Consider the following 144,179-nt stretch of genomic DNA (forward strand, 5'->3'; position numbering starts at 1 on the left):
TTGTCTGAAGGACCTGTGATGCATTGCATCTCGCTACAAATTGGCATGGACACAATAGTCTGAAGAAGCTGTGATGCATTGTATCTCTTTACAAATTGGCATGGACACAATAGTCTGAAGGACCTGTGATATATTGTATCTCTCTACAAATTCGCATGGACACAATAGTTTGAAAGACCTGTTATGCATTGTGTCTCTCTAAACATTGGCATTGACACAATATTCTGAAGGACCTGTGATGTATTGTATCTCTCTACAAATTGGCATGGACACAATACTCTGAAGGACCTATGAAGCATTGTATCTCTCTAGATAATGTTCATGGACACGTTATTGTGAAGATCCTGTGATGCATTGTATCTCTCTACAGATTGGCATGGGCACAATAGTCTGAAGGACCTGTGATGCATTGTATATCTCAACAAATGGAAATGGACACAATAGTCCGAAGAAGCTGTGATGCATTGTATCTCTTTACAAATTGGCATTGACACAATAGTCTGAAGGACCTGTGATGCATTGTATCTCTCTACAAATTAGCATGGACACAATAGTCTGAAGGACCTGTGAAGCATTGTATCTCTCTACAAATTGGCATGCACACAATAGTCTGATTGATCTGTGATGCATTGTTCCTCTCTACAAATTAGCATGGACAACATTGTCTGAAGGACCTGTGATGCATTGTATCTCTCTACAAATTGGCATGGACACAATAGTCTGAAGAAGCTGTGATGCATTGTATCACTTTACAAATTGGCATGGACACAATAGACTGAAGGACCTGTGATGCATTGTATTTCTCTACAAATTGGCATGGAACCAATAGTTTGAAGGACCAGTGTTGCATTGTATCTCTCTACACATTGGCATGGACACAATAGTCTGAAGAACCTGTGATATATTGTATCTCTCTACAAATTCGCATGGACACAATAGTTTGAAAGACCTGTTATGCATTGTGTCTCTCTAAACATTGGCATTGACACAATATTCTGAAGGACCTGTGATGTAATGTATCTCTCTACAAATTGGCATGGATACAATCGTCTGAAGGATCTGTGATGCATTGTATATCTCTACAAATTGGCATGGACACAATAGTCTGAAGGACCTGTGATGCAATATACCTCTCTACAAATTGGCATGGACACAATATTCTGAAGGATCTGTGATGTATTGTATCTCTCTACAAATTGGCATTGAAACAATAGTCTGATGGACCTATGAAGCATTGTATCTCTCTAGATAATGTTCATGGACACATTATTTTGAAGATCCTGTGATGCATTGTATCTCTCTACAGATTGGCATGGGCACAATAGTCTGAAGGACCTGTGATGCATTGTATATCTCAACAAATGGAAATGGACACAATAGTCCGAAGAAGCTGTGATGCAATGTATCTCTTTACAAATTGGCATGAACACAAAAGTCTGAAGGACCTGTGATGCATTGTATTTCTCTACAAATTGTCATGGAACCAATATTTTGAAGACCAGTGTTGCATTGTATCTCTCTACACATTGGCATGGACACAATAGTCTGAACAACCTGTGATGCATTGTATCTCTCTACAAATTGGCAATGTATCTCTCTACACATTGGCATGGAATCAATTGTCTGAAGAACCTGTGATGCATTGTATCTCTCTACAAATTGGCATGGACACAATATTCTGAAGGACCTGTGATGCATTGTATCTCTCTACACATTGGCATAGACACAATAGTCTGAAGGACCTGTGATGCATTTTATCTCTCTACAAATTTCCATGGACACAATAGTCTGAAGGACCTGTGATGCATTGTATCGCTCTACAAATTGGCATGGACTCACTAGTCAGAAGGACCTGTGATAGATTGTATCTCTCTACAAATTCGCATGGACACAATAGTTTGAAAGACCTGTTATGCATTGTGTCTCTCTAAACATTGGCATGGACACTATATTCCGATGGACCTGTGACGTATTGTATCTCTCTACAAATTGGCATGGACACAATATTATGAAGGACCTATGAAGCATCGTATCTCTCTAGATAATGTTCATGGACACATTATTGTGATGATCCTGTGATGCATTGTATCTCTCTACAGATTGGCATGGGCACAATAGTCCGAAGGACCTGTGATGCATTGTATATCTTAACAAATGGACATGGACACAATAGTCTGAAGAAGCTGTGATGCATTGTATCTCTTTACAAATTGGCATGAACACAATAGTCTGAAGGACCTTTGATGCATTGTATTTCTCTACAAATTGGCATGGAACCAATAGTTTGAAGGACCAGAGTTGCTTTGTATCTCTCTACACATTGGCATGGACACAATAGTCTGAACAACCTGTGATGCATTGTATCTCTCTACAAATATGCATGGACACAATATTCTGAAGAACCTGTGATGCATTGTATCTCTAACAAATTGGCATTGTATCTCTCTACACATTGGCATGGAAACAATAGTCTGAAGAACCTGTGATGCGTTGTATCTCTCTACAAATTGGCATGGACACAATATTCTGAAGGACCTTTGATGCATTGTATCTCTCTACACATTGGCATAGACACAATAGTCTGAAGGACCTGTGATGCATTTTATCTCTCTACAAATTTCCATGGACACAATAGTCTGAAGGACCTGTGATGCATTTTATCTCTCTACAAATTGGCATGGACTCAATAGTCTGAAGGACCTGTGATGCATTTTATCTCTCTACAAATTGGCATGGACACAATAGACTGAAGGACATGTGATGCATTGTATCTATCTACAAATTGGCATCGACACAATAGTCTGAAAGACCTGTTATGCAATGTATCTCTCTACAAATTGTTCACGGACACAATATTGTGAAGGACCTGTGATGCATTGTATCTCTCTACAAATTGGCATCGACATAATTGTCTGAAGCATCTGTGATGCATTGTATCTCTCTACATATTGGCATGGACACAATAATCTGAAGGATCTGTGAAGCATTGTATCTCTCTACAAATTGTTCATGGATACAATAGTCTTATGGAACTGTGAAGTATTGTATCTCCCTACAAATTGGCATGGACACAATATTCTGAAAGACCTGTGATGCAGTGCATGTCTCTACAAATTGGCATTGACACAATTCTCTGAAGGACCTGTGATGCATTGTACTCTCACGAAATTGACATAAACACAATAGTCTGAAGGACCTGTGATGCATTATATCTCTCTACATATTGGTATGGACACATAAGTCTGAAGGACCTGTGATGCATTGTATCTCTCCACAAATTGGCATGGACACAATATTCTGAAGGACCAGTGATGTATTGTATCTCTCTACAAATTTTTAATGGATACAATAGTCTGAAGGACCTGTGATGCAATGTATCTCACTACAAATTGGCATGACACAATCGTCTGAAGGACCTGTGATGCATTGTATCTCTCCATAAATTGTTCATGGACACATTAGTCAGAAGTATGTGTGCTGCATTGTATCTCTCTACAAATTGGCATGCATACAATAGTAATAAGGACCTGTGATGCATTGTATCTCTCCACAAATTGGCATGGACTGAATAGTCTGAAGGACCTATGAAGCATTGTATCTCTCTAGATATTGTTCATGGACACTATAGTCTGATGAACCTGTGATGCATTGCATCTCTCTACAAATGGGCATGTACTCAATAATCTGAAGGACCTGTGATGCATGGTATCTTTCTACCAATTGGCATGGATACAATAGTCTAAATCACCTGTGATGGATTCTATCTCTCTACAAATTGGCATTGACACAATGTACGGAAGGACATATGAAACATTGTATGTCTCTACATTCTGTTCATGGACTCAATAGTCTGAAGACCCTGTGATGCATTTTATCTCTCTACAAATGGACATGGACACAATAGTCAGAAGAAGCTGTGATGCATTGTATCTCTTTACAAATTGTCATGGACACAATAGTCTGAAGGACCAGTGTTGCATTGTATCTCTCTACACATTGGCATGGACACAATAGTCTGAAGGACCTGTGATGCATTGTATCTCTCTACAAATTCGCATGGACACAATAGTCTGAAGGACCTGTGATGCAATATACCTCTCTAAACATTGGCATGGACACAATATTCTGAAGGACCTGTGATGCATTGTATTTCTCTATAAATTGGCATGGAACTAATAGTTTTAAGGACCAGTGATTCATTGTATCTCTCTACACATTGGCATGGTCACAATAGTCTGAAAAACCTGTGATGCATTGTATCTCTCTACAAATTCGCATGGACACAATTGTCTGAAGAACCTATGATGCATTGTATCTCTCTACAAATTGGCATTGTACCTCTCTACACATTGGCATGGACACAATAGTCTGAAGGACCTGTGATATATTGTATCTCTCTACAAATTGGCATGGACACAATAGTCAGAAGGACCTGTGATGCATTGTATCTCTCTATGAATTGTTCACGGACACACTATTCTGAAGTACTGGTGCTGCATTGTATCTCTCTGCTAATTGGCATCGATACAATAGTCTGAAAGAAGTGTGATGCATTGTATTTCTCTACAAATTGTTCATGGACACAATAGTCTGATGGACCTGTGATGCATTGTATCTCTCTACATATTGGCATGGACACAATATTCTGAAGGACCTGTGATGCATTGTATCTCTCTACAAATTGGCATGGACTCATTAGTCTAAAGGACCTGTGATGCATTGTATCTCTCTACAAATTGGTGTGGACACAATAGCCTGAAGGACCTGTGATGTATTGTATCTCTCTACAAATTGTTCATGGACACAATAGTTTGGAGGACCTGTGATGCATTGTATCTTACTACAAATTGGCATGGGCACAATAGACAGAAGGACCTGTGATGGATTGTATCTCTCTACAAATTGGCATGAAGACAATCATCCGAATGACTTGTGATGCATTGTATCCCTCTACAAGTTGGCATGGACACAATAGTTTGAAAGACCTGTTATGCATTGTGTCTCTCTAAACATTGGCATGGACACAATATTCTGAAGGACCTGTGATATATTGTATCTCTCTACAAATTGGCATGGACACAATATTCTGAAGGACTTATGAAGCATTGTATCTCTCTAGAAAATGTTCATGGACATATTATTGTGAAGATCCTGTGATGCATTGTATCTCTCTACAGATTGGCATGGGCACAATATTCTGAAGGACCTGTGATGCATTGTATATCTCAACAAATGGACATGGACACAATAGTCTGAAGAAGCTGTGATGCATTGTATCTCTTTACAAATTGGCATGGACACAATAGTCTGAAGGACCTGTGATGCATTGTATTTCTCTACAAATTGGCATGGAACCAATAGTTTGAAGGACCAGTGTTGCATTGTATCTCTCTACACATTGGCATGGACACAATAGTCTGAACAACCTGCGATGCATTGTATTTCTCTACAAATTTGTATGGACACAATATTCTGAAGAACCTGTGATGCATTGTATCTATTTACAAGTTGGCATTGTATCTCTCTACACATTGGCATAGAAACAATATTCTGAAGAACCTGTGATGCATTGTATCTCTCTACAAATTAGCATGGACACAATAGTCTGATTGATCTGTGATGCATTCTACCTCTCTACAAATTAGCATGGACAACATTGTCTGAAGGACCTGTGATGCATTGCATCTCGCTACAAATTGGCATGGACACAATAGTCTGAAGAAGCTGTGATGCATTGTATCTCTTTACAAATTGGCATGGACACAATAGTCTGAAGGACCTGTGATATATTGTATCTCTCTACAAATTCGCATGGACACAATAGTTTGAAAGACCTGTTATGCATTGTGTCTCTCTAAACATTGGCATTGACACAATATTCTGAAGGACCTGTGATGTATTGTATCTCTCTACAAATTGGCATGGACACAATACTCTGAAGGACCTATGAAGCATTGTATCTCTCTAGATAATGTTCATGGACACGTTATTGTGAAGATCCTGTGATGCATTGTATCTCTCTACAGATTGGCATGGGCACAATAGTCTGAAGGACCTGTGATGCATTGTATATCTCAACAAATGGAAATGGACACAATAGTCCGAAGAAGCTGTGATGCATTGTATCTCTTTACAAATTGGCATTGACACAATAGTCTGAAGGACCTGTGATGCATTGTATCTCTCTACAAATTAGCATGGACACAATAGTCTGAAGGACCTGTGAAGCATTGTATCTCTCTACAAATTGGCATGCACACAATAGTCTGATTGATCTGTGATGCATTGTTCCTCTCTACAAATTAGCATGGACAACATTGTCTGAAGGACCTGTGATGCATTGTATCTCTCTACAAATTGGCATGGACACAATAGTCTGAAGAAGCTGTGATGCATTGTATCACTTTACAAATTGGCATGGACACGATAGACTGAAGGACCTGTGATGCATTGTATTTCTCTACAAATTGGCATGGAACCAATAGTTTGAAGGACCAGTGTTGCATTGTATCTCTCTACACATTGGCATGGACACAATAGTCTGAAGAACCTGTGATATATTGTATCTCTCTACAAATTCGCATGGACACAATAGTTTGAAAGACCTGTTATGCATTGTGTCTCTCTAAACATTGGCATTGACACAATATTCTGAAGGACCTGTGATGTATTGTATCTCTCTACAAATTGGCATGGACACAATAGTCTGAAGGACCTATGAAGCATTGTATCTCTCTAGATAATGTTCATGGACACATTATTGTGATGATCCTGTGATGCATTGTATCTCTCTACAGATTGGCATGGGCACAATAGTCTGAAGGACCTGTGATGCATTGTATTTCTCTACAAATTGGCATGGAACCAATATTTTGAAGGACCAGTGTTGCCTTGTATCTCTCTACACATTGGCATGGACACAATAGTCTGAACAACCTGTGATGCATTGTATCTCTCTACAAATATGCATGGACACAATATTATGAAGAACCTGTGATGCATTTTATCTCTCTACAAATTGGCATTGTATCTCTCTACACATTGGCATGGAAACAATAGTCTGAAGAAACTGTGATGCCTTGTATCTCTCTACAAATTGGCATGGACACAATATTCTGAAAGACCTGTGATGCATTGTATCTCTCTACACATTGGCATAGACACAATAGTCTGAAGGACCTGTGATGCATTGTATCACTCTACAAATTGGCATGGACTCACTAGTCAGAAGGACCTGTGATAGATTGTATCTTTCTACAGATTGGCATGAAGAAATTCATCTGAATTACTTGTGATCCTTTGTATCTCTCTACAAGTTGGCATGGACACAATAGTTTGAAAGACCTGTTATGCATTGTGTCTCTCTAAACATTGGCATGGACACAATATTCCGACGGACCTGTGATGTATTGTATCTCTCTACAAATTGGCATGGACACAATATTATGAAGGACCTATGAAGCATTGTATCTCTCTAGATAATGTTCATGGACACATTATTGTGAAGATCCTGTGAAGCATTGTATCTCTCTACAGATTGGCATGGGCACAATAGTCCGAAGGACCTGTGATGCATTGTATATCTTAACAAATGGACATGGACACAATAGTCTGAAGAAGCTGTGATGCATTGTATCTCTTTACAAATTGGCATGAACACAATAGTCTGAAGGACCTGTGATGCATTGTATTTCTCTACAAATTGGCATGGAACCAATAGTTTGAAGAACCAGTGTTGCATTGTATCTCTCTACACATTGGCATGGACACAATAGTCTGAACAACCTGTGATGCATTGTATCTCTCTACAAATATGCATGGACACATTATTCTGAAGAACCTGTGATGCATTGTATCTCTAACAAATTGGCATTGTATCTCTCTACACATTGGCATGGAAACAATAGTCTGAAGAACCTGTGATGCATTGTATCTCTCTACTAATTGGCATGGACACAATATTCTGAAGGACCTTTGATGCATTGTATCTCTCTACACATTGGCATAGACACAATAGTCTGAAGGACCTGTGATGCATTTTATCTCTCTACAAATTTCCATGGACACAATAGTCTGAAGGACCTGTTATGCATTGTATCTCTCTACTAATTGGCATGGACACAATATTCTGAAGGACCTTTGATGCATTGTATCTCTCTACACATTGGCATAGACACAATAGTCTGAAGGACCTGTGATGCATTTTATCTCTCTACAAATTTCCATGGACACAATAGTCTGAAGGACCTGTTATGCATTGTATCTCTCTACAAATTGGCATGGACTCAATAGTCTGAAGGACCTGTGATGCATTTTATCTCTCTACAAATTGGCATGGACACAATAGACTGAAGGACATGTGATGCATTGTGTCTATCTACTAATTGGCATCGACACAATAGTCTGAAGGACCTGTTATGCATTGTATCTCTCTACATATTGGCATGGACACAATAGTCTGAAGGATCTGTGAAGCATTGTATCTCTCTACAAATTGTTCATGGATACAATAGTCTTATGGAACTGTGAAGTATTGTATCTCCCTACAAATTGGCATGGACACAATATTCTGAAGGACCTGTGATGCAGTGCATGTCTCTACAAATTGGCATGGACACAATAGTCTGAAGGACCTGTGATGCATTGTACTCTCACGAAATTGACATAAACACAATAGTCTGAAGGACCTGTGATGCATTGTATCTCTCTACATATTGGTATGGACACATAAGTCTGAACGGTCCGTGATGCATTGTATCTCTCTACAAATTGTTCATGGACACAATAGTCTGAAGGACCTGTGATGCATTTTATCTCTCTACAAATTGGCATGGACACAATAGTCTGAACGGTCCGTGATGCATTGTATCTCTCTACAAATTGTTCATGGACACAATAGTCTGAAGGACCTGTGATGCAGTGTTTCACTCTACAAATTGGCCTTGACACAGTTGTCTGAAGGATCTGTGATGCATTGTATCTCTGCACAAGTTGGTATGGACACAATAATCTGATTCACCTGTGATGCATTGTATCTCTCTACGAATTGGCATGGACACAATACTCTGAATGACCTGAGATGCATTTCATTCCTCTACAAATTGGAATGGACACAATAATCTGAAGTACCTGTGATGCATTTTATCTCTCTACAAATTGGCATGGACACAATAGACTGAAGGACCTGTGATGCATTGTATCTATGTACAAATTGGCATCGACACAATAGTCTGAAGGAACTTTTATGCATTGTATCTCTCTACAAATTGTTCACGGACACAATATTGTGAAGGACCTGTGATGCATTGGATCTCTCTACAAATTGGCATGGACACAATAGTATGAAGGACCTATGAAGCATTGTATCTCTAGATAATGTTCATGGACACATTATTGTGAAGATCCTGTGATGCATTGTATCTCTCTACAAATTGGCATGGACACAACATTCTGAACGACCTGTGATGTATTGTTACTCTGTACAAATTGGCATGGACTGAATATTCTGAAGGACCTATGAAGCATTGTATCTCTCTAGATATTGTTCATGCACACTATTGTCTGATGAACCTGTGATGCATTGTATCTCTCTACAAATGGGCATGTACTCAATAATCTAAAGGACCTGTGATGCATTGTATCTTTCTACCTATTGGCATGGATACAATAGTCTAAAGGACCTGTGATGCATTCTATCTCTCTACAAATTGGCATGGACATAATAGACTGAATGACATATGAAATATTGTCTGTCTCTACATACTGTTCATGGACTCAATAGTCTGAAGACCCTGTGATACATTGTATCTCTCTACAAATGGACATGGACACAATAGTCTGAAGAAGCTGTGATGCATTGTATCTCTTTACAAATTCGCATGGACACAATACTCTGAATGACCTGAGATGCATTTCATTCCTCTACAAATTGGAATGGACACAATAATCTGAAGTACCTGTGATGCATTTTATCTCTCTACAAATTGGCATGGACACAATAGACTGAAGGACCTGTGATGCATTGTATCTATGTACAAATTGGCATCGACACAATAGTCTGAAGGAACTTTTATGCATTGTATCTCTCTACAAATTGTTCACGGACACAATATTGTGAAGGACCTGTGATGCATTGGATCTCTCTACAAATTGGCATGGACACAATAGTATGAAGGACCTATGAAGCATTGTATCTCTAGATAATGTTCATGGACACATTATTGTGAAGATCCTGTGATGCATTGTATCTCTCTACAAATTGGCATGGACACAACATTCTGAAGGACCTGTGATATATTGTATCTCTCTACAAATTGGCATGGACACAATATTCTGAAGGACTTATGAAGCATTGTATCTCTCTAGATAATGTTCATGGACATATTATTGTGAAGATCCTGTGATGCATTGTATCTCTCTACAGATTGGCATGGGCACAATATTCTGAAGGACATGTGATGCATTGTATATCTCAACAAATGGACATGGACACAATAGTCTGAAGAAGCTGTGATGCATTGTTTCTCTTTACAAATTGGCATGGACACAATAGTCTGAAGGACCTGTGATGCATTGTATTTCTCTACAAATTGGCATGGAACCAATAGTTTGAAGGACCAGTGTTGCATTGTATCTCTCTACACATTGGCATGGACACAATAGTCTGAACAACCTGCGATGAATTGTATTTCTCTACAAATTTGTATGGACACAATATTCTGAAGAACCTGTGATGCATTGTATCTATTTACAAGTTGGCATTGTATCTCTCTACACATTGGCATAGAAACAATATTCTGAAGAACCTGTGATGCATTGTATCTCTCTAAAAATTAGCATGGACACAATAGTCTGATTGATCTGTGATGCATTGTACCTCTCTACAAATTAGCATGGACAACATTGTCGGAAGGACCTGTGATGCATTGACTCTCGCTACAAATTGGCATGGACACAATAGTCTGAAGAAGCTGTGATGCATTGTATCTCTTTACAAATTGGCATGGACACAATAGTCTGAAGGACCTGTGATATATTGTATCTCTCTACAAATTCGCATGGACACAATAGTTTGAAAGACCTGTTATGCATTGTGTCTCTCTAAACATTGGCATTGACACAATATTCTGAAGGACCTGTGATGTATTGTATCTCTCTACAAATTGGCATGGACACAATACTCTGAAGGACCTATGAAGCATTGTATCTCTCTAGATAATGTTCATGGACACGTTATTGTGAAGATCCTGTGATGCATTGTATCTCTCTACAGATTGGCATGGGCACAATAGTCTGAAGGACCTGTGATGCATTGTATATCTCAACAAATGGAAATGGACACAATAGTCCGAAGAAGCTGTGATGCATTGTATCTCTTTACAAATTGGCATTGACACAATAGTCTGAAGGACCTGTGATGCATTGTATCTCTCTACAAATTAGCATGGACACAATAGTCTGAAGGACCTGTGAAGCAATGTATCTCTCTACAAATTGGCATGCACACAATAGTCTGATTGATCTGTGATGAATTGTTCCTCTCTACAAATTAGCATGGACAACATTGTCTGAAGGACCTGTGATGCATTGTATCTCTCTACAAATTGGCATGGACACAATAGTCTGAAGAAGCTGTGATGCATTGTATAACTTTACAAATTGGCATGGACACAATAGACTGAAGGACCTGTGATGCATTGTATTTCTCTACAAATTGGCATGGAACCAATAGTTTGAAGGACCTGTGTTTCATTGTATCTCTCTACACATTGGCATGGACACAATAGTCTGAAGAACCTGTGATATATTGTATCTCTCTACAAATTCGCATGGACACAATAGTTTGAAAGACCTGTTATGCATTGTGTCTCTCTAAACATTGGCATTGACACAATATTCTGAAGGACCTGTGATGTATTGTATCTCTCTACAAATTGGCATGGACACAATAGTCTGAAGGACCTATGAAGCATTGTATCTCTCTAGATAATGTTCATGGACACATTATTGTGATGATCCTGTGATGCATTGTATCTCTCTACAGATTGGCATGGGCACAATAGTCTGAAGGACCTGTGATGCATTGTATTTCTCTACAAATTGGCATGGAACCAATATTTTGAAGGACCAGTGTTGCCTTGTATCTCTCTACACATTGGCATGGACACAATAGTCTGAACAACCTGTGATGCATTGTATCTCTCTACAAATATGCATGGACACAATATTATGAAGAACCTGTGATGCATTTTATCTCTCTACAAATTTACATTGTATCTCTCTACAAATGGACATGGACACAATAGTCTGAAGAAGCTGTGATGCATTGTATCTCTTTACAAATTCGCATGGACACAATACTCTGAATGACCTGAGATGCATTTCATTCCTCTACAAATTGGAATGGACACAATAATCTGAAGTACCTGTGATGCATTTTATCTCTCTACAAATTGGCATGGACACAATAGACTGAAGGACCTGTGATGCATTGTATCTATGTACAAATTGGCATCGACACAATAGTCTGAAGGAACTTTTATGCATTGTATCTCTCTACAAATTGTTCACGGACACAATATTGTGAAGGACCTGTGATGCATTGGATCTCTCTACAAATTGGCATGGACACAATAGTATGAAGGACCTATGAAGCATTGTATCTCTAGATAATGTTCATGGACACATTATTGTGAAGATCCTGTGATGCATTGTATCTCTCTACAAATTGGCATGGACACAACATTCTGAAGGACCTGTGATATATTGTATCTCTCTACAAATTGGCATGGACACAATATTCTGAAGGACTTATGAAACATTGTATCTCTCTAGATAATGTTCATGGACATATTATTGTGAAGATCCTGTGATGCATTGTATCTCTCTACAGATTGGCATGGGCACAATATTCTGAAGGACATGTGATGCATTGTATATCTCAACAAATGGACATGGACACAATAGTCTGAAGAAGCTGTGATGCATTGGTTCTCTTTACAAATTGGCATGGACACAATAGTCTGAAGGACCTGTGATGCATTGTATTTCTCTACAAATTGGCATGGAACCAATAGTTTGAAGGACCAGTGTTGCATTGTATCTCTCTACACATTGGCATGGACACAATAGTCTGAACAACCTGCGATGCATTGTATTTCTCTACAAATTTGTATGGACACAATATTCTGAAGAACCTGTGATGCATTGTATCTATTTACAAGTTGGCATTGTATCTCTCTACACATTGGCATAGAAACAATATTCTGAAGAACCTGTGATGCATTGTATCTCTCTACAAATTAGCATGGACACAATAGTCTGATTGATCTGTGATGCATTGTACCTCTCTACAAATTAGCATGGACAACATTGTCTGAAGGACCTGTGATGCATTGCATCTCGCTACAAATTGGCATGGACACAATAGTCTGAAGAAGCTGTGATGCATTGTATCTCTTTACAAATTGGCATGGACACAATAGTCTGAAGGACCTGTGATATATTGTATCTCTCTACAAATTCGCATGGACACAATAGTTTGAAAGACCTGTTATGCATTGTGTCTCTCTAAACATTGGCATTGACACAATATTCTGAAGGACCTGTGATGTATTGTATCTCTCTACAAATTGGCATGGACACAATACTCTGAAGGACCTATGAAGCATTGTATCTCTCTAGATAATGTTCATGGACACGTTATTGTGAAGATCCTGTGATGCATTGTATCTCTCTACAGATTGGCATGGGCACAATAGTCTGAAGGACCTGTGATGCATTGTATATCTCAACAAATGGAAATGGACACAATAGTCCGAAGAAGCTGTGATGCATTGTATCTCTTTACAAATTGGCATTGACACAATAGTCTGAAGGACCTGTGATGCATTGTATCTCTCTACAAATTAGCATGGACACAATAGTCTGAAGGACCTGTGAAGCATTGTATCTCTCTACAAATTGGCATGCACACAATAGTCTGATTGATCTGTGATGCATTGTTCCTCTCTACAAATTAGCATGGACAACATTGTCTGAAGGACCTGTGATGCATTGTATCTCTCTACAAATTGGCATGGACACAATAGTCTGAAGAAGCTGTGATGCATTGTATCACTTTACAAATTGGCATGGACACAATAGACTGAAGGACCTGTGATGCATTGTATTTCTCTACAAATTGGCATGGAACCAATAGTTTGAAGGACCAGTGTTGCATTGTATCTCTCTACACATTGGCATGGACACAATAGTCTGAAGAACCTGTGATATATTGTATCTCTCTACAAATTCGCATGGACACAATAGTTTGAAAGACCTGTTATGCATTGTGTCTCTCTAAACATTGGCATTGACACAATATTCTGAAGGACCTGTGATGTATTGTATCTCTCTACAAATTGGCATGGACACAATAGTCTGAAGGACCTATGAAGCATTGTATCTCTCTAGATAATGTTGATGGACACATTATTGTGATGATCCTGTGATGCATTGTATCTCTCTACAGATTGGCATGGGCACAATAGTCTGAAGGACCTGTGATGCATTGTATTTCTCTACAAATTGGCATGGAACCAATATTTTGAAGGACCAGTGTTGCCTTGTATCTCTCTACACATTGGCATGGACACAATAGTCTGAACAACCTGTGATGCATTGTATCTCTCTACAAATATGCATGGACACAATATTATGAAGAACCTGTGATGCATTTTATCTCTCTACAAATTGGCATTGTATCTCTCTACACATTGGCATGGAAACAATAGTCTGAAGAAACTGTGATGCCTTGTATCTCTCTACAAATTGGCATGGACACAATATTCTGAAAGACCAGTGATGCATTGTATCTCTCTACACATTGGCATAGACACAATAGTCTGAAGGACCAGTGATGCATTGTATCACTCTACAAATTGGCGTGGACTCACTAGTCAGAAGGACCTGTGATAGATTGTATCTTTCTACAGATTGGCATGAAGAAATTCATCTGAATTACTTGTGATCCTTTGTATCTCTCTACAAGTTGGCATGGACACAATAGTTTGAAAGACCTGTTATGCATTGTGTCTCTCTAAACATTGGCATGGACACAATATTCCGACGGACCTGTGATGTATTGTATCTCTCTACAAATTGGCATGGACACAATATTATGAAGGACCTATGAAGCATTGTATCTCTCTAGATAATGTTCATGGACACATTATTGTGAAGATCCTGTGAAGCATTGTATCTCTCTACAGATTGGCATGGGCACAATAGTCCGAAGGACCAGTGATGCATTGTATATCTTAACAAATGGACATGGACACAATAGTCTGAAGAAGCTGTGATGCATTGTATCTCTTTACAAATTGGCATGAACACAATAGTCTGAAGGACCAGTGATGCATTGTATTTCTCTACAAATTGGCATGGAACCAATAGTTTGAAGAACCAGTGTTGCATTGTATCTCTCTACACATTGGCATGGACACAATAGTCTGAACAACCTGTGATGCATTGTATCTCTCTACAAATATGCATGGACACATTATTCTGAAGAACCTGTGATGCATTGTATCTCTAACAAATTGGCATTGTATCTCTCTACACATTGGCATGGAAACAATAGTCTGAAGAACCTGTGATGCATTGTATCTCTCTACAAATTGGCATGGACACAATATTCTGAAGGACCTTTGATGCATTGTATCTCTCTACACATTGGCATAGACACAATAGTCTGAAGGACCTGTGATGCATTTTATCTCTCTACAAATTTCCATGGACACAATAGTTGAAGGACCTGTTATGCATTGTATCTCTCTACAAATTGGCATGGACTCAATAGTCTGAAGGACCTGTGATGCATTTTATCTCTCTACAAATTGGCATGGACACAATAGACTGAAGGACATGTGATGCATTGTGTCTATCTACTAATTGGCATCGACACAATAGTCTGAAGGACCTGTTATGCATTGTATCTCTCTACATATTGGCATGGACACAATAGTCTGAAGGATCTGTGAAGCATTGTATCTCTCTACAAATTGTTCATGGATACAATAGTCTTATGGAACTGTGAAGTATTGTATCTCCCTACAAATTGGCATGGACACAATATTCTGAAGGACCTGTGATGCAGTGCATGTCTCTACAAATTGGCATGGACACAATAGTCTGAAGGACCTGTGATGCATTGTACTCTCACGAAATTGACATAAACACAATAGTCTGAAGGACCTGTGATGCATTGTATCTCTCTACATATTGGTATGGACACATAAGTCTGAACGGTCCGTGATGCATTGTATCTCTCTACAAATTGTTCATGGACACAATAGTCTGAAGGACCTGTGATGCATTTTATCTCTCTACAAATTGGCATGGACACAATAGACTGAAGGACCTGTGATGCATTGTATCTACGTACAAATTGGCATCGACACAATAGTCTGAAGGAACTTTTATGCATTGTATCTCTCTACAAATTGTTCACGGACACAATATTGTGAACGACCTGTGATGCATTGGATCTCTCTACAAATTGGCATGGACACAATAGTATGAAGGACCTATGAAGCATTGTATCTCGAGATAATGTTCATGGATACATTATTGTGAAGATCCTGTGATGCATTGTATCTCTCTACAAATTGGCATGGACACAACATTCTGAACGACCTGTGATGTATTGTTACTCTGTACAAATTGGCATGGACTGAATAGTCTGAAGGACCTATGAAGCATTGTATCTCTCTAGATATTGTTCATGCACACTATTGTCTGATGAACCTGTGATGCATTGTATCTCTCTACAAATGGGCATGTACTCAATAATCTGAAGGACCTGTGATGCATTGTATCTTTCTACCTATTGGCATGGATACAATAGTCTAAAGGACCTGTGATGCATTCTATCTCTCTACAAATTGGCATGGACACAATAGACTGAATGACATATGAAATATTGTCTGTCTCTACATACTGTTCATGGACTCAATAGTCTGAAGACCCTGTGATACATTGTATCTCTCTACAAATGGACATGGACACAATAGTCTGAAGAAGCTGTGATGCATTGTATCTCTTTACAAATTCGCATGGACACAATAGTCTGAACAACCTGTGATGCAATGTATCTCTCTACAAATTGGCAATGTATCTCTCTACACATTGGCATGGAAACAATAGTCTGAAGAACCTGTGATGCATTGTATCTCTCTACAAATTGGCATGGACACAATATTCTGAAGGACCTGTGATGCATTGTATCTCTCTACACATTGGCATAGACACAATAGTCTGAAGGACCTGTGATGCATTTTATCTCTCTACAAATTTCCATGGACACAATAGTCTGAAGGACCTGTGATGCATTGTATCGCTGTACAAATTGGCATGGACTCACTAGTCAGAAGGAACTGTGATAGATTGTATCTTTCTACAGATTGGCATGAAGACAATCATCTGAATTACTTGTGATCCTTTGTATCTCTCTACAAGTTGGCATGGACACAATAGTTTGAAAGACCTGTTATGCATTGTGTCTCTCTAAACATTGGCATGGACACAATATTCCGACGGACCTGTGATGTATTGTATCTCTCTACAAATTGGCATGGACACAATATTATGAAGGACCTATGAAGCATTGTATCTCTCTAGATAATGTTCATGGACACATTATTGTGAAGATCCTGTGATGCATTGTATCTCTCTACAGATTGGCATGGGCACAATAGTCTGAAGTACCTGTGATGCATTGTATATCTTAACAAATGGACATGGACACAATAGTCTTATGGAACTGTGAAGTATTGTATCTCCCTACAAATTGGCATGGACACAATATTCTGAAGGACCTGTGATGCAGTGCATGTCTCTACAAATTGGCATTGACACAATTCTCTGAAGGACCTGTGATGCATTGTACTCTCACGAAATTGACATAAACACAATAGTCTGAAGGACCTGTGATGCATTATATCTCTCTACATATTGGTATGGACACATAAGTCTGAAGGACCTGTGATGCATTGTATCTCTCCACAAATTGGCATGGACACAATACTCTGAAGGACCAGTGATGTATTGTATCTCTCTACAAATTTTTAATGGATACAATAGTCTGAAGGACCTGTGATGCAATGTATCTCACTACAAATTGGCATGACACAAACGTCTGAAGGACCTGTGATGCATTGTATCTCTCCATAAATTGTTCATGGACATATTAGTCAGAGGTATGTGTGCTGCATTGTATCTCTCTACAAATTGGCATGCATACAATAGTCTGAAGGACCTGTGATGCATTGTATCTCTCCACAAATTACATGGACTGAATAGTCTGAAGGACCTATGAAGCATTGTATCTCTCTAGATATTGTTCATGGACACTATAGTCTGATGAACCTGTGATGCATTGCATCTCTCTACAAATGGGCATGTACTCAATAATCTGAAGGACCTGTGATGCATTGTATCTTTCTACAGATTGGCATGGGCACAATAGTCTGAAGGACCTGTGATGCATTGTATTTCTCTACAAATTGGCATGGAACCAATATTTTGAAGGACCAGTGTTGCCTTGTATCTCTCTACACATTGGCATGGACACAATAGTCTGAACAACCTGTGATGCATTGTATCTCTCTACAAATATGCATGGACACAATATTATGAAGAACCTGTGATGCATTTTATCTCTCTACAAATTTACATTGTATCTCTCTACAAATGGACATGGACACAATAGTCTGAAGAAGCTGTGATGCATTGTATCTCTTTACAAATTCGCATGGACACAATACTCTGAATGACCTGAGATGCATTTCATTCCTCTACAAATTGGAATGGACACAATAATCTGAAGTACCTGTGATGCATTTTATCTCTCTACAAATTGGCATGGACACAATAGACTGAAGGACCTGTGATGCATTGTATCTATGTACAAATTGGCATCGACACAATAGTCTGAAGGAACTTTTATGCATTGTATCTCTCTACAAATTGTTCACGGACACAATATTGTGAAGGACCTGTGATGCATTGGATCTCTCTACAAATTGGCATGGACACAATAGTATGAAGGACCTATGAAGCATTGTATCTCTAGATAATGTTCATGGACACATTATTGTGAAGATCCTGTGATGCATTGTATCTCTCTACAAATTGGCATGGACACAACATTCTGAAGGACCTGTGATATATTGTATCTCTCTACAAATTGGCATGGACACAATATTCTGAAGGACTTATGAAGCATTGTATCTCTCTAGATAATGTTCATGGACATATTATTGTGAAGATCCTGTGATGCATTGTATCTCTCTACAGATTGGCATGGGCACAATATTCTGAAGGACATGTGATGCATTGTATATCTCAACAAATGGACATGGACACAATAGTCTGAAGAAGCTGTGATGCATTGTTTCTCTTTACAAATTGGCATGGACACAATAGTCTGAAGGACCTGTGATGCATTGTATTTCTCTACAAATTGGCATGGAACCAATAGTTTGAAGGACCAGTGTTGCATTGTATCTCTCTACACATTGGCATGGACACAATAGTCTGAACAACCTGCGATGCATTGTATTTCTCTACAAATTTGTATGGACACAATATTCTGAAGAACCTGTGATGCATTGTATCTATTTACAAGTTGGCATTGTATCTCTCTACACATTGGCATAGAAACAATATTCTGAAGAACCTGTGATGCATTGTATCTCTCTACAAATTAGCATGGACACAATAGTCTGATTGATCTGTGATGCATTGTACCTCTCTACAAATTAGCATGGACAACATTGTCTGAAGGACCTGTGATGCATTGCATCTCGCTACAAATTGGCATGGACACAATAGTCTGAAGAAGCTGTGATGCATTGTATCTCTTTACAAATTGGCATGGACACAATAGTCTGAAGGACCTGTGATATATTGTATCTCTCTACAAATTCGCATGGACACAATAGTTTGAAAGACCTGTTATGCATTGTGTCTCTCTAAACATTGGCATTGACACAATATTCTGAAGGACCTGTGATGTATTGTATCTCTCTACAAATTGGCATGGACACAATACTCTGAAGGACCTATGAAGCATTGTATCTCTCTAGATAATGTTCATGGACACGTTATTGTGAAGATCCTGTGATGCATTGTATCTCTCTACAGATTGGCATGGGCACAATAGTCTGAAGGACCTGTGATGCATTGTATATCTCAACAAATGGAAATGGACACAATAGTCCGAAGAAGCTGTGATGCATTGTATCTCTTTACAAATTGGCATTGACACAATAGTCTGAAGGACCTGTGATGCATTGTATCTCTCTACAAATTAGCATGGACACAATAGTCTGAAGGACCTGTGAAGCATTGTATCTCTCTACAAATTGGCATGCACACAATAGTCTGATTGATCTGTGATGCATTGTTCCTCTCTACAAATTAGCATGGACAACATTGTCTGAAGGACCTGTGATGCATTGTATCTCTCTACAAATTGGCATGGACACAATAGTCTGAAGAAGCTGTGATGCATTGTATCACTTTACAAATTGGCATGGACACAATAGACTGAAGGACCTGTGATGCATTGTATTTCTCTACAAATTGGCATGGAACCAATAGTTTGAAGGACCAGTGTTGCATTGTATCTCTCTACACATTGGCATGGACACAATAGTCTGAAGAACCTGTGATATATTGTATCTCTCTACAAATTCGCATGGACACAATAGTTTGAAAGACCTGTTATGCATTGTGTCTCTCTAAACATTGGCATTGACACAATATTCTGAAGGACCTGTGATGTATTGTATCTCTCTACAAATTGGCATGGACACAATAGTCTGAAGGACCTATGAAGCATTGTATCTCTCTAGATAATGTTGATGGACACATTATTGTGATGATCCTGTGATGCATTGTATCTCTCTACAGATTGGCATGGGCACAATAGTCTGAAGGACCTGTGATGCATTGTATTTCTCTACAAATTGGCATGGAACCAATATTTTGAAGGACCAGTGTTGCCTTGTATCTCTCTACACATTGGCATGGACACAATAGTCTGAACAACCTGTGATGCATTGTATCTCTCTAAAAATATGCATGGACACAATATTATGAAGAACCTGTGATGCATTTTATCTCTCTACAAATTGGCATTGTATCTCTCTACACATTGGCATGGAAACAATAGTCTGAAGAAACTGTGATGCCTTGTATCTCTCTACAAATTGGCATGGACACAATATTCTGAAAGACCAGTGATGCATTGTATCTCTCTACACATTGGCATAGACACAATAGTCTGAAGGACCAGTGATGCATTGTATCACTCTACAAATTGGCATGGACTCACTAGTCAGAAGGACCTGTGATAGATTGTATCTTTCTACAGATTGGCATGAAGAAATTCATCTGAATTACTTGTGATCCTTTGTATCTCTCTACAAGTTGGCATGGACACAATAGTTTGAAAGACCTGTTATGCATTGTGTCTCTCTAAACATTGGCATGGACACAATATTCCGACGGACCTGTGATGTATTGTATCTCTCTACAAATTGGCATGGACACAATATTATGAAGGACCTATGAAGCATTGTATCTCTCTAGATAATGTTCATGGACACATTATTGTGAAGATCCTGTGAAGCATTGTATCTCTCTACAGATTGGCATGGGCACAATAGTCCGAAGGACCAGTGATGCATTGTATATCTTAACAAATGGACATGGACACAATAGTCTGAAGAAGCTGTGATGCATTGTATCTCTTTACAAATTGGCATGAACACAATAGTCTGAAGGACCAGTGATGCATTGTATTTCTCTACAAATTGGCATGGAACCAATAGTTTGAAGAACCAGTGTTGCATTGTATCTCTCTACACATTGGCATGGACACAATAGTCTGAACAACCTGTGATGCATTGTATCTCTCTACAAATATGCATGGACACATTATTCTGAAGAACCTGTGATGCATTGTATCTCTAACAAATTGGCATTGTATCTCTCTACACATTGGCATGGAAACAATAGTCTGAAGAACCTGTGATGCATTGTATCTCTCTACAAATTGGCATGGACACAATATTCTGAAGGACCTTTGATGCATTGTATCTCTCTACACATTGGCATAGACACAATAGTCTGAAGGACCTGTGATGCATTTTATCTCTCTACAAATTTCCATGGACACAATAGTTGAAGGACCTGTTATGCATTGTATCTCTCTACAAATTGGCATGGACTCAATAGTCTGAAGGACCTGTGATGCATTTTATCTCTCTACAAATTGGCATGGACACAATAGACTGAAGGACATGTGATGCATTGTGTCTATCTACTAATTGGCATCGACACAATAGTCTGAAGGACCTGTTATGCATTGTATCTCTCTACATATTGGCATGGACACAATAGTCTGAAGGATCTGTGAAGCATTGTATCTCTCTACAAATTGTTCATGGATACAATAGTCTTATGGAACTGTGAAGTATTGTATCTCCCTACAAATTGGCATGGACACAATATTCTGAAGGACCTGTGATGCAGTGCATGTCTCTACAAATTGGCATGGACACAATAGTCTGAAGGACCTGTGATGCATTGTACTCTCACGAAATTGACATAAACACAATAGTCTGAAGGACCTGTGATGCATTGTATCTCTCTACATATTGGTATGGACACATAAGTCTGAACGGTCCGTGATGCATTGTATCTCTCTACAAATTGTTCATGGACACAATAGTCTGAAGGACCTGTGATGCATTTTATCTCTCTACAAATTGGCATGGACACAATAGACTGAAGGACCTGTGATGCATTGTATCTACGTACAAATTGGCATCGACACAATAGTCTGAAGGAACTTTTATGCATTGTATCTCTCTACAAATTGTTCACGGACACAATATTGTGAACGACCTGTGATGCATTGGATCTCTCTACAAATTGGCATGGACACAATAGTATGAAGGACCTATGAAGCATTGTATCTCGAGATAATGTTCATGGATACATTATTGTGAAGATCCTGTGATGCATTGTATCTCTCTACAAATTGGCATGGACACAACATTCTGAACGACCTGTGATGTATTGTTACTCTGTACAAATTGGCATGGACTGAATAGTCTGAAGGACCTATGAAGCATTGTATCTCTCTAGATATTGTTCATGCACACTATTGTCTGATGAACCTGTGATGCATTGTATCTCTCTACAAATGGGCATGTACTCAATAATCTGAAGGACCTGTGATGCATTGTATCTTTCTACCTATTGGCATGGATACAATAGTCTAAAGGACCTGTGATGCATTCTATCTCTCTACAAATTGGCATGGAAACAATAGTCTGAAGAAGCTGTGATGCATTGTATCTCTTTACAAATTGGCATGAACACAATAGTCTGAAGGACCAGTGATGCATTGTATTTCTCTACAAATTGGCATGGAACCAATAGTTTGAAGAACCAGTGTTGCATTGTATCTCTCTACACATTGGCATGGACACAATAGTCTGAACAACCTGTGATGCATTGTATCTCTCTACAAATATGCATGGACACATTATTCTGAAGAACCTGTGATGCATTGTATCTCTAACAAATTGGCATTGTATCTCTCTACACATTGGCATGGAAACAATAGTCTGAAGAACCTGTGATGCATTGTATCTCTCTACAAATTGGCATGGACACAATATTCTGAAGGACCTTTGATGCATTGTATCTCTCTACACATTGGCATAGACACAATAGTCTGAAGGACCTGTGATGCATTTTATCTCTCTACAAATTTCCATGGACACAATAGTTGAAGGACCTGTTATGCATTGTATCTCTCTACAAATTGGCATGGACTCAATAGTCTGAAGGACCTGTGATGCATTTTATCTCTCTACAAATTGGCATGGACACAATAGACTGAAGGACATGTGATGCATTGTGTCTATCTACTAATTGGCATCGACACAATAGTCTGAAGGACCTGTTATGCATTGTATCTCTCTACATATTGGCATGGACACAATAGTCTGAAGGATCTGTGAAGCATTGTATCTCTCTACAAATTGTTCATGGATACAATAGTCTTATGGAACTGTGAAGTATTGTATCTCCCTACAAATTGGCATGGACACAATATTCTGAAGGACCTGTGATGCAGTGCATGTCTCTACAAATTGGCATGGACACAATAGTCTGAAGGACCTGTGATGCATTGTACTCTCACGAAATTGACATAAACACAATAGTCTGAAGGACCTGTGATGCATTGTATCTCTCTACATATTGGTATGGACACATAAGTCTGAACGGTCCGTGATGCATTGTATCTCTCTACAAATTGTTCATGGACACAATAGTCTGAAGGACCTGTGATGCATTTTATCTCTCTACAAATTGGCATGGACACAATAGACTGAAGGACCTGTGATGCATTGTATCTACGTACAAATTGGCATCGACACAATAGTCTGAAGGAACTTTTATGCATTGTATCTCTCTACAAATTGTTCACGGACACAATATTGTGAACGACCTGTGATGCATTGGATCTCTCTACAAATTGGCATGGACACAATAGTATGAAGGACCTATGAAGCATTGTATCTCGAGATAATGTTCATGGATACATTATTGTGAAGATCCTGTGATGCATTGTATCTCTCTACAAATTGGCATGGACACAACATTCTGAACGACCTGTGATGTATTGTTACTCTGTACAAATTGGCATGGACTGAATAGTCTGAAGGACCTATGAAGCATTGTATCTCTCTAGATATTGTTCATGCACACTATTGTCTGATGAACCTGTGATGCATTGTATCTCTCTACAAATGGGCATGTACTCAATAATCTGAAGGACCTGTGATGCATTGTATCTTTCTACCTATTGGCATGGATACAATAGTCTAAAGGACCTGTGATGCATTCTATCTCTCTACAAATTGGCATGGACACAATAGACTGAATGACATATGAAATATTGTCTGTCTCTACATACTGTTCATGGACTCAATAGTCTGAAGACCCTGTGATACATTGTATCTCTCTACAAATGGACATGGACACAATAGTCTGAAGAAGCTGTGATGCATTGTATCTCTTTACAAATTCGCATGGACACAATAGTCTGAACAACCTGTGATGCAATGTATCTCTCTACAAATTGGCAATGTATCTCTCTACACATTGGCATGGAAACAATAGTCTGAAGAACCTGTGATGCATTGTATCTCTCTACAAATTGGCATGGACACAATATTCTGAAGGACCTGTGATGCATTGTATCTCTCTACACATTGGCATAGACACAATAGTCTGAAGGACCTGTGATGCATTTTATCTCTCTACAAATTTCCATGGACACAATAGTCTGAAGGACCTGTGATGCATTGTATCGCTGTACAAATTGGCATGGACTCACTAGTCAGAAGGAACTGTGATAGATTGTATCTTTCTACAGATTGGCATGAAGACAATCATCTGAATTACTTGTGATCCTTTGTATCTCTCTACAAGTTGGCATGGACACAATAGTTTGAAAGACCTGTTATGCATTGTGTCTCTCTAAACATTGGCATGGACACAATATTCCGACGGACCTGTGATGTATTGTATCTCTCTACAAATTGGCATGGACACAATATTATGAAGGACCTATGAAGCATTGTATCTCTCTAGATAATGTTCATGGACACATTATTGTGAAGATCCTGTGATGCATTGTATCTCTCTACAGATTGGCATGGGCACAATAGTCTGAAGTACCTGTGATGAATTGTATATCTTAACAAATGGACATGGACACAATAGTCTTATGGAACTGTGAAGTATTGTATCTCCCTACAAATTGGCATGGACACAATATTCTGAAGGACCTGTGATGCAGTGCATGTCTCTACAAATTGGCATTGACACAATTCTCTGAAGGACCTGTGATGCATTGTACTCTCACGAAATTGACATAAACACAATAGTCTGAAGGACCTGTGATGCATTATATCTCTCTACATATTGGTATGGACACATAAGTCTGAAGGACCTGTGATGCATTGTATCTCTCCACAAATTGGCATGGACACAATACTCTGAAGGACCAGTGATGTATTGTATCTCTCTACAAATTTTTAATGGATACAATAGTCTGAAGGACCTGTGATGCAATGTATCTCACTACAAATTGGCATGACACAAACGTCTGAAGGACCTGTGATGCATTGTATCTCTCCATAAATTGTTCATGGACATATTAGTCAGAGGTATGTGTGCTGCATTGTATCTCTCTACAAATTGGCATGCATACAATAGTCTGAAGGACCTGTGATGCATTGTATCTCTCCACAAATTACATGGACTGAATAGTCTGAAGGACCTATGAAGCATTGTATCTCTCTAGATATTGTTCATGGACACTATAGTCTGATGAACCTGTGATGCATTGCATCTCTCTACAAATGGGCATGTACTCAATAATCTGAAGGACCTGTGATGCATTGTATCTTTCTACCAATTGGCATGGATACAATAGTCTAAATCACCTGTGATGCATTCTATCTCTCTACAAATTGGCATTGACACAATGGACGGAAGGACATATGAAACATTGTATGTCTCTACATTCTGTTCATGGACTCAATAGTCTGAAGACCCTGTGAAGCATTTTATCTCTCTACAAATGGACATGGACACAATAGTCAGAAGAAGCTGTGATGCATTGTATCTCTTTACAAATTGGCATGGACACAATAGTCTGAAGGACCTGTGATGCATTGTATTTCTCTATAAATTGGCATGGAACTAATAGTTTTAAGGACCAGTGATGCATTGTATCTCTCTACAAATTGGCATTGTACCTCTCTACACATTGGCATGGACACAATAGTCTGAAGGACCTGTGATATATTGTATCTCTCTACAAATTGGCATGGACACAATAGTCAGAAGGACCTGTGATGCATTGTATCTCTCTATGAATTGTTCACGGACACACTATTCTGAAGTACTGGTGCTGCATTGTATCTCTCTGCTAATTGGCATCGATACAATAGTCTGAAAGAAGTGTGATGCATTGTATTTCTCTACAAATTGTTCATGGACACAATAGTCTGATGGACCTGTGATGCATTGTATCTCTCTACATATTGGCATGGACACAATATTCTGAAGGACCTGTGATGCATTGTATCTCTCTACAAATTGGCATGGACTCATTAGTCTAAAGGACCTGTGATGCATTGTATCTCTCCACAAATTGGTGTGGACACAATAGCCTGAAGGACCTGTGATGTATTGTATCTCTCTACAAATTGTTCATGGACACAATAGTTTGGAGGACCTGTGATGCATTGTATCTTACTACAAATTGGCATGGGCACAATAGACAGAAGGACCTGTGATGGATTGTATCTCTCTACAAATTGGCATGAAGACAATCATCTGAATGACTTGTGATGCATTGTATCTCTCTACAAGTTGGCATGGACACAATAGTTTGAAAGACCTGTTATGCATTGTGTCTCTCTAAACATTGGCATGGACACAATATTCTGAAGGACCTGTGATATATTGTATCTCTCTACAAATTGGCATGGACACAATATTCTGAAGGACTTATGAAGCATTGTATCTCTCTAGATAATGTTCATGGACATATTATTGTGAAGATCCTGTGATGCATTGTATCTCTCTACAGATTGGCATGGGCACAATATTCTGAAGGACCTGTGATGCATTGTATATCTCAACAAATGGACATGGACACAATAGTCTGAAGAAGCTGTGATGCATTGTATCTCTTTACAAATTGGCATGGACACAATAGTCTGAAGGACCTGTGATGCATTGTATTTCTCTACAAATTGGCATGGAACCAATAATTTGAAGGAGCAGTGTTGCATTGTATCTCTCTACACATTGGCATGGACACAATAGTCTGAACAACCTGCGATGCATTGTATTTCTCTACAAATTTGTATGGACACAATATTCTGAAGAACCTGTGATGCATTGTATCTATTTACAAGTTGGCATTGTATCTCTCTACACATTGGCATAGAAACAATAGTCTGAAGAACCTGTGATGCATTGTATCTCTCTACAAATTAGCATGGACACAATAGTCTGATTGATCTGTGATGCATTGTACCTCTCTACAAATTAGCATGGACAACATTGTCTGAAGAACCTGTGATGCATTGCATCTCGCTACAAATTGGCATGGACACAACAGTCTGAAGAAGCTGTGATGCATTGTATCTCTTTACAAATTGGCATGGACACAATAGTCTGAAGGACCTGTGATGCATTGTATATCTCTACAAATTGGCATGGAACCAATAGTTTGAAGGACCAGTGTTGCATTGTATCTCTCTACACATTGGCATGGACACAATAGTCTGAAGAACCTGCGATATATTGTATCTCTCTACAAATTCGCATGGACACAATAGTTTGAAAGACCTGTTATGCATTGTGTCTCTCTAAACATTTGCATTGACACAATATTCTGAAGGACCTGTGATGTATTGTATCTCTCTACAAATTGGCATGGACACAATACTCTGAAGGACCTATGAAGCATTGTATCTCTCTAGATAATGTTCATGGACACCTTATTGTGAAGATCCTGTGATGCATTGTATCTCTCTACAGATTGGCATTGGCACAATAGTCTGAAGGACCTGTGATGCATTGTATATCTCAACAAATGGAAATGGACACAATAGTCCGAAGAAGCTGTGATGCATTGTATCTCTTTACAAATTGGCATTGACACAATAGTCTGAAGGACCTGTGATGCATTGTATCTCTCTACAAATTAGCATGGACACAATAGTCTGAAGGACCTGTGAAGCATTGTATCTCTCTACAAATTGGCATGCACACTATAGTCTGATTGATCTGTGATGCATTGTACCTCTCTACAAATTAGCATGGACAACATTGTCTGAAGGACCTGTGATGCATTGTATCTCTCTACAAATTGGCATGGACACAATAGTCTGAAGAAGCTGTGATGCATTGTATCACTTTACAAATTGGCATGGACACAATAGACTGAAGGACCTGTGATGCATTGTATTTCTCTACAAATTGGCATTGAACCAATAGTTTGAAGGACCAGTGTTGCATTGTATCTCTCTACACATTGGCATGGACACAATAGTCTGAAGAACCTGTGATATATTGTATCTCTCTACAAATTCGCATGGACACAATAGTTTGAAAGACCTGTTATGCATTGTGTGTCTCTAAACATTGGCATTGACACAATATTCTGAAGGACCTGTGATGTATTGTATCTCTCTACAAATTGGCATGGACACAATAGTCTGAAGGACCTATGAAGCATTGTATCTCTCTAGATAATGTTCATGGACACATTATTGTGATGATCCTGTGATGCATTGTATCTCTCTACAGATTGGCATGGGCACAATAGTCTGAAGGACCTGTGATGCATTGTATTTCTCTACAAATTGGCATGGAACCAATATTTTGAAGGACCAGTGTTGCCTTGTATCTCTCTACACATTGGCATGGACACAATAGTCTGAACAACCTGTGATGCATTGTATCTCTCTACAAATATGCATGGACACAATATTATGAAGAACCTGTGATGCATTTTATCTCTCTACAAATTGGCATTGTATCTCTCTACACATTGGCATGGAAACAATAGTCTGAAGAAACTGTGATGCCTTGTATCTCTCTACAAATTGGCATGGACACAATATTCTGAAGGACCTGTGATGCATTGTATCTCTCTACACATTGGCATAGACACAATAGTCTGAAGGACCAGTGATGCATTTTATCTCTCTACAAATTTCCATGGACACAATAGTCTGAAGGACCTGTGATGCATTGTATCACTCTACAAATTGGCATGGACTCACTAGTCAGAAGGACCTGTGATAGATTGTATCTTTCTACAGATTGGCATGAAGAAATTCATCTGAATTACTTGTGATCCTTTGTATCTCTCTACAAGTTGGCATGGACACAATAGTTTGAAAGACCTGTTATGCATTGTGTCTCTCTAAACATTGGCATGGACACAATATTCCGACGGACCTGTGATGTATTGTATCTCTCTACAAATTGGCATGGACACAATATTATGAAGGACCTATGAAGCATTGTATCTCTCTAGATAATGTTCATGGACACATTATTGTGAAGATCCTGTGAAGCATTGTATCTCTCTACAGATTGGCATGGGCACAATAGTCCGAAGGACCTGTGATGCATTGTATATCTTAACAAATGGACATGGACACAATAGTCTGAAGAAGCTGTGATGCATTGTATCTCTTTACAAATTGGCATGAACACAATAGTCTGAAGGACCTGTGATGCATTGTATTTCTCTACAAATTGGCATGGAACCAATAGTTTGAAGAACCAGTGTAGCATTGTATCTCTCTACACATTGGCATGGACGCAATAGTCTGAACAACCTGTGATGCATTGTATCTCTCTACAAATATGCATGGACACATTATTCTGAAGAACCTGTGATGCATTGTATCTCTAACAAATTGGCATTGTATCTCTCTACACATTGGCATGGAAACAATAGTCTGAAGAACCTGTGATGCATTGTATCTCTCTACAAATTGGCATGGACACAATATTCTGATGGACCTTTGATGCATTGTATCTCTCTACACATTGGCATAGACACAATAGTCTGAAGGACCTGTGATGCATTTTGTCTCTCTACAAATTTCCATGGACACAATAGTCTGAAGGACCTGTGATGCATTGTATCTCTCTACAAATTGGCATGGACTCAATAGTCTGAAGGACCTGTGATGCATTTTATCTCTCTACAAATTGGCATGGACACAATAGACTGAAGGACATGTGATGCTTTGTATCTATCTACAAATTGGCATCGACACAATAGTCTGAAGGATCTGTTATGCATTGTATCTCTCTACAAATTGTTCACGGACACAATATTGTGAAGGACCTGTTATGCATTGTATCTCTCTACAAATTGGCATCGACATAATTGTCTGAAGCACCTGTGATGCATTGTATCTCTCTACATATTGGCATGGACACAATAGTCTGAAGGATCTGTGAAGCATTGTATCTCTCTACAAATTGGCATGGACACAATATTCTGAAGGACCTGTGATGCAGTGCATGTCTCTACAAATTGGCATGGACACAATAGTCTGAAGGACCTGTGATGCATTGTACTCTCACGAAATTGACATAAACACAATAGTCTGAAGGACCTGTGATGCATTGTATCTCTCTACATATTGGTATGGACACATAAGTCTGAACGGTCCGTGATGCATTGTATCTCTCTACAAATTGTTCATGGACACAATAGTCTGAAGGACCTGTGATGCATTTTATCTCTCTACAAATTGGCATGGACACAATAGTCTGAACGGTCCGTGATGCATTGTATCTCTCTACAAATTGTTCATGGACACAATAGTCTGAAGGACCTGTGATGCATTGTATCACTCTACAAATTGGCCTTGACACAGTTGTCTGAAGGATCTGTGATGCATTGTATCTCTGCACAAGTTGGTTTGGACACAATAATCTGAATCACCTGTGATGCATTGTATCTCTCTACGAATTGGCATAGACACAATACTCTGAATGACCTGAGATGCATTTCATTCCTCTACAAATTGGAATGGACACAATAATCTGAAGTACCTGTGATGCATTTTATCTCTCTACAAATTGGCATGGACACAATAGACTGAAGGACCTGTGATGCATTGTATCTATGTACAAATTGGCATCGACACAATAGTCTGAAGGAACTTTTATGCATTGTATCTCTCTACAAATTGTTCACGGACACAATATTGTGAAGGACCTGTGATGCATTGGATCTCTCTACAAATTGGCATGGACACAATAGTATGAAGGACCTATGAAGCATTGTATCTCTAGATAATGTTCATGGACACATTATTGTGAAGATCCTGTGATGCATTGTATCTCTCTACAAATTGGCATGGACACAATATTCTGAACGACCTGTGATGTATTGTTAGTCTGTACAAATTGGCATGGACTGAATAGTCTGAAGGACCTATGAAGCATTGTATCTCTCTAGATATTGTTCATGCACACTATTGTCTGATGAACCTGTGATGCATTGTATCTCTCTACAAATGGGCATCTACTCAATAATCTGAAGGACCTGTGATGCATTGTATCTTTCTACCTATTGGCATGGATACAATAGTCTAAAGGACCTGTGATGCATTCTATCTCTCTACAAATTGGCATGGACACAATAGACTGAATGACCTATGAAACATTGTCTGTCTCTACATACTGTTCATGGACTCAATAGTCTGAAGACCCTGTGATACATTGTATCTCTCTACAAATGGACATGGACACAATAGTCTGAAGAAGCTGTGATGCATTGTATCTCTTTACAAATTGGCATGGACACAATAGTCTGAAGGACCAGTGTTGCATTGTATCTCTCTACACATTGGCATGGACACAATAGTCTGAAGGACCTGTGATGCATTGTATCTCTCTACAAATTCGCATGGACACAATAGTCTGAAGAACCTGTGATGCAATGTATCTCTCTACAAATTGTCATTGTATCTCTCTACACATTGGCATGGACACAATAGTCTGAAGGACCTGTGATGCATTGTATCTCTCCATGAATTGTTCACAGACCCAATATTCTGAAGGACCTGTGCTGCAATGTATCTCTCTGCAAATTGGCATCGATACAATAGTCTGAAGGACGTGTGATGCATTGTATTTCTCTACATATTGTTCATGGACACAATAGTCTGATGGACCTGTGATGTATTGTATCTCTCTAAAAATTGCCATGGACACAATAGTCAGAAGGTCCTGTGATGCATTGTATCTCTCTACAAATTTCCATGGACACAATAGTCTGAAGGACCTGTGATGCATTGTATCTCTCTACAAATTTGCATGGACACATGATCTGAAGGACATGTGATGCATTGTATCTCTCTACAAATTGGCATGGATACAATCGTCTGAACGATCTGTGATGCATTGTATATCTCTACAAATTGGCATGGACACAATAGTCTGAAGGACCTGTGATGCAATATACCTCTCTACAAATTGGCATGGACACAATATTCTGAAGGATCTGTGATGTATTGTATCTCTCTACAAATTGGCATTGACACAATAGTCTGAAGGACCTATGAAGCATTGTATCTCTCTAGATAATGTTCATGGACACATTATTTTGAAGATCCTGTGATGCATTGTATCTCTCTACAGATTGGCATGGGCACAATAGTCTGAATGACCTGTGATGCATTGTATATCTCAACAAATGGAAATGGACACAATAGTCCGAAGAAGCTGTGATGCAATGTATCTCTTTACAAATTGGCATGAACACAAAAGTCTGAAGGACCTGTGATGCATTGTATTTCTCTACAAATTGGCATGGAACCAATATTTTGAAGGACCAGTGTTGCATTGTATCTCTCTACACATTGGCATGGACACAATAGTCTGCACAACCTGTGATGCATTGTATCTCTCTACAAATTGGCAATGTATCTCTCTACACATTGGCATGGAAACAATAGTCTGAAGAACCTGTGATGCATTGTATCTCTCTACAAATTGGCATGGACACAATATTCTGAAGGACCTGTGATGCATTGTATCTCTCTACACATTGGCATAGACACAATAGTCTGAAGGACCTGTGATGCATTTTATCTCTCTACAAATTTCCATGGACACAATAGTCTGAAGGACCTGTGATGCATTGTATCGCTCTACAAATTGGCATGGACTCACTAGTCAGAAGGACCTGTGATAGATTGTATCTTTCTACAGATTGGCATGAAGACAATCATCTGAATTACTTGTGATCCTTTGTATCTCTCTACAAGTTGGCATGGACACAATAGTTTGAAAGACCTGTTATGCATTGTGTCTCTCTAAACATTGGCATGGACACAATATTCCGACGGACCTGTGATGTATTGTATCTCTCAACAAATTGCCATGGACACAATATTCTGAAGGACCTGTGATGCAGTGCATGTCTCTACAAATTGGCATTGACACAATTCTCTGAAGGACCTGTGATGCATTGTACTCTCACGAAATTGACATAAACACAATAGTCTGAAGGACCTGTGATGCATTTATCTCTCTACATATTGGTATGGACACATAAGTCTGAAGGACCTGTGATGCATTGTATCTCTCCACAAATTGGCATGGACACAATACTCTGAAGGACCAGTGATGTATTGTACCTCTCTACAAATTTTTAATGGATACAATAGTCTGAAGGACCTGTGATGCAATGTATCTCACTACAAATTGGCATGACACAATCGTCTGAAGGACCTGTGATGCATTGTATCTCTCCATAAATTGTTCATGGACACATTAGTCAGAAGTATGTGTGCTGCATTGTATCTCTCTACAAATTGGCATGCATACAATAGTCTGAAGGACCTGTGATGCATTGTATCTCTCCACAAATTGGCATGGACTGAATAGTCTGAAGGACCTATGAAGCATTGTATCTCTCTAGATATTGTTCATGGACACTATAGTCTGATGAACCTGTGATGCATTGCATCTCTCTACAAATGGGCATGTACTCAATAATCTGAAGGACCTGTGATGCATTGTATCTTTCTACCTATTGGCATGGATACAATAGTCTAAATCACCTGTGATGCATTCTATCTCTCTACAAATTGGCATTGACACAATGGACGGAAGGACATATGAAACATTGTATGTCTCTACATTCTGTTCATGGACTCAATAGTCTGAAGACCCTGTGATGCATTTTATCTCTCTACAAATGGACATGGACACAATAGTCAGAAGAAGCTGTGATGCATTGTATCTCTTTACAAATTGGCATGGACACAATAGTCTGAAGGACCTGTGATGCATTGTATTTCTCTATAAATTGGCATGGAACTAATAGTTTTAAGGACCAGTGATGCATTGTATCTCTCTACACATTGGCATGGACACAATAGTCTGAAAAACCTGTGATGCATTGTATCACTCTACAAATTCGCATGGACACAATTGTCTGAAGAACCTATGATGCATTGTATCTCTCTACAAATTGGCATTGTACCTCTCTACACATTGGCATGGACACAATAGTCTGAAGGACCTGTGATATATTGTATCTCTCTACAAATTGGCATGGACACAATAGTCTGAAGGACCTGTGATGCATTGTATTTCTCTACAAATTGGCATGGAACCAATATTTTGAAGGACCAGTGTTGCCTTGTATCTCTCTACACATTGGCATGGACACAATAGTCTGAACAACCTGTGATGCATTGTATCTCTCTACAAATATGCATGGACACAATATTATGAAGAACCTGTGATGCATTTTATCTCTCTACAAATTGGCATTGTATCTCTCTACACATTGGCATGGAAACAATAGTCTGAAGAAACTGTGATGCCTTGTATCTCTCTACAAATTGGCATGGACACAATATTCTGAAGGACCTGTGATGCATTGTATCTCTCTACACATTGGCATAGACACAATAGTCTGAAGGACCAGTGATGCATTTTATCTCTCTACAAATTTCCATGGACACAATAGTCTGAAGGACCTGTGATGCATTGTATCACTCTACAAATTGGCATGGACTCACTAGTCAGAAGGACCTGTGATAGATTGTATCTTTCTACAGATTGGCATTAAGAAATTCATCTGAATTACTTGTGATCCTTTGTATCTCTCTACAAGTTGGCATGGACACAATAGTTTGAAAGACCTGTTATGCATTGTGTCTCTCTAAACATTGGCATGGACACAATATTCCGACGGACCTGTGATGTATTGTATCTCTCTACAAATTGGCATGGACACAATATTATGAAGGACCTATGAAGCATTGTATCTCTCTAGATAATGTTCATGGACACATTATTGTGAAGATCCTGTGAAGCATTGTATCTCTCTACAGATTGGCATGGGCACAGTAGTCCGAAGGACCTGTGATGCATTTTATATCTTAACAAATGGACATGGACACAATAGTCTGAAGAAGCTGTGATGCATTGTATCTCTTTACAAATTGGCATGACCACAATAGTCTGAAGGACCTGTGATGCATTGTATTTCTCTACAAATTGGCATGGAACCAATAGTTTGAAGAACCAGTGTAGCATTGTATCTCTCTACACATTGGCATGGACGCAATAGTCTGAACAACCTGTGATGCATTGTATCTCTCTACAAATATGCATGGACACATTATTCTGAAGAACCTGTGATGCATTGTATCTCTAACAAATTGGCATTGTATCTCTCTACACATTGGCATGGAAACAATAGTCTGAAGAACTTGTGATGCATTGTATCTCTCTACAAATTGGCATGGACACAATATTCTGATGGACCTTTGATGCATTGTATCTCTCTACACATTGGCATAGACACAATAGTCTGAAGGACCTGTGATGCATTTTGTCTCTCTACAAATTTCCATGGACACAATAGTCTGAAGGACCTGTGATGCATTGTATCTCTCTACAAATTGGCATGGACTCAATAGTCTGAAGGACCTGTGATGCATTTTATCTCTCTACAAATTGGCATGGACACAATAGACTGAAGGACATGTGATGCTTTGTATCTATCTACAAATTGGCATCGACACAATAGTCTGAAGGATCTGTTATGCATTGTATCTCTCTACAAATTGTTCACGGACACAATATTGTGAAGGACCTGTTATGCATTGTATCTCTCTACAAATTGGCATCGACATAATTGTCTGAAGCACCTGTGATGCATTGTATCTCTCTACATATTGGCATGGACACAATAGTCTGAAGGATCTGTGAAGCATTGTATCTCTCTACAAATTGGCATGGACACAATATTCTGAAGGACCTGTGATGCAGTGCATGTCTCTACAAATTGGCATGGACACAATAGTCTGAAGGACCTGTGATGCATTGTACTCTCACGAAATTGACATAAACACAATAGTCTGAAGGACCTGTGATGCATTGTATCTCTCTACATATTGGTATGGACACATAAGTCTGAACGGTCCGTGATGCATTGTATCTCTCTACAAATTGTTCATGGACACAATAGTCTGAAGGACCTGTGATGCATTTTATCTCTCTACAAATTGGCATGGACACAATAGTCTGAACGGTCCGTGATGAATTGTATCTCTCTACAAATTGTTCATGGACACAATAGTCTGAAGGACCTGTGATGCATTGTATCACTCTACAAATTGGCCTTGACACAGTTGTCTGAAGGATCTGTGATGCATTGTATCTCTGCACAAGTTGGTTTGGACACAATAATCTGAATCACCTGTGATGCATTGTATCACTCTACGAATTGGCATAGACACAATACTCTGAATGACCTGAGATGCATTTCATTCCTCTACAAATTGGAATGGACACAATAATCTGAAGTACCTGTGATGCATTTTATCTCTCTACAAATTGGCATGGACACAATAGACTGAAGGACCTGTGATGCATTGTATCTATGTACAAATTGGCATCGACACAATAGTCTGAAGGAACTTTTATGCATTGTATCTCTCTACAAATTGTTCACGGACACAATATTGTGAAGGACCTGTGATGCATTGGATCTCTCTACAAATTGGCATGGACACAATAGTATGAAGGACGTATGAAGCATTGTATCTCTAGATAATGTTCATGGACACATTATTGTGAAGATCCTGTGATGCATTGTATCTCTCTACAAATTGGCATGGACACAATATTCTGAACGACCTGTGATGTATTGTTAGTCTGTACAAATTGGCATGGACTGAATAGTCTGAAGGACCTATGAAGCATTGTATCTCTCTAGATATTGTTCATGCACACTATTGTCTGATGAACCTGTGATGCATTGTATCTCTCTACAAATGGGCATCTACTCAATAATCTGAAGGACCTGTGATGCATTGTATCTTTCTACCTATTGGCATGGATACAATAGTCTAAAGGACCTGTGATGCATTCTATCTCTCTACAAATTGGCATGGACACAATAGACTGAATGACCTATGAAACATTGTCTGTCTCTACATACTGTTCATGGACTCAATAGTCTGAAGACCCTGTGATACATTGTATCTCTCTACAAATGGACATGGACACAATAGTCTGAAGAAGCTGTGATGCATTGTATCTCTTTACAAATTGGCATGGACACAATAGTCTGAAGGACCAGTGTTGCATTGTATCTCTCTACACATTGGCATGGACACAATAGTCTGAAGGACCTGTGATGCATTGTATCTCTCTACAAATTCGCATGGACACAATAGTCTGAAGAACCTGTGATGCAATGTATCTCTCTACAAATTGTCATTGTATCTCTCTACACATTGGCATGGACACAATAGTCTGAAGGACCTGTGATGCATTGTATCTCTCCATGAATTGTTCACAGACCCAATATTCTGAAGGACCTGTGCTGCAATGTATCTCTCTGCAAATTGGCATCGATACAATAGTCTGAAGGACGTGTGATGCATTGTATTTCTCTACATATTGTTCATGGACACAATAGTCTGATGGACCTGTGATGTATTGTATCTCTCTAAAAATTGCCATGGACACAATAGTCAGAAGGTCCTGTGATGCATTGTATCTCTCTACAAATTTCCATGGACACAATAGTCTGAAGGACCTGTGATGCATTGTATCTCTCTACAAATTTGCATGGACACATGATCTGAAGGACATGTGATGCATTGTATCTCTCTACAAATTGGCATGGATACAATCGTCTGAACGATCTGTGATGCATTGTATATCTCTACAAATTGGCATGGACACAATAGTCTGAAGGACCTGTGATGCAATATACCTCTCTACAAATTGGCATGGACACAATATTCTGAAGGATCTGTGATGTATTGTATCTCTCTACAAATTGGCATTGACACAATAGTCTGAAGGACCTATGAAGCATTGTATCTCTCTAGATAATGTTCATGGACACATTATTTTGAAGATCCTGTGATGCATTGTATCTCTCTACAGATTGGCATGGGCACAATAGTCTGAATGACCTGTGATGCATTGTATATCTCAACAAATGGAAATGGACACAATAGTCCGAAGAAGCTGTGATGCAATGTATCTCTTTACAAATTGGCATGAACACAAAAGTCTGAAGGACCTGTGATGCATTGTATTTCTCTACAAATTGGCATGGAACCAATATTTTGAAGGACCAGTGTTGCATTGTATCTCTCTACACATTGGCATGGACACAATAGTCTGAACAACCTGTGATGCATTGTATCTCTCTACAAATTGGCAATGTATCTCTCTACACATTGGCATGGAAACAATAGTCTGAAGAACCTGTGATGCATTGTATCTCTCTACAAATTGGCATGGACACAATATTCTGAAGGACCTGTGATGCATTGTATCTCTCTACACATTGGCATAGACACAATAGTCTGAAGGACCTGTGATGCATTTTATCTCTCTACAGATTGGCATGAAGACAATCATCTGAATTACTTGTGATCCTTTGTATCTCTCCTCAAGTTGGCATGGACACAATAGTTTGAAAGACCTGTTATGCATTGTGTCTCTCTAAACATTGGCATGGACACAATATTCCGACGGACCTGTGATGTATTGTATCTCTCAACAAATTGCCATGGACACAATATTCTGAAGGACCTGTGATGCAGTGCATGTCTCTACAAATTGGCATTGACACAATTCTCTGAAGGACCTGTGATGCATTGTACTCTCACGAAATTGACATAAACACAATAGTCTGAAGGACCTGTGATGCATTATATCTCTCTACATATTGGTATGGACACATAAGTCTGAAGGACCTGTGATGCATTGTATCTCTCCACAAATTGGCATGGACACAATACTCTGAAGGACCAGTGATGTATTGTATCTCTCTACAAATTTTTAATGGATACAATAGTCTGAAGGACCTGTGATGCAATGTATCTCACTACAAATTGGCATGACACAATCGTCTGAAGGACCTGTGATGCATTGTATCTCTCCATAAATTGTTCATGGACACATTAGTCAGAAGTATGTTTGCTGCATTGTATCTCTCTACAAATTGGCATGCATACAATAGTCTGAAGGACCTGTGATGCATTGTATCTCTTCAAAAATTGGCATGGACTGAATAGTCTGAAGGACCTATGAAGCATTGTATCTCTCTAGATATTGTTCATGGACACTATAGTCTGATGAACCTGTGATGCATTGCATCTCTCTACAAATGGGCATGTACTCAATAATCTGAAGGACCTGTGATGCATTGTATCTTTCTACCTATTGGCATGGACACAATAGTCTGAACAACCTGTGATGCATTGTATCTCTCTACAAATTGGCAATGTATCTCTCTACACATTGGCATGGAAACAATAGTCTGAAGAACCTGTGATGCATTGTATCTCTCTACAAATTGGCATGGACACAATATTATGAAGGACCTGTGATGCATTGTATCTCTCTACACATTGGCATAGACACAATAGTCTGAAGGACCTGTGATGCATTTTATCTCTCTACAAATTTCCATGGACACAATAGTCTGAAGGACCTGTGATGCATTGTATGGCTCTACAAATTGGCATGGACTCACTAGTCAGAAGGACCTGTGATAGATTGTATCTTTCTACAGATTGGCATGAAGACAATCATCTGAATTACTTGTGATCCTTTGTATCTCTCTACAAGTTGGCATGGACACAATAGTTTGAAAGACCTGTTATGCATTGTGTCTCTCTAAACATTGGCATGGACACAATATTCCGACGGACCTGTGATGTATTGTATCTCTCAACAAATTGCCATGGACACAATATTCTGAAGGACCTGTGATGCAGTGCATGTCTCTACAAATTGGCATTGACACAATTCTCTGAAGGACCTGTGATGCATTGTACTCTCACGAAATTGACATAAACACAATAGTCTGAAGGACCTGTGATGCATTATATCTCTCTACATATTGGTATGGACACATAAGTCTGAAGGACCTGTGATGCATTGTATCTCTCCACAAATTGGCATGGACACAATACTCTGAAGGACCAGTGATGTATTGTATCTCTCTACAAATTTTTAATGGATACAATAGTCTGAAGGACCTGTGATGCAATGTATCTCACTACAAATTGGCATGACACAATCGTCTGAAGGACCTGTGATGCATTGTATCTCTCCATAAATTGTTCATGGACACATTAGTCAGAAGTATGTGTGCTGCATTGTATCTCTCTACAAATTGGCATGCATACAATAGTCTGAAGGACCTGTGATGCATTGTATTTCTCCACAAATTGGCATGGACTGAATAGTCTGAAGGACCTATGAAGCATTGTATCTCTCTAGATATTGTTCATGGACACTATAGTCTGATGAACCTGTGATGCATTGCATCTCTCTACAAATGGGCATGTACTCAATAATCTGAAGGACCTGTGATGCATTGTATCTTTCTACCTATTGGCATGGATACAATAGTCTAAATCACCTGTGATGCATTCTATCTCTCTACAAATTGGCATTGACACAATGGACGGAAGGACATATGAAACATTGTATGTCTCTACATTCTGTTCATGGACTCAATAGTCTGAAGACCCTGTGATGCATTTTATCTCTCTACAAATGGACATGGACACAATAGTCAGAAGAAGCTGTGATGCATTGTATCTCTTTACAAATTGGCATGGACACAATAGTCTGAAGGACCTGTGATGCATTGTATTTCTCTATAAATTGGCATGGAACTAATAGTTTTAAGGACCAGTGATGCATTGTATCTCTCTACACATTGGCATGGACACAATAGTCTGAAAAACCTGTGATGCATTGTATCACTCTACAAATTCGCATGGACACAATTGTCTGATGAACCTATGATGCATTGTATCTCTCTACAAATTGGCATTGTACCTCTCTACACATTGGCATGGACACAATAGTCTGAAGGACCTGTGATATATTGTATCTCTCTACAAATTGGCATGGACACAATAGTCTGAAGAACCTGTGATGCATTGTATCTCTCTACAAATTGGCATGGACACAATATTCTGAAGGACCTTTGATGCATTGTATCCCTCTACACATTGGCATAGACACAATAGTCTGAAGAACCTGTGATGCATTTTATCTCTCTACAAATTTCCATGGACACAATAGTCTGAAGAACCTGTGATGCATTGTATCTCTCTACAAATTGGCATGGACTCAATAGTCTGAAGGACCTGTGATGCATTTTATCTCTCTACAAATTAGCATGGACACAATAGACTGAAGGACATGTGATGCATTGTATCTATCTACAAATTGGCATCGACACAATAGTCTGAAGGACCTGTTATGCATTGTATCTCTCTACAAATTGTTCACGGACACAATATTGTGAAGGACCTGTTATGCATTGTATCTCTCTACAAATTGGCATCGACATAATTGTCTGAAGCACCTGTGATGCATTGTATCTCTCTACATATTGGCATGGACACAATAGTCTGAAGGATCTGTGAAGCATTGTATCTCTCTACAAATTGTTCATGGATACAATAGTCTTATGGAACTGTGAAGTATTGTATCTCCCTACAAATTGGCATGGACACAATATTCTGAAGGACCTGTGATGCAGTGCATGTCTCTACAAATTGGCATGGACACAATAGTCTGAAGGACCTGTGATGCATTATACTCTCACGAAATTGACATAAACACAATAGTCTGAAGGACCTGTGATGCATTGTATCTCTCTACATATTGGTATGGACACATAAGTCTGAACGGTCCGTGATGCATTGTATCTCTCTACAAATTGTTCATGGACACAATAGTCTGAAGGACCTGTGATGCATTTTATCTCTCTACAAATTGGCATGGACACAATAGTCTGAACGGTCCGTGATGCATTGTATCTCTCTACAAATTGTTCATGGACACAATAGTCTGAAGGACCTGTGATGCATTGTATCACTCTACAAATTGGCCTTGACACAGTTGTCTGAAGGATCTGTGATGCATTGTATCTCTGCACAAGTTGGTATGGACACAATAATCTGAATCACCTGTGATGCATTGTATCTCTCTACGAATTGGCATGGACACAATACTCTGAATGACCTGAGATGCATTTCATTCCTCTACAAATTGGAATGGACACAATAATCTGAAGTACCTGTGATGCATTTTATCTCTCTACAAATTGGCATGGACACAATAGACTGAAGGACCTGTGATGCATTGTATCTATGTACAAATTGGCATCGACACAATAGTCTGAAGGAACTTTTATGCATTGTATCTCTCTACAAATTGTTCACGGACACAATATTGTGAAGGTCCTGTGATGCATTGGATCTCTCTACAAATTGGCATGGACACAATAGTATGAAGGACCTATGAAGCATTGTATCTCTAGATAATGTTCATGGACACATTATTGTGAAGATCCTGTGATGCATTGTATCTCTCTACAAATTGGCATGGACACAATATTCTGAACGACCTGTGATGTATTGTTACTCTGTACAAATTGGCATGGACTGAATAGTCTGAAGGACCTATGAAGCATTGTATCTCTCTAGATATTGTTCATGCACACTATTGTCTGATGAACCTGTGATGCATTGTATCTCTCTACAAATGGGCATGTACTCAATAATCTGAAGGACCTGTGATGCATTGTATCTTTCTACCTATTGGCATGGATACAATAGTCTAAAGGACCTGTGATGCATTCTATCTCTCTACAAATTGGCATGGACACAATAGACTGAATGACCTATGAAACATTGTCTGTCTCTACATACTGTTCATGGACTCAATAGTCTGAAGACCCTGTGATACATTGTATCTCTCTACAAATGGACATGGACACAATAGTCTGAAGAAGCTGTGATGCATTGTATCTCTTTACAAATTGGCATGGACACAATAGTCTGAAGGACCAGTGTTGCATTGTATCTCTCTACACATTGGCATGGACACAATAGTCTGAAGGACCTGTGATGCATTGTATCTCTCTACAAATTCGCATGGACACAATAGTCTGAAGAACCTGTGATGCAATGTATCTCTCTACAAATTGTCATTGTATCTCTCTACACATTGGCATGGACACAATAGTCTGAAGGACCTGTGATGCATTGTATCTCTCCATGAATTGTTCACAGACCCAATATTCTGATGGACCTGTGCTGCAATGTATCTCTCTGCTAATTGGCATCGATACAATAGTCTGAAGGACGTGTGATGCATTGTATTTCTCTACATATTGTTCATGGACACAATAGTCTGATGGACCTGTGATGTATTGTATCTCTCTAAAAATTGCCATGGACACAATAGTCAGAAGGTCCTGTGATGCATTGTATCTCTCTACAAATTTCCATGGACACAATATTCTGAAGGACCTGTGATGCATTGTATCTCTCTAAAAATTTGCATGGACACATGATCTGAAGGACATGTGATGCATTGTATCTCTCTACAAATTGGCATGGATACAATCGTCTGAAGGATCTGTGATGCATTGTATATCTCTACAAATTGGCATGGACACAATAGTCTGAAGGACCTGTGATGCAATATACCTCTCTACAAATTGGCATGGACACAATATTCTGAAGGATCTGTGATGTATTGTATCTCTCTACAAATTGGCATTGACACAATAGTCTGAAGGACCTATGAAGCATTGTATCTCTCTAGATAATGTTCATGGACACATTATTTTGAAGATCCTGTGATGCATTGTATCTCTCTACAGATTGGCATGGGCACAATAGTCTGAATGACCTGTGATGCATTGTATATCTCAACAAATGGAAATGGACACAATAGTCCGAAGAAGCTGTGATGCAATGTATCTCTTTACAAATTGGCATGAACACAAAAGTCTGAAGGACCTGTGATGCATTGTATTTCTCTACAAATTGGCATGGAACCAATATTTTGAAGGACCAGTGTTGCATTGTATCTCTCTACACATTGGCATGGACACAATAGTCTGAACAACCTGTGATGCATTGTATCTCTCTACAAATTGGCAATGTATCTCTCTACACATTGGCATGGAAACAATAGTCTGAAGAACCTGTGATGCATTGTATCTCTCTACAAATTGGCATGGACACAATATTCTGAAGGACCTGTGATGCATTGTATCTCTCTACACATTGGCATAGACACAATAGTCTGAAGGACCTGTGATGCATTTTATCTCTCTACAAATTTCCATGGACACAATAGTCTGAAGGACCTGTGATGCATTGTATCACTCTACAAATTGGCATGGACTCACTAGTCAGAAGGACCTGTGATAGATTGTATCTTTCTACAGATTGGCATGAAGACAATCATCTGAATTACTTGTGATCCTTTGTATCTCTCTACAAGTTGGCATGGACACAATAGTTTGAAAGACCTGTTATGCATTGTGTCTCTCTAAACATTGGCATGGACACAATATTCCGACGGACCTGTGATGTATTGTATCTCTCAACAAATTGCCATGGACACAATATTCTGAAGGACCTGTGATGCAGTGCATGTCTCTACAAATTGGCATTGACACAATTCTCTGAAGGACCTGTGATGCATTGTACTCTCACGAAATTGACATAAACACAATAGTCTGAAGGACCTGTGATGCATTATATCTCTCTACATATTGGTATGGACACATAAGTCTGAAGGACCTGTGATGCATTGTATCTCTCCACAAATTGGCATGGACACAATACTCTGAAGGACCAGTGATGTATTGTATCTCTCTACAAATTTTTAATGGATACAATAGTCTGAAGGACCTGTGATGCAATGTATCTCACTACAAATTGGCATGACACAATCGTCTGAAGGACCTGTGATGCATTGTATCTCTCCATAAATTGTTCATGGACACATTAGTCAGAAGTATGTGTGCTGCATTGTATCTCTCTACAAATTGGCATGCATACAATAGTCTGAAGGACCTGTGATGCATTGTATCTCTCCACAAATTGGCATGGACTGAATAGTCTGAAGGACCTATGAAGCATTGTATCTCTCTAGATATTGTTCATGGACACTATAGTCTGATGAACCTGTGATGCATTGCATCTCTCTACAAATGGGCATGTACTCAATAATCTGAAGGACCTGTGATGCATTGTATCTTTCTACCTATTGGCATGGATACAATAGTCTAAATCACCTGTGATGCATTCTATCTCTCTACAAATTGGCATTGACACAATGGACGGAAGGACATATGAAACATTGTATGTCTCTACATTCTGTTCATGGACTCAATAGTCTGAAGACCCTGTGATGCATTTTGTCTCTCTACAAATGGACATGGACACAATAGTCAGAAGAAGCTGTGATGCATTGTATCTCTTTACAAATTGGCATGGACACAATAGTCTGAAGGACCTGTGATGCATTGTATTTCTCTATAAATTGGCATGGAACTAATAGTTTTAAGGACGAGTGATGCATTGTATCTCTCTACACATTGGCATGGACACAATAGTCTGAAAAACCTGTGATGCATTGTATCACTCTACAAATTTGCATGGACACAATTGTCTGAAGAATCTATGATGCATTGTATCTCTCAACAAATTGGCATTGTACCTCTCTACACATTGGCATGGACACAATAGTCTGAAGGACCTGTGATATATTGTATCTCTCTACAAATTGGCATGGACACAATAGTCAGAAGGACCTGTGATGCATTGTATCTCTCTATGAATTGTTCACGGACACACTATTCTGAAGTACTGGTGCTGCATTGTATCTCTCTGCTAATTGGCATCGATACAATAGTCTGAAAGAAGTGTGATGCATTGTATTTCTCTACAAATTGTTCATGGACACAATAGTCTGATGGACCTGTGATGCATTGTATCTCTCTACATATTGGCATGGACACAATATTCTCAAGGACCTGTGATGCATTGTATCTCTCTACAAATTGGCATGGACTCATTAGTCTAAAGGACCTGTGATGCATTGTATCTCTCCACAAATTGGTGTGGACACAATAGCCTGAAGGACCTGTGATGTATTGTATCTCTCTACAAATTTTTCATGGACACAATAGTTTGGAGGACCTGTGATGCATTGTATCTTACTACAAATTGGCATGGGCACAATAGACAGAAGGACCTGTGATGGATTGTATCTCTCTACAAATTGGCATGAAGACAATCATCTGAATGACTTGTGATGCATTGTATCTCTCTACAAGTTGGCATGGACACAATAGTTTGAAAGACCTGTTATGCATTGTGTCTCTCTAAACATTGGCATCGACACAATATTCTGAAGGACCTGTGATATATTGTATCTCTCTACAAATTGGCATGGACACAATATTCTGAAGGACTTATGAAGCATTGTATCTCTCTAGATAATGTTCATGGACATATTATTGTGAAGATCCTGTGATGCATTGTATCTCTCTACAGTTTGGCATGGGCACAATATTCTGAAGGACCTGTGATGCATTGTATATCTCAACAAATGGACATGGACACAATAGTCTGAAGAAGCTGTGATGCATTGTATCTATTTACAAGTTGGCATTGTATCTCTCTACACATTGGCATAGAAACAATAGTCTGAAGAACCTGTGATGCATTGTATCTCTCTACAAATTAGCATGGACACAATAGTCTGATTGATCTGTGATGCATTGTACCTCTCTACAAATTAGCATGGACAACATTGTCTGAAGGACCTGTGATGCATTGCATCTCGCTACAAATTGGCATGGACACAATAGTCTGAAGAAGCTGTGATGCATTGTATCTCTTTACAAATTGGCATGGACACAATAGTCTGAAGGACCTGTGATGCATTGTATTTCTCTACAAATTGGCATGGAACCAATAGTTTGAAGGACCAGTGTTGCATTGTATCTCTCTACACATTGGCATGGACACAATAGTCCGAAGAACCTGTGATATATTGTATCTCTCTACAAATTCGCATGGACACAATAGTTTAAAAGACCTGTTATGCATTGTGTCTCTCTAAACATTGGCATTGACACAATATTCTGAAGGACCTGTGATGTATTGTATCTCTCTACAAATTGGCATGGACACAATACTCTGAAGGACCTATGAAGCATTGTATCTCTCTAGATAATGTTCATGGACACCTTATTGTGAAGATCCTGTGATGCATTGTATCTCTCTACAGATTGGCATGGGCACAATAGTTTGAAGGACCTGTGATGCATTGTATATCTCAACAAATGGAAATGGACACAATAGTCCGAAGAAGCTGTGATGCATTGTATCTCTTTACAAATTGGCATTAACACAATAGTCTGATTGATCTGTGATGCATTGTACCTCTCTACAAATTAGCATGGACAACATTGTCTGAAGGATCTGTGATGCATTGTATATCTCTACAAATTGGCATGGACACAATAGTCTGAAGGACCTGTGATGGAATATACCTCTCTACAAATTGGCATGGACACAAAAGTCTGAAGGACCTGTGATGCATTGTATTTCTCTACAAATTGGCATGGAACCAATAGTTTGAAGGACCAGTGTTGCATTGTATCTCTCTACACATTGGCATGGACACAATAGTCTGAAGAACCTGTGATATATTGTGTCTCTCTACAAATTCGCATGGACACAATAGTTTGAAAGACCTGTTATGCATTGTATGTCTCTAAACATTGGCATTGACACAATATTCTGAAGGACCTGTGATGTATTGTATCTCTCTACAAATTGGCATGGACACAATAGTCTGAAGGACCTATGAAGCATTGTATCTCTCTAGATAATGTTCATGGACACATTATTGTGATGATCCTGTGATGCATTGTATCTCTCTACAGATTGGCATGGGCACAATAGTCTGAAGGACCTGTGATGCATTGTATTTCTCTACAAATTGGCATGGAACCAATATTTTGAAGGACCAGTGTTGCCTTGTATCTCTCTACACATTGGCATGGACACAATAGTCTGAACAACCTGTGATGCATTGTATCTCTCTACAAATATGCATGGACACAATATTATGAAGAACCTGTGATGCATTTTATCTCTCTACAAATTGGCATTGTATCTCTCTACACATTGGCATGGAAACAATAGTCTGAAGAATCTGTGATGCCTTGTATCTCTCTACAAATTGGCATGGACACAATATTCTGAAGGACCTGTGATGCATTGTATCTCTCTACACATTGGCATAGACACAATAGTCTGAAGGACCAGTGATGCATTTTATCTCTCTACAAATTTCCATGGACACAATAGTCTGAAGGACCTGTGATGCATTGTATCACTCTACAAATTGGCATGGACTCACTAGTCAGAAGGACCTGTGATAGATTGTATCTTTCTACAGATTGGCATGAAGACAATCATCTGAATTACTTGTGATCCTTTGTATCTCTCTACAAGTTGGCATGGACACAATAGTTTGAAAGACCTGTTATGCATTGTGTCTCTCTAAACATTGGCATGGACACAATATTCCGACGGACCTGTGATGTATTGTATTTCTCTACAAATTGGCATGGACTGAATAGTCTGAAGGACCTATGAAGCATTGTATCTCTCTAGATATTGTTCATGGACACTATAGTCTGATGAACCTGTGATGCATTGCATCTCTCTACAAATGGGCATGTACTCAATAATCTGAAGGACCTGTGATGCATTGTATCTTTCTACCAATTGGCATGGATACAATAGTCTAAATCACCTGTGATGCATTCTATCTCTCTACAAATTGGCATTGACACAATGGACGGAAGGACATATGAAACATTGTATGTCTCTACATTCTGTTCATGGACTCAATAGTCTGAAGGACCTATGAAGCATTGTATCTCTCTAGATAATGTTCATGGACACATTATTTTGAAGATCCTGTGATGCATTGTATCTCTCTACAGATTGGCATGGGCACAATAGTCTGAATGACCTGTGATGCATTGTATATCTCAACAAATGGAAATGGACACAATAGTCCGACGAAGCTGTGATGCAATGTATCTCTTTACAAATTGGCATGAACACAAAAGTCTGAAGGACCTGTGATGCATTGTATTTCTCTACAAATTGGCATGGAACCAATATTTTGAAGGACCAGTGTTGCATTGTATCTCTCTACACATTGGCATGGACACAATAGTCTGAACAACCTGTGATGCATTGTATCTCTCTACAAATTGGCAATGTATCTCTCTACACATTGGCATGGAAACAATAGTCTGAAGAACCTGTGATGCATTGTATCTCTCTACAAATTGGCATGGACACAATATTCTGAAGGACCTGTGATGCATTGTATCTCTCTACACATTGGCATAGACACAATAGTCTGTAGGACCTGTGATGCATTTTATCTCTCTACAATTTTCCATGGACACAATAGTCTGAAGGACCTGTGATGCATTGTATCGCTCTACAAATTGGCATGGACTCACTAGTCAGAAGGACCTGTGATAGATTGTATCTTTCTACAGATTGGCATGAAGACAATCATCTGAATTACTTGTGATCCTTTGTATCTCTCTACAAGTTGGCATGGACACAATAGTTTGAAAGACCTGTTATGCATTGTGTCTCTCTAAACATTGGCATGGACACAATATTCCGACGGACCTGTGATGTATTGTATCTCTCTACAAATTGGCATGGACACAATATTATGAAGGACCTATGAAGCATTGTATCTCTCTAGATAATGTTCATGGACACATTATTGTGAAGATCCTGTGATGCATTGTATCTCTCTACAGATTGGCATGGGCACAATAGTCCGAAGGACCTGTGATGCATTGTATATCTTAACAAATGGACATGGACACAATAGTCTTATCGAACTGTGAAGTATTGTATCTCCCTACAAATTGCCATGGACACAATATTCTGAAGGACCTGTGATGCAGTGCATGTCTCTACAAATTGGCATTGAGAAAATTCTCTGAAGGACCTGTGATGCATTGTACTCTCACGAAATTGACATAAACACAATAGTCTGAAGGACCTGTGATGCATTATATCTCTCTACATATTGGTATGGACACATAAGTCTGAAGGACCTGTGATGCATTGTATCTCTCCACAAATTGGCATGGACACAATACTCTGAAGGACCAGTGATGTATTGTATCTCTCTACAAATTTTTAATGGATACAATAGTCTGAAGGACCTGTGATGCAATGTATCTCACTACAAATTGGCATGACACAATCGTCTGAAGGACCTGTGATGCATTGTATCTCTCCATAAATTGTTCATGGATACATTAGTCAGATGTATGTGTGCTGCATTGTATCTCTCTACAAATTGGCATGCATACAATAGTCTGAAGGACCTGTGATGCATTGTATCTCTCCACAAATTGGCATGGACTGAATAGTCTGAAGGACCTATGAAGCATTGTATCTCTCTAGATATTGTTCATGGACACTATAGTCTGATGAACCTGTGATGCATTGCATCTCTCTACAAATGGGCATGTACTCAATAATCTGAAGGACCTGTGATGCATTGTATCTTTCTACCAATTGGCATGGATACAATAGTCTAAATCACCTGTGATGCATTCTATCTCTCTACAAATTGGCATTGACACAATGGACGGAAGGACATATGAAACATTGTATGTCTCTACATTCTGTTCATGGACTCAATAGTCTGAAGACCCTGTGATGCATTTTATCTCTCTACAAATGGACATGGACACAATAGTCTGAAGAAGCTGTGATGCATTGTATCTCTTTACAAATTGGCATGGACACAATAGTCTGAAGGACCTGTGATGCATTGTATTTCTCTATAAATTGGCATGGAACTAATAGTTTTAAGGACCAGTGATGCATTGTATCTCTCTACACATTGGCATGGACACAATAGTCTGAAAAACCTGTGATGCATTGTATCACTCTACAAATTCGCATGGACACAATAGTCTGAAGGACCTGTGATATATTGTATCTCTCTACAAATTGGCATGGACACAATAGTCAGAAGGACCTGTGATGCATTGTATCTCTCTATGAATTGTTCACGGACACACTATTCTGAAGTACTGGTGCTGCATTGTATCTCTCTGCTAATTGGCATCGATACAATAGTCTGAAAGAAGTGTGATGCATTGTGTTTCTCTACAAATTGTTCATGGACACAATAGTCTGATGGACCTGTGATGCATTGTATCTCTCTACATATTGGCATGGACAAAATATTCTGAAGGACCTGTGATGCATTGTATCTCTCTACAAATTGGCATGGACTCATTAGTCTAAAGGACCTGTGATGCATTGTATCTCTCCACAAATTGGTGTGGACACAATAGCCTGAAGGACCTGTGATGTATTGTATCTCTCTACAAATTGTTCATGGACACAATAGTTTGGAGGACCTGTGATGCATTGTATCTTACTACAAATTGGCATGGGCACAATAGACAGAAGGACCTGTGATGGATTGTATCTCTCTACAAATTGGCATGAAGACAATCATCTGAATGACCTGTTATGCATTGTGTCTCTCTAAACATTGGCATGGACAAAATATTCTGAAGGACTTATGAAGCATTGTATCTCTCTAGATAATGTTCATGGACATATTATTGTGATGATCCTGTGATGCATTGTATCTCTCTACAGATTGGCATGGGCACAATATTCTGAAGGACCTGTGATGCATTGTATATCTCAACAAATGGACATGGACACAATAGTCTGAAGAAGCTGTGATGCATTGTATCTCTTTACAAATTGGCATGGACACAATAGTCTGAAGGACCTGTGATGCATTGTATTTCTCTACAAATTGGCATGGAACCAATAATTTGAAGGAGCAGTGTTGCATTGTATCTCTCTACACATTGGCATGGACACAATAGTCTGAACAACCTGCGATGCATTGTATTTCTCTACAAATTTGTATGGACACAATATTCTGAAGAACCTGTGATGCATTGTATCTATTTACAAGTTGGCATTGTATCTCACTACACATTGGCATAGAAACAATAGTCTGAAGAACCTGTGATGCATTGTATCTCTCTACAAATTAGCATGGACACAATAGTCTGATTGATCTGTGATGCATTGTACCTCTCTACAAATTAGCATGGACAACATTGTCTGAAGGACCTGTGATGCATTGCATCTCGCTACAAATTGGCATGGACACAATAGTCTGAAGAAGCTGTGATGCATTGTATCTCTTTACAAATTGGCATGGACACAATAGTCTGAAGGACCTGTGATGCATTGTATTTCTCTACAAATTGGCATGGAACCAATAGTTTGAAGGACCAGTGTTGCATTGTATCTCTCTACACATTGGCATGGACACAATAGTCTGAAGAACCTGTGATATATTGTATCTCTCTAGAAATTTGCATGGACACAATAGTTTAAAAGACCTGTTATGCATTGTGTCTCTCTAAACATTGGCATTGACACAATATTCTGAAGGACCTGTGATGTATTGTATCTCTCTACAAATTGGCATGGACACAATACTCTGAAGGACCTATGAAGCATTGTATCTCTCTAGATAATGTTCATGGACACCTTATTGTGAAGATCCTGTGATGCATTGTATCTCTCTACAGATTGGCATGGGCACAATAGTCTGAAGGACCTGTGATGCATTGTATATCTCAACAAATGGAAATGGACACAATAGTCCGAAGAAGCTGTGATGCATTGTATCTCTTTACAAATTTGCATTGACACAATAGTCTGAAGGACCTGTGATGCATTGTATCTCTCTACAAATTAGCATGGACACAATAGTCTGAAGGACCTGTGAAGCATTGTATCTCTCTACAAATTGGCATGCACACAATAGTCTGATTGATCTGTGATGCATTGTACCTCTCTACAAATTAGCATGGACAACATTGTCTGAAGGACCTGTGATGCATTGTATCTCTCTACAAATTGGCATGGACACAATAGTCTGAAGAAGCTGTGATGCATTGTATCACTTTACAAATTGGCATGGACACAATAGACTGAAGGACCTGTGATGCATTGTATATCTCTACAAATTGGCATGGAACCAATAGTTTGAAGGACCAGTGTTGCATTGTATCTCTCTACACATTGGCATGGACACAATCGTCTGAAGAACCTGTGATATATTGTATCTCTCTACAAATTCGCATGGACACAATAGTTTGAAAGAACTGTTATGCATTGTGTGTCTCTAAACATTGGCATTGACACAATATTCTGAAGGACCTGTGATGTATTGTATCTCTCTACAAATTGGCATGGACACAATAGTCTGAAGGACCTATGAAGCATTGTATCTCTCTAGATAATGTTCATGGACACATTATTGTGATGATCCTGTGATGCATTGTATCTCTCTACAGATTGGCATGGGCACAATAGTCTGAAGGACCTGTGATGCATTGTATTTCTCTACAAATTGGCATGGAACCAATATTTTGAAGGACCAGTGTTGCCTTGTATCTCTCTACACATTGGCATGGACACAATAGTCTGAACAACCTGTGATGCATTGTATCTCTCTACAAATATGCATGGACACAATATTATGAAGAACCTGTGATGCATTTTATCTCTCTACAAATTGGCATTGTATCTCTCTACACATTGGCATGGAAACAATAGTCTGAAGAAACTGTGATGCCTTGTATCTCTCTACAAATTGGCATGGACACAATATTCTGAAGGACCTGTGATGCATTGTATCTCTCTACACATTGGCATAGACACAATAGTCTGAAGGACCAGTGATGCATTTTATCTCTCTACAAATTTCCATGGACACAATAGTCTGAAGGACATGTGATGCATTGTATCACTCTACAAATTGGCATGGACTCACTAGTCAGAAGGACCTGTGATAGATTGTATCTTTCTACAGATTGGCATGAAGAAATTCATCTGAATTACTTGTGATCCTTTGTATCTCTCTACAAGTTGGCATGGACACAATAGTTTGAAAGACCTGTTATGCATTGTGTCTCTCTAAACATTGGCATGGACACAATATTCCGACGGACCTGTGATGTATTGTATCTCTCTACAAATTGGCATGGACACAATATTATGAAGGACCTATGAAGCATTGTATCTCTCCTGATAATGTTCATGGACACATTATTGTGAAGATCCTGTGAAGCATTGTATCTCTCTACAGATTGGCATGGGCACAATAGTCCGAAGGACCTGTGATGCATTGTATATCTTAACAAATGGACATGGACACAATAGTCTGAAGAAGCTGTGATGCATTGTATCTCTTTACAAATTGGCATGAACACAATAGTCTGAAGGACCTGTGATGCATTGTATTTCTCTACAAATTGGCATGGACACAATATTCTGAAGGACCTTTGATGCATTGTATCTCTCTACACATTGGCATAGACACAATAGTCTGAAGGACCTGTGATGCATTTTATCTCTCTACAAATTTCCATGGACACAATAGTCTGAAGGACCTGTGATGCATTGTATCTCTCTACAAATTGGCATGGACTCAATAGTCTGAAGGACCTGTGATGCATTTTATCTCTCTACAAATTGGCATGGACACAATAGACTGAAGGACATGTGATGCATTGTATCTATCTACAAATTGGCATCGACACAATAGTCTGAAGGACCTGTTATGCATTGTATCTCTCTACAAATTGTTCACGGACACAATATTGTGAAGGACCTGTGATGCATTGTATCTCTCTACAAATTGGCATCGACATAATTGTCTGAAGCACCTGTGATGCATTGTATCTCTCTACATATTGGCATGGACACAATAGTCTGAAGGATCTGTGAAGCATTGTATCTCTCTACAAATTGTTCATGGATACAATAGTCTTGTGGAACTGTGAAGTATTGTATCTCCCTACAAATTGGCATGGACACAATATTCTGAAGGACCTGTGATGCAGTGCATGTCTCTACAAATTGGCATGGACACAATAGTCTGAAAGACCTGTGATGCATTGTACTCTCACGAAATTGACATAAACACAATAGTCTGAAGGACCTGTGATGCATTGTATCTCTCTACATATTGGTATGGACACATAAGTCTGAACGGTCCGTGATGCATTGTATCTCTCTACAAATTGTTCATGGCCACAATAGTCTGAAGGACCTGTGATGCATTTTATCTCTCTACAAATTGGCATGGACACAATAGTCTGAACGGTCCGTGATGCATTGTATCTCTCTACAAATTGTTCATGGACACAATAGTCTGAAGGACCTGTGATGCATTGTATCACTCTACAAATTGGCCTTGACACAGTTGTCTGAAGGATCTGTGATGCATTGTATCTCTGCACAAGTTGGTATGGACACAATAATCTGAATCACCTGTGATGCATTGTATCTCTCTACGAATTGGCATGGACACAATACTCTGAATGACCTGAGATGCATTTCATTCCTCTACAAATTGGAATGGACACAATAATCTGAAGTACCTGTGATGCATTTTATCTCTCTACAAATTGGCATGGACACAATAGACTGAAGGACCTGTGATGCATTGTATCTATGTACAAATTGGCATCGACACAATAGTCTGAAGGAACTTTTATGCATTGTATCTCTCTACAAATTGTTCACGGACACAATATTGTGAAGGACCTGTGATGCATTGGATCTCTCTACAAATTGGCATGGACACAATAGTATGAAGGACCTATGAAGCATTGTATCTCTCGATAATGTTCATGGACACATTATTGTGAAGATCCTGTGATGCATTGTATCTCTCTACAAATTGGCATGGACACAATATTCTGAACGACCTGTGATGTATTGTTACTCTGTACAAATTGGCATGGACTGAATAGTCTGAAGGACATATGAGGCATTGTATCTCTCTAGATATTGTTCATGCACACTATTGTCTGATGAACCTGTGATGCATTGTATCTCTCTACAAATGGGCATGTACTCAATAATCTGAAGGACCTGTGATGCATTGTATCTTTCTACCTATTGGCATGGATACAATAGTCTAAAGGACCTGTGATGCATTCTATCTGTCTACAAATTGGCATGGACACAATAGACTGAATGACCTATGAAACATTGTCTGTCTCTACATACTGTTCATGGACTCAATAGTCTGAAGACCCTGTGATACATTGTATCTCTCTACAAATGGACATGGACATAATAGTCTGAAGAATGTGTGATGCATTGTATCTCTTTACAAATTGGCATGGACACAATAGTCTGAAGGACCAGTGTTGCATTGTATCTCTCTACACATTGGCATGGACACAATAGTCTGAAGGACCTGTGATGCATTGTATCTCTCTACAAATTCGCATGGACACAATAGTCTGAAGAACCTGTGATGCAATGTATCTCTCTACAAATTGGCATTGTATCTCTCTACACATTGGCATGGACACAATAGTCTGAAGGACCTGTGATGCATTGTATCTCTCCATGAATTGTTCACAGACCAAATATTCTGAAGGACCTGTGCTGCAATGTATCTCTCTGCTAATTGGCATCGATACAATAGTCTGAAGGACGTGTGATGCATTGTATTTCTCTACATATTGTTCATGGACACAATAGTCTGATGGACCTGTGATGTATTGTATCTCTCTAAAAATTGCCATGGACACAATAGTCAGAAGGTCCTGTGATGCATTGTATCTCTCTACAAATTTCCATGGGCACAATAGTCTGAAGGACCTGTGATGCATTGTATCTCTCTACAAATTTGCATGGACACATGATCTGAAGGACATGTGAGGCATTGTATCTCTCTACAAATTGGCATGGATAGAATCGTCTGAAGGATCTGTGATGCATTCTATACCTCTACAAATTGGCATGGACACAATAGTCTGAAGGACCTGTGATGCAATATACCTCTCTACAAATTGGCATGGACACAATATTCTGAAGGATCTGTGATGTATTGTATCTCTCTACAAATTGGCATTGACACAATAGTCTGAAGGACCTATGAAGCATTGTATCTCTCTAGATAATGTTCATGGACACATTATTTTGAAGATCCTGTGATGCATTGTATCTCTCTACAGATTGGCATGGGCACAATAGTCTGAAGGACCTGTGATGCATTGTATATCTCAACAAATGGAAATGGACACAATAGTCCGAAGAAGCTGTGATGCAATGTATCTCTTTACAAATTGGCATGAACACAAAAGTCTGAAGGACCTGTGATGCATTGTATTTCTCTACAAATTGGCATGGAACCAATATTTTGAAGGACCAGTGTTGCATTGTATCTCTCTACACATTGGCATGGACACAATAGTCTGAACAACCTGTGATGCATTGTATCTCTCTACAAATTGGCAATGTATCTCTCTACACATTGGCATGGAAACAATAGTCTGAAGAACCTGTGATGCATTGTATCTCTCTACAAATTGGCATGGACACAATATTCTGAAGGACCTGTGATGCATTGTATCTCTCTACACATTGGCATAGACACAATAGTCTGAAGGACCTGTGATGCATTTTATCTCTCTACAAATTTCCATGGACACAATAGTCTGAAGGACCTGTGATGCATTGTATCGCTCTACAAATTGGCATGGACTCACTAGTCAGAAGGACCTGTGATAGATTGTATCTTTCTACAGATTGGCATGAAGACAATCATCTGAATTACTTGTGATCCTTTGTATCTCTCTACAAGTTGGCATGGACACAATAGTTTGAAAGACCTGTTATGCATTGTGTCTCTCTAAACATTGGCATGGACACAATATTCCGACGGACCTGTGATGTATTGTATCTCTCTACAAATTGGCATGGACACAATATTATGAAGGACCTATGAAGCAATGTATCTCTCTAGATAATGTTCATGCACACATTATTGTGAAGATCCTGTGATGCATTGTATCTCTCTACAGATTGGCATGGGCACAATAGTCCGAAGGACCTGTGATGCATTGTATATCTTAACAAATGGACATGGACACAATAGTCTTATGGAACTGTGAAGTATTGTATCTCCCTACAAATTGGCATGGACACAATATTCTGAAGGACCTGTGATGCAGTGCATGTCTCTACAAATTGGCATTGACACAATTCTCTGAAGGACCTGTGATGCATTGTACTCTCACAAAATTGACATAAACACAATAGTCTGAAGGACCTGTGATGCATTATATCTCTCTACATATTGGTATGGACACATAAGTCTGAAGGACCTGTGATGCATTGTATCTCTCCACAAATTGGCATGGACACAATACTCTGAAGGACCAGTGATGTATTGTATCTCTCTACAAATTTTTAATAGATACAATAGTCTGAAGGACCTGTGATGCAATGTATCTCACTACAAATTGGCATGACACAATCGTCTGAAGGACCTGTGATGCATTGTATCTCTCCATAAATTGTTCATGGACACATTAGTCAGAAGTATGTGTGCTGCATTTTATCTCTCTACAAATTGGCATGCATACAATAGTCTGAAGGACCTGTGATGCATTGCATCTCTCCACAAATTGGCATGGACTGAATAGTCTGAAGGACCTATGAAGCATTGTATGTCTCTAGATATTGTTCATGGACACTATAGTCTGATGAACCTGTGATGCATTGCATCTCTCTACAAATGGGCATGTACTCAATAATCTGAAGGACCTGTGATGCATTGTATCTTTCTACCAATTGGCATGGATACAATAGTCTAAATCACCTGTGATGCATTCTATCTCTTTACAAATTGGCATTGACACAATGGACGGAAGGACATATGAAACATTGTATGTCTCTACATTCTGTTCATGGACTCAATAGTCTGAAGACCCTGTGATGCATTTTATCTCTCTACAAATGGACATGGACACAATAGTCAGAAGAAGCTGTGATGCATTGTATCTCTTTACAAATTGGCATGGACACAATAGTCTGAAGGACCTGTGATGCATTGTATTTCTCTATAAATTGGCATGGAACTAATAGTTTTAAGGACCAGTGATGCATTGTATCTCTCTACACATTGGCATGGACACAATAGTCTGAAAAACCTGTGATGCATTGTATCTCTCTACAAATTCGCATGGACACAATTGTCTGAAGAACCTATGATGCATTGTATCTCTCTACAAATTGGCATTGTAACTCTCTACACATTGGCATGGACACAATAGTCTGAAGGACCTGTGATATATTGTATCTCTCTACAAATTGGCATGGACACAATAGTCAGAAGGACCTGTGATGCATTGTATCTCTCTATGAATTGTTCACGGACACACTATTCTGAAGTACTGGTGCTGCATTGTATCTCTCTGCTAATTGGCATCGATACAATAGTCTGAAAGAAGTGTGATGCATTGTATTTCTCTACAAATTGTTCATGGACACAATAGTCTGATGGACCTGTGATGCATTGTATCTCTCTACATATTGGCATGGACACAATATTCTGAAGGACCTGTGATGCATTGTATCTCTCTACAAATTGGCATGGACTCATTAGTCTAAAGGACCTGTGATGCATTGTATCTCTCCACAAATTGGTGTGGACACAATAGCCTGAAGGACCTGTGATGTATTGTATCTCTCTACAAATTGTTCATGGACACAATAGTTTGGAGGACCTGTGATGCATTGTATCTTACTACAAATTGGCATGGGCACAATAGACAGAAGGACCTGTGATGGATTGTATCTCTCTACAAATTGGCATGAAGACAATCATCTGAATGACTTGTGATGCATTGTATCTCTCTACAAGTTGGCATGGACACAATAGTTTGAAAGACCTGTTATGCATTGTGTCTCTCTAAACATTGGCATGGACACAATATTCTGAAGGACCTGTGATATATTGTATCTCTCTACAAATTGGCATGGACACAATATTCTGAAGGACTTATGAAGCATTGTATCTCTCTAGATAATGTTCATGGACATATTATTGTGAAGATCCTGTGATGCATTGTATCTCTCTACAGATTGGCATGGGCACAATATTCTGAAGGACCTGTGATGCATTGTATATCTCAACAAATGGACATGGACACAATAGTCTGAAGAAGCTGTGATGCATTGTATCTCTTTACAAATTGGCATGGACACAATAGCCTGAAGGACCTGTGATGCATTGTATTTCTCTACAAATTGGCATGGAACCAATAGTTTGAAGGAGCAGTGTTGCATTGTATCTCTCTACACATTGGCATGGACACAATAGTCTGAACAACCTGCGATGCATTGTATTTCTCTACAAATTTGTATGGGCACAATATTCTGAAGAACCTGTGATGCATTGTATCTATTTACAAGTTGGCATTGTATCTCTCTACACATTGGCATAGAAACAATAGTCTGAAAAACCTGTGATGCATTGTATCTCTCTACAAATTAGCATGGACACAATAGTCTGATTGATCTGTGATGCATTGTAACTCTCTACAAATTAGCATGGACAACATTGTCTGAAGGACCTGTGATGCATTGTATCTCTCTAGATAATGTTCATGGACACCTTATTGTGAAGATCCTGTGATGCATTGTATCTCTCTACAGATTGGCATGGGCACAATAGTCTGAAGGACCTGTGATGCATTGTATATCTCAACAAATGGAAATGGACACAATAGTCCGAAGAAGCTGTGATGCATTGTATCTCTTTTCAAATTGGCATTGACACAATACTGTGAAGGACCTGTGATGCATTGTATCTCTCTACAAATTAGCATGGACACAATAGTCTGAAGGACCTGTGAAGCATTGTATCTCTCTACAAATTGGCATGCACACATTAGTCTGATTGATCTGTGATGCATTGTACCTCTCTACAAATTAGCATGGACAACATTGTCTGAAGGACCTGTGATGCATTGTATCTCGCTACAAATTGGCATGGACACAATAGTCTGAAGAAGCTGTGATGCATTGTATCACTTTACAAATTGGCATGGACACAATAGACTGAAGGACCTGTGATGCATTGTATTTCTCTACAAATTGGCATGGAACCAATAGTTTGAAGGACCAGTGTTGCATTGTATCTCTCTACACATTGGCATGGACACAATAGTCTGAAGAACCTGTGATATATTGTATCTCTCTACAAATTCGCATGGACACAATAGTTTGAAAGACCTGTTATGCATTGTGTGTCTCTAAACATTGGCATTGACACAATATTCTGAAAGACCTGTGATGTATTGTATCTCTCTACAAATTGGCATGGACACAATAGTCTGAAGGACCTATGGAGCATTGTATCTCTCTAGATAATGTTCATGGACACATTATTGTGATGATCCTGTGATGCATTGTATCTCTCTACAGATTGGCATGGGCACAATAGTCTGAAGGACCTGTGATGCATTGTATTTCTCTACAAATTGGCATGGAACCAATATTTTGAAGGACCAGTGTTGCCTTGTATCTCTCTACACATTGGCATGGACACAATAGTCTGAACAACCTGTGATGCATTGTATCTCTCTACAAATATGCATGGACACAATATTATGAAGAACCTGTGATGCATTGTATCTCTCTACAAATTGGCATAGACACAATAGTCTGAAGGACCAGTGATGCATTTTATCTCTCTTCAAATTTCCATGGACACAATAGTCTGAAGGACCTGTGATGCATTGTATCACTCTACAAATTGGCATGGACTCACTAGTCAGAAGGACCTGTGATAGATTGTATCTTTCTACAGATTGGCATGAAGAAATTCATCTGAATTACTTGTGATCCTTTGTATCTCTCTACAAGTTGGCATGGACACAATAGTTTGAAAGACCTGTTATGCATTGTGTCTCTCTAAACATTGGCATGGACACAATATTCCGACGGACCTGTGATGTATTGTATCTCTCTACAAATTGGCATGGACACAATATTATGAAGGACCTATGAAGCTTTGTATCTCTCTAGATAATGTTCATGGACACATTATTGTGAAGATCCTGTGAAGCATTGTATCTCTCTACAGATTGGCATGGGCACAATAGTCCGAAGGACCTGTGATGCATTGTATATCTTAACAAATGGACATGGACACAATAGTCTGAAGAAGCTGTGATGCATTGTATCTCTTTACAAATTGGCATGAACACAATAGTCTGAAGGACCTGTGATGCATTGTATTTCTCTACAAATTGGCATGGAACCAATAGTTTGAAGGACCAGTGTTGCATTGTATCTCTCTACACATTGGCATGGACGCAATAGTCTGAACAACCTGTGATGCATTGTATCTCTCTACAAATATGCATGGACACAATATTCTGAAGAACCTGTGATGCATTGTATCTCTAACAAATTGGCATTGTATCTCTCTACACATTGGCATGGAAACAATAGTCTGAAGAACCTGTGATGCATTGTATCTCTCTACAAATTGGCATGGACACAATATTCTGAAGGACCTTTGATGCATTGTATCTCTCTACACATTGGCATAGACACAATAGTCTGAAGGACCTGTGATGCATTTTATCTCTCTACAAATTTCCATGGACACAATAGTCTGAAGGACCTGTGATGCATTGTATCTCTCTACAAATTGGCATGGACTCAATAGTCTGAAGGACCTGTGATGCATTTTATCTCTCTACAAATTGGCATGGACACAATAGACTGAAGGACATGTGATGCATTGTATCTATCTACAAATTGGCATCGACACAATAGTCTGAAGGACCTGTTATGCATTGTATCTCTCTACAAATTGTTCACGGACACAATATTGTGAAGGACCTGTGATGCATTGTATCTCTCTACAAATTGGCATCGACATAATTGTCTGAAGCACCTGTGATGCATTGTATCTCTCTACATATTGGCATGGACACAATAGTCTGAAGGATCTGTGAAGCATTGTATCTCTCTACAAATTGTTCATGGATACAATAGTCTTATGGAACTGTGAAGTATTGTATCTCCCTACAAATTGGCATGGACACAATATTCTGAAGGACCTGTGATGCAGTGCATGTCTCTACAAATTGGCATGGACACAATAGTCTGAAGGACCTGTGATGCATTGTACTCTCACGAAATTGACATAAACACAATAGTCTGAAGGACCTGTGATGCATTGTATCTCTCTACATATTGGTATGGACACATAAGTCTGAAGGACCTGTGATGCATTGTATCTCTCCACAAATTGGCATGGACCCAATAGTCTGAAGGACCAGTGATGTATTGTATCTCTCTACAAATTTTTCATGGATACAATAGTCTGAAGGACCTGTGATGCAATGTATCTCACTACAAATTGGCATGACACAATCGTCTGAAGGACCTGTGATGCATTGTATCTCTCCATAAATTGTTCATGGACACAATAGTCAGAAGTATGTGTGCTGCATTGTATCTCTCTACAAATTGGCATGCATACAATAGTCTGAAGGACCTGTGATGCATTGTATCTCTCCACAAATTGGCATGGACTGAATAGTCTGAAGGACCTATGAAGCATTGTATCTCTCTAGATATTGTTCATGGACACTATAGTCTGATGAACCTGTGATGCATTGTATCTCTCTACAAATGGGCATGTACTCAATAATCTGAAGGACCTGTGATGCATTGTATCTTTCTACCAATTGGCATGGATACAATAGTCTAAATCACCTGTGATGCATTCTATCTCTCTACAAATTGGCATTGACACAATGGACGGAAGGACATATGAAACATTGTATGTCTCTACATTCTGTTCATGGACTCAATAGTCTGAAGACCCTGTGATGCATTTTATCTCTCTACAAATGGACATGGACACAATAGTCTAAAGAAGCTGTGATGCATTGTATCTCTTTACAAATTGGCATGGACACAATAGTCTGAAGGACCTGTGATGCATTGTATTTCTCTATAAATTGGCATGGAACCAATAGTTTTAAGGACCAGTGATGCATTGTATCTCTCTACACATTGGCATGGACACAATAGTCTGAAAAACCTGTGATGCATTGTATCTCTCTACAAATTCGCATGGACACAATTGTCTGAAGAACCTATGATGCATTGTATCTCTCTACAAATTGGCATTATACCTCTCTACACATTGGCATGGACACAATAGTCAGAAGGACCTGTGATGCATTGTATCTCTCTATGAATTGTTCACGGACACACTATTCTGAAGTACTGGTGCTGCATTGTATCTCTCTGCTAATTGGCATCGATACAATAGTCTGAAGGACCTGTGATGCATTGTATTTCTCTACAAATTGGCATGGAACCAATAGTTTGAAGGACCAGTGTTGCATTGTATCTCTCTACACATTGGCATGGACACAATAGTCTGAAGAACCTGTGATATATTGTATCTCTCTACAAATTCGCATGGACACAATAGTTTGAAAGACCTGTTATGCATTGTGTCTCTCTAAACATTGGCATTGACACAATATTCTGAAGGACCTGTGATGTATTGTATCTCTCTACAAATTGGCATGGACACAATAGTCTGAAGGACCTATGAAGCATTGTATCTCTCTAGATAATGTTCATGGACACCTTATTGTGAAGATCCTGTGATGCATTGTATCTCTCTACAGATTGGCATGGGCACAATAGTCTGAAGGACCTGTGATGCATTGTATATCTCAACAAATGGAAATGGACACAATAGTCCGAAGAAGCTGTGATGCATTGTATCTCTTTACAAATTGGCATTGACACAATACTCTGAAGGACCTGTGATGCATTGTATCTCTCTACAAATTAGCATGGACACAATAGTCTGAAGGACCTGTGAAGCATTGTATCTCTCTACAAATTGGCATGCACACAATAGTCTGATTGATCTGTGATGCATTGTACCTCTCTACAAATTAGCATGGACAACATTGTCTGAAGGACCTGTGATGCATTGTATCTCGCTACAAATTGGCATGGACACAATAGTCTGAAGAAGCTGTGATGCATTGTATCACTTTACAAATTGGCATGGACACAATAGACTGAAGGACCTGTGATGCATTGTATTTCTCTACAAATTGGCATGGAACCAATAGTTTGAAAGACCTGTTATGCATTGTGTGTCTCTAAACATTGGCATTGACACAATATTCTGAAAGACCTGTGATGTATTGTATCTCTCTACAAATTGGCATGGACACAATAGTCTGAAGGACCTATGGAGCATTGTATCTCTCTAGATAATGTTCATGGACACATTATTGTGATGATCCTGTGATGCATTGTATCTCTCTACAGATTGGCATGGGCACAATAGTCTGAAGGACCTGTGATGCATTGTATTTCTCTACAAATTGGCATGGAACCAATATTTTGAAGGACCAGTGTTGCCTTGTATCTCTCTACACATTGGCATGGACACAATAGTCTGAACAACCTGTGATGCATTGTATCTCTCTACAAATATGCATGGACACAATATTATGAAGAACCTGTGATGCATTGTATCTCTCTACAAATTGGCATTGTATCTCTCTACACATTGCCATGGAAACAATAGTTTGAAGAAACTGTGATGCCTTGTATCTCTCTACAAATTGGCATGGACACAATATTCTGAAGGACCTGTGATGCATTGTATCTCTCTACACATTGGCATAGACACAATAGTCTGAAGGACCAGTGATGCATTTTATCTCTCTACAAATTTCCATGGACACAATAGTCTGAAGGACCTGTGATGCAATGTATCACTCTACAAATTGGCATGGACTCACTAGTCAGAAGGACCTGTGATAGATTGTATCTTTCTACAGATTGGCATGAAGAAATTCATCTGAATTACTTGTGATCCTTTGTATCTCTCTACAAGTTGGCATGGACACAATAGTTTGAAAGACCTGTTATGCATTGTGTCTCTCTAAACATTGGCATGGACACAATATTCCGACGGACCTGTGATGTATTGTATCTCTCTACAAATTGGCATGGACACAATATTATGAAGGACCTATGAAGCTTTGTATCTCTCTAGATAATGTTCATGGACACATTATTGTGAAGATCCTGTGAAGCATTGTATCTCTCTACAGATTGGCATGGGCACAATAGTCCGAAGGACCTGTGATGCATTGTATATCTTAACAAATGGACATGGACACAATAGTCTGAAGAAGCTGTGATGCATTGTATCTCTTTACAAATTGGCATGAACACAATAGTCTGAAGGACCTGTGATGCATTGTATTTCTCTACAAATTGGCATGGAACCAATAGTTTGAAGGACCAGTGTTGCATTGTATCTCTCTACACATTGGCATGGACGCAATAGTCCGAACAACCTGTGATGCATTGTATCTCTCTACAAATATGCATGGACACAATATTCTGAAGAACCTGTGATGCATTGTATCTCTAACAAATTGGCATTGTATCTCTCTACACATTGGCATGGAAACAATAGTCTGAAGAACCTGTGATGCATTGTATCTCTCTACAAATTGGCATGGACACAATATTCTGAAGGACCTTTGATGCATTGTATCTCTCTACACATTGGCATAGACACAATAGTCTGAAGGACCTGTGATGCATTTAATCTCTCTACAAATTTCCATGGACACAATAGTCTGAAGGACCTGTGATGCATTGTATCTCTCTACAAATTGGCATGGACTCAATAGTCTGAAGGACCTGTGATGCATTTTATCTCTCTACAAATTGGCATGGACACAATAGACTGAAGGACATGTGATGCATTGTATCTATCTACAAATTGGCATCGACACAATAGTCTGAAGGACCTGTTATGCATTGTATCTCTCTACAAATTGTTCACGGACACAATATTGTGAAGGACCTGTGATGCATTGTATCTCTCTACAAATTGGCATCGACATAATTGTCTGAAGCACCTGTGATGCATTGTATCTCTCTACATATTGGCATGGACACAATAGTCTGAAGGATCTGTGAAGCATTGTATCTCTCTACAAATTGTTCATGGATACAATAGTCTTATGGAACTGTGAAGTATTGTATCTCCCTACAAATTGGCATGGACACAATATTCTGAAGGACCTGTGATGCAGTGCATGTCTCTACAAATTGGCATGGACACAATAGTCTGAAGGACCTGTGATGCATTGTACTCTCACGAAATTGACATAAACACAATAGTCTGAAGGACCTGTGATGCATTGTATCTCTCTACATATTGGTATGGACACATAAGTCTGAAGGACCTGTGATGCATTGTATCTCTCCACAAATTGGCATGGACCCAATAGTCTGAAGGACCAGTGATGTATTGTATCTCTCTACAAATTTTTCATGGATACAATAGTCTGAAGGACCTGTGATGCAATGTATCTCACTACAAATTGGCATGACACAATCGTCTGAAGGACCTGTGATGCATTGTATCTCTCCATAAATTGTTCATGGACACAATAGTCAGAAGTATGTGTGCTGCATTGTATCTCTCTACAAATTGGCATGCATACAATAGTCTGAAGGACCTGTGATGCATTGTATCTTTCCACAAATTGGCATGGACTGAATAGTCTGAAGGACCTATGAAGCATTGTATCTCTCTAGATATTGTTCATGGACACTATAGTCTGATGACCCTGTGATGCATTGTATCTCTCTACAAATGGGCATGTACTCAATAATCTGAAGGACCTGTGATGCATTGTATCTTTCTACCAATTGGCATGGATACAATAGTCTAAATCACCTGTGATGCATTCTATCTCTCTACAAATTGGCATTGACACAATGGACGGAAGGACATATGAAACATTGTATGTCTCTACATTCTGTTCATGGACTCAATAGTCTGAAGACCCTGTGATGCATTTTATCTCTCTACAAATGGACATGGACACAATAGTCTGAAGAAGCTGTGATGCATTGTATCTCTTTACAAATTGGCATGGACACAATAGTCTGAAGGACCTGTGATGCATTGTATTTCTCTATAAATTGGCATGGAACCAATAGTTTTAAGGACCAGTGATGCATTGTATCTCTCTACACATTGGCATGGACACAATAGTCTGAAAAACCTGTGATGCATTGTATCTCTCTACAAATTCGCATGGACACAATTGTCTGAAGAACCTATGATGCATTGTATCTCTCTACAAATTGGCATTATACCTCTCTACACATTGGCATGGACACAATAGTCTGAAGGACCTGTGATATATTGTATCTCTCTACAAATTGGCGTGGACACAATAGTCAGAAGGACCTGTGATGCATTGTATCTCTCTATGAATTGTTCACGGACACACTATTCTGAAGTACTGGTGCTGCATTGTATCTCTCTGCTAATTGGCATCGATACAATAGTCTGAAAGATGTGTGATGCATTGTATTTCTCTACATAATGTTAATGGTCACAATAGTCTGATGGAACTGTGATGTATTGTATCTCTCTAAAAATTGGCATGGACACAATAGTCAGAAGGTCCTGTGATGCATTGTATCTCTCTACATATTGGCATGGACACAATATTCTGAAGGACCTGTGATGCATTGTATCTCTCTACAAATTGGCATGGACTCATTAGTCTAAAGGACCTGTGATGCATTGTATCTCTCCACAAATTGGTGTGGACACAATAGCCTGAAGGACCTGTGATGTATTGTATCTCTCTACAAATTGTTCATGGACACAATAGTTTGGAGGACCTGTGATGCATTGTATCTTACTACAAATTGGCATGGGCACAATAAACAGAAGGACCTGTGATGGATTGTATCTCTCTACAAATTGGCATGAAGACAATCATCTGAATGACTTGTGATCCATTGTATCTCTCTACAAGTTGGCATGGACACAATAGTTTGAAAGACCTGTTATGCATTGTGTCTCTCTAAACATTGGCATGGACACAATATTCTGAAGGACCTGTGATATATTGTATCTCTCTACAAATTGTCATGGACACAATATTCTGAAGGACCTATGAAGCATTGTATCTCTCTAGATAATGTTCATGGACATATTATTGTGAAGATCCTGTGATGCATTGTATCTCTCTACAGATTGGCATGGGCACAATATTCTGAAGGACCTCTGATGCATTGTATATCTCAACAAATGGACATGGACACAATAGTCTGAAGAAGCTGTGATGCATTGTATCTCTTTACAAATTGGCATGGACACAATAGTCTGAAGGACCTGTGATGCATTGTATTTCTCTACAAATTGGCATGGAACCAATAGTTTGAAGGACCAGTGTTGCATTGTATCTCTACACATTGGCATGGACACAATAGTCTGAACAACCTGTGATGCATTGTATTTCTCTACAAATTTGTATGGACACAATATTCTGAAGAACCTGTGATGCATTGTATCTATTTACAAGTTGGCATTGTATCTCTCTACACATTGGCATAGAAACAATAGTCTGAAGAACCATTGATGCATTGTATCTCTCTACATATTGGCATGGACACAATATTCTGAAGGACCTGTGATGCATTGTATCTCTCTACAAATTGGCATGGACTCATTAGTCTAAAGGACCTGTGATGCATTGTATCTCTCCACAAATTGGTGTGGACACAATAGCCTGAAGGACCTGTGATGTATTGTATCTCTCTACAAATTGTTCATGGACACAATAGTTTGGAGGACCTGTGATGCATTGTATCTTACTACAAATTTGCATGGGTACAATAGACAGAAGGACCTGTGATGGATTGTATCTCTCTACAAATTGGCATGAAGACAATCATCTGAATGACTTGTGATGCATTGTATCTCTCTACAAGTTGGCATGGACACAATAGTTTAAAGACCTGTTATGCATTGTGTCTCTCTAAACATTGGCATGGACACAATATTCTGAAGGACCTGTGATATATTGTATCTCTCTACAAATTGGCATGGACACAATATTCTGAAGGACTTGTGAAGCATTGTATCTCTCTAGATAATGTTCATGGACATATTATTGTGAAGATCCTGTGATGCATTGTATCTCTCTACAGATTGGCATGGGCACAATATTCTGAAGGACCTGTGATGCATTGTATATCTCAACAAATGGACATGGACACAATAGTCTGAAGAAGCTGTGATACATTGTATCTCTTTACAAATTGGCATGGACACAATAGTCTGAAGGACCTGTGATGCATTGTATTTCTCTACAAATTGGCATGGAACCAATAGTTTGAAGGAGCAGTGTTGCATTGTATCTCCCTACACATTGGCATGGACACAATAGTCTGAACAACCTGCGATGCATTGTATTTCTCTACAAATTTGTATGGACACAATATTCTGAAGAACCTGTGATGTATTGTATCTATTTACAAGTTGGCATTGTATCTCTCTACACATTGGCATAGAAACAATAGTCTGAAGAACCTGTGATGCATTGTATCTCTCTACAAATTAGCATGGACACAATAGTCTGATTGATCTGTGATGCATTGTACCTCTCTACAAATTAGCATGGACAACATTGTCTGAAGGACCTGTGATGCATTGCATCTCGCTACAAATTGGCATGGACACAATAGTCTGAAGAAGCTGTGATGCATTGTATCTCTTTACAAATTGGCATGGACACAATAGTCTGAAGGACCTGTGATGCATTGTATTTCTCTACAAATTGGCATGGAACCAATAGTTTGAAGGACCAGTGTTGCATTGTATCTCTCTACACATTGGCATGGACACAATAGTCTGAACAACCTGTGATATATTGTATCTCTCTACAAATTCGCATGGACACAATAGTTTGAAAGACCTGTTATGCATTGTGTCTCTCTAAACATTGGCATTGACACAATATTCTGAAGGACCTGTGATGTATTGTATCTCTCTAAAAATTGGCATGGACACAATAGTCTGAAGGACCTATGAAGCATTGTATCTCTCTAGATAATGTTCATGGACACCTTATTGTGAAGATCCTGTGATGCATTGTATCTCTCTACAGATTGGCATGGGCACAATAGTCTGAAGGACCTGTGATTCATTGTATATCTCAACAAATGGAAATGGACACAATAGTCCGAAGAAGCTGTGATGCATTGTATCTCTTTACAAATGGGCATTGACACAATAGTCTGAAGGACCTGTGATGCATTGTATCTCTCTACAAATTAGCATGGACACAATAGTCTGAAGGACCTGTGAAGCATTGTATCTCTCTACAAATTGGCATGCACATAATAGTCTGATTGATCTGTGATGCATTGTACCTCTCTACAAATTAGCATGGACAACATTGTCTGAAGGACCTGTGATGCATTGTATCTCGCTACAAATTGGCATGGACATAATAGTCTGAAGAAGCTGTGATGCATTGTATCACTTTACAAATTGGCATGGACACAATAGACTGAAGGACCTGTGATGCATTGTATTTCTCTACAAATTGGCATGGAACCAATAGTTTGAAGGACCAGTGTTGCATTGTATCTCTCTACACATTGGCATGGACACAATAGTCTGAAGAACCTGTGATATATTGTATCTCGCTACAAATTCGCATGGACACAATAGTTTGAAAGACCTGTTATGCATTGTGTGTCTCTAAACATTGGCATTGACACAATATTCTGAAGGACCTGTGATGTATTGTATCTCTCTACAAATTGGCATGGACACAATAGTCTGAAGGACCTATGGAGCATTGTATCTCTCTAGATAATGTTCATGGACACATTATTGTGATGATCCTGTGATGCATTGTATCTCTCTACAGATTGGCATGGGCACAATATTCTGAAGGACCTTTGATGCATTGTATCTCTCTACACATTGGCATAGACACAATAGTCTGAAGGACCTGTGATGCATTTTATCTCTCTACAAATTTCCATGGACACAATAGTCTGAAGGACCTGTGATGCATTGTATCTCTCTACAAATTGGCATGGACTCAATAGTCTGAAGGACCTGTGATGCATTTTATCTCTCTACAAATTGGCATGGACACAATAGACTGAAGGACATGTGATGCATTGTATCTATCTACAAATTGGCATCGACACAATAGTCTGAAGGACCTGTTATGCATTGTATCTCTCTACAAATTGTTCACGGACACAATATTGTGAAGGACCTGTGATGCATTGTATCTCTCTACAAATTGGCATCGACATAATTGTCTGAAGCACCTGTGATGCATTGTATCTCTCTACATATTGGCATGGACACAATAGTCTGAAGGATCTGTGAAGCATTGTATCTCTCTACAAATTGTTCATCGATACAATAGTCTTATGGAACTGTGAAGTATTGTATCTCCCTACAAATTGGCATGGACACAATATTCTGAAGGACCTGTGATGCAGTGCATGTCTCTACAAATTGGCATGGACACAATAGTCTGAAGGACCTGTGATGCATTGTACTCTCACGAAATTGACATAAACACAACAGTCTGAAGGACCTGTGATGCATTGTATCTCTCTACATATTGGTATGGACACATAAGTCTGAAGGACCTGTGATGCATTGTATCTCTCCACAAATTGGCATGGACCCAATAGTCTGAAGGACCTGTGATGCATTGTATCTCTCCATAAATTGTTCATGGACACAATAGTCAGAAGTATGTGTGCTGCATTGTATCTCTCTACAAATTGGCATGCATACAATAGTCTGAAGGACCTGTGATGCATTGTATCTTTCCACAAATTGGCATGGACTGAATAGTCTGAAGGACCTATGAAGCATTGTATCTCTCTAGATATTGTTCATGGACACTATAGTCTGATGAACCTGTGATGCATTGTATCTCTCTACAAATGGGCATGTACTCAATAATCTGAAGGACCTGTGATGCATTGTATCTTTCTACCAATTGGCATGGATACAATAGTCTAAATCACCTGTGATGCATTCTATCTCTCTACAAATTGGCATTGACACAATGGACGGAAGGACATATGAAACATTGTATGTCTCTACATTCTGTTCATGGACTCAATAGTCTGAAGACCCTGTGATGCATTTTATCTCTCTACAAATGGACATGGACACAATAGTCTGAAGAAGCTGTGATGCATTGTATCTCTTTACAAATTGGCATGGACACAATAGTCTGAAGGACCTGTGATGCATTGTATTTCTCTATAAATTGGCATGGACACAATAGTCTGAAAAACCTGTGATGCATTGTATCTCTCTACAAATTCGCATGGACACAATTGTCTGAAGAACCTATGATGCATTGTATCTCTCTACAAATTGGCATTATACCTCTCTACACATTGGCATGGACACAATAGTCTGAAGGACCTGTGATATATTGTATCTCTCTACAAATTGGCGTGGACACAATAGTCAGAAGGACCTGTGATGCATTGTATCTCTCTATGAATTGTTCACGGACACACTATTCTGAAGTACTGGTGCTGCATTGTATCTCTCTGCTAATTGGCATCGATACAATAGTCTGAAAGATGTGTGATGCATTGTATTTCTCTACATAATGTTAATGGTCACAATAGTCTGATGGAACTGTGATGTTTTGTATCTCTCTAAAAATTGGCATGGACACAATAGTCAGAAGGTCCTGTGATGCATTGTATCTCTCTACATATTGGCATGGACACAATATTCTGAAGGACCTGTGATGGATTGTATCTCTCTACAAATTGGCATGGACTCATTAGTCTAAAGGACCTGTGATGCATTGTATCTCTCCACAAATTGGTGTGGACACAATAGCCTGAAGGACCTGTGATGTATTGTATCTCTCTACAAATTGTTCATGGACACAATAGTTTGGAGGACCTGTGATGCATTGTATCTTACTACAAATTGGCATGGGCACAATAGACAGAAGGACCTGTGATGGATTGTATCTCTCTACAAATTGGCATGAAGACAATCATCTGAATGACTTGTGATCCATTGTATCTCTCTACAAGTTGGCATGGACACAATAGTTTGAAAGACCTGTTATGCATTGTGTCTATCTAAACATTGGCATGGACACAATATTCTGAAGGACCTGTGATATATTGTGTCTCTCTACAAATTGTCATGGACACAATATTCTGAAGGACCTATGAAGCATTGTATCTCTCTAGATAATGTTCATGGACATATTATTGTGAAGATCCTGTGATGCATTGTATCTCTCTACAGATTGGCATGGGCACAATATTCTGAAGGACCTGTGATGCATTGTATATCTCAACAAATGGACATGGACACAATAGTCTGAAGAAGCTGTGATGCATTGTATCTCTTTACAAATTGGCATGGACACAATAGTCTGAAGGACCTGTGATGCATTGTATTTCTCTACAAATTGGCATGGAACCAATAGTTTGAAGGACCAGTGTTGCATTGTATCTCTACACATTGGCATGGACACAATAGTCTGAACAACCTGTGATGCATTGTATTTCTCTACAAATTTGTATGGACACAATATTCTGAAGAACCTGTGATGCATTGTATCTATTTACAAGTTGGCATTGTATCTCTCTACACATTGGCATAGAAACAATAGTCTGAAGAACCATTGATGCATTGTATCTCTCTACATATTGGCATGGACACAATATTCTGAAGGACCTGTGATGCATTGTATCTCTCTACAAATTGGCATGGACTCATTAGTCTAAAGGACCTGTGATGCATTGTATCTCTCCACAAATTGGTGTGGACACAATAGCCTGAAGGACCTGTGATGTATTGTATCTCTCTACAAATTGTTCATGGACACAATAGTTTGGAGGACCTGTGATGCATTGTATCTTACTACAAATTTGCATGGGTACAATAGACAGAAGGACCTGTGATGGATTGTATCTCTCTACAAATTGGCATGAAGACAATCATCTGAATGACTTGTGATGCATTGTATCTCTCTACAAGTTGGCATGGACACAATAGTTTGAAAGACCTGTTATGCATTGTGTCTCTCTAAACATTGGCATGGACACAATATTCTGAAGGACCTGTGATATATTGTATCTCTCTACAAATTGGCATGGACACAATATTCTGAAGGACTTGTGAAGCATTGTATCTCTCTAGATAATGTTCATGGACATATTATTGTGAAGATCCTGTGATGCATTGTATCTCTCTACAGATTGGCATGGGCACAATATTCTGAAGGACCTGTGATGCATTGTATATCTCAACAAATGGACATGGACACAATAGTCTGAAGAAGCTGTGATACATTGTATCTCTTTACAAATTGGCATGGACACAATAGTCTGAAGGACCTGTGATGCATTGTATTTCTCTACAAATTGGCATGGAACCAATAGTTTGAAGGAGCAGTGTTGCATTGTATCTCCCTACACATTGGCATGGACACAATAGTCTGAACAACCTGCGATGCATTGTATTTCTCTACAAATTTGTATGGACACAATATTCTGAAGAACCTGTGATGTATTGTATCTATTTACAAGTTGGCATTGTATCTCTCTACACATTGGCATAGAAACAATAGTCTGAAGAACCTGTGATGCATTGTATCTCTCTACAAATTAGCATGGACACAATAGTCTGATTGATCTGTGATGCATTGTACCTCTCTACAAATTAGCATGGACAACATTGTCTGAAGGACCTGTGATGCATTGCATCTCGCTACAAATTGGCATGGACACAATAGTCTGAAGAAGCTGTGATGCATTGTATCTCTTTACAAATTGGCATGGACACAATAGTCTGAAGGACCTGTGATGCATTGTATTTCTCTACAAATTGGCATGGAACCAATAGTTTGAAGGACCAGTGTTGCATTGTATCTCTCTACACATTGGCATGGACACAATAGTCTGAAGAACCTGTGATATATTGTATCTCTCTACAAATTCGCATGGACACAATAGTTTGAAAGACCTGTTATGCATTGTGTCTCTCTAAACATTGGCATTGACACAATATTCTGAAGGACCTGTGATGTATTGTATCTCTCTAAAAATTGGCATGGACACAATAGTCTGAAGGACCTATGAAGCATTGTATCTCTCTAGATAATGTTCATGGACACCTTATTGTGAAGATCCTGTGATGCATTGTATCTCTCTACAGATTGGCATGGGCACAATAGTCTGAAGGACCTGTGATGCATTGTATATCTCAACAAATGGAAATGGACACAATAGTCCGAAGAAGCTGTGATGCATTGTATCTCTTTACAAATTGGCATTGACACAATAGTCTGAAGGACCTGTGATGCATTGTATCTCTCTACAAATTAGCATGGACACAATAGTCTGAAGGACCTGTGAAGCATTGTATCTCTCTACAAATTGGCATGCACACAATAGTCTGATTGATCTGTGATGCATTGTACCTCTCTACAAATTAGCATGGACAACATTGTCTGAAGGACCTGTGATGCATTGTATCTCGCTACAAATTGGCATGGACATAATAGTCTGAAGAAGCTGTGATGCATTGTATCACTTTACAAATTGGCATGGACACAATAGACTGAAGGACCTGTGATGCATTGTATTTCTCTACAAATTGGCATGGAACCAATAGTTTGAAGGACCAGTGTTGCATTGTATCTCTCTACACATTGGCATGGACACAATAGTCTGAAGAACCTGTGATATATTGTATCTCTCTACAAATTCGCATGGACACAATAGTTTGAAAGACCTGTTATGCATTGTGTGTCTCTAAACATTGGCATTGACACAATATTCTGAAGGACCTGTGATGTATTGTATCTCTCTACAAATTGGCATGGACACAATAGTCTGAAGGACCTATGGAGCATTGTATCTCTCTAGATAATGTTCATGGACACATTATTGTGATGATCCTGTGATGCATTGTATCTCTCTACAGATTGGCATGGGCACAATAGTCTTAAGGACCTGTGATGCATTGTATTTCTCTACAAATTGGCATGGAACCAATATTTTGAAGGACCAGTGTTGCCTTGTATCTCTCTACACATTGGCATGGACACAATAGTCTGAACAACCTGTGATGCATTGTATCTCTCAACAAATATGCATGGACACAATATTATGAAGAACCTGTGATGCATTGTATCTCTCTACAAATTGGCATTGTATCTCTCTACACATTGGCATGGAAACAATAGTCTGAAGAAACTGTGATGCCTTGTATCTCTCTACAAATTGGCATGGACACAATATTCTGAAGGACCTGTGATGCATTGTATCTCTCTACACATTGGCATAGACACAATAGTCTGAAGGACCAGTGATGCATTTTATCTCTCTACAAATTTCCATGGACACAATAGTCTGAAGGACCTGTGATGCATTGTATCACTCTACAAATTGGCATGGACTCACTAGTCAGAAGGACCTGTGATAGATTGTATCTTTCTACAGATTGGCATGAAGAAATTCATCTGAATTACTTGTGATCCTTTGTATCTCTCTACAAGTTGGCATGGACACAATAGTTTGAAAGACCTGTTATGCATTGTGTCTCTCTAAACATTGGCATGGACACAATATTCCGACGGACCTGTGATGTATTGTATCTCTCTACAAATTGGCATGGACACAATATTATGAAGGACCTATGAAGCTTTGTATCTCTCTAGATAATGTTCATGGACACATTATTGTGAAGATCCTGTGAAGCATTGTATCTCTCTACAGATTGGCATGGGCACAATATTCCGAAGGACCTGTGATGCATTGTATATCTTAACAAATGGACATGGACACAATAGTCTGAAGAAGCTGTGATGCATTGTATCTCTTTACAAATTGGCATGAACACAATAGTCTGAAGGACCTGTGATGCATTGTATTTCTCTACAAATTGGCATGGAACCAATAGTTTGAAGGACCAGTGTTGCATTGTATCTCTCAACACATTGGCATGGACGCAATAGTCTGAACAACCTGTGATGCATTGTATCTCTCTACAAATATGCATGGACACAATATTCTGAAGAACCTGTGATGCATTGTATCTCTAACAAATTGGCATTGTATCTCTCTACACATTGGCATGGAAACAATAGTCTGAAGAACCTGTGATGCATTGTATCTCTCTACAAATTGGCATGGACACAATATTCTGAAGGACCTTTGATGCATTGTATCTCTCTACACATTGGCATAGACCCAATAGTCTGAAGGACCTGTGATGCATTTTATCTCTCTACAAATTTCCATGGACACAATAGTCTGAAGGACCTGTGATGCATTGTATCTCTCTACAAATTGGCATGGACTCAATAGTCTGAAGGACCTGTGATGCATTTTATCTCTCTACAAATTGGCATGGACACAATAGACTGAAGGACATGTGATGCATTGTATCTATCTACAAATTGGCATCGACACAATAGTCTGAAGGACCTGTTATGCATTGTATCTCTCTACAAATTGTTCACGGACACAATATTGTGAAGGACCTGTGATGCATTGTATCTCTCTACAAATTGGCATCGACATAATTGTCTGAAGCACCTGTGATGCATTGTCTCTCTCTACATATTGGCATGGACACAATAGTCTGAAGGATCTGTGAAGCATTGTATCTCTCTACAAATTGTTCATGGATACAATAGTCTTATGGAACTGTGAAGTATTGCATCTCCCTACAAATTGGCATGGACACAATATTCTGAAGGACCTGTGATGCAGTGCATGTCTCTACAAATTGGCATGGACACAATAGTCTGAAGGACCTGTGATGCATTGTACTCTCACGAAATTGACATAGACACAATAGTCTGAAGGACCTGTGATGCATTGTATCTCTCTACATATTGGTATGGACACATAAGTCTGAAGGACCTGTGATGCATTGTATCTCTCCACAAATTGGCATGGACACAATAGTCTGAAGGACCAGTGATGTATTGTATCTCTCTACAAATTTTTAATGGATACAATAGTCTGAAGGACCTGTGATGCAATGTATCTCACTACAAATTGGCATGACACAATCGTCTGAAGGACCTGTGATGCATTGTATCTCTCCATAAATTGTTCATGGACACAATAGTCAGAAGTATGTGTGCTGCATTGTATCTCTCTACAAATTGGCAATGCATACAATAGTCTGAAGGACCTGTGATGCATTGTATCTCTCCACAAATTGGCATGGACTGAATAGTCTGAAGGACCTATGAAGCATTGTATCTCTCTAGATATTGTTCATGGACACTATAGTCTGATGAACCTGTGATGCATTGTATCTCTCTACAAATGGGCATGTACTCAATAATCTGAAGGACCTGTGATGCATTGTATCTTTCTACCAATTGGCATGGATACAATAGTCTAAATCACCTGTGATGCATTCTATCTCTCTACAAATTGGCATTGACACAATGGACGGAAGGACATATGAAACATTGTATGTCTCTACATTCTGTTCATGGACTCAATAGTCTGAAGACCCTGTGATGCATTTTATCTCTCTACAAATGGACATGGACACAATAGTCTGAAGAAGCTGTGATGCATTGTATCTCTTTACAAATTGGCATGGACATAATAGTCTGAAGGACCTGTGATGCATTGTATTTCTCTATAAATTGGCATGGAACCAATAGTTTTAAGGACCAGTGATGCATTGTAGCTCTCTACACATTGGCATGGACACAATAGTCTGAAAAACCTGTGATGCATTGTATCTCTCTACAAATTCGCATGGACACAATTGTCTGAAGAACCTATGATGCATTGTATCTCTATACAAATTGGCATTATACCTCTCTACACATTGGCATGGACACAATAGTCTGAAGGTCCTGTGATATATTGTATCTCTCTACAAATTGGCGTGGACACAATAGTCAGAAGGACCTGTGATGCATTGTATCTCTCTATGAATTGTTCACGGACACACTATTCTGAAGTACTGGTGCTGCATTGTATCTCTCTGCTAATTGGCATCGATACAATAGTCTGAAAGAAGTGTGATGCATTGTATTTCTCTACATAATGTTAATGGTCACAATAGTCTGATGGACCTGTGATGTATTGTATCTCTCTAAAAATTGGCATGGACACAATAGTCAGAAGGTCCTGTGATGCATTGTATCTCTCTACATATTGGCATGGACACAATATTCTGAAGGACCTGTGATGCATTGTATCTCTCTACAAATTGGCATGGACTCATTAGTCTAAAGGACCTGTGATGCATTGTATCTCTCCACAAATTGGTGTGGACACAATAGCCTGAAGGACCTGTGATGTATTGTAACTCTCTACAAATTGTTCATGGACACAATAGTTTGGAGGACCTGTGATGCATTGTATCTTACTACAAATTGGCATGGGCACAATAGACAGAAGGACCTGTGATGGATTGTATCTCTCTACAAATTGGCATGAAGACAATCATCTGAATGACTTTTGATCCATTGTATCTCTCTACAAGTTGGCATGGACACAATAGTTTGAAAGACCTGTTATGCATTGTGTCTCTCTAAACATTGGCATGGACACAATATTCTGAAGGACCTGTGATATATTGTATCTCTCTACAAATTGGCATGGACACAATATTCTGAAGGACCTATGAAGCATTGTATCTCTCTAGATAATGTTCATGGACATATTATTGTGAAGATCCTGTGATGCATTGTATCTCTCTACAGATTGGCATGGGCACAATATTCTGAAGGACCTGTGATGCATTGTATATCTCAACAAATGGACATGGACACAATAGTCTGAAGAAGCTGTGATGCATTGTATCTCTTTACAAATTGGCATGGACACAATAGTCTGAAGGACCTGTGATGCATTGTATTTCTCTACAAATTGGCATGGAACCAATAGTTTGAAGGACCAGTGTTGCATTGTATCTCTCTACACATTGGCATGGACACAATAGTCTGAACAACCTGTGATGCATTGTATTTCTCTACAAATTTTTATGGACACAATATTCTGAAGAACCTGTGATGCATTGTATCTATTTACAAGTTGGCATTGTATCTCTCTACACATTGGCATAGAAACAATAGTCTGAAGAACCTGTGATGCATTGTATCTCTCTACAAATTAGCATGGACACAATAGTCTGGAGGACATGTGAAGCATTGTATCTCTCTACAAATTGGCATGGACACAATAGTCTGATTGATCTGTGATGCATTGTACCTCTCTACAAATTAGCATGGACAACATTGTCAGAAGGACCTGTGATGCATTGTATCTCGCTACAAATTGGCATGGACACAATAGTCTGAAGAAGCTGTGATGCATTGTATCTCTTTACAAATTGGCATGGACACAATAGTCTGAAGGACCTGTGATGCATTGTATTTCTCTACAAATTGGCATGGAACCAATAGTTTGAAGGACCAGTGTTGCATTGTATCTCTCTACACATTGGCATGGACACAATAGTCTGAAGAACCTGTGATATATTGAATCTCTCTACAAATTCGCATGGACACAATAGTTTGAAAGACCTGTTATGCATTGTGTCTCTCTAAACATTGGCATTGACACAATATTCTGAAGGACCTGTGATGTATTGTATCTCTCTACAAATTGGCATGGACACAATAGTCTGAAGGACCTATGAAGCATTGTATCTCTCTAGATAATGTTCATGGACACATTATTGTGAAGATCCTGTGATGCATTGTATCTCTCTACAGATTGGCATGGGCACAATAGTCTGAAGGACCTGTGATGCATTGTATCTCGCTACAAATTGGCATGGACACAATAGTCTGAAGAAGCTGTGATGCATTGTATCTCTTTACAAATTGGCATGGACACAATAGACTGAAGGACCTGTGATGCATTGTATTTCTCTACAAATTGGCATGGAACCAATAGTTTGAAGGACCAGTGTTGCATTGTATCTCTCTACACATTGGCATGGACACAATAGTCTGAAGAACCTGTGATATATTGTATCTCTCTACAAATTTGCATGGACACAATAGTTTGAAAGACCTGTTATGCATTGTGTGTCTCTAAACATTGGCATTGACACAATATTCTGAAGACCCTGTGATGTATTTTATCTCTCTACAAATGGACATGGACACAATAGTCTGAAGAAGCTGTGATGCATTGTATCTCTTTACAAATTGGCATGGACACAATAGTCTGAAGGACCTGTGATGCATTGTATTTCTCTATAAATTGGCATGGAACTAATAGTTTTAAGGACCAGTGATGCATTGTATCTCTCTACACATTGGCATGGACACAATAGTCTGAAAAACCTGTGATGCATTGTATCTCTCTACAAATTTGCATGGACACAATTGTCAGAAGAACCTATGATGCATTGTATCTCTCTACAAATTGGCATTGTACCTCTCTACACATTGGCATGGACACAATAGTCTGAAGGACCTGTGATATATTGTATCTCTCTACAAATTGGCATGGACACAATAGTCAGAAGGACCTGTGATGCATTGTATCTCTCTATGAATTGTTCACGGACACACTATTCTGAAGTACTGGTGCTGCATTGTATCTCTCTGCTAATTGGCATCGATACAATAGTCTGAAAGAAGTGTGATGCATTGTATTTCTCTACATATTGTTAATGGTCACAATAGTCTGATGGACCTGTGATGTATTGTATCTCTCTAAAAATTGGCATGGACACAATAGTCAGAAGGTCCTGTGATGCATTGTATCTCTCTACATATTGGCATGGGCACAATATTCTGAAGGACCTGTGATGCATTGTATATCTCAACAAAAGGACATGGACACAATAGTCTGAAGAAGCTGTGATGCATTGCATCTCTCCACAAATTGGTGTGGACACAATAGCCTGAAGGACCTGTGATGTATTGTATCTCTCTACAAATTGTTCATGGACACAATAGTTTGGAGGACCTGTGATGCATTGTATCTTACTACAAATTGGCATGGGCACAATAGACAGAAAGACCTGTGATGGATTGTATCTCTCTACAAATTGGCATGAAGACAATCATCTGAATGACTTGTGATCCATTGTATCTCTCTACAAGTTGGCATGGACACAATAGTTTGAAAGACCTGTTATGCATTGTGTCTCTCTAAACATTGGCATGGACACAATATTCTGAAGGACCTGTGATGTATTGTATCTCTTTTAAAATTGGCATGGACACAATATTCTGAAGGACCTATGAAGCATTGTATCTCTCTAGATAATGTTCATGGACATATTATTGTGAAGATCCTGTGATGCATTGTATCTCTCTACAGATTGGCATGGGCACAATATTCTGAAGGACCTGTGATGCATTGTATATCTCAACAAATGGACATGGACACAATAGTCTGAAGAAGCTGTGATGCATTGTATCACTTTACAAATTGGCATGGACACAATAGTCTGAAGGACCTGTGATGCATTGTATTTCTCTACAAATTGGCATGGAACCAATAGTTTGAAGGACCAGTGTTGCATTGTATCTCTCTACACATTGGCATGGACACAATAGTCTGAACAACCTGTGATGCATTGTATTTCTCTACAAATTTGTATGGACACAATATTCTGAAGAACCTGTGATGCATTGTATCTATTTACAAGTTGGCATTGTATCTCTCTACACATTGGCATAGAAACAATAGTGTGAAGAACCTGTGATGCATTGTATCTCTCTACAAATTAGCATGGACACAATAGTCTGGAGGACCTGTGAAGCATTGTATCTCTCTACAAATTGGCATGGACACAATAGTCTGATTGATCTGTGATGCATTGTACCTCTCTACAAATTAGCATGGACAACATTGTCTGAAGGACCTGTGATGCATTGTATATCTCAACAAATGGACATGGACACAATAGTCTGAAGAAGCTGTGATGCATTGTATCTCTTTACAAATTGGCATGGACACAATAGTCTGAAGGACCTGTGATGCATTGTATTTCTCTACAAATTGGCATGGAACCAATAGTTTGAAGGACCAGTGTTGCATTGTATCTCTCTACACATTGGCATGGACACAATAGTCTGAAGAACCTGTGATATATTGAATCTCTCTACAAATTCGCATGGACACAATAGTTTGAAAGACCTGTTATGCATTGTGTCTCTCTAAACATTGGCATTGACACAATATTCTGAAGGACCTGTGATGTATTGTATCTCTCTACAAATTGGCATGGACACAATAGTCTGAAGGACCTATGAAGCATTGTATCTCTCTGGATAATGTTCATGGACACATTATTGTGAAGATCCTGTGATGCATTGTATCTCTCTACAGATTGGCATGGGCACAATAGTCTGAAGGACCTGTGATGCATTGTATCTCGCTACAAATTGGCATGGACACAATAGTCTGAAGAAGCTGTGATGCATTGTATCTCTTTACAAATTGGCATGGACACAATAGACTGAAGGACCTGTGATGCATTGTATTTCTCTACAAATTGGCATGGAACCAATAGTTTGAAGGACCAGTGTTGCATTGTATCTCTCTACACATTGGCATGGACACAATAGTCTGAAGAACCTGTGATATATTGTATCTCTCTACAAATTTGCATGGACACAATAGTTTGAAAGACCTGTTATGCATTGTGTGTCTCTAAACATTGGCATTGACACAATATTCTGAAGACCCTGTGATGCATTTTATCTCTCTACAAATGGACATGGACACAATAGTCTGAAGAAGCTGTGATGCATTGTATCTCTTTACAAATTGGCATGGACACAATAGTCTGAAGGACCTGTGATGCATTGTATTTCTCTATAAATTGGCATGGAACTAATAGTTTTAAGGACCAGTGATGCATTGTATCTCTCTACACATTGGCATGGACACAATAGTCTGAAAAACCTGTGATGCATTGTATCTCTCTACAAATTTGCATGGACACAATTGTCAGAAGAACCTATGATGCATTGTATCTCTCTACAAATTGGCATTGTACCTCTCTACACATTGGCATGGACACAATAGTCTGAAGGACCTGTGATATATTGTATCTCTCTACAAATTGGCATGGACACAATAGTCAGAAGGACCTGTGATGCATTGTATCTCTCTATGAATTGTTCACGGACACACTATTCTGAAGTACTGGTGCTGCATTGTATCTCTCTGCTAATTGGCATCGATACAATAGTCTGAAAGAAGTGTGATGCATTGTATTTCTCTACATATTGTTAATGGTCACAATAGTCTGATGGACCTGTGATGTATTGTATCTCTCTAAAAATTGGCATGGACACAATAGTCAGAAGGTCCTGTGATGCATTGTATCTCTCTACATATTGGCATGGGCACAATATTCTGAAGGACCTGTGATGCATTGTATATCTCAACAAATGGACATGGACACAATAGTCTGAAGAAGCTGTGATGCATTGTATCTCTCCACAAATTGGTGTGGACACAATAGCCTGAAGGACCTGTGATGTATTGTATCTCTCTACAAATTGTTCATGGACACAATAGTTTGGAGGACCTGTGATGCATTGTATCTTACTACAAATTGGCATGGGCACAATAGACAGAAAGACCTGTGATGGATTGTATCTCTCTACAAATTGGCATGAAGACAATCATCTGAATGACTTGTGATCCATTGTATCTCTCTACAAGTTGGCATGGACACAATAGTTTGAAAGACCTGTTATGCATTGTGTCTCTCTAAACATTGGCATGGACACAATATTCTGAAGGACCTGTGATGTATTGTATCTCTTTTAAAATTGGCATGGACACAATATTCTGAAGGACCTATGAAGCATTGTATCTCTCTAGATAATGTTCATGGACATATTATTGTGAAGATCCTGTGATGCATTGTATCTCTCTACAGATTGGCATGGGCACAATATTCTGAAGGACCTGTGATGCATTGTATATCTCAACAAATGGACATGGACACAATAGTCTGAAGAAGCTGTGATGCATTGTATCACTTTACAAATTGGCATGGACACAATAGTCTGAAGGACCTGTGATGCATTGTATTTCTCTACAAATTGGCATGGAACCAATAGTTTGAAGGACCAGTGTTGCATTGTATCTCTCTACACATTGGCATGGACACAATAGTCTGAACAACCTGTGATGCATTGTATTTCTCTACAAATTTGTATGGACACAATATTCTGAAGAACCTGTGATGCATTGTATCTATTTACAAGTTGGCATTGTATCTCTCTACACATTGGCATAGAAACAATAGTGTGAAGAACCTGTGATGCATTGTATCTCTCTACAAATTAGCATGGACACAATAGTCTGGAGGACCTGTGAAGCATTGTATCTCTCTACAAATTGGCATGGACACAATAGTCTGATTGATCTGTGATGCATTGTACCTCTCTACAAATTAGCATGGACAACATTGTCTGAAGGACCTGTGATGCATTGTATATCTCAACAAATGGACATGGACACAATAGTCTGAAGAAGCTGTGATGCATTGTATCTCTTTACAAATTGGCATGGACACAATAGTCTGAAGGACCTGTGATGCATTGTATTTCTCTACAAATTGGCATGGAACCAATAGTTTGAAGGACCAGTGTTGCATTGTATCTCTCTACACATTGGCATGGACACAATAGTCTGAACAACCTGTGATGCATTGTATTTCTCTACAAATTTGTATGGACACAATATTCTGAAGAACCTGTGATGCATTGTATCTATTTACAAGTTGGCATTGTATCTCTCTACACATTGGCATAGAAACAATAGTCTGAAGAACCTGTTATGCATTGTATCTCTCTACAAATTAGCATGGACACAATAGTCTGGAGGACCTGTGAAGCATTGTATCTCTCTACAAATTGGCATGGACACAATAGTCTGATTGATCTGTGATGCATTGTACCTCTCTACAAATTAGCATGGACAACATTGTCTGAAGGACCTGTGATGCATTGTATCTCGCTACAAATTGGCATGGACACAATAGTCTGAAGAAGCTGTCATGCATTGTATCTGTTTACAAATTGGCATGGACACAATAGTCCGAAGGACCTGTGATGCATTGTATTTCTCTACAAATTGGCATGGAACCAATAGTTTGAAGGACCAGTGTTGCATTGTATCTCTCTACACATTGGCATGGACACAATAGTCTGAAGAACCTGTGATATATTGAATCTCTCTACAAATTCGCATGGACACAATAGTTTGAAAGACCTGTTATGCATTGTGTCTCTCTAAACATTGGCATTGACACAATATTCTGAAGGACCTGTGATGTATTGTATCTCTCTACAAATTGGCATGGACACAATAGTCTGAAGGACCTATGAAGCATTGTATCTCTCTAGATAATGTTCATGGACACATTATTGTGAAGATCCTGTGATGCATTGTATCTCTCTACAGATTGGCATGGGCACAATAGTCTGAAGGACCTGTGATGCATTGTATCTCGCTACAAATTGGCATGGACACAATAGTCTGAAGAAGCTGTGATGCATTGTATCTCTTTACAAATTGGCATGGACACAATAGACTGAAGGACCTGTGATGCATTGTATTTCTCTACAAATTGGCATGGAACCAATAGTTTGAAGGACCAGTGTTGCATTGTATCTCTCTACACATTGGCATGGACACAATAGTCTGAAGAACCTGTGATATATTGAATCTCTCTACAAATTCGCATGGACACAATAGTTTGAAAGACCTGTTATGCATTGTGTCTCTCTAAACATTGGCATTGACACAATATTCTGAAGGACCTGTGATGTATTATATCTCTCTACAAATTGGCATGGACACAATAGTCTGAAGGACCTATAAAGCATTGTATCTCTCTAGATAATGTTCATGGACACATTATTGTGAAGATCCTGTGATGCATTGTATCTCTCTACAGATTGGCATGGGCACAATAGTCTGAAGGACCTGTGATGCATTGTATCTCGCTAAAAATTGGCATGGACACAATAGTCTGAAGAAGCTGTGATGCATTGTATCTCTTTACAAATTGGCATGGACACAATAGACTGAAGGACCTGTGATGCAGTGTATTTCTCTACAAATTGGCATGGAACCAATAGTTTGAAGGACCAGTGTTGCATTGTATCTCTCTACACATTGGCATGGACACAATAGTCTGAAGAACCTGTGATATATTGTATCTCTCTACAAATTCGCATGGACACAATAGTTTGAAAGACCTGTTATGCATTGTGTCTCTCTAAACATTGGCATGGACACAATATTCTGAAGGACCTGTGATATATTGTATCTCTCTACAAATTGGCATGGACACAATATTCTGAAGGACCTATGAAGCATTGTATCTCTCTAGATAATGTTCATGGACATATTATTGTGAAGATCCTGTGATGCATTGTATCTCTCTACAGATTGGCATGGGCACAATATTCTGAAGGACCTGTGATGCATTGTATATCTCAACAAATGGACATGGACACAATAGTCTGAAGAAGCCGTGATGCATTGTATCTCTTTACAAATTGGCATGGACACAATAGTCTGAAGGACCTGTGATGCATTGTATTTCTCTATAAATTGGCATGGAACTAATAGTTTTAAGGACCAGTGATGCATTGTATCTCTCTACACATTGGCATGGACACAATAGTCTGAAAAACCTATGATGCATTGTATCTCTCTACAAATTGGCATTGTACCTCTCTACACATTGGCATGGACACAATAGTCTGAAGGACCTGTGATATATTGTATCTCTCTACAAATTGGCATGGACACAATAGTCAGAAGGACCTGTGATGCATTGTATCTCTCCACAAATTGGTGTGGACACAATAGCCTGAAGGACTTGTGATGTATTGTATCTCTCTACAAATTGTTCATGGACACAATAGTTTGGAGGACCTGTGATGCATTGTATCTTACTACAAATTGGCATGGGCACAATAGACAGAAGGACCTGTGATGGATTGTATCTCTCTACAAATTGGCATGAAGACAATCATCCGAATGACTTGTGATCCATTGTATCTCTCTACAAGTTGGCATGGACACAATAGTTTGAAAGACCTGTTATGCATTGTGTCTCTCTAAACATTGGCATGGACACAATATTCTGAAGGACCTGTGATATATTGTATCTCTCTACAAATTGGCATGGACACAATATTCTGAAGGACCTATGAAGCATTGTATCTCTCTAGATAATGTTCATGGACATATTATTGTGAAGATCCTGTGATGCATTGTATCTCTCTACAGATTGGCATGGGCACAATATTCTGAAGGACCTGTGATGCATTGTATATCTCAACAAATGGATATGGACACAATAGTCTGAAGAAGCTGTGATGCATTGTATCTCTTTACAAATTGGCATGGACACAATAGTCTGAAGGACCTGTGATGCACTGTATTTCTCTACAAATTGGCATGGAACCAATAGTTTGAAGGACCAGTGTTGCATTGTATCTCTCTACACATTGGCATGGACACAATAGTCTGAACAACCTGTGATGCATTGTATTTCTCTACAAATTTGTATGGACACAATATTCTGAAGAACCTGTGATGCATTGTATCTATTTACAAGTTGGCATTGTATCTCTCTACACATTGGCATAGAAACAATAGTCTGAAGAACCTGTGATGCATTGTATCTCTCTACAAATTAGCATGGACACAATAGTGTGGAGGACTTGTGAAGCATTGTATCTCTCTACAAATTGGCATGGACACAACAGTCTGATTGATCTGTGATGCATTGTACCTCTCTACAAATTAGCATGGACAACATTGTCTGAAGGACCTGTGATGCATTGTATATCTCAACAAATGGACATGGACACAATAGTCTGAAGAAGCTGTGATGCATTGTATCTCTTTACAAATTGGCATGGACACAATAGTCTGAAGGACCTGTGATGCATTGTATTTCTCTACAAATTGGCATGGAACCAATAGTTTGAAGGACCAGTGTTGCATTGTATCTCTCTACACATTGGCATGGACACAATAGTCTGAACAACCTGTGATGCATTGTATTTCTCTACAAATTTGTATGGACACAATATTCTGAAGAACCTGTGATGCATTGTATCTATTTACAAGTTGGCATTGTATCTCTCTACAAATTGGCATGGACACAATAGTCTGATTGATCTGTGATGCATTGTACCTCTCTACAAATTAGCATGAATAACATTGTCTGAAGGACCTGTGATGCATTGTATCTCGCTACAAATTGGCATGGACACAATAGTCTGAAGAAGCTGTCATGCATTGTATCGCTTTACAAATTGGCATGGACACAATAGTCTGAAGGACCTGTGATGCATTGTATTTCTCTACAAATTGGCATGGAACCAATAGTTTGAAGGACCAGTGTTGCATTGTACCTCTCTACACATTGGCATGGACACAATAGTCTGAAGAACCTGTGATATATTGAATCTCTCTACAAATTCGCATGGACACAATAGTTTGAAAGACCTGTTATGCATTGCGTCTCTCTAAACATTGGCATTGACACAATATTCTGAAGGACCTGTGATGTATTGTATCTCTCTACAAATTGGCATGGACACAATAGTCTGAAGGACCTATGAAGCATTGTATCTCTCTAGATAATGTTCATGGACACATTATTGTGAAGATTCTGTGATGCATTGTATCTCTCTACAGATTGGCATGGGCACAATAGTCTGAAGGACCTGTGATGCATTGTATCTCGCTACAAATTGGCATGGACACAATAGTCTGAAGAAGCTGTGATGCATTGTATCTCTTTACAAATTGGCATGGACACAATAGACTGAAGGACCTGTGATGCATTGTATCTCGCTACAAATTGGCATGGACACAATCGTCTGAAGGAGCTGTGATGCATTGTATCTCTTTACAAATTGGCATGGACACAATAGACTGAAGGACCTGTGATGCATTGTATTTCTCTACAAATTGGCATGGAACCAATAGTTTGAAGGACCAGTGTTGCATTGTTTCTCTCTACACATTGGCATGGACACAATAGTCTGAAGAACCTGTGATATATTGTATCTCTCTACAAATTCGCATGGACACAATAGTTTGAAAGACCTGTTATGCATTGTGTGTCTCTAAACATTGGCATTGACACAATATTCTGAAGGACCTGTGATGTATTGTATCTCTCTACAAATTGGCATGGACACAATAGTCTGAAGGACCTATGAAGCATTGTATCTCTCTAGATAATGTTCATGGACACATTATTGTGAAGATCCTGTGATGCATTGTATCTCTCTACAGATTGGCATGGGCACAATAGTCTGAAGGACCTGTGATGCATTGTATTTCTCTACAAATTGGCATGGAACCAATATTTTGAAGGACCAGTGTTGCTTTGTATCTCTCTACACATTGGCATGGACACAATAGTCTGAACAACCTGTGATGCATTGTATCTCTCTACTAATATGCATGGACACAATATTATGAAGAACCTGTGATGCATTGTATCTCTCTACAAATTGGCATTGTATCTCTCTACACATTGGCATGGAAACAATAGTCTGAAGAACCTGTGATGCCTTGTATCTCTCTACAAATTGGCATGGACACAATATTCTGAAGGACCTGTGATGCATTGTATCTCTCTACACATTGGCATAGACACAATACTCTGAAGGACCAGTGATGCATTTTATCTCCCTACAAATTTCCATGGACACAATAGTCTGAAGGACCTGTGATGCATTGTATCGCTCTACAAATTGGCATGGACTCACTAGTCAGAAGGACCTGTGATAGATTGTATCTTTCTACAGATTGGCATGAAGACAATCATCTGAATTACTTGTGATCCTTTGTATCTCTCTACAGGTTGGCATGGACACAATAGTTTGAAAGACCTGTTATGCATTGTGTCTCTCTAAACATTGGCATGGACACAATATTCCGACGGACCTGAGATGTATTGTATCTCTCTACAAATTGGCATGGACACAATATTATGAAGGACCTATGAAGCATTGTATCTCTCTAGATTATGTTCATGGACACATAATTGTGAAGATCCTGTGATGCATTGTATCTCTCTACAGATTGGCATGGGCACAATAGTCCGAAGGACCTGTGATGCATTGTATATCTTAACAAATGGACATGGACACAATAGTCTGAAGAAGCAGTGATGCATTGTATCTCTTTACAAATTGGCATGAACTCAATAGTCTGAAGGACCTGTGATGCATTGTATTTCTCTACAAATTGGCATGGAACCAATAGTTTGAAGGACCAGTGTTGCATTGTATCTCTCTACACATTGGCATGGACACAATATTCTGAAGAACCTGTGATGCATTGTATCTCTAACAAATTGGCATTGTATCTCTCTACACATTGGCATGGAAACAATAGTCTGAAGAACCTGTGATGCATTGTATCTCTCTACAAATTCGCATGGACACAATAGTTTGAAAGACCTGTTATGCATTGTGTCTCTCTAAACATTGGCATTGACACAATATTCTGAAGGACCTGTGATGTATTGTATCTCTCTACAAATTGGCATGGACACAATAGTCTGAAGGACCTATGAAGCATTGTATCTCTCTAGATAATGTTCATGGACACATTATTGTGAAGATCCTGTGATGCATTGTATCTCTCTACAGATTGGCATGGGCACAATAGTCTGAAGGACCTGCGATGCATTGTATATCTCAACAAATGGAAATGGACACAATAGTCAGAAGAAGCTGTGATGCATTGTATCTCTTTACAAATTGGCATTGACACAATAGTCTGAAGGACCTGTGATGCATTGTATCTCACTACAAATTAGCATGGACACAATAGTCTGAAGGACCTGTGAAGCATTGTATCTCTCTACAAATTGGCATGGACACAATAGTCTGATTGATCTGTGATGCATTGTACCTCTCTACAAATTAGCATGGACAACATTGTCTGAAGGACCTGTGATGCATTGTATCTCGCTACAAATTGGCATGGACACAATAGTCTGAAGAAGCTGTGATGCATTGTATCTCTTTACAAATTGGCATGGACACAATAGCCTGAAGGACCTGTGATGCATTGTATTTCTCTACAAATTGGCATGGAACCAATAGTTTGAAGGACCAGTGTTGCATTGTATCTCTCTACACATTGGCATGGACACAATAGTCTGAAGAACCTGTGATATATTGTATCTCTCTACAAATTCGCATGGACACAATAGTTTGAAAGACCTGTTATGCATTGTGTGTCTCTAAACTTTGGCATTGACACAATATTCTGAAGGACCTGTGATGTATTGTATCTCTCTACAAATTGGCATGGACACAATAGTCTGAAGGACCTATGAAGCATTGTATCTCTCTAGATAATGTTCATGGACACATTATTGTGAAGATCCTGTGATGCATTGTATCTCTCTACAAATTGGCATGCATACAATAGTCTGAAGGACCTGTGATGCATTGTATCTCTCCACAAATTGGCATGGACTGAATAGTCTGAAGGACCTATGAAGCATTGTATCTCTCTAGATATTGTTCATGGACACTATAGTCTGATGAACCTGTGATGCATTGTATCTCTCTACAAATGGGCATGTACTCAATAATCTGAAGGACCTGTGATGCATTGTATCTTTCTACCAATTGGCATGGATACAATAGTCTAAATCACCTGTGATGCATTCTATCTCTCTACAAATTGGCATTGACACAATGGACGGAAGGACATATGAAACATTGTATGTCTCTACATTCTGTTCATGGACTCAATAGTCTGAAGACCCTGTGATGCATTTTATCTCTCTACAAATGGACATGGACACAATAGTCTGAAGAAGCTGTGATGCATTGTATCTCTTTACAAATTGGCATGGACACAATAGTCTGAAGGACCTGTGATGCATTGTATTTCTCTACAAATTGGCATGGAACCAATAGTTTGAAGGACCAGTGTTGCATTGTATCTCTCTACACATTGGCATGGACACAATAGTCTGAACAACCTGTGATGCATTGTATTTCTCTACAAATTTGTATGGACACAATATTCTGAAGAACCTGTGATGCATTGTATCTGTTTACAAGTTGGCATTGTATCTCTCTACACATTGGCATAGAAACAATAGTCTGAAGAACCTGTGATGCATTGTATCTCTCTACAAATTAGCATGGACACAATAGTCTGGAGGACCTGTGAAGCATTGTATCTCTCTACAAATTGGCATGGACACAATAGTCTGATTGATCTGTGATGCATTGTACCTCTCTACAAATTAGCATGGACAACATTGTCTGAAGGACCTGTGATGCATTGTATATCTCAACAAATGGACATGGACACAATAGTCTGAAGAAGCTGTGATGCATTGTATCTCTTTACAAATTGGCATGGACACAATAGTCTGAAGGACCTGTGATGCATTGTATTTCTCTACAAATTGGCATGGAACCAATAGTTTGAAGGACCAGTGTTGCATTGTATCTCTCTACATATTGGCATGGACACAATAGTCTGAACAACCTGTGATGCATTGTATTTCTCTACAAATTTGTATGGACACAATATTCTGAAGAACCTGTGATGCATTGTATCTATTTACAAGTTGGCATTGTATCTCTCTACACATTGGCATAGAAACAATAGTCTGAAGAACCTGTGATGCATTGTATCTCTCTACAAATTAGCATGGACACAATAGTCTGGAGGACCTGTGAAGCATTGTATCTCTCTACAAATTGGCATGGACACAATAGTCTGATTGATCTGTGATGCATTGTACCTCTCTACAAATTAGCATGGACAACATTGTCTGAAGGACCTGTGATGCATTGTATCTCGCTACAAATTGGCATGGACACAATAGTCTGAAGAAGCTGTCATGCATTGTATCTCTTTACAAATTGGCATGGACACAATAGTCTGAAGGACCTGTGATGCATTGTATTTCTCTACAAATTCGCATGGAACCAATAGTTTGAAGGACCAGTGTTGCATTGTATCACTCTACACATTGGCATGGACACAATAGTCTGAAGAACCTGTGATATATTGAATCTCTCTACAAATTCGCATGGACACAATAGTTTGAAAGACCTGTTATGCATTGTGTCTCTCTAAACATTGGCATTGACACAATATTCTGAAGGACCTGTGATGTATTGTATCTCTCTACAAATTGGCATGGACACAATAGTCTGAAGGACCTATGAAGCATTGTATCTCTCTAGATAATGTTCATGGACACATTATTGTGAAGATCCTGTGATGCATTGTATCTCTCTACAGATTGGCATGGGCACAATAGTCTGAAGGACCTGTGATGCATTGTATTTCTCTACAAATTGGCATGGAACCAATATTTTGAAGGACCAGTGTTGCTTTGTATCTCTCTACACATTGGCATGGACACAATAGTCTGAACAACCTGTGATGCATTGTATCTCTCTACTAATATGCATGGACACAATATTATGAAGAACCTGTGATGCATTGTATCTCTCTACAAATTGGCATTGTATCTCTCTACACATTGGCATGGAAACAATAGTCTGAAGAACCTGTGATGCCTTGTATCTCTCTACAAATTGGCATGGACACAATATTCTGAAGGACCTGTGATGCATTGTATCTCTCTACACATTGGCATAGACACAATACTCTGAAGGACCAGTGATGCATTTTATCTCCCTACAAATTTCCATGGACACAATAGTCTGAAGGACCTGTGATGCATTGTATCGCTCTACAAATTGGCATGGACTCACTAGTCAGAAGGACCTGTGATAGATTGTATCTTTCTACAGATTGGCATGAAGACAATCATCTGAATTACTTGTGATCCTTTGTATCTCTCTACAAGTTGGCATGGACACAATAGTTTGAAAGACCTGTTATGCATTGTGTCTCTCTAAACATTGGCATGGACACAATATTCCGACGGACCTGAGATGTATTGTATCTCTCTACAAATTGGCATGGACACAATATTATGAAGGACCTATGAAGCATTGTATCTCTCTAGATTATGTTCATGGACACATAATTGTGAAGATCCTGTGATGCATTGTATCTCTCTACAGATTGGCATGGGCACAATAGTCCGAAGGACCTGTGATGCATTGTATATCTTAACAAATGGACATGGACACAATAGTCTGAAGAAGCAGTGATGCATTGTATCTCTTTACAAATTGGCATGAACTCAATAGTCTGAAGGACCTGTGATGCATTGTATTTCTCTACAAATTGGCATGGAACCAATAGTTTGAAGGACCAGTGTTGCATTGTATCTCTCTACACATTGGCATGGACACAATATTCTGAAGAACCTGTGATGCATTGTATCTCTAACAAATTGGCATTGTATCTCTCTACACATTGGCATGGAAACAATAGTCTGAAGAACCTGTGATGCATTGTATCTCTCTACAAATTCGCATGGACACAATAGTTTGAAAGACCTGTTATGCATTGTGTCTCTCTAAACATTGGCATTGACACAATATTCTGAAGGACCTGTGATGTATTGTATCTCTCTACAAATTGGCATGGACACAATAGTCTGAAGGACCTATGAAGCATTGTATCTCTCTAGATAATGTTCATGGACACATTATTGTGAAGATCCTGTGATGCATTGTATCTCTCTACAGATTGGCATGGGCACAATAGTCTGAAGGACCTGTGATGCATTGTATATCTCAACAAATGGAAATGGACACAATAGTCAGAAGAAGCTGTGATGCATTGTATCTCTTTACAAATTGGCATTGACACAATAGTCTGAAGGACCTGTGATGCATTGTATCTCACTACAAATTAGCATGGACACAATAGTCTGAAGGACCTGTGAAGCATTGTATCTCTCTACAAATTGGCATGGACACAATAGTCTGATTGATCTGTGATGCATTGTACCTCTCTACAAATTAGCATGGACAACATTGTCTGAAGGACCTGTGATGCATTGTATCTCGCTACAAATTGGCATGGACACAATAGTCTGAAGAAGCTGTGATGCATTGTATCTCTTTACAAATTGGCATGGACACAATAGCCTGAAGGACCTGTGATGCATTGTATTTCTCTACAAATTGGCATGGAACCAATAGTTTGAAGGACCAGTGTTGCATTGTATCTCTCTACACATTGGCATGGACACAATAGTCTGAAGAACCTGTGATATATTGTATCTCTCTACAAATTCGCATGGACACAATAGTTTGAAAGACCTGTTATGCATTGTGTGTCTCTAAACTTTGGCATTGACACAATATTCTGAAGGACCTGTGATGTATTGTATCTCTCTACAAATTGGCATGGACACAATAGTCTGAAGGACCTATGAAGCATTGTATCTCTCTAGATAATGTTCATGGACACATTATTGTGAAGATCCTGTGATGCATTGTATCTCTCTACAAATTGGCATGCATACAATAGTCTGAAGGACCTGTGATGCATTGTATCTCTCCACAAATTGGCATGGACTGAATAGTCTGAAGGACCTATGAAGCATTGTATCTCTCTAGATATTGTTCATGGACACTATAGTCTGATGAACCTGTGATGCATTGTATCTCTCTACAAATGGGCATGTACTCAATAATCTGAAGGACCTGTGATGCATTGTATCTTTCTACCAATTGGCATGGATACAATAGTCTAAATCACCTGTGATGCATTCTATCTCTCTACAAATTGGCATTGACACAATGGACGGAAGGACATATGAAACATTGTATGTCTCTACATTCTGTTCATGGACTCAATAGTCTGAAGACCCTGTGATGCATTTTATCTCTCTACAAATGGACATGGACACAATAGTCTGAAGAAGCTGTGATGCATTGTATCTCTTTACAAATTGGCATGGACACAATAGTCTGAAGGACCTGTGATGCATTGTATTTCTCTACAAATTGGCATGGAACCAATAGTTTGAAGGACCAGTGTTGCATTGTATCTCTCTACACATTGGCATGGACACAATAGTCTGAACAACCTGTGATGCATTGTATTTCTCTACAAATTTGTATGGACACAATATTCTGAAGAACCTGTGATGCATTGTATCTGTTTACAAGTTGGCATTGTATCTCTCTACACATTGGCATAGAAACAATAGTCTGAAGAACCTGTGATGCATTGTATCTCTCTACAAATTAGCATGGACACAATAGTCTGGAGGACCTGTGAAGCATTGTATCTCTCTACAAATTGGCATGGACACAATAGTCTGATTGATCTGTGATGCATTGTACCTCTCTACAAATTAGCATGGACAACATTGTCTGAAGGACCTGTGATGCATTGTATATCTCAACAAATGGACATGGACACAATAGTCTGAAGAAGCTGTGATGCATTGTATCTCTTTACAAATTGGCATGGACACAATAGTCTGAAGGACCTGTGATGCATTGTATTTCTCTACAAATTGGCATGGAACCAATAGTTTGAAGGACCAGTGTTGCATTGTATCTCTCTACATATTGGCATGGACACAATAGTCTGAACAACCTGTGATGCATTGTATTTCTCTACAAATTTGTATGGACACAATATTCTGAAGAACCTGTGATGCATTGTATCTATTTACAAGTTGGCATTGTATCTCTCTACACATTGGCATAGAAACAATAGTCTGAAGAACCTGTGATGCATTGTATCTCTCTACAAATTAGCATGGACACAATAGTCTGGAGGACCTGTGAAGCATTGTATCTCTCTACAAATTGGCATGGACACAATAGTCTGATTGATCTGTGATGCATTGTACCTCTCTACAAATTAGCATGGACAACATTGTCTGAAGGACCTGTGATGCATTGTATCTCGCTACAAATTGGCATGGACACAATAGTCTGAAGAAGCTGTCATGCATTGTATCTCTTTACAAATTGGCATGGACACAATAGTCTGAAGGACCTGTGATGCATTGTATTTCTCTACAAATTCGCATGGAACCAATAGTTTGAAGGACCAGTGTTGCATTGTATCTCTCTACACATTGGCATGGACACAATAGTCTGAAGAACCTGTGATATATTGAATCTCTCTACAAATTCGCATGGACACAATAGTTTGAAAGACCTGTTATGCATTGTGTCTCTCTAAACATTGGCATTGACACAATATTCTGAAGGACCTGTGATGTATTGTATCTCTCTACAAATTGGCATGGACACAATAGTCTGAAGGACCTATGAAGCATTGTATCTCTCTAGATAATGTTCATGGACACATTATTGTGAAGATCCTGTGATGCATTGTATCTCTCTACAGATTGGCATGGGCACAATAGTCTGAAGGACCTGTGATGCATTGTATCTCGCTACAAATTGGCATGGACACAATAGTCTGAAGAAGCTGTGATGCATTGTATCTCTTTACAAATTGGCATGGACACAATAGACTGAAGGACCTGTGATGCATTGTATTTCTCTACAAATTGGCATGGAACCAATAGTTTGAAGGACCTGTGTTGCATTGTTTCTCTCTACACATTGGCATGGACACAATAGTCTGAAGAACCTGTGATATATTGTATCTCTCTACAAATTCGCATGGACACAATAGTTTGAAAGACCTGTTATGCATTGTGTGTCTCTAAACATTGGCATTGACACAATATTCTGAAGGACCTGTGATGTATTGTATCTCTCTACAAATTGGCATGGACACAATAGTCTGAAGGACCTATGAAGCATTGTATCTCTCTAGATAATGTTCATGGACACATTATTGTGAAGATCCTGTGATGCATTGTATCTCTCTACAGATTGGCATGGGCACAATAGTCTGAAGGACCTGTGATGCATTGTATTCTCTACAAATTGGCATGGAACCAATATTTTGAAGGACCAGTGTTGCTTTGTATCTCTCTACACATTGGCATGGACACAATAGTCTGAACAACCTGTGATGCATTGTATCTCTCTACTAATATGCATGGACACAATATTATGAAGAACCTGTGATGCATTGTATCTCTCTACAAATTGGCATTGTATCTCTCTACACATTGGCATGGAAACAATAGTCTGAAGAACCTGTGATGCCTTGTATCTCTCTACAAATTGGCATGGACACAATATTCTGAAGGACCTGTGATGCATTGTATCTCTCTACACATTGGCATAGACACAATACTCTGAAGGACCAGTGATGCATTTTATCTCCCTACAAATTTCCATAGACACAATAGTCTGAAGGACCTGTGATGCATTGTATCGCTCTACAAATTGGCATGGACTCACTAGTCAGAAGGACCTGTGATAGATTGTATCTTTCTACAGATTGGCATGAAGACAATCATCTGAATTACTTGTGATCCTTTGTATCTCTCTACAAGTTGGCATGGACACAATAGTTTGAAAGACCTGTTATGCATTGTGTCTCTCTAAACATTGGCATGGACACAATATTCCGACGGACCTGAGATGTATTGTATCTCTCTACAAATTGGCATGGACACAATATTATGAAGGACCTATGAAGCATTGTATCTCTCTAGATTATGTTCATGGACACATAATTGTGAAGATCCTGTGATGCATTGTATCTCTCTACAGATTGGCATGGGCACAATAGTCCGAAGGACCTGTGATGCATTGTATATCTTTACAAATTGGCATGAACTCAATAGTCTGAAGGACCTGTGATGCATTGTATTTCTCTACAAATTGGCATGGAACCAATAGTTTGAAGGACCAGTGTTGCATTGTATCTCTCTACACATTGGCATGGACACAATATTCTGAAGAACCTGTGATGCATTGTATCTCTAACAAATTGGCATTGTATCTCTCTACACATTGGCATGGAAACAATAGTCTGAAGAACCTGTGATGCATTGTATCTCTGTACAAATTCGCATGGACACAATAGTTTGAAAGACCTGTTATGCATTGTGTCTCTCTAAACATTGGCATTGACACAATATTCTGAAGGACCTGTGATGTATTGTATCTCTCTACAAATTGGCATGGACACAATAGTCTGAAGGACCTATGAAGCATTGTATCTCTCTAGATAATGTTCATGGACACATTATTGTGAAGATCCTGTGATGCATTGTATCTCTCTACAGATTGGCATGGGCACAATAGTCTGAAGGACCTGTGATGCATTGTATATCTCAACAAATGGAAATGGACACAATAGTCAGAAGAAGCTGTGATGCATTGTATCTCTTTACAAATTGGCATTGACACAATAGTCTGAAGGACCTGTGATGCATTGTATCTCACTACAAATTAGCATGGACACAATAGTCTGAAGGACCTGTGAAGCATTGTATCTCTCTACAAATTGGCATGGACACAATAGTCTGATTGATCTGTGATGCATTGTACCTCTCTACAAATTAGCATGGACAACATTGTCTGAAGGACCTTTGATGCATTGTATCTCGCTACAAATTGGCATGGACACAATAGTCTGAAGAAGCTGTGATGCATTGTATCTCTTTACAAATTGGCATGGACACAATAGCCTGAAGGACCTGTGATGCATTGTATTTCTCTACAAATTGGCATGGAACCAATAGTTTGAAGGACCAGTGTTGCATTGTATCTCTCTACACATTGGCATGGACACAATAGTCTGAAGAACCTGTGATATATTGTATCTCTCTACAAATTCGCATGGACACAATAGTTTGAAAGACCTGTTATGCATTGTGTGTCTCTAAACTTTGGCATTGACACAATATTCTGAAGGACCTGTGATGTATTGTATCTCTCTACAAATTGGCATGGACACAATAGTCTGAAGGACCTATGAAGCATTGTATCTCTCTAGATAATGTTCATGGACACATTATTGTGAAGATCCTGTGATGCATTGTATCTCTCTACAAATTGGCATGCATACAATAGTCTGAAGGACCTGTGATGCATTGTATCTCTCCACAAATTGGCATGGACTGAATAGTCTGAAGGACCTATGAAGCATTGTATCTCTCTAGATATTGTTCATGGACACTATAGTCTGATGAACCTGTGATGCATTGTATCTCACTACAAATGTGCATGTACTCAATAATCTGAAGGACCTGTGATGCATTGTAGCTTTCTACCAATTGGCATGGATACAATAGTCTAAATCACCTGTGATGCATTCTATCTCTCTACAAATTGGCATTGACACAATGGACGGAAGGACATATGAAACATTGTATGTCTCTACATTCTGTTCATGGACTCAATAGTCTGAAGACCCTGTGATGCATTTTATCTCTCTACAAATGGACATGGACACAATAGTCTGAAGAAGCTGTGATGCATTGTATCTCTTTACAAATTGGCATGGACACAATAGTCTGAAGGACCAGTGATGCATTGTATCTCTCTACACATTGGCATGGACACAATAGTCTGAAAAACCTGTGATGCATTGTATCTCTCTACAAATTCGCATGGACACAATTGTCAGAAGAACCTATGATGCATTGTATCTCTCTACAAATTGGCATTGTACCTCTCTACACATTGGCATGGACACAATAGTCTGAAGGACCTGTGATATATTGTATCTCTCTACAAATTGGCATGGACACAATAGTCAGAAGGACCTGTGATGCATTGTATCTCTCTATGAATTGTTCACGGACACACTATTCTGAAGTACTGGTGCTGCATTGTATCTCTCTGCTAATTGGCATCGATACAATAGTCTGAAAGAAGTGTGATGCATTGCATTTCTCTACATATTGTTAATGGTCACAATAGTCTGATGGACCTGTGATGTATTGTATCTCTCTAAAAATTGGCATGGACACAATAGTCAGAAGGTCCTGTGATGCATTGTATCTCTCTACATATTGGCATGGACACAATATTCTGAAGGACCTGTGATGCATTGTATCTCTCTACAAATTTGCATGGACTCATTAGTCTAAAGGACCTGTGATGCATTGTATCTCTCCACAAATTGGTGTGGACACAATAGTCTGAAGAACCTGTGATATATTGTATCTCTCTACAAATTCGCATGGACACAATAGTTTGAAAGACCTGTTATGCATTGTGTGTCTCTAAACTTTGGCATTGACACAATATTCTGAAGGACCTGTGATGTATTGTATCTCTCTACAAATTGGCATGGACACAATAGTCTGAAGGACCTATGAAGCATTGTATCTCTCTAGATAATGTTCATGGACACATTATTGTGAAGATCCTGTGATGCATTGTATCTCTCTACAAATTGGCATGCATACAATAGTCTGAAGGACCTGTGATGCATTGTATCTCTCCACAAATTGGCATGGACTGAATAGTCTGAAGGACCTATGAAGCATTTTATCTCTCTAGATATTGTTCATGGACACTATAGTCTGATGAACCTGTGATGCATTGTATCTCTCTACAAATGGGCATGTACTCAATAATCTGAAGGACCTGTGATGCATTGTATCTTTCTACCAATTGGCATGGATACAATAGTCTAAATCACCTGTGATGCATTCTATCTCTCTACAAATTGGCATTGACACAATGGACGGAAGGACATATGAAACATTGTATGTCTCTACATTCTGTTCATGGACTCAATAGTCTGAAGACCCTGTGATGCATTTTATCTCTCTACAAATGGACATGGACACAATAGTCTGAAGAAGCTGTGATGCATTGTATCTCTTTACAAATTGGCATGGACACAATAGTCTGAAGGACCTGTGATGCATTGTATTTCTCTATAAATTGGCATGGAACTAATAGTTTTAAGGACCAGTGATGCATTGTATCTCTCTACACATTGGCATGGACACAATAGTCTGAAAATCCTGTGATGCATTGTATCTCTCTACAAATTCGCATGGACACAATTGTCAGAAGAACCTATGATGCATTGTATCTCTCTACAAATTGGCATTGTACCTCTCTACACATTGGCATGGACACAATAGTCTGAAGGACCTGTGATATATTGTATCTCTCTACAAATTGGCATGGACACAATAGTCAGAAGGACCTGTGATGCATTGTATCTCTCTATGAATTGTTCACGGACACACTATTCTGAAGTACTGGTGCTGCATTGTATCTCTCTGCTAATTGGCATCGATACAATAGTCTGAAGGACCTATGAAGCATTGTATCTCTCTAGATAATGTTCATGGACACATTATTGTGAACATCCTGTGATGCATTGTATGTCTCTACAGATTGGCATGGGCACAATAGTCTGAAGGACCTGTGATGCATTGTATTTCTCTACAAATTGGCATGGAACCAATATTTTGTAGGACCAGTGTTGCTTTGTATCTCTCTACACATTGGCATGGACACAATAGTCTGAACAACCTGTGATGCATTGTATCTCTCTACAAATATGCATGGACACAATATTATGAAGAACCTGTGATGCATTGTATCTCTCTACAAATTGGCATTGTATCTCTCTACACATTGGCATGGAAACAATAGTCTGAAGAACCTGTGATGCCTTGTATCTCTCTACAAATTGGCATGGACACAATATTCTGAAGGACCTGTGATGCATTGTATCTCTCTACACATTGGCATAGACACAATAGTCTGAAGGACCAGTGATGCATTTTATCTCTCTACAAATTTCCATGGACACAATAGTCTGAAGGACCTGTGATGCATTGTATCGCTCTACAAATTGGCATGGACTCACTAGTCAGAAGGACCTGTGATAGATTGTATCTTTCTACAGATTGGCATGAAGACAATAATCTGAATTACTTGTGATTCTTTGTATCTCTCTACAAGTTGGCATGGACACAATAGTTTGAAAGACCTGTTATGCATTGTGTCTCTCTAAACATTGGCATGGACACAATATTCCGACGGACCTGTGATGTATTGTATCTCTCTACAAATTGGCATGGACACAATATTATGAAGGACCTATGAAGCATTGTATCTCTCTAGATAATGTTCATGGACACATAATTGTGAAGATCCTGTGATGCATTGTATCTCTCTACAGATTGGCATGGGCACAATAGTCCGAAGGACCTGTGATGCATTGTATATCTTAACAAATGGATATGGACACAATAGTCTGAAGAAGCAGTGATGCTTTGTATCTCTTTACAAATTCGCATGAACACAATAGTCTGAAGGACCTGTGATGCATTGTATTTCTCTACAAATTGGCATGGAACCAATAGTTTGAAGGACCAGTGTTGCATTGTATCTCTCTACACATTGGCATGGACACAATAGTCTGAACAACCTGTGATGCATTGTATCTCTCTACAAATATGCATGGACACAATATTCTGAAGAACCTGTGATGCATTGTATCTCTAACAAATTGGCATGGACACAATATTCTGAAGGACCTTTGATGCATGGTATCTCTCTACACATTGGCATAGACACAATAGTCTGAAGGACCTGTGATGCATTTTATCTCTCTACAAATTTCCATGGACACAATAGTCTGAAGGACCTGTGATGCATTGTATCTCTCTACAAATTGGCATGGACTCAATAGTCTGAAGGACCTGTGATACATTTTATCTCTCTACAAATTGGCCTCGACACAATAGTCTGAAGGACCTGTTATGCATTGTATCTCTCTACAAATTGGCATCGACATAATTGTCTGAAGCACCTGTGATGCATTGTATCTCTCTACATATTGGAATGGACACAATAGTCTGAAGGATCTGTGAAGCATTGTATCTCTCTGCAAATTGTACATGGATACAATAGTCTTATGGAACTGTGAAGTATTGTATCTCCCTACAAATTGGCATGGACACAATATTCTGAAGGACCTGTGATGCAGTGCAGGTCTCTACAAATTGGCATGGACACAATAGTCTGAAGGACCTGTGATGCATTGTACTCTCACGAAATTGACATAAACACAATAGTCTGAAGGACCTGTGATGCATTGTATCTCTCTACATATTGGTATGGACACATAAGTCTGAAGGACCTGTGATGCATTGTTTCTCTCCACAAATTGGCATGGACACAATAGTCTGAAGGACCAGTGATGTATTGTATATCTCTACAAATTTTTAATGGATACAATAGTCTGAAGGACCTGTGATGCAATGTATCTCACTACAAATTGGCATGACACAATCGTCTGAAGGACCTGTGATGCATTGTATCTCTCCATAAATTGTTCATGGACACAATAGTCAGAAGTATGTGTGCTGCATTGTATCTCTCTACAAATTGGCATGCATACAATAGTCTGAAGGACCTGTGATGCATTGTATCTCTCCACAAATTGGCATGGACTGAATAGTCTGAAGGACCTATGAAGCATTGTATCTCTCTAGATATTGTTCATGGACACTATAGTCTGATGAACCTGTGATGCATTGTATCTCTCTACAAATGGGAATGTACTCAATAATCTGAAGGACCTGTGATGCATTGTATCTTTCTACCAATTGGCATGGATACAATAGTCTAAATCACCTGTGATGCATTCTATCTCTCTACAAATTGGCATTGACACAATGGACGGAAGGACATATGAAACATTGTATGTCTCTACATTCTGTTCATGGACTCAATAGTCTGAAGACCCTGTGATGCATTTTATCTCTCTACAAATGGACATGGACACAATAGTCTGAAGAAGCTGTGATGCATTGTATCTCTTTACAAATTGGCATGGACACAATAGTCTGAAGGACCTGTGATGCATTGTATTTCTCTACAAATTGGCATGGAACCAATAGTTTGAAGGACCAGTGTTGCATTGTATCTCTCTACACATTGGCATGGACACAATAGTCTGAACAACCTGTGATGCATTGTATTTCTCTACAAATTTGTATGGACACAATATTCTGAAGAACCTGTGATGCATTGTATCTGTTTACAAGTTGGCATTGTATCTCTCTACACATTGGCATAGAAACAATAGTCTGAAGAACCTGTGATGCATTGTATCTCTCTACAAATTAGCATGGACACAATAGTCTGGAGGACCTGTGAAGCATTGTATCTCTCTACAAATTGGCATGGACACAATAGTCTGATTGATCTGTGATGCATTGTACCTCTCTACAAATTAGCATGGACAACATTGTCTGAAGGACCTGTGATGCATTGTATATCTCAACAAATGGACATGGACACAATAGTCTGAAGAAGCTGTGATGCATTGTATCTCTTTACAAATTGGCATGGACACAATAGTCTGAAGGACCTGTGATGCATTGTATTTCTCTACAAATTGGCATGGAACCAATAGTTTGAAGGACCAGTGTTGCATTGTATCTCTCTACACATTGGCATGGACACAATAGTCTGAACAACCTGTGATGCATTGTATTTCTCTACAAATTTGTATGGACACAATATTCTGAAGAACCTGTGATGCATTGTATCTATTTACAAGTTGGCATTGTATCTCTCTACACATTGGCATAGAAACAATAGTCTGAAGAACCTGTGATGCATTGTATCTCTCTACAAATTAGCATGGACACAATAGTCTGGAGGACCTGTGAAGCATTGTATCTCTCTACAAATTGGCATGGACACAATAGTCTGATTGATCTGTGATGCATTGTACCTCTCTACAAATTAGCATGGACAACATTGTCTGAAGGACCTGTGATGCATTGTATCTCGCTACAAATTGGCATGGACACAATAGTCTGAAGAAGCTGTCATGCATTGTATCTCTTTACAAATTGGCATGGACACAATAGTCTGAAGGACCTGTGATGCATTGTATTTCTCTACAAATTGGCATGGAACCAATAGTTTGAAGGACCAGTGTTGCATTGTATCTCTCTACACATTGGCATGGACACAATAGTCTGAAGAACCTGTGATATATTGAATCTCTCTACAAATTCGCATGGACACAATAGTTTGAAAGACCTGTTATGCATTGTGTCTCTCTAAACATTGGCATTGACACAATATTCTGAAGGACCTGTGATGTATTGTATCTCTCTACAAATTGGCATGGACACAATAGTCTGAAGGACCTATGAAGCATTGTATCTCTCTAGATAATGTTCATGGACACATTATTGTGAAGATCCTGTGATGCATTGTATCTCTCTACAGATTGGCATGGGCACAATAGTCTGAAGGACCTGTGATGCATTGTATCTCGCTACAAATTGGCATGGACACAATAGTCTGAAGAAGCTGTGATGCATTGTATCTCTTTACAAATTGGCATGGACACAATAGACTGAAGGACCTGTGATGCATTGTATTTCTCTACAAATTGGCATGGAACCAATAGTTTGAAGGACCTGTGTTGCATTGTTTCTCTCTACACATTGGCATGGACACAATAGTCTGAAGAACCTGTGATATATTGTATCTCTCTACAAATTCGCATGGACACAATAGTTTGAAAGACCTGTTATGCATTGTGTGTCTCTAAACATTGGCATTGACACAATATTCTGAAGGACCTGTGATGTATTGTATCTCTCTACAAATTGGCATGGACACAATAGTCTGAAGGACCTATGAAGCTTTGTATCTCTCTAGATAATGTTCATGGACACATTATTGTGAAGATCCTGTGATGCATTGTATCTCTCTACAGATTGGCATGGGCACAATAGTCTGAAGGACCTGTGATGCATTGTATTCTCTACAAATTGGCATGGAACCAATATTTTGAAGGACCAGTGTTGCTTTGTATCTCTCTACACATTGGCATGGACACAATAGTCTGAACAACCTGTGATGCATTGTATCTCTCTACTAATATGCATGGACACAATATTATGAAGAACCTGTGATGCATTGTATCTCTCTACAAATTGGCATTGTATCTCTCTACACATTGGCATGGAAACAATAGTCTGAAGAACCTGTGATGCCTTGTATCTCTCTACAAATTGGCATGGACACAATATTCTGAAGGACCTGTGATGCATTGTATCTCTCTACACATTGGCATAGACACAATACTCTGAAGGACCAGTGATGCATTTTATCTCCCTACAAATTTCCATGGACACAATAGTCTGAAGGACCTGTGATGCATTGTATCGCTCTACAAATTGGCATGGACTCACTAGTCAGAAGGACCTGTGATAGATTGTATCTTTCTACAGATTGGCATGAAGACAATCATCTGAATTACTTGTGATCCTTTGTATCTCTCTACAAGTTGGCATGGACACAATAGTTTGAAAGACCTATTATGCATTGTGTCTCTCTAAACATTGGCATGGACACAATATTCCGACGGACCTGAGATGTATTGTATCTCTCTACAAATTGGCATGGACACAATATTATGAAGGACCTATGAAGCATTGTATCTCTCTAGATTATGTTCATGGACACATAATTGTGAAGATCCTGTGATGCATTGTATCTCTCTATAGATTGGCATGGGCACAATAGTCCGAAGGACCTGTGATGCATTGTATATCTTTACAAATTGGCATGAACTCAATAGTCTGAAGGACCTGTGATGCATTGTATTTCTCTACAAATTGGCATGGAACCAATAGTTTGAAGGACCAGTGTTGCATTGTATCTCTCTACACATTGGCATGGACACAATATTCTGAAGAACCTGTGATGCATTGTATCTCTAACAAATTGGCATTGTATCTCTCTACACATTGGCATGGAAACAATAGTCTGAAGAACCTGTGATGCATTGTATCTCTGTACAAATTCGCATGGACACAATAGTTTGAAAGACCTGTTATGCATTGTGTCTCTCTAAACATTGGCATTGACACAATATTCTGAAGGACCTGTGATGTATTGTATCTCTCTACAAATTGGCATGGACACAATAGTCTGAAGGACCTATGAAGCATTGTATCTCTCTAGATAATGTTCATGGACACATTATTGTGAAGATCCTGTGATGCATTGTATCTCTCTACAGATTGGCATGGGCACAATAGTCTGAAGGACCTGTGATGCATTGTATACCTCAACAAATGGAAATGGACACAATAGTCAGAAGAAGCTGTGATGCATTGTATCTCTTTACAAATTGGCATTGACACAATAGTCTGAAGGACCTGTGATGCATTGTATCTCACTACAAATTAGCATGGACACAATAGTCTGAAGGACCTGTGAAGCATTGTATCTCTCTACAAATTGGCATGGACACAATAGTCTGATTGATCTGTGATGCATTGTACCTCTCTACAAATTAGCATGGACAACATTGTCTGAAGGACCTGTGATGCATTGTATCTCGCTACAAATTGGCATGGACACAATAGTCTGAAGAAGCTGTGATGCATTGTATCTCTTTACAAATTGGCATGGACACAATAGCCTGAAGGACCTGTGATGCATTGTATTTCTCTACAAATTGGCATGGAACCAATAGTTTGAAAGACCAGTGTTGCATTGTATCTCTCTACACATTGGCATGGACACAATAGTCTGAAGAACCTGTGATATATTGTATCTCTCTACAAATTCGCATGGACACAATAGTTTGAAAGACCTGTTATGCATTGTGTGTCTCTAAACTTTGGCATTGACACAATATTCTGAAGGACCTGTGATGTATTGTATCTCTCTACAAATTGGCATGGACACAATAGTCTGAAGGACCTATGAAGCATTGTATCTCTCTAGATAATGTTCATGGACACATTATTGTGAAGATCCTGTGATGCATTGTATCTCTCTACAAATTGGCATGCATACAATAGTCTGAAGGACCTGTGATGCATTGTATCTCTCCACAAATTGGCATGGACTGAATAGTCTGAAGGACCTATGAAGCATTGTATCTCTCTAGATATTGTTCATGGACACTATAGTCTGATGAACCTGTGATGCATTGTATCTCACTACAAATGGGCATGTACTCAATAATCTGAAGGACCTGTGATGCATTGTAGCTTTCTACCAATTGGCATGGATACAATAGTCTAAATCACCTGTGATGCATTCTATCTCTCTACAAATTGGCATTGACACAATGGACGGAAGGACATATGAAACATTGTATGTCTCTACATTCTGTTCATGGACTCAATAGTCTGAAGACCCTGTGATGCATTTTATCTCTCTACAAATGGACATGGACACAATAGTCTGAAGAAGCTGTGATGCATTGTATCTCTTTACAAATTGGCATGGACACAATAGTCTGAAGGACCAGTGATGCATTGTATCTCTCTACACATTGGCATGGACACAATAGTCTGAAAAACCTGTGATGCATTGTATCTCTCTACAAATTCGCATGGACACAATTGTCAGAAGAACCTATGATGCATTGTATCTCTCTACAAATTGGCATTGTACCTCTCTACACATTGGCATGGACACAATAGTCTGAAGGACCTGTGATATATTGTATCTCTCTACAAATTGGCATGGACACAATAGTCAGAAGGACCTGTGATGCATTGTATCTCTCTATGAATTGTTCACGGACACACTATTCTGAAGTACTGGTGCTGCATTGTATCTCTCTGCTAATTGGCATCGATACAATAGTCTGAAAGAAGTGTGATGCATTGCATTTCTCTACATATTGTTAATGGTCACAATAGTCTGATGGACCTGTGATGTATTGTATCTCTCTAAAAATTGGCATGGACACAATAGTCAGAAGGTCCTGTGATGCATTGTATCTCTCTACATATTGGCATGGACACAATATTCTGAAGGACCTGTGATGCATTGTATCTCTCTACAAATTTGCATGGACTCATTAGTCTAAAGGACCTGTGATGCATTGTATCTCTCCACAAATTGGTGTGGACACAATAGTCTGAAGAACCTGTGATATATTGTATCTCTCTACAAATTCGCATGGACACAATAGTTTGAGAGACCTGTTATGCATTGTGTGTCTCTAAACTTTGGCATTGACACAATATTCTGAAGGACCTGTGATGTATTGTATCTCTCTACAAATTGGCATGGACACAATAGTCTGAAGGACCTATGAAGCATTGTATCTCTCTAGATAATGTTCATGGACACATTATTGTGAAGATCCTGTGATGCATTGTATCTCTCTACAAATTGGCATGCATACAATAGTCTGAAGGACCTGTGATGCATTGTATCTCTCCACAAATTGGCATGGACTGAATAGTCTGAAGGACCTATGAAGCATTGTATCTCTCTAGATATTGTTCATGGACACTATAGTCTGATGAACCTGTGATATATTGTATCTCTCTACAAATTGGCATTGTACCTCTCTACACATTGGCATGGACACAATAGTCTGAAGAACCTGTGATATATTGTATCTCTCTACAAATTCGCATGGACACAATAGTTTGAAACACCTGTTATGCATTGTGTGTCTCTAAACTTTGGCATTGACACAATATTCTGAAGTACCTGTGATGTATTGTATCTCTCTACAAATTGGCATGGACACAATAGTCTGAAGGACCTGTGATGCATTGTATTTCTCTACAAATTGGCATGGAACCAATAGTTTGAAGGACCAGTGTTGCATTGTATCTCTCTACACATTGGCATGGACACAATAGTCTGAAGAACCTGTGATATATTGTATCTCTCTACAAATTCGCATGGACACAATAGTTTGAAAGACCTGTTATGCATTGTGTGTCTCTAAACTTTGGCATTGACACAATATTCTGAAGGACCTGTGATGTATTGTATCTCTCTACAAATTGGCATGGACACAATAGTCTGAAGGACCTATGAAGCATTGTATCTCTCTAGATAATGTTCATGGACACATTATTGTGAAGATCCTGTGATGCATTGTATCTCTCTACAAATTGGCATGCATACAATAGTCTGAAGGACCTGTGATGCATTGTATCTCTCCACAAATTGGCATGGACTGAATAGTCTGAAGGACCTATGAAGCATTGTATCTCTCTAGATATTGTTCATGGACACTATAGTCTGATGAACCTGTGATGCATTGTATCTCACTACAAATGCGCATGTACTCAATAATCTGAAGGACCTGTGATGCATTGTAGCTTTCTACCAATTGGCATGGATACAATAGTCTAAATCACCTGTGATGCATTCTATCTCTCTACAAATTGGCATTGACACAATGGACGGAAGGACATATGAAACATTGTATGTCTCTACATTCTGTTCATGGACTCAATAGTCTGAAGACCCTGTGATGCATTTTATCTCTCTACAAATGGACATGGACACAATAGTCTGAAGAAGCTGTGATGCATTGTATCTCTTTACAAATTGGCATGGACACAATAGTCTGAAGGACCAGTGATGCATTGTATCTCTCTACACATTGGCATGGACACAATAGTTTGAAAAACCTGTGATGCATTGTATCTCTCTACAAATTCGCATGGACACAATTGTCAGAAGAACCTATGATGCATTGTATCTCTCTACAAATTGGCATTGTACCTCTCTACACATTGGCATGGACACAATAGTCTGAAGGACCTGTGATATATTGTATCTCTCTACAAATTGGCATGGACACAATAGTCAGAAGGACCTGTGATGCATTGTATCTCTCTATGAATTGTTCACGGACACACTATTCTGAAGTACTGGTGCTGCATTGTATCTCTCTGCTAATTGGCATCGATACAATAGTCTGAAAGAAGTGTGATGCATTGCATTTCTCTACATATTGTTAATGGTCACAATAGTCTGATGGACCTGTGATGTATTGTATCTCTCTAAAAATTGGCATGGACACAATAGTCAGAAGGTCCTGTGATGCATTGTATCTCTCTACATATTGGCATGGACACAATATTCTGAAGAACCTGTGACGCATTGTATCTCTCTACAAATTTGCATGGACTCATTAGTCTAAAGGACCTGTGATGCATTGTATCTCTCCACAAATTGGTGTGGACACAATAGTCTGAAGAACCTGTGATATATTGTATCTCTCTACAAATTCGCATGGACACAATAGTTTGAAAGACCTGTTATGCATTGTGTGTCTCTAAACTTTGGCATTGACACAATATTCTGAAGGACCTGTGATGTATTGTATCTCTCTACAAATTGGCATGGACACAATAGTCTGAAGGACCTATGAAGCATTGTATCTCTCTAGATAATGTTCATGGACACATTATTGTGAAGATCCTGTGATGCATTGTATCTCTCTACAAATTGGCATGCATACAATAGTCTGAAGGACCTGTGATGCATTGTATCTCTCCACAAATTGGCATGGACTGAATAGTCTGAAGGACCTATGAAGCATTGTATCTCTCTAGATATTGTTCATGGACACTATAGTCTGATGAACCTGTGATGCATTGTATCTCTCTACAAATGGGCATGTACTCAATAATCTGAAGGACCTGTGATGCATTGTATCTTTCTACCAATTGGCATGGATACAATAGTCTAAATCACCTGTGATGCATTCTATCTCTCTACAAATTGGCATTGACACAATGGACGGAAGGACATATGAAACATTGTATGTCTCTACATTCTGTTCATGGACTCAATAGTCTGAAGACCCTGTGATGCATTTTATCTCTCTACAAATGGACATGGACACAATAGTCTGAAGAAGCTGTGATGCATTGTATCTCTTTACAAATTGGCATGGACACAATAGTCTGAAGGACCTGTGATGCATTGTATTTCTCTATAAATTGGCATGGAACTAATAGTTTTAAGGACCAGTGATGCATTGTATCTCTCTACACATTGGCATGGACACAATAGTCTGAAAATCCTGTGATGCATTGTATCTCTCTACAAATTCGCATGGACACAATTGTCAGAAGAACCTATGATGCATTGTATCTCTCTACAAATTGGCATTGTACCTCTCTACACATTGGCATGGACACAATAGTCTGAAGGACCTGTGATATATTGTATCTCTCTACAAATTGGCATGGACACAATAGTCAGAAGGACCTGTGATGCATTGTATCTCTCTATGAATTGTTCACGGACACACTATTCTGAAGTACTGGTGCTGCATTGTATCTCTCTGCTAATTGGCATCGATACAATAGTCTGAAGGACCTATGAAGCATTGTATCTCTCTAGATAATGTTCATGGACACATTATTGTGAACATCCTGTGATGCATTGTATCTCTCTACAGATTGGCATGGGCACAATAGTCTGAAGGACCTGTGATGCATTGTATTTCTCTACAAATTGGCATGGAACCAATATTTTGTAGGACCAGTGTTGCTTTGTATCTCTCTACACATTGGCATGGACACAATAGTCTGAACAACCTGTGATGCATTGTATCTCTCTACAAATATGCATGGACACAATATTATGAAGAACCTGTGATGCATTGTATCTCTCTACAAATTGGCATTGTATCTCTCTACACATTGGCATGGAAACAATAGTCTGAAGAACCTGTGATGCCTTGTATCTCTCTACAAATTGGCATGGACACAATATTCTGAAGGACCTGTGATGCATTGTATCTCTCTACACATTGGCATAGACACAATAGTCTGAAGGACCAGTGATGCATTTTATCTCTCTACAAATTTCCATGGACACAATAGTCTGAAGGACCTGTGATGCATTGTATCGCTCTACAAATTGGCATGGACTCACTAGTCAGAAGGACCTGTGATAGATTGTATCTTTCTACAGATTGGCATGAAGACAATCATCTGAATTACTTGTGATCCTTTGTATCTCTCTACAAGTTGGCATGGACACAATAGTTTGAAAGACCTGTTATGCATTGTGTCTCTCTAAACATTGGCATGGACACAATATTCCGACGGACCTGTGATGTATTGTATCTCTCTACAAATTGGCATGGACACAATATTATGAAGGACCTATGAAGCATTGTATCTCCCTAGATAATGTTCATGGACACATAATTGTGAAGATCCTGTGATGCATTGTATCTCTCTACAGATTGGCATGGGCACAATAGTCCGAAGGACCTGTGATGCATTGTATATCTTAACAAATGGATATGGACACAATAGTCTGAAGAAGCAGTGATGCTTTGTATCTCTTTACAAATTGGCATGAACACAATAGTCTGAAGGACCTGTGATGCATTGTATTTCTCTACAAATTGGCATGGAACCAATAGTTTGAAGGACCAGTGTTGCATTGTATCTCTCTACACATTGGCATGGACACAATAGTCTGAACAACCTGTGATGCATTGTATCTCTCTACAAATATGCATGGACACAATATTCTGAAGAACCTGTGATGCATTGTATCTCTAACAAATTGGCATTGTATCTCTCTACAAATTGGCATTGTATCTCTCTACAAATTGGCATGGACACAATATTCTGAAGGACCTTTGATGCATGGTATCTCTCTACACATTGGCATAGACACAATAGTCTGAAGGACCTGTGATGCATTTTATCTCTCTACAAATTTCCATGGACACAATAGTCTGAAGGACCTGTGATGCATTGTATCTCTCTACAAATTGGCATGGACTCAATAGTCTGAAGGACCTGTGATACATTTTATCTCTCTACAAATTGGCCTCGACACAATAGTCTGAAGGACCTGTTATGCATTGTATCTCTCTACAAATTGGCATCGACATAATTGTCTGAAGCACCTGTGATGCATTGTATCTCTCTACATATTGGCATGGACACAATAGTCTGAAGGATCTGTGAAGCATTGTATCTCTCTGCAAATTGTTCATGGATACAATAGTCTTATGGAACTGTGAAGTATTGTATCTCCCTACAAATTGGCATGGACACAATATTCTGAAGGACCTGTGATGCAGTGCATGTCTCTACAAATTGGCATGGACACAATAGTCTGAAGGACCTGTGATGCATTGTACTCTCACGAAATTGACATAAACACAATAGTCTGAAGGACCTGTGATGCATTGTATCTCTCTACATATTGGTATGGACACATAAGTCTGAAGGACCTGTGATGCATTGTTTCTCTCCACAAATTGGCATGGACACAATAGTCTGAAGGACCAGTGATGTATTGTATATCTCTACAAATTTTTAATGGATACAATAGTCTGAAGGACCTGTGATGCAATGTATCTCACTACAAATTGGCATGACACAATCGTCTGAAGGACCTGTGATGCATTGTATCTCTCCATAAATTGTTCATGGACACAATAGTCAGAAGTATGTGTGCTGCATTGTATCTCTCTACAAATTGGCATGCATACAATAGTCTGAAGGACCTGTGATGCATTGTATCTCTCCACAAATTGGCATGGACTGAATAGTCTGAAGGACCTATGAAGCATTGTATCTCTCTAGATATTGTTCATGGACACTATAGTCTGATGAACCTGTGATGCATTGTATCTCTCTACAAATGGGCATGTACTCAATAATCTGAAGGACCTGTGATGCATTGTATCTTTCTACCAATTGGCATGGATACAATAGTCTAAATCACCTGTGATGCATTCTATCTCTCTACAAATTGGCATTGACACAATGGACGGAAGGACATATGAAACATTGTATGTCTCTACATTCTGTTCATGGACTCAATAGTCTGAAGACCCTGTGATGCATTTTATCTCTCTACAAATGGACATGGACACAATAGTCTGAAGAAGCTGTGATGCATTGTATCTCTTTACAAATTGGCATGGACACAATAGTCTGAAGGACCTGTGATGCATTGTATTTCTCTACAAATTGGCATGGAACCAATAGTTTGAAGGACCAGTGTTGCATTGTATCTCTCTACACATTGGCATGGACACAATAGTCTGAACAACCTGTGATGCATTGTATTTCTCTACAAATTTGTATGGACACAATATTCTGAAGAACCTGTGATGCATTGTATCTGTTTACAAGTTGGCATTGTATCTCTCTACACATTGGCATAGAAACAATAGTCTGAAGAACCTGTGATGCATTGTATCTCTCTACAAATTAGCATGGACACAATAGTCTGGAGGACCTGTGAAGCATTGTATCTCTCTACAAATTGGCATGGACACAATAGTCTGATTGATCTGTGATGCATTGTACCTCTCTACAAATTAGCATGGACAACATTGTCTGAAGGACCTGTGATGCATTGTATATCTCAACAAATGGACATGGACACAATAGTCTGAAGAAGCTGTGATGCATTGTATCTCTTTACAAATTGGCATGGACACAATAGTCTGAAGGACCTGTGATGCATTGTATTTCTCTACAAATTGGCATGGAACCAATAGTTTGAAGGACCAGTGTTGCATTGTATCTCTCTACACATTGGCATGGACACAATAGTCTGAACAACCTGTGATGCATTGTATTTCTCTACAAATTTGTATGGACACAATATTCTGAAGAACCTGTGATGCATTGTATCTATTTACAAGTTGGCATTGTATCTCTCTACACATTGGCATAGAAACAATAGTCTGAAGAACCTGTGATGCATTGTATCTCTCTACAAATTAGCATGGACACAATAGTCTGGAGGACCTGTGAAGCATTGTATCTCTCTACAAATTGGCATGGACACAATAGTCTGATTGATCTGTGATGCATTGTACCTCTCTACAAATTAGCATGGACAACATTGTCTGAAGGACCTGTGATGCATTGTATCTCGCTACAAATTGGCATGGACACAATAGTCTGAAGAAGCTGTCATGCATTGTATCTCTTTACAAATTGGCATGGACACAATAGTCTGAAGGACCTGTGATGCATTGTATTTCTCTACAAATTGGCATGGAACCAATAGTTTGAAGGACCAGTGTTGCATTGTATCTCTCTACACATTGGCATGGACACAATAGTCTGAAGAACCTGTGATATATTGAATCTCTCTACAAATTCGCATGGACACAATAGTTTGAAAGACCTGTTATGCATTGTGTCTCTCTAAACATTGGCATTGACACAATATTCTGAAGGACCTGTGATGTATTGTATCTCTCTACAAATTGGCATGGACACAATAGTCTGAAGGACCTATGAAGCATTGTATCTCTCTAGATAATGTTCATGGACACATTATTGTGAAGATCCTGTGATGCATTGTATCTCTCTACAGATTGGCATGGGCACAATAGTCTGAAGGACCTGTGATGCATTGTATCTCGCTACAAATTGGCATGGACACAATAGTCTGAAGAAGCTGTGATGCATTGTATCTCTTTACAAATTGGCATGGACACAATAGACTGAAGGACCTGTGATGCATTGTATTTCTCTACAAATTGGCATGGAACCAATAGTTTGAAGGACCTGTGTTGCATTGTTTCTCTCTACACATTGGCATGGACACAATAGTCTGAAGAACCTGTGATATATTGTATCTCTCTACAAATTCGCATGGACACAATAGTTTGAAAGACCTGTTATGCATTGTGTGTCTCTAAACATTGGCATTGACACAATATTCTGAAGGACCTGTGATGTATTGTATCTCTCTACAAATTGGCATGGACACAATAGTCTGAAGGACCTATGAAGCATTGTATCTCTCTAGATAATGTTCATGCACACATTATTGTGAAGATCCTGTGATGCATTGTATCTCTCTACAGATTGGCATGGGCACAATAGTCTGAAGGACCTGTGATGCATTGTATTCTCTACAAATTGGCATGGAACCAATATTTTGAAGGACCAGTGTTGCTTTGTATCTCTCTACACATTGGCATGGACACAACAGTCTGAACAACCTGTGATGCATTGTATCTCTCTACTAATATGCATGGACACAATATTATGAAGAACCTGTGATGCATTGTATCTCTCTACAAATTGGCATTGTATCTCTCTACACATTGGCATGGAAACAATAGTCTGAAGAACCTGTGATGCCTTGTATCTCTCTACAAATTGGCATGGACACAATATTCTGAAGGACCTGTGATGCATTGTATCTCTCTACACATTGGCATAGACACAATACTCTGAAGGACCAGTGATGCATTTTATCTCCCTACAAATTTCCATGGACACAATAGTCTGAAGGACCTGTGATGCATTGTATCGCTCTACAAATTGGCATGGACTCACTAATCAGAAGGACCTGTGATAGATTGTATCTTTCTACAGATTGGCATGAAGACAATCATCTGAATTACTTGTGATCCTTTGTATCTCTCTACAAGTTGGCATGGACACAATAGTTTGAAAGACCTATTATGCATTGTGTCTCTCTAAACATTGGCATGGACACAATATTCCGACGGACCTGAGATGTATTGTATCTCTCTACAAATTGGCATGGACACAATATTATGAAGGACCTATGAAGCATTGTATCTCTCTAGATTATGTTCATGGACACATAATTGTGAAGATCCTGTGATGCATTGTATCTCTCTACAGATTGGCATGGGCACAATAGTCCGAAGGACCTGTGATGCATTGTATATCTTTACAAATTGGCATGAACTCAATAGTCTGAAGGACCTGTGATGCATTGTATTTCTCTACAAATTGGCATGGAACCAATAGTTTGAAGGACCAGTGTTGCATTGTATCTCTCTACACATTGGCATGGACACAATATTCTGAAGAACCTGTGATGCATTGTATCTCTAACAAATTGGCATTGTATCTCTCTACACATTGGCATGGAAACAATAGTCTGAAGAACCTGTGATGCATTGTATCTCTGTACAAATTCGCATGGACACAATAGTTTGAAAGACCTGTTATGCATTGTGTCTCTCTAAACATTGGCATTGACACAATATTCTGAAGGACCTGTGATGTATTGTATCTCTCTACAAATTGGCATGGACACAATAGTCTGAAGGACCTATGAAGCATTGTATCTCTCTAGATAATGTTCATGGACACATTATTGTGAAGATCCTGTGATGCATTGTATCTCTCTACAGATTGGCATGGGCACAATAGTCTGAAGGACCTGTGATGCATTGTATATCTCAACAAATGGAAATGGACACAATAGTCAGAAGAAGCTGTGATGCATTGTATCTCTTTACAAATTGGCATTGGCACAATAGTCTGAAGGACCTGTGATGCATTGTATCTCACTACAAATTAGCATGGACACAATAGTCTGAAGGACCTGTGAAGCATTGTATCTCTCTACAAATTGGCATGGACACAATAGTCTGATTGATTTGTGATGCATTGTACCTCTCTACAAATTAGCATGGACAACATTGTCTGAAGGACCTGTGATGCATTGTATCTCGCTACAAATTGGCATGGACACAATAGTCTGAAGAAGCTGTGATGCATTGTATCTCTTTACAAATTGGCATGGACACAATAGCCTGAAGGACCTGTGATGCATTGTATTTCTCTACAAATTGGCATGGAACCAATAGTTTGAAGGACCAGTGTTGCATTGTATCTCTCTACACATTCGCATGGACACAATAGTTTGAAAGACCTGTTATGCATTGTGTGTCTCTAAACTTTGGCATTGACACAATATTCTGAAGGTCCTGTGATGTATTGTATCTCTCTACAAATTGGCATGGACACAATAGTCTGAAGGACCTATGAAGCATTGTATCTTTCTAGATAATGTTCATGGACACATTATTGTGAAGATCCTGTGATGCATTGTATCTCTCTACAAATTGGCATGCATACAATAGTCTGAAGGACCTGTGATGCATTGTATCTCTCCACAAATTGGCATGGACTGAATAGTCTGAAGGACCTATGAAGCATTGTATCTCTCTAGATATTGTTCATGGACACTATAGTCTGATGAACCTGTGATGCATTGTATCTCTCTACAAATGGGCATGTACTCAATAATCTGAAGGACCTGTGATGCATTGTATCTTTCTACCAATTGGCATGGATACAATAGTCTAAATCACCTGTGATGCATTCTATCTCTCTACAAATTGGCATTGACACAATGGACGGAAGGACATATGAAACATTGTATGTCTCTACATTCTGTTCATGGACTCAATAGTCTGAAGACCCTGTGATGCATTTTATCTCTCTACAAATGGACATGGACACAATAGTCTGAAGAAGCTGTGATGCATTGTATCTCTTTACAAATTGGCATGGACACAATAGTCTGAAGGACCTGTGATGCATTGTATTTCTCTATAAATTGGCATGGAACTAATAGTTTTAAGGACCAGTGATGCATTGTATCTCTCTACACATTGGCATGGACACAATAGTCTGAAAATCCTGTGATGCATTGTATCTCTCTACAAATTCGCATGGACACAATTGTCAGAAGAACCTATGATGCATTGTATCTCTCTACAAATTGGCATTGTACCTCTCTACACATTGGCATGGACACAATAGTCTGAAGGACCTGTGATATATTGTATCTCTCTACAAATTGGCATGGACACAATAGTCAGAAGGACCTGTGATGCATTGTATCTCTCTATGAATTGTTCACGGACACACTATTCTGAAGTACTGGTGCTGCATTGTATCTCTCTGCTAATTGGCATCGATACAATAGTCTGAAGGACCTATGAAGCATTGTATCTCTCTAGATAATGTTCATGGACACATTATTGTGAACATCCTGTGATGCATTGTATCTCTCTACAGATTGGCATGGGCACAATAGTCTGAAGGACCTGTGATGCATTGTATTTCTCTACAAATTGGCATGGAACCAATATTTTGTAGGACCAGTGTTGCTTTGTATCTCTCTACACATTGGCATGGACACAATAGTCTGAACAACCTGTGATGCATTGTATCTCTCTACAAATATGCATGGACACAATATTATGAAGAACCTGTGATGCATTGTATCTCTCTACAAATTGGCATTGTATCTCTCTACACATTGGCATGGAAACAATAGTCTGAAGAACCTGTGATGCCTTGTATCTCTCTACAAATTGGCATGGACACAATATTCTGAAGGACCTGTGATGCATTGTATCTCTCTACACATTGGCATAGACACAATAGTCTGAAGGACCAGTGATGCATTTTATCTCTCTACAAATTTCCATGGACACAATAGTCTGAAGGACCTGTGATGCATTGTATCGCTCTACAAATTGGCATGGACTCACTAGTCAGAAGGACCTGTGATAGATTGTATCTTTCTACAGATTGGCATGAAGACAATCATCTGAATTACTTGTGATCCTTTGTATCTCTCTACAAGTTGGCATGGACACAATAGTTTGAAAGACCTGTTATGCATTGTGTCTCTTTAAACATTGGCATGGACACAATATTCCGACGGACCTGTGATGTATTGTATCTCTCTACAAATTGGCATGGACACAATATTATGAAGGACCTATGAAGCATTGTATCTCCCTAGATAATGTTCATGGACACATAATTGTGAAGATCCTGTGATGCATTGTATCTCTCTACAGATTGGCATGGGCACAATAGTCCGAAGGACCTGTGATGCATTGTATATCTTAACAAATGGATATGGACACAATAGTCTGAAGAAGCAGTGATGCTTTGTATCTCTTTACAAATTGGCATGAACACAATAGTCGGAAGGACCTGTGATGCATTGTATTTCTCTACAAATTGGCATGGAACCAATAGTTTGAAGGACCAGTGTTGCATTGTATCTCTCTACACATTGGCATGGACACAATAGTCTGAACAACCTGTGATGCATTGTATCTCTCTACAAATATGCATGGACACAATATTCTGAAGAACCTGTGATGCATTGTATCTCTAACAAATTGGCATTGTATCTCTCTACAAATTGGCATGGACACAATATTCTGAAGGACCTTTGATGCATGGTATCTCTCTACACATTGGCATAGACACAATAGTCTGAAGGACCTGTGATGCATTTTATCTCTCTACAAATTTCCATGGACACAATAGTCTGAAGGACCTGTGATGCATTGTATCTCTCTACAAATTGGCATGGACTCAATAGTCTGAAGGACCTGTGATACATTTTATCTCTCTACAAATTGGCCTCGACACAATAGTCTGAAGGACCTGTTATGCATTGTATCTCTCTACAAATTGGCATCGACATAATTGTCTGAAGCACCTGTGATGCATTGTATCTCTCTACATATTGGCATGGACACAATAGTCTGAAGGATCTGTGAAGCATTGTATCTCTCTGCAAATTGTTCATGGATACAATAGTCTTATGGAACTGTGAAGTATTGTATCTCCCTACAAATTGGCATGGACACAATAGTCTGAAGGACCTGTGATGCATTGTACTCTCACGAAATTGACATAAACACAATAGTCTGAAGGACCTGTGATGCATTGTATCTCTCTACATATTGGTATGGACACATAAGTCTGAAGGACCTGTGATGCATTGTTTCTCTCCACAAATTGGCATGGACACAATAGTCTGAAGGACCAGTGATGTATTGTATATCTCTACAAATTTTTAATGGATACAATAGTCTGAAGGACCTGTGATGCATTGTATCTCTCTACAAATTGGCATGCATACAATAGTCTGAAGGACCTGTGATGCATTGTATCTCTCCACAAATTGGCATGGACTGAATAGTCTGAAGGACCTATGAAGCATTGTATCTCTCTAGATATTGTTCATGGACACTATAGTCTGATGAACCTGTGATGCATTGTATCTCTCTACAAATGGGCATGTACTCAATAATCTGAAGGACCTGTGATGCATTGTATCTTTCTACCAATTGGCATGGATACAATAGTCTAAATCACCTGTGATGCATTCTATCTCTCTACAAATTGGCATTGACACAATGGACGGAAGGACATATGAAACATTGTATGTCTCTACATTCTGTTCATGGACTCAATAGTCTGAAGACCCTGTGATGCATTTTATCTCTCTACAAATGGACATGGACACAATAGTCTGAAGAAGCTGTGATGCATTGTATCTCTTTACAAATTGGCATGGACACAATAGTCTGAAGGACCTGTGATGCATTGTATTTCTCTATAAATTGGCATGGAACTAATAGTTTTAAGGACCAGTGATGCATTGTATCTCTCTACACATTGGCATGGACACAATAGTCTGAAAATCCTGTGATGCATTGTATCTCTCTACAAATTCGCATGGACACAATTGTCAGAAGAACCTATGATGCATTGTATCTCTCTACAAATTGGCATTGTACCTCTCTACACATTGGCATGGACACAATAGTCTGAAGGACCTGTGATATATTGTATCTCTCTACAAATTGGCATGGACACAATAGTCAGAAGGACCTGTGATGCATTGTATCTCTCTATGAATTGTTCACGGACACACTATTCTGAAGTACTGGTGCTGCATTGTATCTCTCTGCTAATTGGCATCGATACAATAGTCTGAAGGACCTATGAAGCATTGTATCTCTCTAGATAATGTTCATGGACACATTATTGTGAACATCCTGTGATGCATTGTATCTCTCTACAGATTGGCATGGGCACAATAGTCTGAAGGACCTGTGATGCATTGTATTTCTCTACAAATTGGCATGGAACCAATATTTTGTAGGACCAGTGTTGCTTTGTATCTCTCTACACATTGGCATGGACACAATAGTCTGAACAACCTGTGATGCATTGTATCTCTCTACAAATATGCATGGACACAATATTATGAAGAACCTGTGATGCATTGTATCTCTCTACAAATTGGCATTGTATCTCTCTACACATTGGCATGGAAACAATAGTCTGAAGAACCTGTGATGCCTTGTATCTCTCTACAAATTGGCATGGACACAATATTCTGAAGGACCTGTGATGCATTGTATCTCTCTACACATTGGCATAGACACAATAGTCTGAAGGACCAGTGATGCATTTTATCTCTCTACAAATTTCCATGGACACAATAGTCTGAAGGACCTGTGATGCATTGTATCGCTCTACAAATTGGCATGGACTCACTAGTCAGAAGGACCTGTGATAGATTGTATCTTTCTACAGATTGGCATGAAGACAATCATCTGAATTACTTGTGATCCTTTGTATCTCTCTACAAGTTGGCATGGACACAATAGTTTGAAAGACCTGTTATGCATTGTGTCTCTTTAAACATTGGCATGGACACAATATTCCGACGGACCTGTGATGTATTGTATCTCTCTACAAATTGGCATGGACACAATATTATGAAGGACCTATGAAGCATTGTATCTCCCTAGATAATGTTCATGGACACATAATTGTGAAGATCCTGTGATGCATTGTATCTCTCTACAGATTGGCATGGGCACAATAGTCCGAAGGACCTGTGATGCATTGTATATCTTAACAAATGGATATGGACACAATAGTCTGAAGAAGCAGTGATGCTTTGTATCTCTTTACAAATTGGCATGAACACAATAGTCTGAAGGACCTGTGATGCATTGTATTTCTCTACAAATTGGCATGGAACCAATAGTTTGAAGGACCAGTGTTGCATTGTATCTCTCTACACATTGGCATGGACACAATAGTCTGAACAACCTGTGATGCATTGTATCTCTCTACAAATATGCATGGACACAATATTCTGAAGAACCTGTGATGCATTGTATCTCTAACAAATTGGCATTGTATCTCTCTACAAATTGGCATGGACACAATATTCTGAAGGACCTTTGATGCATGGTATCTCTCTACACATTGGCATAGACACAATAGTCTGAAGGACCTGTGATGCATTTTATCTCTCTACAAATTTCCATGGACACAATAGTCTGAAGGACCTGTGATGCATTGTATCTCTCTACAAATTGGCATGGACGCAATAGTCTGAAGGACCTGTGATACATTTTATCTCTCTACAAATTGGCCTCGACACAATAGTCTGAAGGACCTGTTATGCATTGTATCTCTCTACAAATTGGCATCGACATAATTGTCTGAAGCACCTGTGATGCATTGTATCTCTCTACATATTGGCATGGACACAATAGTCTGAAGGATCTGTGAAGCATTGTATCTCTCTGCAAATTGTTCATGGATACAATAGTCTTATGGAACTGTGAAGTATTGTATCTCCCTACAAATTGGCATGGACACAATAGTCTGAAGGACCTGTGATGCATTGTACTCTCACGAAATTGACATAAACACAATAGTCTGAAGGACCTGTGATGCATTGTATCTCTCTACATATTGGTATGGACACATAAGTCTGAAGGACCTGTGATGCATTGTTTCTCTCCACAAATTGGCATGGACACAATAGTCTGAAGGACCAGTGATGTATTGTATATCTCTACAAATTTTTAATGGATACAATAGTCTGAAGGACCTGTGATGCAATGTATCTCACTACAAATTGGCATGACACAATCGTCTGAAGGACCTGTGATGCATTGTATCTCTCCATAAATTGTTCATGGACACAATAGTCAGAAGTATGTGTGCTGCATTGTATCTCTCTACAAATTGGCATGCATACAATAGTCTGAAGGACCTGTGATGCATTGTATCTCTCTACAAATTGGCATGGACTCAATAGTCTGAAGGACCTGTGATGCATTTTATCTCTCTACAAATTGGCATGGACACAATAGACTGAAGGACATGTGATGCATTGTATCTATCTACAAATTGGCATCGACACAATAGTCTGAAGGACCTGTTATGCATTGTATCTCTCTACAAATTGTTCACGGACACAATATTGTGAAGGACCTGTGATGCATTGTATCTCTCTACAAATTGGCATCGACATAATTGTCTGAAGCACCTGTGATGCATTGTATCTCTCTACATATTGGCATGGACACAATAGTCTGAAGGATCTGTGAAGCATTGTATCTCTCTACAAATTGTTCATGGATACAATAGTCTTATGGAACTGTGAAGTATTGTATCTCCCTACAAATTGGCATGGACACAATATTCTGAAGGACCTGTGATGCAGTGCATGTCTCTACAAATTGGCATGGACACAATAGTCTGAAGGACCTGTGATGCATTGTACTCTCACGAAATTGACATAAACAAAATAGTCTGAAGGACCTGTGATGCATTGTATCTCTCTACATATTGGTATGGACACATAAGTCTGAAGGACCTGTGATGCATTGTATCTCTCCACAAATTGGCATGGACCCAATAGTCTGAAGGACCAGTGATGTATTGTATCTCTCTACAAATTTTTCATGGATACAATAGTCTGAAGGACCTGTGATGCAATGTATCTCACTACAAATTGGCATGACACAATCGTCTGAAGGACCTGTGATGCATTGTATCTCTCCATAAATTGTTCATGGACACAATAGTCAGAAGTATGTGTGCTGCATTGTATCTCTCTACAAATTGGCATGCATACAATAGTCTGAAGGACCTGTGATGCATTGTATCTTTCCACAAATTGGCATGGACTGAATAGTCTGAAGGACCTATGAAGCATTGTATCTCTCTAGATATTGTTCATGGACACTATAGTCTGATGAACCTGTGATGCATTGTATCTCTCTACAAATGGGCATGTACTCAATAATCTGAAGGACCTGTGATGCATTGTATCTTTCTACCAATTGGCATGGATACAATAGTCTAAATCACCTGTGATGCATTCTATCTCTCTACAAATTGGCATTGACACAATGGACGGAAGGACATATGAAACATTGTATGTCTCTACATTCTGTTCATGGACTCAATAGTCTGAAGACCCTGTGATGCATTTTATCTCTCTACAAATGGACATGGACACAATAGTCTGAAGAAGCTGTGATGCATTGTATCTCTTTACAAATTGGCATGGACACAATAGTCTGAAGGACCTGTGATGCATTGTATTTCTCTATAAATTGGCATGGAACCAATAGTTTTAAGGACCAGTGATGCATTGTATCTCTCTACACATTGGCATGGACACAATAGTCTGAAAAACCTGTGATGCATTGTATCTCTCTACAAATTCGCATGGACACAATTGTCTGAAGAACCTATGATGCATTGTATCTCTCTACAAATTGGCATTATACCTCTCTACACATTGGCATGGACACAATAGTCTGAAGGACCTGTGATATATTGTATCTCTCTACAAATTGGCGTGGACACAATAGTCAGAAGGACCTGTGATGCATTGTATCTCTCTATGAATTGTTCACGGACACACTATTCTGAAGTACTGGTGCTGCATTGTATCTCTCTGCTAATTGGCATCGATACAATAGTCTGAAAGATGTGTGATGCATTGTATTTCTCTACATAATGTTAATGGTCACAATAGTCTGATGGAACTGTGATGTATTGTATCTCTCTAAAAATTGGCATGGACACAATAGTCAGAAGGTCCTGTGATGCATTGTATCTCTCTACATATTGGCATGGACACAATATTCTGAAGGACCTGTGATGCATTGTATCTCTCTACAAATTGGCATGGACTCATTAGTCTAAAGGACCTGTGATGCATTGTATCTCTCCACAAATTGGTGTGGACACAATAGCCTGAAGGACCTGTGATGTATTGTATCTCTCTACAAATTGTTCATGGACACAATAGTTTGGAGGACCTGTGATGCATTGTATCTTACTACAAATTGGCATGGGCACAATAAACAGAAGGACCTGTGATGGATTGTATCTCTCTACAAATTGGCATGAAGACAATCATCTGAATGACTTGTGATCCATTGTATCTCTCTACAAGTTGGCATGGACACAATAGTTTGAAAGACCTGTTATGCATTGTGTCTCTCTAAACATTGGCATGGACACAATATTCTGAAGGACCTGTGATATATTGTATCTCTCTACAAATTGTCATGGACACAATAATCTGAAGGACCTATGAAGCATTGTATCTCTCTAGATAATGTTCATGGACATATTATTGTGAAGATCCTGTGATGCATTGTATCTCTCTACAGATTGGCATGGGCACAATATTCTGAAGGACCTCTGATGCATTGTATATCTCAACAAATGGACATGGACACAATAGTCTGAAGAAGCTGTGATGCATTGTATCTCTTTACAAATTGGCATGGACACAATAGTCTGAAGGACCTGTGATGCATTGTATTTCTCTACAAATTGGCATGGAACCAATAGTTTGAAGGACCAGTGTTGCATTGTATCTCTACACATTGGCATGGACACAATAGTCTGAACAACCTGTGATGCATTGTATTTCTCTACAAATTTGTATGGACACAATATTCTGAAGAACCTGTGATGCATTGTATCTATTTACAAGTTGGCATTGTATCTCTCTACACATTGGCATAGAAACAATAGTCTGAAGAACCATTGATGCATTGTATCTCTCTACATATTGGCATGGACACAATATTCTGAAGGACCTGTGATGCATTGTATCTCTCTACAAATTGGCATGGACTCATTAGTCTAAAGGACCTGTGATGCATTGTATCTCTCCACAAATTGGTGTGGACACAATAGCCTGAAGGACCTGTGATGTATTGTATCTCTCTACAAATTGTTCATGGACACAATAGTTTGGAGGACCTGTAATGCATTGTATCTTACTACAAATTTGCATGGGTACAATAGACAGAAGGACCTGTGATGGATTGTATCTCTCTACAAATTGGCATGAAGACAATCATCTGAATGACTTGTGATGCATTGTATCTCTCTACAAGTTGGCATGGACACAATAGTTTGAAAGACCTGTTATGCATTGTGTCTCTCTAAACATTGGCATGGACACAATATTCTGAAGGACCTGTGATATATTGTATCTCTCTACAAATTGGCATGGACACAATATTCTGAAGGACTTGTGAAGCATTGTATCTCTCTAGATAATGTTCATGGACATATTATTGTGAAGATCCTGTGATGCATTGTATCTCTCTACAGATTGGCATGGGCACAATATTCTGAAGGACCTGTGATGCATTGTATATCTCAACAAATGGACATGGACACAATAGTCTGAAGAAGCTGTGATACATTGTATCTCTTTACAAATTGGCATGGACACAATAGTCTGAAGGACCTGTGATGCATTGTATTTCTCTACAAATTGGCATGGAACCAATAGTTTGAAGGAGCAGTGTTGCATTGTATCTCCCTACACATTGGCATGGACACAATAGTCTGAACAACCTGCGATGCATTGTATTTCTCTACAAATTTGTATGGACACAATATTCTGAAGAACCTGTGATGTATTGTATCTATTTACAAGTTGGCATTGTATCTCTCTACACATTGGCATAGAAACAATAGTCTGAAGAACCTGTGATGCATTGTATCTCTCTACAAATTAGCATGGACACAATAGTCTGATTGATCTGTGATGCATTGTACCTCTCTACAAATTAGCATGGACAACATTGTCTGAAGGACCTGTGATGCATTGCATCTCGCTACAAATTGGCATGGACACAATAGTCTGAAGAAGCTGTGATGCATTGTATCTCTTTACAAATTGGCATGGACACAATAGTCTGAAGGACCTGTGATGCATTGTATTTCTCTACAAATTGGCATGGAACCAATAGTTTGAAGGACCAGTGTTGCATTGTATCTCTCTACACATTGGCATGGACACAATAGTCTGAAGAACCTGTGATATATTGTATCTCTCTACAAATTCGCATGGACACAATAGTTTGAAAGACCTGTTATGCATTGTGTCTCTCTAAACATTGGCATTGACACAATATTCTGAAGGACCTGTGATGTATTGTATCTCTCTAAAAATTGGCATGGACACAATAGTCTGAAGGACCTATGAAGCATTGTATCTCTCTAGATAATGTTCATGGACACCTTATTGTGAAGATCCTGTGATGCATTGTATCTCTCTACAGATTGGCATGGGCACAATAGTCTGAAGGACCTGTGATGCATTGTATATCTCAACAAATGGAAATGGACACAATAGTCCGAAGAAGCTGTGATGCATTGTATCTCTTTACAAATGGGCATTGACACAATAGTCTGAAGGACCTGTGATGCATTGTATCTCTCTACAAATTAGCATGGACACAATAGTCTGAAGGACCTGTGAAGCATTGTATCTCTCTACAAATTGGCATGCACACAATAGTCTGATTGATCTGTGATGCATTGTACCTCTCTACAAATTAGCATGGACAACATTGTCTGAAGGACCTGTGATGCATTGTATCTCGCTACAAATTGGCATGGACATAATAGTCTGAAGAAGCTGTGATGCATTGTATCACTTTACAAATTGGCATGGACACAATAGACTGAAGGACCTGTGATGCATTGTATTTCTCTACAAATTGGCATGGAACCAATAGTTTGAAGGACCAGTGTTGCATTGTATCTCTCTACACATTGGCATGGACACAATAGTCTGAAGAACCTGTGATATATTGTATCTCTCTACAAATTCGCATGGACACAATAGTTTGAAAGACCTGTTATGCATTGTGTGTCTCTAAACATTGGCATTGACACAATATTCTGAAGGACCTGTGATGTATTGTATCTCTCTACAAATTGGCATGGACACAATAGTATGAAGGACCTATGGAGCATTGTATCTCTCTAGATAATGTTCATGGACACATTATTGTGATGATCCTGTGATGCATTGTATCTCTCTACAGATTGGCATGGGCACAATATTCTGAAGGACCTTTGATGCATTGTATCTCTCTACACATTGGCATAGACACAAAAGTCTGAAGGACCTGTGATGCATTTTATCTCTCTACAAATTTCCATGGACACAATAGTCTGAAGGACCTGTGATGCATTGTATCTCTCTACAAATTGGCATGGACTCAATAGTCTGAAGGACCTGTGATGCATTTTATCTCTCTACAAATTGGCATGGACACAATAGACTGAAGGACATGTGATGCATTGTATCTATCTACAAATTGGCATCGACACAATAGTCTGAAGGACCTGTTATGCATTGTATCTCTCTACAAATTGTTCACGGACACAATATTGTGAAGGACCTGTGATGCATTGTATCTCTCTACAAATTGGCATCGACATAATTGTCTGAAGCACCTGTGATGCATTGTATCTCTCTACATATTGGCATGGACACAATAGTCTGAAGGATCTGTGAAGCATTGTATCTCTCTACAAATTGTTCATGGATACAATAGTCTTATGGAACTGTGAAGTATTGTATCTCCCTACAAATTGGCATGGACACAATATTCTGAAGGACCTGTGATGCAGTGCATGTCTCTACAAATTGGCATGGACACAATAGTCTGAAGGACCTGTGATGCATTGTACTCTCACGAAATTGACATAAACACAACAGTCTGAAGGACCTGTGATGCATTGTATCTCTCTACATATTGGTATGGACACATAAGTCTGAAGGACCTGTGATGCATTGTATCTCTCCACAAATTGGCATGGACCCAATAGTCTGAAGGACCTGTGATGCATTGTATCTCTCCATAAATTGTTCATGGACACAATAGTCAGAAGTATGTGTGCTGCATTGTATCTCTCTACAAATTGGCATGCATACAATAGTCTGAAGGACCTGTGATGCATTGTATCTTTCCACAAATTGGCATGGACTGAATAGTCTGAAGGACCTATGAAGCATTGTATCTCTCTAGATATTGTTCATGGACACTATAGTCTGATGAACCTGTGATGCATTGTATCTCTCTACAAATGGGCATGTACTCAATAATCTGAAGGATCTGTGATGCATTGTATCTTTCTACCAATTGCCATGGATACAATAGTCTAAATCACCTGTGATGCATTCTATCTCTCTACAAATTGGCATTGACACAATGGACGGAAGGACATATGAAACATTGTATGTCTCTACATTCTGTTCATGGACTCAATAGTCTGAAGACCCTGTGATGCATTTTATCTCTCTACAAATGGACATGGACACAATAGTCTGAAGAAGCTGTGATGCATTGTATCTCTTTACAAATTGGCATGGACACAATAGTCTGAAGGACCTGTGATGCATTGTATTTCTCTATAAATTGGCATGGACACAATAGTCTGAAAAACCTGTGATGCATTGTATCTCTCTACAAATTCGCATGGACACAATTGTCTGAAGAACCTATGATGCATTGTATCTCTCTACAAATTGGCATTAGACCTCTCTACACATTGGCATGGACACAATAGTCTGAAGGACCTGTGATATATTGTATCTCTCTACAAATTGGCGTGGACACAATAGTCAGAAGGACCTGTGATGCATTGTATCTCTCTATGAATTGTTCACGGACACACTATTCTGAAGTACTGGTGCTGCATTGTATCTCTCTGCTAATTGGCATCGATACAATAGTCTGAAAGATGTGTGATGCATTGTATTTCTCTACATAATGTTAATGGTCACAATAGTCTGATGGAACTGTGATGTTTTGTATCTCTCTAAAAATTGGCATGGACACAATAGTCAGAAGGTCCTGTGATGCATTGTATCTCTCTACATATTGGCATGGACACAATATTCTGAAGGACCTGTGATGGATTGTATCTCTCTACAAATTGGCATGGACTCATTAGTCTAAAGGACCTGTGATGCATTGTATGTCTCCACAAATTGGTGTGGACACAATAGCCTGAAGGACCTGTGATGTATTGTATCTCTCTACAAATTGTTCATGGACACAATAGTTTGGAGGACCTGTGATGCATTGTATCTTACTACAAATTGGCATGGGCACAATAGACAGAAGGACCTGTGATGGATTGTATCTCTCTACAAATTGGCATGAAGACAATCATCTGAATGACTTGTGATCCATTGTATCTCTCTACAAGTTGGCATGGACACAATAGTTTGAAAGACCTGTTATGCATTGTGTCTATCTAAACATTGGCATGGACACAATATTCTGAAGGACCTGTGATATATTGTGTCTCTCTACAAATTGTCATGGACACAATATTCTGAAGGACCTATGAAGCATTGTATCTCTCTAGATAATGTTCATGGACATATTATTGTGAAGATCCTGTGATGCATTGTATCTCTCTACAGATTGGCATGGGCACAATATTCTGAAGGACCTGTGATGCATTGTATATCTCAACAAATGGACATGGACACAATAGTCTGAAGAAGCTGTGATGCATTGTATCTCTTTACAAATTGGCATGGACACATTAGTCTGAAGGACCTGTGATGCATTGTATTTCTCTACAAATTGGCATGGAACCAATAGTTTGAAGGACCAGTGTTGCATTGTATCTCTACACATTGGCATGGACACAATAGTCTGAACAACCTGTGATGCATTGTATTTCTCTACAAATTTGTATGGACACAATATTCTGAAGAACCTGTGATGCATTGTATCTATTTACAAGTTGGCATTGTATCTCTCTACACATTGGCATAGAAACAATAGTCTGAAGAACCATTGATGCATTGTATCTCTCTACATATTGGCATGGACACAATATTCTGAAGGACCTGTGATGCATTGTATCTCTCTACAAATTGGCATGGACTCATTAGTCTAAAGGACCTGTGATGCATTGTATCTCTCCACAAATTGGTGTGGACACAATAGCCTGAAGGACCTGTGATGTATTGTATCTCTCTACAAATTGTTCATGGACACAATAGTTTGGAGGACCTGTGATGCATTGTATCTTACTACAAATTTGCATGGGTACAATAGACAGAAGGACCTGTGATGGATTGTATCTCTCTACAAATTGGCATGAAGACAATCATCTGAATGACTTGTGATGCATTGTATCTCTCTACAAGTTGGCATGGACACAATAGTTTGAAAGACCTGTTATGCATTGTGTCTCTCTAAACATTGGCATGGACACAATATTCTGAAGGACCTGTGATATATTGTATCTCTCTACAAATTGGCATGGACACAATATTCTGAAGGACTTGTGAAGCATTGTATCTATCTAGATAATGTTCATGGACATATTATTGTGAAGATCCTGTGATGCATTGTATCTCTCTACAGATTGGCATGGGCACAATATTCTGAAGGACCTGTGATGCATTGTATATCTCAACAAATGGACATGGACACAATAGTCTGAAGAAGCTGTGATACATTGTATCTCTTTACAAATTGGCATGGACACAATAGTCTGAAGGACCTGTGATGCATTGTATTTCTCTACAAATTGGCATGGAACCAATAGTTTGAAGGAGCAGTGTTGCATTGTATCTCCCTACACATTGGCATGGACACAATAGTCTGAACAACCTGCGATGCATTGTATTTCTCTACAAATTTGTATGGACACAATATTCTGAAGAACCTGTGATGTATTGTATCTATTTACAAGTTGGCATTGTATCTCTCTACACATTGGCATAGAAACAATAGTCTGAAGAACCTGTGATGCATTGTATCTCTCTACAAATTAGCATGGACACAATAGTCTGATTGATCTGTGATGCATTGTACCTCTCTACAAATTAGCATGGACAACATTGTCTGAAGGACCTGTGATGCATTGCATCTCGCTACAAATTGGCATGGACACAATAGTCTGAAGAAGCTGTGATGCATTGTATCTCTTTACAAATTTGCATGGACACAATAGTCTGAAGGACCTGTGATGCATTGTATTTCTCTACAAATTGGCATGGAACCAATAGTTTGAAGGACCAGTGTTGCATTGTATCTCTCTACACATTGGCATGGACACAATAGTCTGAAGAACCTGTGATATATTGTATCTCTCTACAAATTCGCATGGACACAATAGTTTGAAAGACCTGTTATGCATTGTGTCTCTCTAAACATTGGCATTGACACAATATTCTGAAGGACCTGTGATGTATTGTATCTCTCTACAAATTGGCATGGACACAATAGTCTGAAGGACCTATGAAGCATTGTATCTCTCTAGATAATGTTCATGGACACCTTATTGAGAAGATCCTGTGATGCATTGTATCTCTCTACAGATTGGCATGGGCACAATAGTCTGAAGGACCTGTGATGCATTGTATATCTCAACAAATGGAAATGGACACAATAGTCCGAAGAAGCTGTGATGCATTGTATCTCTTTACAAATTGGCATTGACACAATAGTCTGAAGGACCTGTGATGCATTGTATCTCTCTACAAATTAGCATGGACACAATAGTCTGAAGGACCTGTGAAGCATTGTATCTCTCTACAAATTGGCATGCACACAATAGTCTGATTGATCTGTGATGCATTGTACCTCTCTACAAATTAGCATGGACAACATTGTCTGAAGGACCTGTGATGCATTGTATCTCGCTACAAATTGGCATGGACATAATAGTCTGAAGAAGCTGTGATGCATTGTATCACTTTACAAATTGGCATGGACACAATAGACTGAAGGACCTGTGATGCATTGTATTTCTCTACAAATTGGCATGGAACCAATAGTTTGAAGGACCAGTGTTGCATTGTATCTCTCTACACATTGGCATGGACACAATAGTCTGAAGAACCTGTGATATATTGTATCTCTCTACAAATTTGCATGGACACAATAGTTTGAAAGACCTGTTATGCATTGTGTGTCTCTAAACATTGGCATTGACACAATATTCTGAAGGACCTGTGATGTATTGTATCTCTCTACAAATTGGCATGGACACAATAGTCTGAAGGACCTATGGAGCATTGTATCTCTCTAGATAATGTTCATGGACACATTATTGTGATGATCCTGTGATGCATTGTATCTCTCTACAGATTGGCATGGGCACAATAGTCTTAAGGACCTGTGATGCATTGTATTTCTCTACAAATTGGCATGGAACCAATATTTTGAAGGACCAGTGTTGCCTTGTATCTCTCTACACATTGGCATGGACACAATAGTCTGAACAACCTGTGATGCATTGTATCTCTCAACAAATATGCATGGACACAATATTATGAAGAACCTGTGATGCATTGTATCTCTCTACAAATTGGCATTGTATCTCTCTACACATTGGCATGGAAACAATAGTCTGAAGAAACTGTGATGCCTTGTATCTCTCTACAAATTGGCATGGACACAATATTCTGAAGGACCTGTGATGCATTGTATCTCTCTACACATTGGCATAGACACAATAGTCTGAAGGACCAGTGATGCATTTTATCTCTCTACAAATTTCCATGGACACAATAGTCTGAAGGACCTGTGATGCATTGTATCACTCTACAAATTGGCATGGACTCACTAGTCAGAAGGACCTGTGATAGATTGTATCTTTCTACAGATTGGCATGAAGAAATTCATCTGAATTACTTGTGATCCTTTGTATCTCTCTACAAGTTGGCATGGACACAATAGTTTGAAAGACCTGTTATGCATTGTGTCTCTCTAAACATTGGCATGGACACAATATTCCGACGGACCTGTGATGTATTGTATCTCTCTACAAATTGGCATGGACACAATATTATGAAGGACCTATGAAGCTTTGTATCTCTCTAGATAATGTTCATGGACACATTATTGTGAAGATCCTGTGAAGTATTGTATCTCTCTACAGATTGGCATGGGCACAATATTCCGAAGGACCTGTGATGCATTGTATATCTTAACAAATGGACATGGACACAATAGTCTGAAGAAGCTGTGATGCATTGTATCTCTTTACAAATTGGCATGAACACAATAGTCTGAAGGACCTGTGATGCATTGTATTTCTCTACAAATTGGCATGGAACCAATAGTTTGAAGGACCAGTGTTGCATTGTATCTCTCAACACATTGGCATGGACGCAATAGTCTGAACAACCTGTGATGCATTGTATCTCTCTACAAATATGCATGGACACAATATTCTGAAGAACCTGTGATGCATTGTATCTCTAACAAATTGGCATTGTATCTCTCTACACATTGGCATGGAAACAATAGTCTGAAGAACCTGTGATGCATTGTATCTCTCTACAAATTGGCATGGACACAATATTCTGAAGGACCTTTGATGCATTGTATCTCTCTACACATTGGCATAGACCCAATAGTCTGAAGGACCTGTGATGCATTTTATCTCTCTACAAATTTCCATGGACACAATAGTCTGAAGGACCTGTGATGCATTGTATCTCTCTACAAATTGGCATGGACTCAATAGTCTGAAGGACCTGTGATGCATTTTATCTCTCTACAAATTGGCATGGACACAATAGACTGAAGGACATGTGATGCATTGTATCTATCTACAAATTGGCATCGACACAATAGTCTGAAGGACCTGTTATGCATTGTATCTCTCTACAAATTGTTCACGGACACAATATTGTGAAGGACCTGTGATGCATTGTATCTCTCTACAAATTGGCATCGACATAATTGTCTGAAGCACCTGTGATGCATTGTCTCTCTCTACATATTGGCATGGACACAATAGTCTGAAGGATCTGTGAAGCATTGTATCTCTCTACAAATTGTTCATGGATACAATAGTCTTATGGAACTGTGAAGTATTGTATCTCCCTACAAATTGGCATGGACACAATATTCTGAAGGACCTGTGATGCAGTGCATGTCTCTACAAATTGGCATGGACACAATAGTCTGAAGGACCTGTGATGCATTGTACTCTCACGAAATTGACATAGACACAATAGTCTGAAGGACCTGTGATGCATTGTATCTCTCTACATATTGGTATGGACACATAAGTCTGAAGGACCTGTGATGCATTGTATCTCTCCACAAATTGGCATGGACACATAAGTCTGAAGGACCTGTGATGCATTGTATCTCTCCACAAATTGGCATGACACAATCGTCTGAAGGACCTGTGATGCATTGTATCTCTCCATAAATTGTTCATGGACACAATAGTCAGAAGTATGTGTGCTGCATTGTATCTCTCTACAAATTGGCAATGCATACAATAGTCTGAAGGACCTGTGATGCATTGTATCTCTCCACAAATTGGCATGGACTGAATAGTCTGAAGGACCTATGAAGCATTGTATCTCTCTAGATATTGTTCATGGACACTATAGTCTGATGAACCTGTGATGCATTGTATCTCTCTACAAATGGGCATGTACTCAATAATCTGAAGGACCTGTGATGCATTGTATCTTTCTACCAATTGGCATGGATACAATAGTCTAAATCACCTGTGATGCATTCTATCTCTCTACAAATTGGCATTGACACAATGGACGGAAGGACATATGAAACATTGTATGTCTCTACATTCTGTTCATGGACTCAATAGTCTGAAGACCCTGTGATGCATTTTATCTCTCTACAAATGGACATGGACACAATAGTCTGAAGAAGCTGTGATGCATTGTATCTCTTTACAAATTGGCATGGACATAATAGTCTGAAGGACCTGTGATGCATTGTATTTCTCTATAAATTGGCATGGAACCAATAGTTTTAAGGACCAGTGATGCATTGTAGCTCTCTACACATTGGCATGGACACAATAGTCTGAAAAACCTGTGATGCATTGTATCTCTCTACAAATTCGCATGGACACAATTGTCTGAAGAACCTATGATGCATTGTATCTCTATACAAATTGGCATTATACCTCTCTACACATTGGCATGGACACAATAGTCTGAAGGTCCTGTGATATATTGTATCTCTCTACAAATTGGCGTGGACACAATAGTCAGAAGGACCTGTGATGCATTGTATCTCTCTATGAATTGTTCACGGACACACTATTCTGAAGTACTGGTGCTGCATTGTATCTCTCTGCTAATTGGCATCGATACAATAGTCTGAAAGAAGTGTGATGCATTGTATTTCTCTACATAATGTTAATGGTCACAATAGTCTGATGGACCTGTGATGTATTGTATCTCTCTAAAAATTGGCATGGACACAATAGTCAGAAGGTCCTGTGATGCATTGTATCTCTCTACATATTGGCATGGACACAATATTCTGAAGGACCTGTGATGCATTGTATCTCTCTACAAATTGGCATGGACTCATTAGTCTAAAGGACCTGTGATGCATTGTATCTCTCCACAAATTGGTGTGGACACAATAGCCTGAAGGACCTGTGATGTATTGTAACTCTCTACAAATTGTTCATGGACACAATTGTTTGGAGGACCTGTGATGCATTGTATCTTACTACAAATTGGCATGGGCACAATAGACAGAAGGACCTGTGATGGATTGTATCTCTCTACAAATTGGCATGAAGACAATCATCTGAATGACTTTTGATCCATTGTATCTCTCTACAAGTTGGCATGGACACAATAGTTTGAAAGACCTGTTATGCATTGTGTCTCTCTAAACATTGGCATGGACACAATATTCTGAAGGACCTGTGATATATTGTATCTCTCTACAAATTGGCATGGACACAATATTCTGAAGGACCTATGAAGCATTATATCTCTCTAGATAATGTTCATGGACATATTATTGTGAAGATCCTGTGATGCATTGTATCTCTCTACAGATTGGCATGGGCACAATATTCTGAAGGACCTGTGATGCATTGTATATCTCAACAAATGGACATGGACACAATAGTCTGAAGAAGCTGTGATGCATTGTATCTCTTTACAAATTGGCATGGACACAATAGTCTGAAGGACCTGTGATGCATTGTATTTCTCTACAAATTGGCATGGAACCAATAGTTTGAAGGACCAGTGTTGCATTGTATCTCTCTACACATTGGCATGGACACAATAGTCTGAACAACCTGTGATGCATTGTATTTCTCTACAAATTTGTATGGACACAATATTCTGAAGAACCTGTGATGCATTGTATCTATATACAAGTTGGCATTGTATCTCTCTACACATTGGCATAGAAACAATAGTCTGAAGAACCTGTGATGCATTGTATCTCTCTACAAATTAGCATGGACACAATAGTCTGGAGGACATGTGAAGCATTGTATCTCTCTACAAATTGGCATGGACACAATAGTCTGATTGATCTGTGATGCATTGTACCTCTCTACAAATTAGCATGGACAACATTGTCAGAAGGACCTGTGATGCATTGTATCTCGCTACAAATTGGCATGGACACAATAGTCTGAAGAAGCTGTGATGCATTGTATCTCTTTACAAATTGGCATGGACACAATAGTCTGAAGGACCTGTGATGCATTGTATTTCTCTACAAATTGGCATGGAACCAATAGTTTGAAGGACCAGTGTTGCATTGTATCTCTCTACACATTGGCATGGACACAATAGTCTGAAGAACCTGTGATATATTGAATCTCTCTACAAATTCGCATGGACACAATAGTTTGAAAGACCTGTTATGCATTGTGTCTCTCTAAACATTGGCATTGACACAATATTCTGAAGGACCTGTGATGTATTGTATCTCTCTACAAATTGGCATGGACACAATAGTCTGAAGGACCTATGAAGCATTGTATCTCTCTAGATAATGTTCATGGACACATTATTGTGAAGATCCTGTGATGCATTGTATCTCTCTACAGATTGGCATGGGCACAATAGTCTGAAGGACCTGTGATGCATTGTATCTCGCTACAAATTGGCATGGACACAATAGTCTGAAGAAGCTGTGATGCATTGTATCTCTTTACAAATTGGCATGGACACAATAGACTGAAGGACCTGTGATGCATTGTATTTCTCTACAAATTGGCATGGAACCAATAGTTTGAAGGACCAGTGTTGCATTGTATCTCTCTACACATTGGCATGGACACAATAGTCTGAAGAACCTGTGATATATTGTATCTCTCTACAAATTTGCATGGACACAATAGTTTGAAAGACCTGTTATGCATTGTGTGTCTCTAAACATTGGCATTGACACAATATTCTGAAGACCCTGTGATGCATTTTATCTCTCTACAAATGGACATGGACCCAATAGTCTGAAGAACCTGTGATGCATTGTATCTCTCTACAAATTAGCATGGACACAATAGTCTGATTGATCTGTGATGCATTGTATCTCTCTACAAATTGGCATGGACTCATTAGTCTAAAGGACCTGTGATGCATTGTATCTCTCCACAAATTGGTGTGGACACAATAGCCTGAAGGACCTGTGATGTATTGTATCTCTCTACAAATTGTTCATGGACACAATAGTTTGGAGGACCTGTGATGCATTGTATCTTACTACAAATTTGCATGGGTACAATAGACAGAAGGACCTGTGATGGATTGTATCTCTCTACAAATTGGCATGAAGACAATCATCTGAATGACTTGTGATGCATTGTATCTCTCTACAAGTTGGCATGGACACAATAGTTTGAAAGACCTGTTATGCATTGTGTCTCTCTAAACATTGGCATGGACACAATATTCTGAAGGACCTGTGATATATTGTATCTCTCTACAAATTGGCATGGACACAATATTCTGAAGGACTTGTGAAGCATTGTATCTATCTAGATAATGTTCATGGACATATTATTGTGAAGATCCTGTGATGCATTGTATCTCTCTACAGATTGGCATGGGCACAATATTCTGAAGGACCTGTGATGCATTGTATATCTCAACAAATGGACATGGACACAATAGTCTGAAGAAGCTGTGATACATTGTA

The sequence above is a fragment of the Narcine bancroftii genome, chromosome 3 (assembly GCF_036971445.1).
Source record: "Narcine bancroftii isolate sNarBan1 chromosome 3, sNarBan1.hap1, whole genome shotgun sequence".
Lineage (NCBI taxonomy): Eukaryota > Metazoa > Chordata > Chondrichthyes > Torpediniformes > Narcinidae > Narcine > Narcine bancroftii.